The sequence below is a fragment of the Notamacropus eugenii genome, chromosome 7 (genome assembly GCF_028372415.1).
Source record: "Notamacropus eugenii isolate mMacEug1 chromosome 7, mMacEug1.pri_v2, whole genome shotgun sequence".
In the NCBI taxonomy this organism is placed as follows: Eukaryota; Metazoa; Chordata; class Mammalia; order Diprotodontia; family Macropodidae; genus Notamacropus; species Notamacropus eugenii.
The window spans coordinates 150,507,637-150,621,187 of NC_092878.1; the positions used below are offsets into that span (position 1 = coordinate 150,507,637).

At 40.3% G+C, this 113,551-nt stretch overlaps 1 protein-coding gene across 3 annotated transcripts; it reads right to left on the bottom strand.

Annotated features, from left to right (window-relative positions):
* Window positions 1–16,057: 16,057 nt before the first annotated feature.
* Window positions 16,058–94,890, bottom strand: LIN54 (lin-54 DREAM MuvB core complex component). 3 transcript variants are annotated; one of them, XM_072623994.1, is made up of 13 exons: window positions 94,723–94,890; window positions 72,662–73,392; window positions 68,265–68,385; window positions 65,342–65,484; window positions 56,745–56,970; window positions 40,920–40,993; window positions 40,414–40,611; window positions 32,633–32,724; window positions 31,124–31,195; window positions 29,557–29,659; window positions 28,217–28,354; window positions 22,727–22,929; window positions 16,058–18,420 (listed from the first exon to the last, which is right to left on the bottom strand). In XM_072623994.1, the coding sequence occupies exons 1-13, from the start codon at window positions 94,871–94,873 to the stop codon at window positions 18,219–18,221; spliced, it is 2,454 nt and encodes an 817-aa protein (XP_072480095.1). In that variant the 5' UTR covers window positions 94,874–94,890; the 3' UTR covers window positions 16,058–18,218. The 3 variants fall into 3 exon arrangements, with proteins under 3 accessions (XP_072480095.1, XP_072480094.1, XP_072480096.1); XM_072623993.1 differs by having other exon boundaries at window positions 40,920–40,996; XM_072623995.1 differs by lacking the exon at window positions 94,723–94,890 and adding an exon at window positions 92,216–92,358 and having other exon boundaries at window positions 40,920–40,996.
* Window positions 94,891–113,551: the final 18,661 nt, after the last annotated feature.

The following is a 113,551-nucleotide window of genomic DNA, read 5'->3' on the forward strand; positions in this document are numbered from 1 at the left end:
GCTGAGGTCACTCGTCCCGGCCTCGCAGCTCTTTAACTTCCGCTCGCTTTGGCCCTATTCACGCTGCGCCTCCCACCTTGGCCCCCGGAGGTTGCGCATGCCTGGAAGGCTCTTCCCCGTCCCCCCGGGGCCGGGGCTGCCTCCCCGGGGGCCTCCTAGTGGCTCGTGGGGACCCCGCGCAGGGCCCGGAGTCAGCCTCTGACACCGCCTGGGGGCGACCCCTTCTGCACAGGGTCTGCCGGGGTTCTTAACGGAGATGCACGTTTGCCGGTCCATCCGCCCTTTCCCCTCTCACCTCCAGCCTCCGACTCCTTGCCCTCCCCGTGTGCTTACAGTAGACTCCATCCCTCCGGACTTTTTGCGGCCAGACTCCCAGAAAGAATGGTATCCTTAACCCCTTGGCTTCACCGATCCACTGGAAGTGCCCTCTCCGAGAGGGCCAGCAGTTTTAAGGGTTAACTTAATGCCCCTTTCTCCATCCTCATCATTCCCCGCGTCTCCGCAGGTTTTGGCATCATGGACCGTCCCTTCATCCAGTGCACCCTCATACTGTGCCTCACCTTGACCCTGGTTCTCCTGCTACCTGTCTCCCCTGTCAGGTTTAATGCTTAAGGAACGATCACAGCAGGGGTGCAGCAATCTTACGTTGCCCTGGCTCAGACGCTTTTGGGAGCAAGGAAAACTTCAAGTCCCCAGCCAGTACTTGAGATGCACAATGGTGTAACATTCAGCACGCCTAAGCAAGCAATAATAGGCCAAGCCAGACCTTCCTTCCAAAAGGGTGGGACAGCCCTGCTCTAGCATGAAGTCCCAGGTCAAAAAGTAGACTAGAAGACCAGCAAGCAAAAACCCACGCAACGATGAGCTGGCGTGGCAGGGCCACGCAAGACACAAGACTCCGACACATCTACAAACAGTGCCTCAGAGAAAAACAAAAGTTGAGCACAAACTCAACTAGAATTCCTGGAAGAGAGAATGTAAAAGTTTAAAAAAAAGTTAAAATGTTTTTATGAACAGAATGAAAATGCTTGAGCAAAAAAAGGGGGCAAGGGGGAAAGAAGAGCTGAAAGGGCAGAGTCAAGCTGGTGGAGTGAGAGTCAGCATTTTTGCCTGGGTCATCCAACACACCTCCACAACAATTTAGAAACTCATCAGACTGAATTCTGATTGGGAAAGCTCAAAAAAAAAAAAAAAGCCAGTAATTTTTCCAGCCCAGTGCAGCGTAGAAAGATAGAGAGGTCTTTCAGTCGGATGGACATAGCAACACTGGAGACAAAAGTCAGCCGCAGTGACAGCAGACAGCAGTGGGCATCATTCTAGGGGCCCCGGGTGGTAAGAGTACTGAGACTGAACACTAGAACTGGAAGCATTGGGGCAGAAAGACATTCCTGAACCAGGATTAGGAGCAGGAACTGGTGCCAGCTGGCTGCTCTGTTACTCATGACCCAGTTCCAGGGCGGAGAGGAGTGATCATGAACATGCTGTGTACAGAGCAAAGAACAAGTTCCAAAAAGTTAGCTCGGTGTCTCTGAGCCCAAGAACTTTAACCCTTTAACCCTTTAACCCCTTAACCCCATAACATAAGCCTGCAATGGAATAAACCGGGGAAGGAAAGCAAGACCAAAAGGGACTCAAATAGATCAGGCACTCTAGACCTGCAGAACTTCCCAGTGGGATAACAGTAACTGAACTCAGCAGCAGTATACTGAAACTCAATCATGCATAGTATAACAGGTCTGCCTAAGTCTGCATTTTGCAGACCTCATACCAGGAGGGCAGGGTCTATGGGTTGTTCAAAAAGACCTAGCATCCCTGGCGGGAGGAGGGCTGCTTGTCCACCTGATTTAACTAACTCTCACCTGTGGCTCCAAGAGGCTGTAGCATGTGCAGTAGCCACAGCCCAGTAAAACCCTATCAACAGACAGGCTACACCAGGTTGAAGGTACTTGATAGACCTCAAACCTTAGGGTATTTCTACCCCAAGCATGTAAAGACTTTTCCCAGCAGACTGGATGGTTAAGGACAATTTGTTCCACCAGCCTTGAAGGTAGCTGAAGACTCTGTGACATGCTTAGGGCATGGTCAGACATCAGAGAAGCCAAAGTCTACTGCATCCCATGCCATCACCAGTCATCCTGACTTTTGTCGTGCCAATGGACTTCGATGACTCTGGAAGAGAGAATTAGGCTGATGACTTTGTGCAACTCTGCCTCACTTACATCCAATTCACTCAAAAGTCAAGACATCACCTGTGATATCCCTGGTCCTCTTTGAAAACAGGACAAACAACACCAACAGGTCAGTGAACAAAGTTCTCCCTAGATCACACCATCTTAGAAGCACCGAAAACTCACCAGCCTTCAGCTTAAGCTGTGAAAACATCAGGATGTAAACATCCACAAGCAAAGCCTCAAAGAAAAAAAATCTAAATTGGACACAAACCCAACAGGAATTTTAGAAGAGTTAAAGAGAACTTTTTCCTTTGTAAGAGCAAAAAGATGTTAAAAATAAGAGTGGCAGAGGAAAAGATGGGAAAAGAAATGAGAACTAATTAGTTTTTTTTTGTGGTGGCAAAGAATTGGAAACTGAAGGTACTCCCATCAACTGGGGTGATGGCTGAATGTGATGGAATATTTTTGAGCTCTAAGAAATGATGAGGGCCGGTTTCAGAAAAACTGGGAAGACTTGTATGAACTAATGAAATGGGAAGTGGACAGAATCAGGAGGATAATAATCTACACAGTAACAGAAATATTGTAAAGATAATCAACTTTGAAAGACTTAACTCTGATCAGCACAATAACCATCCACAAGTTCCAAAGGTCTTGGGATGATGTAGAACCTTTATTAAATTCCTTGCTCTCTCAAGGAAGAGGAAGTGAGAGGGAGAGAGAGAATTTGGAACTCAAACTTAAAAAAAAAAACCCAAATATTTTAAAAGTTGACATGTAATTGGAAAAAAATAAAATGTTAAAGTTTGCAAAATATAAAAACAACATAGTCATGATGAAAAATATTATCCATCTGCAGATGGACTCACAGTGCAGATAAAAGCATTTTTCTTTTTCTTCTTTTTTTTTAACATGGCTAATGCAGAAATTTGTTTTGCATGTCTACACATTTTTGTAATAGGATTTGTTTTTCATTCTCAGTCATTTAGGAACAGCATCAGGGGAAAGAGATTTAAATCTCTGCGCTTTCAACAAATAAACCTTAAATTTTAAAAAGTGAGAACACTAAAAGAAAGAGTAAGAATTGAAAAGGGAATTAACGACTTGGCGCAAGAGGTACCAAACACCCGAACAACAAACTCCCTGAAAATTCAAATGGATCAAATAGATGTCAATGAGGCAACAAGAATTATCAAAACAAAGTCAAAAGAATGAAAAACAAAATGAAATAAAATGTAAAATATCTCCTCCCAAATCCCCATAGTCTTCTCTCAGAAACCGTTCCTCCTTGGAGGTTTGTTTCATTCATCTACATCAGTTAGCTACCAAGGGCCAGGTCACTCTCCCTCCTTTCTCTAGGAGTACATGACTCATGTCCTCCTCTCAGCTCTAGCCCCTGCCCTTATATGTAGTGCAGAAGAGGTCGTCAGAGGAAGAGCCCCAGAACCACATTCAGAGAGCAGATAGCAAAATGTCACTGCTACTGAGAAGGGGAGGAGGAGAACCCGTGCCGACAGGTAACAGGCCCCCATTGCCTCTGATCTGTGGAACCGTGTACAATGGTTTTTGCTCTCTGAATTGAACACCTACAGCCCCTCAGAGCTGAAACTTATATGGAATTTTAGACCAAGAGCAGCCCGGCACCAATAGGAGACCACCTTAGACTCAAGTGAAATGAGGGTATTTTCTAACTTGTGTATTAAGGAATCCAGAATGGGGGTGGGGGGGAGTAGGTACATGGAGAAGTTAATTCTAAATGTGCCATCCAGCAAGAGGCTGGGGGTGAGGGACAGGTAATGCCCGTTCTCAGGATTTTTTTAAACCTTGTGTACATATAGCTGGAGGACTGGAAAATACCAGTCAAACTGGTTTTCTCTGGTTCACACTTTTGTATTCAATATACTTGTTGGTGTCTCCTCAAAAAACTTGGCCTCTGGGTTCACTACTTCCTTGATCTCGCATATGGTGTATATTTGATAACCAGAGTGGATAGCTTTTCAACACTCCCCAAAGAAAATTATTTTCAGTAATAATCATGAAATGAAAAAAATCAGAATAGAAATGCAGTCAGTAGAAATTTTCTTTATTAAACTTTGGGTAATCATGCTATTAAAAAATGAAATAAACATTATAGTACCAAAAAACCTCTAATAGATTAGTATCTTTTAATTACATTAGTGTATTTTTAAAAGAAGGAAAAAATATACCTGTATATGATCTGTTGCAGTAATGAATAGTATACAGTTTTGTGTTTTGATTCTTCTATGCAAGGGCTCTCATATACTCTTTTGGTGTGCAAGCACTAGGTGGTGAAAGTATACTAAGCGTGTAGATTTGAGTTTGAACTCCATGACCCTGGCCAAGTCACTTTCTGGTTCACAGTGTTCTCGTCTATAAAATGAGGCTGCTGGACTTAATGGACTCTCTATATAAAGTCCCTTCCAGCTCAGACTCTGTGATCCAATAAATCACACAGTCAACCAACAAGTATTTATTAAGCACATACTATGTACTAGGCACTGAGTGTACAAATACAAAGAATGAAACAATACCATACATACAGAATAAAAAGACTATACAAAGTAGTTAGTTCTGAGGTGGTCTGGATGGGATGGCACTAGCAGTTTTGGAGTATCAGGAAAGGATTCATATAGCATGTAGTGGTGCTTGAAATGTATCTCAATGGAAGAAAAAAGTTTTAAGAGGTGAAAATGAGGAGGGAGTGCACTCCAGGCATAGGGCACAGCCAATGCAAAGGCTTGGAGGGAGGAGATGGAGTGTCCTGTAAAGAGCAGTCTGACTGATAGCCAGTTGGGCTGGATCTCAGAGTGCTAGAGGAGGAGGAGCGTTCAAAGGGTTGGTCAAGGTGGTGAAGGGTTTGAAAAACTAAACAAAGTAGCTCAAAAAGGTCATGATATGGTATTTAAGGGTTCATTAGTTAAATAAATCATGGCACGTCAGTGGAATGGAACAGAATTTCTTACTGTGAAGTAAGAAATGACAAATATGTTGAGTGCAGAGAAGCACAGAAAGATCAACATGGACTGCTGCAGAGTGAACTGAGCAGAACCAAGGAAACAATGTACATGATGATTACAACACTGTAAATGGAAGAACAGCTAGAAAAAATCAAAGGGAATGTTACAAAATTGCAACATTTTGGTTGAAATGGTTGAGAAGACATCTCCACCTTCACTGCTTCACAGGGATGGGAAATCTACAGGTGTGGTCCATTGCACATATTTCAGTTTGATGGTTTTTTTTCTTTCTTTCTGGAATTAAGGTTGCTGGGAGAAATACCAACCATCTTAGATATGCAGATGAAACTACTCTGATGGAAGAAAGTGAAGAAAAATTAAGAAACCTCTTGAAGAGGGTGAAAGAGGAGAGTGTAAAAGCTGGCTTGAAGCTTAACATCAAAAACTATGGTCTGGGTATCTGGTCCCATCACTTCCTGGCAAATTGAAATGGCAGCAGTGTCCAATTTTATATTCTTGGGCTCAAAGATCACTGCAGACAGCAACTACAGCCGAATTAAGAGGCTTGCTCCTTGGAAGGAAAGCTATGGCAAATTTGGACAGCATACTAAAAAGTAGAAACACCACCTTGCCAACAAAGATCTATATAGTCAAAGCTATGGTTTTTGCAGTAGAAGGAAGACCTGAGTTTAAATCTATCCTCAGACATTTACTAGCTGTGTGGCACTGGGCAAGTCACTTCACCCTGTTTGCCTCAGTTTCCTCATCTATAAATTGAGCTGGAGAAGGAAATGGCAAACCATTCCAGTGTCTTTGCCAAGAAAACCCCAAATGCAGTCACAAAGAGTTGGACAAGACTGAATATGACTTACCAACAACATGTAACCTAAGAAACTCAAAGTAGTGGAGATTGTATTTTCAATTAAATAGAAAGACAAAAATCTTTTTTAAAAAATCATTAGCGTTAGATCTATTAATAAAAATAAGAGACAAGGAGAAAAATTCTACTCAAAAACAGAATGTGTAAGGTTTCTGGGAATTCATATGCCTACTTACACAAAATTTATATAAGTAATACCTTCTTTATAGATATAATGGAGAAATATTGATTGCTCATTTTTGAATCATGCCAGTATTAAAAATAATGGTATTGCCTAAACTAATTTATAGATTTAATAATATACTAATTAAATTACCAAGCAGATTCTTTACAGAACTAGACAAAACAACAAATTTATTTTCTGGAAGAACTCATGGTCTAGAATCTTAAGAGAAATCAGTAAGAAAAAGTACGGATGCAGAGAGACTGGCATTACCAGACCTCAAACTATATTATAAAGCAATCATTATTAAAAATATTTGGGACTGGCTAAAAATCAGAAAAGTAGGTGAGTAGAATAGATGAAAATCATTAAATGGGAGCAATTGAAAACTGTAACTTACTGTTTGGTAAACCAAAGAACAGTTAACTATGGGAAGAACTTTTTCTTCAAGGAACTGATGATAAAACTGGAAAGTAGTTGGGTAGAAATTAGGTTTAGTTGAATGTAACAAAAATTCACAGTATCATATGCAATTATATTTTATTGTTCTTTGCATATTGGAATATTTTTTAAAGATTACTTTCATAAGAAAATTTTAAGATGAAATTAGCTTTAGGACAATATTTTATACCACAGCAAGTTCAAGATGGATATATAAACTGAATATAAATGGTTCCTCTGTTTTGAAAATTTGAACAAGAGTAGGAAGATGATTTCAGAAAAATCTAGAAAGACTTACATGAACTGATGCAAAGTGAAATGAGCAGAACCAGAAGAACATTATACACAGTAACAGCAATATCGTATGATGAAGAGCTGTGAATGACAGCTATTCTCAGCAATACACTGATCCAAAACAATCCCAAAAGACTAATGAAGCATACCATCTGCCTCCAGATAAAGAACTGCTATTATCTGAATACATACTGAAGCATACTATTTTTCACTTTCTTTCATTCTTTTTAAAAATTTGAGTCTTGTACAAAATGACTTTGTATGGAAATGTTTTACATGATTGCCCATGTATAACATATCTGATTGCTTATCATCTCAGAGAGGAGGGAAGGAGGGATAAAATTTTGAAATCAAAACTTAAAAAAAAACCCAAATGTTTAATAAATAGCTTTAACATGTGATTGGAAAAAAATAAAATATTGCATATTAAAAAAAAAAAAAGAGTAAGAGGAGTTACGTTTCACAACCTTGACCAGGAGAGAATTCTTATCCCAACAGGGAATGCAGATCATAAGACAATATAAGCAATTTTGATCATACAGAAGTAAAAAGCAGCTGTTTGAATAAAATTAATGAAGACTGAAAATGTTAAGGGGAAAAACATAGTTGTATCAACTAGCACTGATACAAGTTTGATATCATATATAATTGACACAAATATATAACAAAAGCCTTTTCTTAATAGATAAATGGTTAATGATATGAAATTGTCAAGAGAATTGAAAACTATAAATGATCATCTGAAGACACGCTTAAGAATGCTAACAACAAATGCAAATGAAAACACCTCAATTTCATCTTATAACCTGAAAATTGCTGAAAATGATAAAAAATGGGACAACGTGGTCTTCGGCAGAGTTATGGAAACATTAATGTTCTGTTGATGAGAACTGTGAATTACTTCAATCATTATGAATATTAACTTGGAATTATTACAAGTGACCAAATTGTTCATACTCCTTGAACTAAGGATCCCACATCTATACATATACCCCAAGGGAACCACTATCAAAACAAAGTTCAATATAGATAAAATTATTCCTAAGAGACAAGTTTGGATTTTTTGGGTTTTGAGTTTTGTTTTTTGCTTTTTGTTTTTTTGGAAGCAGAGACCTAGAATCAATGTGTCCACAGGGGATAATTGGGTAATGAATTTTTAAAAAGCCTCATAGTACATGAATATTAGTAGACTATAATTGTGCAGTAAGAAGTGAAGAATCTGAGTAATCCAAATAAATATGTAAAAATTTATATGCATTGTAGAATAAGCTAAGCAGAACCAAAACCCCTCCAATGTACACAATGATAACAATAACGTAAGTGAAAAGATCCCCAAGAGAAAGGCAAATTTACTGAAAAATCAATGGTCCCAAAGAATAATCTTGACTTTCATGGAAAAGATATGGGAACTAGTAGGACAGAATATTTGTATTTGTGGTATATTTTCAAATGCAGTAACTATATCAGATATTTTTGCTTAATTTTTTTAACTAAATAGCCTACTCTTACAGAATGAATGGGTTAAAGAACAAGTCATAGAAACAATGATTTCATTAAAAAGAATGACAATAATGAGACAACACCCCAAAATCTATGGAATGCAGCAAAAGCAGTAATCAGAGAAAAATTTATATCTCTGAATGCTTATAACAATAAAATAGATAGAGAGCAAATCAGTGAATTGAGCATGTATTAAAACAGTATTAGAAAAAGAACAAATTAAAAATCTTCAGTTAAACACCAAATTGGAAATCCTAAAAACTAAAGGTGAGATGAATAAAATTGAATGTAAGAAAACCATTGAATTAATAAATAAAACTAGGAATTGGTTTTTATATAAAAATAATAAAATAAACCATTTGTTAATATGATTTTTAAAAAGAAGAAAACCAAATCACTAATATAAAAATTAAAAAAGGTGAATATACCACTAATGAAGAAATCAAAGCTATTATTAGGAATTATTTTGTTCAATTATATGCCAATAAATTTTACAATATAAGTGAAATGAAATACTTACAAAAATATAAACTGCTTACATTAGCAGAAGTCAAAATAGAAATGTAAATAAATGCATTTTAGAAAAAGAAATTAAATAGGCCATAAAAGAGCTTCCTAAGGAAAAAAGCATCAGAACCAGATGGATTTACAAATACATTCTATCAGACATCTAAAGATCAACAAATATGGTGCTGATACCTAAACCAGGAAGAGCAAAAACAGAGAAAGAAAATTACAGACCAGTTTTACTAAAGAATATGTATGCAAAAATCCTAAATAAAATACTAGTTAATAGACTACAACAATATATCACAAAGATTATACATTGTGATCAAGTGAAATTTATGCCAGAAATTTAGGGATGGTTTAACATAAGGAAAACTATTGACATCATTGATTATATCAATAACAAAAATCATATGAACAGATGCAGAAAAAGCTTTTGACAAAATACAATACTCATTTCAATTAAAAACATTTGAAAGCAGAGGTATAAATGGATTTTCCCTTAATATAATAAGAAACATCTTCCTAAAACCATCAGTAAGCCTTATTTGTAATGTGGATAAACTAGAAGCCTTCCCAGTAAGATAAGGAGTGAAAAAAGGATGCCCATTGTCACTAATATTATTCAGTGTTGTATTAGAAATGCTAGCAATAGCAAGAGAAGAAAAAGAAATGGAAGGAATTAGAATGGGCAACAAGGATTAAAATAAAATAAAATAATCTTTTGTAGACTATATGATATACTTTGAAAATTCTTGTGATTTGATTAAAAAGTTAGTTGAAACAACTAATAATTTTAGCAAAGTAGCAATATATAAAATAAAACCACATAAACAATCAGCATTTCTATGTATCACCAATAAAACTCTACAAGAAGAGATAGTAAGAGATACCCATTTAAAATAACCATTCGCAGTATAAAGTATCAGTAAGTATACCTACCAAGACAATAAAGTAAGATTTAAATAACTGGAGAAATATTCATTGTCCATGGGTGGTCAGCGCCAATATAACAAAAAATGACAATTCTACTTCATCTACTTATTCAATGCCATCCCATTTAAATTATCAGAAAATTATTGTATTGAGCTAGAAAAAATAATAAAATTCATCTGAAAGAACAAAAGGTCAAGAATATCAGAGAAATTAATGAAAAAAATGTAAAGGAAAGAGGTTTAGCAGTACCTGATCTTAAACTATATTATAAGGCAGTAATCAAAACTATGGTACTGGTTAAGAAATAGAAAGTTGCATGAGCAGAATGGAGCAGACATACAATACACGGTAGTAAATGATTATAGTAACTTTGTGATTGACAAATGTAAAGATTTAAGTATTGGGGATAAGAATTCACTATTTGGTAAAAATTGTGAGGAAAACTGGAAAATAGTTTGGCAGAAATTAGGTATAGATCAATATCTTACACCATTTACCATGTTAAGGTAAAAAATGAATTCATAACCTAGATATAAAAGAAAATATAAGAAAATTAGAGGAACATGGAATATATTAACCTATCAGACTTACAGATAGGAGAAAATCTATGAATAAATGAGAGAGAGTATTATGAGATGTAAAATGGATAATTTTCACAACATTAAAATTAAAAAGGGTTTGTTTGTTTGTTTGTTTTTTTACAAATAAAACCTCTGAAGTCAAGATTAGAAAGAAAGCAGAAAATTCAAGGAAAATTTTTATAGGTAGTTTCTCAGATAAAGGTCTCATATCTCAAATATATAGAGCACTCTGTTAAATTTATAAGGATATGAGTCTTTCCCCAAATGACAAATGGTAAAGATATGAATAGGCATTTTTTGATGAAGAAATCAAAACTCGAAATATAGTCATATAAAAATGCTTTAGGTCATCATTGACTACAGAAATGAAAATTAAAACAACTTTGAGATATCATCTCATACCTCTCAGATTGACTAAAATGATAGAAGAGAAAAATGACAAATGTTGGAGGGAATGTGGAAACACTGGGACATTAATACACTGTTGGTGGAACCATGAATTGATCCAACCATTTTGTTTTATTTCTATTTTTTAATAGTATTTTATTTTTTCCAATTATGTATAAGACAGTGTTTTAAACATTCATTTCTCATAAAATTTTGAGTTCCAAATTTCTCCCTACCTCCCATCCTTTTTCCCTTCCCAAGATAGTAAACAATTTGCTATAGGTTATATACTTGCAATCATGTAAAACATATTTCCATATTAGTCATGTTGTAAAAGAAGAAACAGGTCAAAAAAACCACCAAAAAAAAAAGTGAAAAATAGTATGCTTTGATCTGCATTCAAACTCCATCAGTTCTTTCTTTGGATATGAATAGCTTTTTCCCTCATGAGACCTTTGGAATCATCTTGGATCCTTGTATTGCTGAGAAGAGCTAAGTCAATCACACTGGATCATGGCACAATGTTGCCATTACTGTGTACAATGTTCTCCTGGTTTTGCTCTCTTCATTCGGAATCAGTTCATGTAACTCTCTTCAGGTTTTGTTTTTTTTTTAAATCCACCTACTCACCATTTCTTATAGAACAGTACTAGATTATACTCATATACTGCAACTTGTTCAACCATTCTCCAATTAATGGACATCCCCTCAACTTTCAGTTCTTTGCCATTACAAAGATAGCGGCTATAAATATTTTTGTATATTAGGTCCTTTTCCCTTTTTTATGATCTCTATGGGATACAGACGTAGTAGTGATATTGCTGGCTCAAAGGTTATGCACAGTCTGATTGCCCCTTGGACACTGATCCAAATTGTTCTCCAGAATGGGTGTGTTCCAACCATTTTGGAGAGCAATCTGAAATTATACCCCAAGAGTTATAAACTCTGCCTACCAGGGGTGGACTTCTAGGTCTTCAAGTGTGACCCTTTGCCTGAGACCACAGGTTCCCTACCCCTGTTGTATACCCTTTGACCCAGCAATACCACTATTAGGTCTTTTTTCCAAGGTGATCAGTGAAAAACAAAAAGAGCCTATAGATTCTAAAACATTTATAGCAACTCTTTTTGTGGTGGCAAAGAACTGGAAATTGAGGGGATGTCCATTCATTGGGAAATAGCTGAACAAGTTGTGGTATGTCATTGTGATGGAATATTACTGTGCTGTAAGAAATGATGAGCTGGTTGATTTTCGAAGAACACGGAAAGACTTGCACGAAATAATGAAGAGTGAAGTGAATACAACCAAGAGGATGTAGCGTATGGTTATAGCAATATTATTCAAAGGACAACCATGAATGGCTAAGTTATTCTGAGCATTATAAATGCTCAAATGAACTACAAAGGACATATTAAGAACCTCCAGAGAAAGAACTGATAGATAAAAGTATGCATAGTATGGTTTGTGTGTGTGTGTGTGTGTGTGTGTGTGTGTGTGTGTGTGCGCGCGCGTGTGTTTGTGAAACGGCAGCCTCCTCTGCTATGGGGTAGGGAGGGAAGGAGATAGTATAAAACTTCAAACGTAACTTAAAATTAAAAATTTTTTTGTTCCAAAGAATTGTTCATTCTCCCATCCCACCTCCCTCTGAAATAGCTGTGTTAGAGGAACAGGAAATGCAAACTACCAACCATGTGAAAAATACCCAACATCACTATTCATAAGAAAAATGCAGATCAATATACCTCTCAGGTTTCATTCTACATCCACCAAATTGGAAAAAGACAAGAAAAGACAACAGTGGTTCACTTTGGAAGGGATATCAGAAGTCAGCCATACTAGTACTTTCTCGAAAACAACTTATAATCCAGAAAAATCATGAAAATGTTCATACCCTTTAATCCAGTGATCTTAATGTTAGTCATATTGAACTGAGTGATGAAGGTCAATGACAGAGATCTCAAAATATTCACAGCAGCATTTTTGGTAGCAAAAACCTAAATCCCAGAAACAAAGTGAATGTACGTTGGTTAAAGACCACCTCAACCACAGGTATCTCATAGTATCTATTCAAAGGAGCATAGTATATTTTATTATTGGTCTTCTGGATCCCTGCATTTAAATCTCATCAAAATCCTCTGGGAAGGCACTGTTAGCCATTACTGTAATGACAACTGTCTAATGCTTTTTCTTTGTAACAAGGGAGGATTCTGTGAAGGGTGTGTTATTGGGAATTAACTATGACATAAAAATCAAAACATCAATAAAACATTCAAAACAATTTAAAAAATGAGGAAGATATGTCAATTACAGGAAAAATTTAGGTAGATAAAATTTTTTCCTAGCCTCTGCATACCTAACTTCAAATATACTTTCTAATACCCTTTCTATGAATTGGTTGTTTTGTAGTGAATTATTATTGTTCTTGCTGCTTTGTTTTTATCAGGAAGAAGTATGTTATTTGTATGTTATGCAGTAAATCAATACAGTGTGGTGTATGGAGATGCTGGTCTTAAATTTGGGTTTGAGTCCTGATTTTGACACATACCATGTGGCCTTTGGCATGTCATTTAAATTCTTAGTGCTACAGACAATACATTTCTGAGCTGTGCTGGTAGGGAGAGTTCGTGCCAAAGGAATTCCTTATACCAATTAATCCAGTATAAACAAAATCTAACTACAAATTTAACCTTTCAGATTCTGAATGTAAATAGTCTACCTCAGTTTTCCTTTTAAATTTAATTGTCTCTTCTTTCCGTCTCACTTCTTCCATCAACGAAATTGCACAGCTATCACTGGAATCAAAACAATTTCATGTGTTCTTGCACTTTTAAATATGAGAACACTCTTGTTGGAAAGGAATTCAGTAAGTTGTCCATAGGCCAGCCTCCACTAAAATGCTTGCTAAGACAGCACACTCTCTGAACAGGCATATTCTTTTATTTCAAGAAAAGGCAGAATGTTGCAGTGAAAACAGTACTGGTCTCAGAATGAAGAGACCTGAATTCAAATCTCAGTCTTGAAATTTATTCCTAGAGGTCTTCATAGTTCAAAGGTAAGTGGTTATCAGGAAAAGACTACATAAATGAATCTATCTAAAATAGGGACCTGTAATAATGGGAAAGAGTGGGAAAAAAGTTTAATTGGGACTTACTCTTTGAAAAAATGAAACTAAAGTTATGAAAATAAATTTACTTTATTTTATATTGAACAAAATTTAGGTTACAGTTGCAACTATGTGCTAATTTATAAAATAGACAAAGAATGAATCAAGTGCTGGGCTTTTGGGATGTCATTTTTTTCTGACAAAACTGTAGGATGGCAAGATAAGTCATTTTTTATTCCATGATTTTTGTAGCAAGATTATAAAAAAGGTCATTACCAAGCAGAACAGAATGGATCATGGAAGACAAACTAGGCAAAAGGAAAAAAACTAAAAAGTGCACAAACAAAACCAAGGCAGCTAAAATTAGAGGGGAAGCAGGTAACTGAAGGGAGAAAAAAATCTTTGCAGCAAGTTTCTCTGATAAAGGTCTCATTTCCAAGATAAATAGGGAACTGATTCAAATTTATAAGAACAAGAGCCATTCCCCAATCAATAAATGTGTAAAAGCACATGTGCAGGTAGTTTTTCAGAGGAAGAAATCCAAACTATCAATAAACCATGTAAAAAAAATTCTTCAAATTAATAATAAAGAAATGCAAATCAAACTCTGGGTTTCAACTTACACCCAGATTGGCAAAGTTGACAAAGGATAAATGACAAATGCTGGAAGGGCTATGGGGAAACAGGCATATTAATATATTGTTAATGCAGCTGTGAACTGGTCTGGCAATTCTGAAAAACAATATGGATCTATGCCCTAGAAGTTATTAAACTGTGCATACTATTGGACCTAGTGATGCCAGTACCAGCAGTATGCCTCCTAGAGATAAGAGTGAAAGGTCTTACATTCAAAAATGTTTCTAAAAGCTATTTCTTAATGGCAAAGAATTGGAAACTATCTTGGAAACTGAGGGTATACCCATCAATTGGGAAATGGCTGAACAAATGATGGCAGATGAATGCAATGGAACATCATTATACTTAAGAAATAACAGATGGGATAGTTTTAGAAAGACTTGGGAAGACTTGTTATGAACTAATGCAGAGTGAAGTAAGCAGGACCAGGAGAACAACTTATACAATTAAAACCACATTGTAATGACAAACAACTTCGAAAAACTTAAGAACTCTGACACAATTACCAATCATGATTCCAGTGGACTCATGGAGAAACCAGGTGCAGACAGAGATAGCTATTTTTTGGACCTGGTCAATGTGGGAATTTGTTTTGCTTGACTACGCATATTTGTTACAAGGAAAAAAATAAAAAGGGGTTATTACTGTAAAAATCTTAAGGACTTGGGTCCAGGTCTTCAATGAGTCTAAGGCCAGCCTCTATCCAACATGCCAACCTGTCTTTCACTGAGTTATTAAGATGTGTTTAATGTTTCAGCTCCAAATTAAGATTTATAGAATGATCCTATTATCAAATTAATTTAACAGTATTATGCAATGAAACTCTAAAAGATTTTTAAGTCTTTTAATAAAATACATCATTCAGGGAAAAATTTAGGGACTTAAAAAATACCCCATACGCTTGTTATATCTACCTCAAAATCATGTGAACCACTGTCTATCATCCCAACCAAAACTGCAGATTGCTCCCTTAATTAAGGAAAATGAAAGAAAAGGTTCAGGAAACATAATGATAAAATTTATTAGGAAACTGTATATTTAGTGAATATGAAATAACTAAGAATGCAAACTTTAGCAGTGATTTGTCTTTTGTAGCTTCTGATATGTTAAAGGTAAGAAATGTAAATTCTTTTAACTTTTTCATCATAAAGATACTGGGAAGGTACTGAAGCTCATGACAGAAAAGGGCACCAAGAAAAAGTGCTAATAAGACTATCACTATTTGGAAAACATCAAAATTGCGAAGTTTTTCTGAAAAAAAAAAAAAAAGCCAATGACCATCACTTTCACAATCAATCTGTTTCAAGAATAAAGCAAAGGGACGAATTTTGACTAGTGGGCTCCTTGAAAAAGTGAAAGCTAATTTTACTCTTAATGAAAGTCAGCTACAACATTTTAAAGCTGTCTTACCTATTAAATTGCCAGGTATAATAAAAATATAGTATTTTTTTAAAGAAACTAAAGAACAATGCAAAATCAAAATTTTTTTTTACAGAATAGTATAAATGTTTATTTTTCCTTATGATTTATCTTGCTGCTTTGTTTTTACAATATAGAAAAGTGTATTTTCTGAATAGCTCTAGTAAATATAAATTTATTCTTTTCTACTTTTGGATGTAAATAGAACTAGAAAATGATATACCCAGCCCACCCCAAATATTCTTTTTAAAATAATTGAATGAATGTGATTATTAATCTTGTTGAGCGATTTGATGCAAATGGCTAAATACAAAAGGAAAACACTTAGGAAGTACTATATGGGGAGGAAAAAAAATCTTAATACTTTTGATAGCTTGTTGAAAAACCAGAGAAACTAAAAGCAATTGATTGCACCTTCAACTCTTTAGAAGAAAAACATTCTCAACAGTGCCATCATACATAATCTACAATCATAACCAAATTTCACAAACATTTTCTGCATACAGTATATATAAATACACATCACAAAGGTGCAATTAGAATTCAACACAAAATATGTACAAAATGAACACAGAAGTTTAGTTGTAGACAAAAAATTACGGTAATCTTTTAAAAAATAACTTGATTAGGCATTATTTTATCCACTTACACTAATTTACATTTATACAAATTTTAATTGAACGTACTAGTTCGATGTGCTAAGAATAGCTGTACTATCTACACTTAAAGTTACTGCACTGTTACTTGGAAAGTCCAAAGAAGAAAAAGAAGATACTTTAATGAATAACGGATTTTCCCCTTAAAGATTATTTAATGTCTATCTTCTACCTGTTGAGTGGACATGCTCACACATATGTATGCACTTCACACATGCTACAAACTCCATTGTGGGAAATATGACAATCATGTACGTGTAATAATTACCAAGAAGGTAAGCTAGCTAAAAAAATGGCTGAATTCCAACATGGTTATTTTTTTTTCATAAAACCTAGAGTTCTACTGAATCAGATTCTTAAATAAAAAAGGTTTCTGAGTTACAGAAAATGATTTTCATCTTTTTAGTAATTCTATGAAAAAAAATCAGGCCTTCACGCATCACTACCATCTCCTAATGATAGATTCAGTTTGGATAATTCTGATTCTTTACCAATGCACTATGACATCTTCCATAAAAACATGTCATATCAAATTTGTCTTTTAGAAGAAGCAAACATTGTGATAGCTTTGTTAGGAGGTACACTTCTGTCAATCAAATCAGATTCACAGATCAGTGTTCAAAAAGTTCTCTTTCCACAGAGAAAAAAACAAACGATCAGATCTCACCAGCTCTTGTGGCTCTGATGTCTAGATCTGCTGAACCGTCAACAAATGATATACTTGATAAATACGTGTAAATACGACTACTTTGTGACATTAACAGATGTTTACTTTCAATCATGTCTTGTATTTCCATTTTGATATCTAGGAAACTTTCTGACCATTTATTCTTGTTCTAAATCTATACCACCGCTTTGAAAAAGAGATGAGAGAAATCCCAGAGCACTTGTCAATCAGTCCCATTATACAGAAATATGTTACCCGTCCTTGGATAGTTAGCTTACAATTTTTATTAATACATTATAAGATCTTTTTTAAAAACAAAATAATATTCATTTTAAAAGCTGTGCCTGTGGATTATTATCTTTCTCACACTTAAAAGGTGGCAACAGGGCATTACTCCACTTTTCATCCTACGGAGTTAATTTTTAAAAGGTAGCACTGACATTTCTGTGACAAAATATTTGTTGAGTATTTTCCTCCAGAATTACTTCACACGTATTTTCTAAGATCAAGCCTTTGACCATATAAGTGTTTCTCACCAATATTTCTTCAGCTTCCACCTGAATAAAGTAATGCAAGGCTTTCCACCATAAATAACAGATAATTTATAAATGCTCTTCAGCTAAAAGAATCAGAATGACCGACAATCTAATTCTAAGAAACTTCAGCCAGTAAATTCAAAAGCCAAACAACACAAGAAAAACCCAAATTCAGAGAGTTCTAAGTAGACTGACCTAATTTAAAAGAACTAATTCCTCATTAAAAATGTCTTCTTCTTCAGTATCGTGAATCCTAGCTCTTTAGAGAACAAGCACTGAATTCCCAATGCAGTCACGCTCTTCTCTCCAAATGTCTCTTGTCTCAAGTGTTCCTTACGGTTCATTTCTCAGTTCTTGTGCAAGACTTAGCAGCTCATGGCACAAGGGTCACTCTTGGCCTTTCCGGCAGAGTTGATGACTCGCATCAAGCACCGTCCAAACTCCTCCAGGATCATCCGCTCAGCTGCAGCTTTGGACTTGCCCTTCTTGTCTGCCTGCTCTGCCTGGGCAAGAAGACAGTTGCACGTTGCTTCCGCTACTTCCTTGGTCACAAATGTAAATGGTAATCTGAAATGGCAACAGACAGGTCAATCAGTAACGATGCACAATGTGCATGGTCTCATTTTCTTTTAATGAATAAAACTGCACTTTTATCAGGACAATAAACAAATGCTTCTGAAGTAACTGGGGAGTCCAAGATCAAATATATGTTCAGCATTAGAATCTGGTATTTCACAGATGAAAAATGATTCGTGTATGATCAACTGATTCTTTAACTGCTGTTCTCTACCCTGTGCAGAGGCCATAAATGATAAACAAGTTATAGGTTCTATCTGGAAGAAGCACCAGGTTTGGGGGGAGGGGTGGTGCAGAGACAGTAGGTATTTAAAACAAATATTTGTTGAATGAATGGAAGACAAGAGAGTTTACTATAACAATTTCATGTTTTGAAAAATTCTCACACTGAAAAGGTCAAGAAAACATTTAGGAGTATAACAACACTTTTTGGCAAACTACCAGGAAAAGTTTTACATGTTTCAGTGTCTTTTCTTTATAAATTAGTTCCAAACCAGAACTCTGGGGGAAAAAGTGAAAGATGCTTTGCAAACAAACAGAGCTCTGCCACAGATCTGGGCCTCATTATACACTGGCCATTAATTTTAGTAAAGTAAATTCCATTCAAACACAAGAATGAAGAGAAGCATGAAAAGGTGAACAGCAAAGAGAAGTCATAAGGGACTTACTAAAGTTGAACTGTTTACATTCCTACATGGAAAGACAATATTTGTAACTCTTGAAACTTTTCAGTATCTGGGTACTGGGTGGGACTACACACACACACATGCACACACACATAGAGACAGAGTGCACAGAGTGAATTGAAGAGGATGGGATCATATCTTTAAAAAAAATGAAATCAAGCAGTGAGAGAGAAATATATTGGGAGGAGAAAGGGAGAAATGGAATGGGGCAAATTATCTCTCATAAAAGAGGCAAGCAAAAGACTTACTAGTGGAGGGATAAAGAGGGGAGATGAGAGAAAAACATGACGTTTACTCTCATCACATTCCACTAAAGGAAGGAATAAAATGCACACTCATTTTGGTATGAAAACCTATCTTACAATACAGGAAAGTGGGGGATAAGGGGATAAGCAGGGTGGGGGGGATGATGAAAGGGAGGGCATGGGGAGGAGGGAGCAATTTGAGGTCGACACTCATGGGGAGGGATAGGATCAAAAGAGAGTAGAAGTAATGGGGGACAGGATAGGATGGAGGGAAATATAGTTAGTCTTATACAACACAACTATTATGGAAGTCATTTGAAACTACACAGATTTGGCCTATATTGAATTGCTTGCCTTCCAAAGGGAAGGGGTGGGGAGGGAGGGAGGTAAAAAAGTTGGAACTCAAAGTGTTAGGAACAACTGTCGAGTACTGTTCTTGCCACTAGGAAATAAGAAATACAGATAAAGGGGTACAGAAAGTTATCTGGCCCTACAGGACAAAAGAGAAGATGGAGACAAGGGCAGAGAGGGATGATAGAAGAGAGGGCAGATTGGTGATAGGGGCAATTAGAATGCTCGGTGTTTGGGGAGGGAGGGGACAAAAGGGGAGAAAATTTGGAACCCAAAATTTTGTTAAAATGAATGTTAAATAAATAAATTAAAAAAAAAAAAAGTTAAATTCCATCACCTCAGGCACGTGCCTCTCGTGGAGGCTAAAGATAGGCTAGCTGCTGCTTTATGCAGGGTGCAGCACACAGCAGGAGACAGTGTTTACTGACTGACAAGTGACATATAACCCAGTTCTTAAATGCAGGCTGCCTGCTGAAAAGTAAGCCACAGACAGCCTTCCAAGCCAACAGGCCTCGCTGGGCAGTGGGAGACATGCAACAAAGGTTAGAGATGGGAAAAGGGAACGATCTGCAAATGAGGTTTAATGCATTGAGTCTTCATTATCTTTCTAAATCATTTTAAATTAGGAAGTACTGACAAAATAGAAGTTTCACAAATAACTGTGGGCAATGAAATGTTTTATTAAAAAATATAACCTTCTCAATACAACAAACTGCTTATTTCTTTATATTCAAGAATTTAATTTTTGATTATTCTGCGCATGACCTTCATTCCTGACGTCCTGCTGGTGGGCGTCTCCCTCTGAACTCTCTTTTGCTCTCTTCTGTGTCTTTGTAAAATATTCCATTTATGCTTTTAATTTTTTCTTTTTCAGGTATCACCATGACTAAGTCCCTCTCTCCCACAAAAAAAGCCCTCCCTTATAGCCAATAAGCAGTGGTAAGTAAAACAAATCCCTGCCCATGCCTGAAAATATCGAGCTCGTTCTGCACTTTCAGCCCACTGCCACTCTGGAACAAGGTGGGAAGCCTGCTTCACTGCTGGTCTTCCGGAGTCATGGTGGGCCACTATGTTTTAGTCAGGGTTCACAGGTCTTGTCTTTCTTTATGGTGCTAACATCACTGTCTAAACTGTTCTCCTGGTTGAGCTCACTTCATCCTCGGTTCAGACATCTTCCCTGATTTCTATGAATCTGTTCCACTCCTATTTCTTGCCAAAAATTATATTCTGTTACGTTCCAATATCATAATTTGTTTAGCAATTCCCCCACTGAAGGACACCTATGTTTTTTACATTCTTTGCTACATTAAAAAACAATGCCATGAATAACTTTTTACATATTGGTCCTTTCCATCTTTTAAAAAAATCACTTTGGGGTTTATGCCCAGTAGTGGTGGGAAGGGACAGGGTTATTAAAAGCTTTGAATGCCAAACAGAAAAGTTTATACTTGAGATAGATAGGAAGACATTGGAGTGTACTGGGTGGGTAGGGGTGGGGGGAGTTTATGTGACACAGTCAGATCTAGGCTTTCAAAAGGAAGCAGAAGCATTGAAGTGTGGACAGAACAGACCCTGGGAGACTTTTTCAATAATCAAAGCAAGAAGTGATGAAGGCCTGAACTAGAGTTGTGGCGTGTGAATGGAAAGACATATTTATTCCTGTTTTTTAATGCTTTTAACAGATGCAGGTATTGCAGTTTGTTAGATCTAGGCAAATATAATGAAAAAACTAACAAGAAACAAGTTAATGACCTGAATTGAATTTTAGAAAAGTTAGGAGAATAGAAAGACATATATACTGATGGTGGGCACCTTTTTGAAAAACTGGCTATATGTTAGAGCACAAAATATTCATAAGCAAATTTAGAAAAGCAGGAGAAATATGAATCACATCCCCTAGGAATCACAGTAAAGCATGGCCCATGTAAGCCGTGAGCATCCAGAACCTGGCTGGCTACACGTCTTCCCCCTCAGAGCTCTTGGGTACCTGAGGGTCAAGGATGATTCTTCAATGCAAGGCTTTTTAAGAGTCCATGAACTTGAATGGGGAAAAAAAATTACTTTTTCTTTTCTTCAAAATAATTGATTTCCTTGGTAAATCTATACATTTTATTTGATCCATTTAAAAACATGATTCTGAGAAGGGGTCCATAGGATTCGCTAGACTGCCAAAGGGGTCTACGACACCAGACAGGTTTAGAAGATCTGCTCTATTTCCAAGCTCCTGCACCCTGCCAGGATTAGCCATGGAGAATCATTTTAGTCAGCCTTAAGTGCGATGATGTAACAGTCAGAACAGCTGGTATCAAAGTCTGTGATACTCCTTCAAGCATGTACCAAGTCCAGGGGAAAGTGGGATCATCCTGGTGCGCTGGGAAGGAGGTAGAGGGGGGAGGGAGTTCCCCTTAAGCATGAAGAGAATGCACACAGTTGCTCTTGGCTCTGAAAGCAGACATTGCCAACAGCTGCCACTGGAATGCCAGTGGTACCACAAAGTCCTTTTTTACCCTTCCTAACTCACAAAACCAACCCCTGGCCACAGGGGAGGAGGAGGAAGAGAGGGCTAAGACTAAGACTCATGCTTCTTAGTTTTTGTAATGGGGGTGGGAAGGTAAAAGACAAAAAAATTGAAGGACTATATGATAAAATAAATACCAATTAACAGCCAGAGTAATGAATAGGAATGGGATGCCCAGTCAGTCAACACACACTTCTGAGGTGTCTGCTGTGTCAGGTACTATACCAGACAGATGTTCAGAAATACAGTCAAGAAAGGCATCCATTAGTAAACATATATCCAACACCTACTGTGTGTCTGTCTGCTTCAGTGAGATCAACTGTAAAATGGGGATAATAATAGTACCTGTCTCCCATGGCTGGTGCGAGATCAGAGGAGAGGATGTTTGCAGAGTGCTCAGCGCATGCCCACCACCTAATAACTGCTTCTTTCCTTCCCTCCTTACTGGGTTACTAGTAACTTCAAGTCAGCCATAAAAGCAGAAACACTGAACTTACTTCCCCCCTCCACTAGTTAAGGCAGGTGTTGGTCTAGTGAGAAGGTCTGAGATCTGAGAGGACAGCTTGGTCTTGGCGGCCGTCTGCTGCTGCACTCTGACTTCGGCCGCATCGGCCAAGTGCATCAAGGTCTTTCGTTCGGGACTTTCTTCAAAGTTCTTACACCCAATACATTTGCATATTGAGGAACACATTATTTTTGCCTAAAAGATCAAGTAAAGAAAGGTTAAGGATATAGTATTAATTTACAGAAATAAAAAACTGGTAAATAGGATTGTGTTAGATTCCATTATGGAAATGGTTAATGAAAACAACCAGGTATTTATTTCAATCTACTTATAAAGAGACTTCCCAACATAAACCCACTGAAGATACAAAGGTGGGGGGGGGGCCTACTCAGATAACAAGAAATGATCCTTGGCAAGGCTCCAAAGCTCTCCAGACCAAATTCACCAAGTGTAGAGGGGGCACGGAGAAGAAGACCACCAGAAAGGGGACAGCTGAACGCACAACAAACTTTCTGATCCCCAAAATGGGGAGTAAAAGGAAAAAAGGAAAGAACCGGAATCAAAGGTAGTGACCTGGTATAGCTTTTAGGGCAGTGTTCCACAGGTGTGATGATGGAGAATGCCACCCACCTCCTAACAAGAAGGGGAAGCTTGTTACTTACCTCCTCTGAGGGGACTGACACAAAGTTTAAGAAAGAGACACAGTTTTGGACGTGTGTACCATGTGGATTTGTTTGTTTGTCACAGGGGATCCCTCTCTCCCTCCTTGTTTTCAATGGGAAAAAGGAAGAGAGGCGACCATCACACCAAAATAAGGGGTCAATGAAACATTTCTTTAAAAATGCATGGAAGACAGAGCAGCAGGAAAAGGGACATCTGAGTTCTAGCCAACGACGCTTCCAACTGTCTATAAAGTGTTTCAGAACAAGTCCTGATTGGAAAAGCCAAGAAAACGAGTCATGTCCACAGCCTGGGTTGGCCTGGGGACATTGGGGACAGGATCTAGTCAGGAAGCAGTATTCCTCTGCAGGAGTGGCCTAAACTTGTTAGGGTTAAGAGAGAGGTAGTAAGTAACAACTGTGCCACTCACAACCCTGTTCCAGGTCACAGACAGAGGGCTGAGTAAGGAAGGGACCTACATCGAAGGGGGACATTCCAGGGGAGGAGCACTTGTGGGCTATAGGCTGTATCCTGAAAAAGGAGCAAGTTTAGCAGTAAACAGCACCTGTGTGGTTCTGACTGCAGGAGCCAAGCCCTCAGACCAGGCTGAAGCCTGCAGTGGACTATCTAGGGCAGGAATGCCAAACCAAAGTTTTGCCCTCTGAACTAGCAGTCTTCCAGGGTACTGTTAATGGCTGGATCCAGCACAAGTTCACTGGAACTCCAAAGAGGGCAAGCCCACAGAAGTGTGGCTCAGACTCCAACTCAAGAATATGCAGAGCTCAGACCACGCTCAGGAAACAGACAGTTTGCAGGCCCCCAGTCTGAACTGTCTCTGAGATCCTGGAATAGCCTAACACTCAACATACCCAAGAAAGCAGCAGCAGGACCAGTCCAGACATAACTTTCAAAATTGGGCACAGCCCAGCCTTAAAATAAAGTCTGATTTTAGGAATTAGGCTGCAAAAATGAGCAAACAAATGTAGAATTCTACAATCTCAGATGAAGAGAATGACTCCAAAACATCTATAAGAAAAGCCTCAAAGACAAACACAGCTTGGGTACAGGTGCAACTAGAATTCCTAGGAGAGTATGAAACATGAGTTTAAAAAAAAAGGAGTTTTTAGATGAAATGAGAATGCCAGAAGGAAATAAAAACTGTATGAGGAAGAAATAATTGGAACTAGAATTAACAGCTTGGCATAAGAGGTGCAGAACTTTGTCCAGGCAACAAACTCCCTGAAAACTTTACTGAAGAAAGTAACTCCCCCAAATCAGAATGGACCAAAAGAAGAGAATGACTCCATGAAACAACACGAAGTATTAAAACAAAGTCAAAACACTGAAAAAATGTAAATAAAATATGAGGAATCTCATAGTAAAAACAAGTCATTTGGAAAACAGATCATGAAGAGGTCATTTGAGAAGCACTGGGCTACCTGAAAGCCAAGACAAAAAAAACCAAAACAAGAAAAAACCACCCACGGGGGCTGGACATCACAGAAATCATAAAGGAAAACTGCCCTGATCTCCTAGAAGCAGAGGGAAAAATGGAAATCCAAAGAATCTATCATTCACATCCTGCAAGAAATAAATGAAAATGAATGAATGAAATAAATAAATGAAAACTTCCAAGAACATCAACAGCTCAGTTCTAGAGCTTCCAGGTCAAAGGAAAAGAACGCAACAAGTACTCAGAAAGAAAGAGTTCAAGTACAAAGGAACCACAGTCAGGATCACAACACCTGATTTAGCAGCCACCACTGTAAAGAAGGAGCACAGATACCATATTCTAGGGGCAAAGGATATAGGCTTATAAACAAGAATAACTTAAGCAGCAAGACTCAATATAATCCCACAGGGGGAAAAAACGGACCTTAATGAAACAGGGGTCTACCAAACATTCCTGATAAAAAGGCCAAAGTGGCAGGAAAACTCTGAAGTGCAAACATAGCCATCAAGGGAAAAATGAAAAGGTAAACATGAGTAAACAATCATAAAGGATTAAACACGGATACACTGATTATATTCTAATATGGGCAGCTGAAACATAAGTCCCCTCAGAATCCTATCATCATAAAGAGTCACAGAGAGAGTCTAATTGAGAGAGGATCTAGGAGCGATTCTATTATGTTTAATGAGCTTAAAAGAATGGAAGAGAAAATGGAAGAGAAAATATGGAGAAAATCACCTCACATAATTGAAGTACACAAAGAAGTCTATGCAAACAAGGAGAAAGGGATAGGGGTGCAGTTGACACTTGAACTTTACTCTCCTCTGGACTGGACAACTGAAGGAAAATTATATCAAAGAGCTGGATACAGATATTCATTTCACTTAACCAAAAACAGGAGAAAAAGGGAAAAGGGGGTGGGGGGGGGATGGGGAAGAATCAGAAAGAAGGTTAAGGAAAGGTTTAGTCCAAAACAAGCTCTAAGAATATATAAAAAGATTTATAGCACCTCCTTTTGTGTGGCAAAGAATTAGAAACTGAGGGGATGCCCACCAACTGAGGAATGGCTGAAGTGATAATGTATGTATATGATGGAATACTATTGTGGAATTAGAAATGATGGGAATAGTTTCAGAGAAGCAAGCAGAACCAGGAGAAGACAAACAGCTCTGAAAGACTTAGGACTGTGATCAACACAATGTCCAAACACAATTAAGGAGGCCTCATGGTGAAGCCCATATCCTCACAGAAAGGTGACTGATGGAGTGAAGACGGAACCCTTTTTTGGGGAAATGGACAACATAAATCACCACTGTTTTTGTTCTATTAACTCAAAAGTGCAGTGGTTACCAACCTTTTCATGTAGGAGAACCCTGTGTTGACTAACACCTCCCTCCCCCCCACCCCATTTGAGAATGGCTTAGATGTCAGTTGAATTTTTATTCACTTAAATGTCTAAAGAATTTATCTTGGGGAGAAGTTGTTAACCAAAACAATGTGATTCATTCTTACATAGAGATTTTTGGAGGACTCCTTAACATAAAAAAAAAAAATTTGTGGATCCTGATGATAATGTATATAGTGACTGAGAACATGAAGAAGAGCTATGAATTCCACAATGCTTTTTAAATGGATCTGTCAATATTTTTATTAACATGTTCAAAAAGGCTACGATGGATAAAATAACTTCAAAGTAACTTCAAAACGCTTTTGTTTCAAACAGACTCACTTCACAAAGCCAACCACAAAGGCTGAAGTAGGTGTATGCCACTGGATTTGTCAACTGGTACCAAAAGTAATTGATCACAGACACAACCTATGAAATATTAAGATCCAGGGGCACAATTAAAGGGTGTTGGAAGGTGACATCCCCAACAACACAGGCAACAATAGGTTAACAAAGAAATGGCTGACTAACACAAATTTGTTTTTGAAAATGGATTTTTGATAGCCACTAAAATGACAGGTTATTCCTTAGGAATATTCTTAAGGATGATGGATTTATCAAATGATGCCAATGAGGCAATAAGGTGATAGAAGTCATGCAACCTATCACTGAAGGTTGTAAAATTTTACTTATCTACTGGATACCTGGAAAGAGATGAGGAAGTGGCTAGAATTACATTCTAGAAGCTCATTTTCCTTTATAAACTTACAGACAACAAGTCTCTGCATGACCACTACAAAGCCCAGACTATCCTCCAGAATTCCACAAATAAACTCTCCTAGAGGGAAAGCACCAGCGCCAGCAGAGATGGGGCCCAAAATCACCAGCAGAGCTCTGATCTCACATTGAAGATCATTTAAAAAAAGATGTGGCCACATGAAGTCCTCCTTATCTCCCAACTATGTAGAATGAAAACTTTTCCAAAGAGATACTAGTGGAAGAATTAATGGCATGTGGAAGCAAGGTGAGGTCCACATGCTTGCTGTTTTCCAGTTGGCTTTGTGAGTTATGTACAAGATTCTTTGAGAGAATTTGCAGAACACTATTCTGATTCTCCACACTTAATCAATTACAAAAAACAGTCATTTCACCCACCTGTGCAGTAAAAGAGCAGGTTAGTGCCTTTTCACTGGACTATTTCTAGCTGAACACCATTAAAAAAGAAGAGACTATTCAGGCAACAGCAATAATGGAAGCTGTTTAACAACTCTGTGAAGGTGATGTAATTATCATCCCCATTTTATAGATGAGGAAACTGTCTCACAGAGGTTAAGTAGAAGTGTACAAAGGCACGATTCGAATCTAGGTTTTCATGACTCCAAGCTCTCTCCAGTCCATCATGAATGCTCCTCCATTTGTATTAATCACAGTAACATAACTGTGGACTGCAGACACATATGGAAATCACATCTGCTCCTTTACAGAGCTGCATAGGGATTCCTGGGCCACCTGAAATAGTTCTAGCCCACAAGTTGGGAACTACGGAAAAAGATGACATTAAAGTAAACATCTGCTAGCCCTTTAAAACTTCCCTTCCTTTGGTTGGCAAAAACATCAGTTAATTAAGAATCTAGGACATGAATTCATGAGTACCCCAAAGAGCATCACTAATCACAATATGCTGTTATAAAACCTCAAGGCTTGTTCTTATCTTAAGGTCATTCTAACAAACTGCAAATGAACTAAGTAGGAAATGTCACTATTTCAGATCCAAGTAGTGCAGAGCAAACTTTAGATATAGTGCTTAAGTATTTGGAATGTTAATTATATTATAGACACAGATGTTAATTAGCTATTTAAGAGACCAAAATACACTCTAATGTACAAAATAAAGATTAAATGTCAGTTCAAACTGTTCTCAGCAAATTTTTAAAACTGTGCCCACTTTTAAAACAATCTACAGAAAAGGGTAGTATGCTTACCTCGTAGCATTCACAGTAATTTTTAAGACATCCTGACCGTTTACAGTTACAGCCCTTGCTATGACGACGATCGGACTCTCCCTCTTTTCCTTTCCCTATCTTGGGTTTAAAAGCTTCAGGATTTCTGTCAAGGCATGCCTATCAAAAGAGACCAACAAGCATTAAGTAATTAATCAATTACAAAAACAATTACTTCACCCTGCAGTCATTTGTCTATGGAGCTGGGTGTTATTGGTCCAACCACTCTGGAAAGCAATAGGGAAGTATTCAAAACAGGGACTAAAACGTCCACACATTTTGCCTCAGAGATCCCATCGAAAGGTAAAAACCCCAAGAGGATAATGGATAAAAAGGGAGGCTCTGTACACTTATGCAACATCTAGAATAGCACTTCTTGTAGTAGCAAAGGGTTGGAAATAAACTAGGAACTTAACAATCAGAGAATTACTGCACACGTACACATACGAATATAATGGAACATGAATTATTATGCTGTAGGAACCACTGAATATGATGGATAAAGAGAGGCCTGGGAAGATTTATGTGAACTGATTCAAAGTGAAGTAAGCAGAACCAGGAAACCAATAAACCCAATGATGACAACAAAGAAAGACCAATATTGAAACAACCCAAACTGACTTTAACCAGATGATCCTGATCATGCTTGGCCCCGAGAGGACCACGTGAAACACAGAATACAATGTCAGACTTTGACAATGTGTTGGTTAATTCAGGAAATGTTTTTCTTTTCATTTGTATTCTTTATTGTAAGGCAGGGGTGAGGAACCTGCAACCTTGAGGCCACATGTGGCCTTCTAGGTCCTTGGGTGCAGCCTTTTGGCTGACTCCAAATTTTACAAACAAATCCTTTTATTAAGGGATTTGTTTTGTGAAGTTTGGATTCAGTTAAAGGGCTACCCCTGAGGACCTACAGGGCCACATGAGGCCTCAAGGCTACAGGTTGCCCACCCCTATTATAAGGGATGGTTCTTTGGGAGGGGGAAAGGACATACTTAGACATGAGATGGAAAAACAAGTTTGTCAATAAAAATTTTTTTTAAAACACTGCAGTAGCTGTGGTTTCAAAAACTATTAAAATAACACCTTCCACATCACAATGTCCCCTGAAGTTCACCTTCTAATAAAATTCTGAACCTCAAAACAACAGTATGACTCAAAGGTTTAGTTAAAGGGTTATTTTACAGGTAGACCTCTCCAGTTATTCTTTGTTGACATATGCTCACGGCTCCAGGCAATTCCAACTTAAGGGCTTCCATTATTAAAAAAAAAAGCAAGAAATCAGCTGCGTTTGAATTTTACTGAAACAAAGACATAGTCACCTTTATTGCTTTCTGTCTTTCATTTTCATGTTCCAAGTTATTAAAACAATTATTGCAGTTGCAGTTGTTGCAGAACTCGCCGTTCGCAAAGCAATCGCAGTATCTGAAAAGCGGGAAAAAGAAAACCACCCGTGAATTTACTGTCACTTGGTCACGCTACAATTAATTTAATCAGACATAAACTAGCCATTCTATGGAAAAGAGCGATAGCTGCTTGTTAAGGAATCAGCATTCATCAAGCACTTCCCCTATGCGTAAGCCTCACAAGTCAGTGAACTTCAAGGCTGATGGAATTCTGGCCTCGTAAACTCAGTTCCATCAAGTGCTCCCACCACTAGGCTATCTATCTGGTCACCTCAAACTCTGAGCCGAGCCTCAGAGCAAGTCCCATTGGGCTTTCTGAGCTCAGTACCTGCTTGTGCAGTATCAGCATGTTTCCATAAAGAGCCAGAGGCGAGAGTCAAGGCACTTCTGTACCTACTTCAACACAAGGCAGAACTTGTCACCTTCGTGAAGCCCCTGGGCTCCCTAGAGCAAGTAGCCCCTGGCTGCTGGGACGACCAGATCAAAGGAGGAAACTCCTGGCCCTTCTCAGGCTCAGAGTGAGTAGAAAGAGAGGTCTCTTGTCACCTCATCTCCCTCGAAGATTAGCAGAAGAGCTCACTTATCCCTTGTAAGCCAGCTTCTTGGATAAACGACTTCCAAGTGAGCTCAGTACCATTTTCTGCTGCTTCTGGGAATTTTGATTACAAGTGGTCACAGTGACCTGAATGAAGTTTTGTAAAAGTACTTCCTGGCCTTGTCAGCATCTATGTGCTTCTAAGAGGTATTTACTGTAGAGACAGGCTGTCCCACTAAGGGGGGTGGGAGGGTAGGGAGCACAGAAAATATTCTAGGTATATAGTATACAATCAGATTAACCTACCACAGGGAACTGCTGAGAAATGATTCTGGGAAAAATTAATCAAATTGAGGGCCCTGAGCTACACACAAGACTGCTATGTAGATTCTTTCTGTACTCTGAAAGTTCCTTTAGTTCTTTGGCGCCAAACAGAATAGGAAACAGAATTCTGGACTGAGTCAGAAAGACTTGGGTATAAATCCTGCCCCTGCAACTGGTCAGCTATGTGGAATGAGGCCAATCATTTAACTGTCTTAGCCTCAGTTTCTCCATCTCTAAAATGAAGATGCTAACACTGACTTCACAGGGTTGTTGTTAGAACCAAATGAGGTAATATAAGTAAAGTCTTTTGCAAATCTTAAAGCAGTAGGTAAATGTTACTTGTTAATATTATTGTAATCACAAATTTTAGTAAAATGAAAATCACTCACATGACAATTTCATTTTACAGAAAAACTACCAATACCATTACCACATTTAAGAGAGAAAGCATAAGAGGTTTCTAGGACAATGTCATTAAAAATCATTTGTTAGAATATTTGTAAGCAAGAATTTTAAGTTAATACTACATTCAGGAAACTTTTGTGGTTGCTTCAAATGAAAAACACTGACTTTCCAACTCACCCCTCCAACCTCATCCCCAAATTTACCCACACACACACTTACAATTTCAAACAGAGTGACTTTGTACAGTTGCAGGGCTTTCTGGGCCGATTTGCAGACTCTGACGAGATTATCCTGAACAAGAAATGGTAAAAAGTTTATTATACTTATTGCCCAGAGTTACTAAAGGCAATAATGGGAAACATAAACTCTAATGTAATCTTCTAAGATGGAAAGGCATAAGGGAAGGCCTACAAGAACAGTAAAGCCAAGTTCACTGAGGCGGATGGCCAGTTTGGCAAAAGGAAAACAAACTTTCCTTAACAATTCTCAAAAACCACCGACTACATTGCAAAGAGAGTGTCTACAACAAAGCCAACAAAACGCAGAACATCACTGACGTACGTTCGTAGGTGTGTATATCACTTAACCAATCTAATAAGACAATCTGATGGAGAAAAAACAATTTGATTTATCATATTATTGTCAACCTGTGACTAGGCAACTCCGGCAAAACAAGTTTCAAACATTAGTGTTTTCTGATTTTTTTTTTTTACAGAACTAAAATAAGGTCTAATGATTATAAGAATTCTCTAGAATATAGTACTGACTAGACTGTATATAACTGACGAAAAGGCAAAATTCAGACCCCATAAGAGCATTCTCTTTTAAGAGACTCACATGTAGCATTTTCTATTTTGTGATTAGTAGTTTTTAACTTAACTCTTAGGTTGGGGATAGCATTGTCCTATTTTTCAATTTCGTGGGACTTTAAAGATGGTCCTTGATAAAAGGAGGTATTCAGTGTCTCTGGAAAAGCTCAGTATGAAAATGAAGAACCCAAAGAAAACGAGCTCTGGAGACTGGCCAAAGGAAGGGAAAGACATCAAATTTAGCATTATGGAAACTTTCCTCCAAAGAGAAAATATTCACAGGGGATTTGGACCACATAAAAAGGTACTCTTCTTTTTAGATAACATATTGGAAAATCCTACTAATCGAAAAGGGCGTGTGAAACTGTTAGACAAGTATATTACAGGAGTACACGTAAAAAAAATGTGAATGACAAGAATTCAGAAAAGTTGGATGCTGTTACTTGGAAAATTTCTACCTCTTGTAGGAAACAGTAGAGTAACTGTAGAGGAAATATATCTGAGATAGCCTAGACAAATCCTAGCCTCATTAGCAATACAGTGACCCAGGCCTGCACAGCCTGTGGTCCTCAAAACATGGAGAGGACATTTTCTTCTACATGTTTCACAGGCCACCTGAAATCCTTTGGTGGGCTGCAAGTTGTGCAGGCCTGCAGTAACCTAACAAACAATGGTTCAAAAATGTGTGATTTTCTCATGTTATGGGATACATTCATGTTAGATCTCATTTACACACACACACACACTTTTTGTCTTTTCTTTGTAACCCCAGCACTTAGCATGGTGCCTGGAGCGTGGTAAGTACTTATCAAATGCTTGCAGATTACCTCAAAGGAGAAATATCTTGATATATCAATTGTTTCATTAAATAGATAGTAAATTTCATCTAAAAACAGGTCATTCTTTTCCGGATACTCACCCATTGAATGGAAGTCTTGCCTGGGTCTGTATGCTAGATGTCCCAGTAAAACTAGTGTTGCTTGCTATAGACACGTATGAAGATTGCTGTAGCTAACAAGACAAAATAAGGAGGTTTTGTCAAACTCACAAGAATGGACAATGAATTTATTAAGAAGAATGTTAAATACTCAAGTGGATTCCTGATCTGTGATATAAGTTTTCCCTCCAGTAATTCAGATTGCAACTCATTTGCCCTTTCTTGGACTCCCACCAGTTTATCAGAGGAACAACATGTCACGCACACAACATGCTAGGGAACTGCCCCAATTCCTTCTGACATCACAAAATGCCCAAGGGGTAAAAAAAAAGCAGTCTGTTGGTTTTTTACCAAATGACCAGCCCATCCTTTTCACACATGTTTCTTAGAAGGATCTTTTCTTCTGCTTCTCCTGTACGAAGGCCTAATTATAACACGTTCCAGCCTACTCACAGCCAACATACACACGCCTTTCTTTGCCCTTGGCTTGATACTTTTTTTACTTTGCTGGAGATTTTAGTGTTACATATCTTGCAGTGACAGAAATAATCATTGTAAAAGGAGAAGTCTGGGGTCAATAGAGAAACTCTGAAATATCCTGGGTCCAAGGGACTGTTCATTGGCACTGTTCATCCAAGATGTGTACAGACACAAGTTCTGTATGTTGTCCATCCAATTTTCAGGGCAACAGGTATTCTTAATCCACTTAAGATTTTCCTGAGCAGATTTCTAAATGGTGATGGATTGCAACCAGGAAATGGCTAATGCCACCAGAGCCATCTGAAAAACATCACCTATAGAGGATCTCTTTCCAACTTGGATACTGTGCTAGATCTTTCCCAGGACAGATTAAACACCTTTGGAAAGCATATCTTCCTGTTTTATGCCTTACCTAATATTAATGATTAGAAGGTTTAACACAGCTGTTACTTTATCTTCGATTTCATGTAATTGTAGCGCATGCATGGGATGTGATGCCAATGTGTTTGAGAGCCCTATTGGCAATGTTGCTGTCTTCAATGCGATACTTTTCTCTACAATCAGCAAATAAAATAACAGGATCTGATATTCTCTCTCAGTGAACTGTATGATGGTAAAGACGTGCTCTTTTAGGGAATACTGCTTATACCTTCACCAAAAATACTCTTGATGAACATAGAAATTACATTAATTTAAACTTCACACAGACTGGAAAACAGGTACAGTTATCCCTTCCACATCACAGAGATTCAGGGTGTGACACCCTGCAATCTGGAAAATCCACTCAAAATTTTTTGGTCCTCCCTTCGTAACAGAGAAGACGACTGAATTATTATGGTATCACACAATACTATACATACACTCTATGCATTTATGAGCTTCTAAATGTTTTGAGTTTTCCCCAGTTTCTACAAAGCGCGCCCCATAAATTCCCATTTAAATTCTTACGCCTATGCATGATTGATGGGAAAGTCGCAACGTGGAAAGAATAACGGTACAGAGGCTAGTTCTCTTGGTCCGCTTTAGTATCTTTCTATTCTTACATATCTTAGAGAATCAGTCCTTCAATGACCTCACAACTTTGTTGCCTCCAATTCAATGCAATTCATTTCAATAAACATTAAGCACCTACTATGTGCCAGACACTAGGCTAAGCCACCAGAACCATGATGTTCTTAAGAGCTGCTGATGGAAAATGGGAGTTCCCTGCAAAGTTCTGAGCATTCAGTGCCCTGTATGAAGGCAGGATTTGTGAGGAGTTTACTAGTTTACTGCTCCACCCTCCACATCTCCAATCAGAGGAGAGGCAACTGAGGGAGTGGAGAATGGGATGAGTTAATCTGTATGGGGATGAGATTTCAAGGGATCAGTTTATCTGGGGGAGGCAGGCAAGCATGAGGATCTTATGGAGTCCAAACCAAGCAGGGCTGCTCATGGAAAATGGGGCAGTCCCTCTAGGAGGCCCCTTCTCTGTATACAGTTGTCAAGCCCACCTGTTCTTCCTAGCCTTGTTCTCTCCAAGGTCATGTGTAGACACTTCTATAAGCACACTGAGGCTGGCATGCATGGTGTCTTCACTGTCCTTGATGAGTCTTTTTTTTAAACTTATTAGGAAAATCCATACAAATCACTGCACATCTTCTGTAGATTTGTTTTCCTTTAATATTGGAAGCCTTCAGGGTGTCTGCTTAAAAGAGTCTCTGGACAAGCATTCTTCAAATGAACTTACTGTTTGTTCTATGTGGCAGTATTTACTATCTCCCACCTTCCTTCTCTAAAAGATTTTATAAACAACTTATAATGCTAAATAATGTTGCCCTTGGCTGATATTTGTGTTTGGTAAGTAAATTGAGTGGGTTGTTGTTTTGGACAAACACAATTTTTAACCTCTTGTACCAGTTCACAAATGGTGCTGTGTTCACTTGCATTTCTCTAATGGCAGGGGTGGGGAACCGGCAGCTGGGTGTGGCCTTTTGACTTGAGTCCAGATTTTACAGAACAAATCCTTTTATTGAATTCTGTCAAAGGGCCGCACTTGAGGACCTAGAGGGTCACACGTGGCTTTGAGGCTGCAAGTTCCTTTAATCAATAATGATTTATAGCATTTTTTCATATGCTCATAGATAGCCTTAATTTCTTCATATAAAAATTGCCTTTTCATATCATTTGACCATTTATCAATTGGGGAATGACTTGTATTCTTATAAATTTGACTCAGTTCTCTATGTAGTTGAGAAATGAGGCCTTTATCAGGGACACTGGTTGTAAAAATTGTTCACCAGCTTTAGCTTTCTGATTTTCTTCTAATCTTCATTGCACTGTGCTCCCCAGTGTCCCTCCAAAATAATCTGGTTAATTTGTACCTCGTACTACTTAAGTAAAGTTTAGCTATTAATTACCCCCAAAAAATTAAGTTTAATTTTTAATTTCTTGTGTGAATAAAAATGTCCTTTATAACTGAGGAGTTGGTTAAACATTTGTCTTTAAAAAGACTCCTTGGGTGCAGACTCACATAAAATGTGCTTCCAATGACTAGGATGGCAATCAAATTTCTGTATGAAATGCTTCCAATCAGCTAATGTCTATTCATATCCAATACTTTGCATCAAAACTTACATAATTAGGTCAGGTTGGAATTGTTCTAAATGTACACCACCCTCTTCTCACTTTAATTCTTTCATCTATCCTTACTTCATTTTTAGTTGTGCTCTCACAAGCTCAATCAATAAACATTTATTAAGTGCCTACAATGGGGGAAAGCTGAGGTGTCTCCCCTTATTATCCTCTGCATCACGTTAGTTCGTAAAGCTGTACTCATTTTCATGGTGGTCTTTTTGCAAATGATGACAAGTGTTGTGAAATGACCCGATGTGCTGTGAAATGTTTCTTTTTGCCTTCAGAGACATGAAAACCGCTGCCGACTTTGTTTCCCTTACATTGAGCTGCAATGGTTCTGTCTTCTGATTTTATTTATAGTAAGAATGTTGTTCGATATGACTTAGCTGTTCCAGCTGTGTGTCCACTCAATGGTCACATTTACAGCAACAACAATGAGTTAATGATTATAATAGGTGCTCCCTTCACTACTATCCAGCTGCCGTCACTGCAGAAATGGAAGGGGCTACAAAGGATGATTTGGATGAGCCTCTCCCCTCTTAGGCCAGGTAGTCCTTGGCAAGTGGACAGTCCCCAACAGGGAATGTATCTCAAAGATTCTCCAGCAGGATGGAACTTGCCAGAGCTTATATCCCTCAAATAACGTCTTTGAGGACCTGAGCTGCACCACTGCCAAGATGAGAGATTGGTGCAAGGCTTTGTTTTCACAATTTCACACATTAGATAAACTATGTATAAATAATGAGTGAGTGTGTGTGTGTGTGTGTGTGTGTGTATATGTACACACACATATACACACACACACACATATATATGTATATATATGTATATATTAGAATATTAGTGTCAGATAAAAGTGAAGATGAGTGTTTTCCCACTACTGGCTCCTCTGCTCAAACTCACAGGCCACCGGGTACACAACAGATTCATACTGTCCAACATCGAGCCCTCACTGCAGCAAAGCTGTCTATACGAACTGATTTCCTATCTCATTCCTCACAGAAGCTTTTCCACACCTTCCCCCACGCCCTCAAGTCTTCCATACTTTCCTGCCTCCCCTCTCTCTCAAGTGTGAACTTTGCCTCTTATTTTGCTAAAAAACAAAAAAAACAACAAAAAAAATCACTAACATGAACTCTTCTACCACTGTCTTCCTCTCCAAAGTCCTTGCCATCATCTCCCACTTTCTGACAAAGGCTTGGCATTTCTCCTTGTCAAGGACAAACCCTCATCCTATACACCTGACTCCATCTTCAGCAAATCCTCAACTCATCCCCGCCCCACCCCCCAAACCCCTCTTGAGTCGTCAGTCTCTTGTTTCTTTCCCGGAGCCTTCAAACATGTCCAAGGCTTCCCCATCCTTAAACCACACCATCCCTTCAAAGGGTGTCTCCCCTCCCCTCCTCATTCAAACTCTTTGAAGAAGCTTTCTATCCTCATTGTTTCCACTTCTCCTTTTGTCTACCTCCTCAAATCTTTGTAATCTGGCTTGTTACTTCATGACTCATGCAAAACTGCTCTCTCCAAAGTTAATTATCAAAACCAATGGTGTTTTCTCAGTCTTCATCCACCTCAACCTTTTAAGCCACCCTCTCCTCCTGGGTGATTTATAACTTTAACTGGTGCTGAGATTTTGCTCTAGATCATATTTGTGTCTACAACGATGTTCTGCAGAATCTTTCTTAGACTCAAAAATCACCCTTTCCAAGTGGAACAAAGTTTTAATGTACAACATACGCAGGCGGTCACCACTTAATCTGTTACTTGACTCATTATCATGTTCATACGCATCATCCTTAGTTGTAAAGTCTAGTGGGACAAATAGAAGTGGATCCTGGGGGCCCCATACCAACCTAGAAAACCACAAATTAACATTATGTTGTATTTTGATTTATTTTGTTCAACATTTCCCAATTGCGTTTTAATCTGGCTTAGATGCATGAGTTGGATACTTCTGATCTCAGGCTGTGTTTGGAAAATTTTATTGATTATTAAACTGTGACCTCTTACTCATTAATTAATTGGTTAGCTCTGAGAAGCCACCCCAGTAACTCCATCAGGAAGGGCAGTTAAACAGAAATTTCAAAGCCTTTTAAAAACAAAGTAACAGTACATATAAGTTTGTGTAGAAAGGTTAAGCAAAATTAATGAGTGTGTTTAACTTATAGAAATATCTATTATAAACTGTGTAATTAGGAGCTGAAATTATCTTGGGGGGAAAAACTAAGAAAAAAGGTGACAAAATTAAACTAAGTCAGACAACAAGCATCTACTAGGGTTTGCTATGTGCCAGGCAAACAGAGACGATAGATATTACCTAAACAACACCCTCTTCCCTAGTACTTCTGCGAATTAAGGAGGTGCATTTTAAAAACAGCTATCTGGGTTTAGGATGGTAGTTTTTGTCCATGAAATACCAAAGCTTCATTACAACCCTGAGCTCATCAAAAGGATTCACCAGTCCAGAAAGAATGTATATAATGTAATATGCATATAAATGTATGTATACAAATACATACAACTGGTAGGTTTCATGATATTTTGGTTGAAACATATCTCCAGAGTTCCTAACACAAACATCATTTACAGCTTAGTTTTTATGTGGGAATCATAAGATAGGAAATATGATTAGCACCTTATTTAGTTAACAGGAATGCAAAGACTGTGCTATACATTTGATGGATTTGTTGCATTTGCTTAGAGACAGTAATACATAATTCAGGAGGGGAAACTACATTTTCCCATCAAATTCTCCTTTATTCCTTCCTTTACCTATTTCTAGAATACTCTAAAATTCTATAAATTTCCTTCCTTAATATTAATAATTAAACCCACAAACTTAAATTTTTATAATGCCCCACTGTTTTCAAATTGCATCCACGTACTCTAGACTTCTGACTGTTAGACTGCAGACTGTACATGAAGTTTTAGTATGTGGTGGTCAAGGCCCAGCAGTTACTGTGATCCCTGCAGAGGCTCCAAGCTGGCAAAGGGTCCAGCTCACATGAGTCCCAGGGCACCTGACTGCCAGCCCAATGGTCTAAGTATCGCGTTATGCAGCCATGAAGGTCAGCACTGCTGAACACCTCTTCCTTTGCCTTCTGTCCAGTGAACTTTCTTGGATGTCCTAGTTATTAACTTTTGACTTAATTATATTTATATTAATTACAATTCCTATATAATTAAAAGCGAGGCAATTTGGCATAGTGGATAGAGAGGGGGCCCTTAAAGCAGGAAAGCCTGGGTTCAAGACCCACCTATATGACCTCCGGTGGCTGTGTGAGCCTGAGCAAGACACCTAAGCACTCAGTGTCCTTGGCAACTCTCTCTAAGTGTATTACAGAGAAGATGCATTTGTTAGAAGGAATTTCTTTACCCAGGAGTTCCTGTGCCAGTGAAGTCACAGATCCCATCCCTGTCCCCTTCTCAAAACTGAATATTTGGTTGACTTTCCTATTCCTCAATATGCCCCACCAAGGGGAGAGGAGAGGAGAGGAGGACTTGGATTGGTCAGTAACCTGGGGTCCCACAGGTAGAACTTGAACCCAGGTCACTCTACTTAGGTGGTGAGTCCTTTATCTACTAACGTCTGCTGTCTTTACATGTGTCTAAGTTTAAAGTTAAAATAAGTAAGACATGTTCGATAGTGGTTTCCAAGAGCTGATTTCCAAGGACTTGGAGACCATGTCCCCTCTGAAGGACCAGAAAGTGAAAGCCTTCACAGGTTCCCAGTCAATGAATCAGGTGTTTATAAGCACTTCCCTGTCCACCTCATCTTCAAAACTAGGAACCATGTTGAACAAGAGTTAAAAAAAAAAAGAAAAGAAAATTCAACCAATAAGCATTTATCAGGCATTTCTACATGCCGAGATCTATCCTAGGTGCTGGAGACATAAGGACAAAGACTGAAATAATTCCTACCATCAGTGAGCTGAAGCTCTAATTTGGGGAAGAGCACGTGTAAAACTAGGTCCAAAATAAATTACAAAGTGAATACACAGAAATGTAGACACGGCAGATAATTACAAGAGAATCTAGGAGGGAGGACACTAGCAAGTAGGGCTTCATGCAGAGGAAGAGAAGGACTCTGTAAGGCCCAGGTAAAAAGGGAGCGCATTTCAGGAATGGGGAATGGCCAGTGCAAAGGCCCAGAGGTGGGAGATGGGGGTTGTGGAGGGCTTTGATAGCCAAAAATGGGAGTTTATATTTGACTCGAGAGTCAAAAGGAAGCAGCTGAAGTGCCTGAGTTAGGGAAGCAGCACATTCAGATCTCTGCTCAGGCATCAGTGTGTGGGATGAGCTGCAGAGACCAGTTAGAAGGCTGTTGCCACAATCTAGGTGAGAAGAAATGGGGAGGGCCTGACCTCCAGTGGCAGCTGCGTGTGGAGGGAAGGTGGGAAAGATGGGTAATGGAAAAGAAGATCAAGTCAGTCGTGTAGTGAGAGGGAGGGATAACTGGTGGGCAGTCCACACGTTCCACTGGTATTCATGTCATGTTGAGACCCTGAGCTCATAGGGTATCTTGACATTTATGGGTTGAAATGGGCAACAACTGTGCAGGAGAGCTCACAGGGGTGAGCTTCCATTCGTAGTACTGGAGCGAAAACCCTCCCTGTTTCATCACAGATCCGTAAAAGGATCTGAGCAGTTAAAACTCTTCAGCATACCTGAGTGACGTACTGGGCTGGAAGGACGGCGTATCCCACATTGCCTGTCCCAGGGGCTGGTGCGAGAACAGTCCCCGGGGGGAGGTTAGTGAGGTTCGGCTGAATCTGTGGCAGTGGTGTGGCTGGCATAATAAGCCGCTGTTGGGGCTGGCTCGTTGTAACTATCTGTGAGCTTGTACTGATTGGTTTGGGAACAACCTGGAAAGAAGAAAAAAGCTCATTAAGTCTAATGAACTTTTTTAAAGTACTCTTCAAGTCAATAAGACTTGCGGGGCAGTTACTGATCACAGCATCACAGATATAAAGTTAGAAGCAAACTCTGAGGTCCACTATCCCAACGATCTCATTCTCTATATGAGGAAACTGAGGCACACAGGTTCAATAATTTGCCCATGGTCAGAAGGTATTATCTGCCAAAGCTACTCATTCTTAAACTAGCAATGAGAGATGCAGGTAAAACACTCACAACATTTTAGGTAAGACAAAAACAATCACATAACACATACCTGTTTGACGGTTTGTGCTGGAACAATCGGAACTGACATCCGGACAGGGGCTGCGTTGACCACTACTGGCTTTGCTGCTGAAAAGAAATACAGAACAGGAGTTACTTCTTTCTCCACAAAATGCTGCCAAACTCCTCACACAAGTTCTGAATGTCACAAAAAAAGATTCTGCCTAAATGAGCATAATTCTGCCCAAATAGTTAAATCCTTTATTTGAAGATAACATTCCTGAAGGTCACATAGGAATAGTCTATCAAGTTGGAAGTTATTCTCATGAAAGATCCAAGAACTTTTTCGTCCCATCCCGTTTTAAGTCACCAACCCATTCTGCAACAGGTTCATCAACTTTAGACTAGCAGAGCTTTCTAAATTTATGTATGAGAATGCCTCTCATTGTTACTGTTCAGTCTCCGTGACCCCATGTGGGGTTTTCTTGGCAGAGATAGCGCAGTGGTTTGCCATTTCCTTCTCCAGCTCACTTTACAGATGAAGAAACTGAGGCAAACAGGATGAAGTGATGTGTCCCAGATCACACAACTAGGAAGCGTCTGAGGCCAGGTTTGAACTCAGGAAAATGAATCTTCCTAACTCCAGCCTGGGGGCTCTATCCACTGCGCACACTACTGGCCCATTTTCAAATGAGCTACATCAATTATATCTATACTACTTTATCCTCCCTGTCCAAAGAATAAATTTTAATCCCTGCTGCTCATTCCCTTATCAGTTTTCATGGGGAAAAAGACACTGCTGTCTCTTCTTAATAGACTCAACGCTAAGCACTGTGCTTCTAGAGTATGCTGAGGCAAAATGTACTCCCAAACCATGGCCTCCAGATAGAACACAGTATTGTTCACATGATCTTTGGGCTGTCAATTTTTTTACAGCTAGAATTCTTCAAATTTGTAGAAGAGCATGTTCAGAAAAGGTCTGGGCTGTTCCAATGCTGGAGTTGGCTATCAAGGCAGCAACCACCCTGGATAATGCTTCTGTCAATAGAGAAGCTCATGTGCCAATGGATAAAATATAAAGGCTCAAGGTTCTTTTAGACCCATTCCCTCAAAGGAGGTCAGAGACAGGAAATTGCACTAATTCTGCATGGAAAATTAGAGCACCCCTTAGTATACTACAGCCACACTGTAAAACTCACTGCAAATGTGAGCCTTGGGGGTGCTTCTGTCATCATTCTCACGGTGATTATTTGCATTGTGGCTCACAAAGGACTGGACCTTTCACATTTCACTGGACCTACACAAAAGCTCTCTGAGATAGGCAAGACCCGTCTCCTTATCAACACTTCACTGAACCTGAGGAGAGGTTGTCAGCAAGCCACTAAGTGTCGGAAGCAGGAATCAATCCCAGCCCCCTTCTGACTCCAAGTGGAGCATTTCTTCCCCTATCCCACCCTGATATCACACATGCCTTAGTCATAAGAGGCAGCCTCATAGAGCCTTGATGAAAACAAATCACAGATTGGAGAGAGGGAGATGGAATCGGCTAAGGATTAATATTTGGCTACAGGAGACAGAAGAGTCAGTGATGATGCCATGGTACGGAATGGGATAACGAATACGTGGTGGTGCCAGAGGCACCAAGAAGCACTCGGCTACCAGGGAAAAGGGGATTAGCTTCATATTGAGGAGAGACAAGGAGATGAATTCCACTTCTAACCATTACTAGTTGTGTGACCCTGGGCAAGTCAGTTAATCTGAGCCTCAGGTTCCTCATCAGGAAAAGAGATAAAATAATTTGAGGTAAGGATCAAATGATACGATGGACCCACAAATGCTTATCAAATAGTGAAGTTAGACTGCAGAACAGGTCGCTGGACAAAGACACTGGGCTTCTTTTTGGAAATGTTGGATGCGGAGGGCAAGTTACTCTGGAGTTAAGAACACGAGGGGGAAAGTGGAGATAGAGATTTGTGAATTATTTGGATAAAGGCAGTGGGTGAAGAGATGAGAGAGGATAAAAAAGGGAAGAACAGGATTCTTCTGTAACACCGGCATTGAGAGGCTGGTGAGGATCAGCCAGGATGGTAAAACAAGAGGCAGCAGGGGAGCCCACACTGAGGCCAGATGGGAATCTTAGGGAAAAGTCACAGCTTTTCTGGTGATTCACTGGGATGCATAACACACAAATCCAGAAGAAAAAGGAAAGTGTTCCAGCAGTACCAGATCTCGCAGCAATCCTCAAAATAACTTGGCATTGGTCAAGAAAGAAAGGCTAATCACTGGAAAAAACAAGGCACAAAACATACAGAAGGAAACGAACACAGCAGCCTTGCATCTGATAACCCAAGGGTCTCATCTATTGAGGTAAGAACTATTTTGAAAAAAGCTTCTGCTTACCAGAGTACATTGTTGTAAAGACATTTTTTCTCCTTCTAATTTTCATTCTCTTGGTTTTATGTGATGCACAACATAGTAAGGTGAGAAAGCACAGAAAGTAGGTATGGAACATCTCATTGCACACACCGAAAGGAAATATGACAAACACAAACAAACGAGAAGATGAAAGGAAAACCTGCTTTTTGGATCTGTGGATAAAGGAAGAGTTCATAACCAGACAAGGGATAAAGGAACGCTTAAAAATAAAACAACTGTAATTACATAAAATTTAAGAAGCCTTCACACAAAACCAATAAAATGAAAATTTGCAGTGGAAAGTGATAACTGGGAGAAAAAAAATCTTTACAGAAGTTTCTCTGATAAAGTCTTGTCTTCAAGATAACTAATATAAGAAGCTGAGTTAAATGTATTAGAAAAAGCATCTTTACCCCAATGACCAGGGGTCAAAGAATACGAATATTTTCAAAGGCACACAGACAGGTGTCTTCCTTGACTTCTCACTCTCTTGTCCAATTGGGTGCCATATCCTATTGTTTCTACCTCACCACGTCTCTCTTATATTGTCCCCATCTCTCCTGACCCCACCCTGACTGGTGCCAGGTCTCATCACCTCCCACTTGGACTGTGGCAGCAGCTACTAGTGGAAGTGACTGTCCTCAGTCTCTCCCCACCCCAATCCATCTGCCATTTAGTTATCAAAATGATCTTCCTTAAGCACACATCTGACCATGTTCCCTCCTTAGTCAGTAAACACCAATGGCTCCCTATCGCCTCCAGGGTTAAAAACAAAACCTTCTGTTTGGTAGTCAAAGGCCCTCATAATAGCCCCTCCTGTCCTTCCTGTGATACTGGCCCCCTGGCTGTTCCTCAAACAAGATTTCTCCCAACTCCGAGTAGCTGACTTTTCCCCACTCATGCCTAGAATACTCTTCTTTCCTCACCTTTACCTCCTGGTTTCCTCCAAATCTCAGCTAAAATCTCTTCTCCTGCAAGAAGCCTTTCCAGCCTTCCTTAATGGTGTATCCTACCAGAGACTGGGGAGCAGTTTTTGCCTTTCATTTGTAAGCAATGAATTGATTTGGAGGAACTGCATTTTTCTGATCTCCCCTCCTTGTGAACCTGGGGTTATGCCTGACTTTTTACACTCTCCCCTGCACATCAGATCAGTTACCCAACTCGTACACCTCTCCTGGCTCCTCCCTTAGCACCACTCACCCAGCCCCTCTGGAGGTCAGGCCTGTATCACCCTTAGCTGACTATTACAATGGCCTCCTAACTGCTTCCCTGCCTCAAGAATCTCCCCATCTAACTTATTCTCCCTGCAGTCAAGTGCCTTAACTGCACATCTGACATTTTATTCTCCTACTCACATTCTGGTGGCTCTCTCTGGTTTCTAGAATAAGCTATAGATAAACTCTTACATTTGGCTTGTAAAGCCTTTCAAAAGAGACCCCAACCTAATTTCCAGTCCCATTGTACACTACACCCCTTGCTGCACTTCACAGGCCACTAACAACTGGCCTTTCACCGGCTCTTCATACTAGGTCCTTATCTCCAGTCTCTCATTCCTAGACATATGCTACTTCTTCACCTTCATCCTGTACTTCCTTCAAGACCCTATTTAGAATTCCACTACCATGTCCAATTCTGCATGGTAGCTCTGACAATCCTGCCACCCGGCAGACACCTCCCTCCTTAATGACCTGGTGTTTTGTACTTCTTTTGTGTATCCTTGTATAAGGACGTACCTGTTGGGTAGATCCACCCTGTTCAACAGAATGTGAGTTCCTTAAATGGAGGTTCTGTTTCACTTTTGTCTCTGTATCCTCAACACCCACCAGTACCTGGCACATAACAGGTACTTCGTATATGTTTGCAGACTGATCTGACAATTCTGATGTTACAATTCCTGGCTGGATAATACAGTGATACACTGTCATCCTGCTGTAGGCTTAAGGAAAGTAGCACAAGAGCTAAATCAGAACTCTTACCTAACCTCCTTGAGATTTTGGAGTGGTTCATTCTTTCTATCTGTCTACCCAATGCCTAGTAAGATACCTGGCACACAGAAAATGCTAGATGCTACTACTGCCCTATGTCACATGCAGTGTGTGTGTGTGTGTGTGTGTGTGTGTGTGTGTGTGGCCCTATGTCACATGCAGTGTGTGTGTGTGTGTGTGTGTGTGTGTGTGTGTGTGTGTGTGTGTATAAAGCTTGAAATAATGTATTTGGAATTAAGAGAATAATTTCGCCAAGTGAATGAGTTGGAAGGAACCTCAGAGGCGATCTAGTCCAACCCTCCACTGAAGTACTTAATGAAGCTTTTGCCTGAAGATCTCCGAGGACAGGAACCTAAAGTCTTTGCCTGAAGATCTCCAAGGACAAGAACCTGCCTCCTCTCGAGGAGACCCATCTCACTCTGCTCTGTCAGGAAGCTCTTCCTAATGTCAAGCCTGAATTGGCCCTGCAACTTTCATCCATTATTTCTAGTTCTCCTCCATAGGGTCAAATGGCACAAATCCAATCACTCTTCTGTGGGACAGCCCTTTGACCACCGGACCACAACTAACACAGTCCCTCTAGGTCTTTTTTTAGCCAGGCTAACCAGCCCCATGTGGATTCAAGGTCATTCACACCGTGACTGCCCTTCTCTGCATGGTCTTCCACCTCCTCCTCCTGTCCTCTCCTCTCATGTTTTTACAGCACTTAGTTCTGAATGTTCTGTGATGGGGGTTCCTTCCGTTCACACTGTTGTAGCTGTGTGTTCTGTTTCACTTTGCATCAGTTCACAGTAAGCCTTCTTGTACTTTTCTACATTCATCACCCACATCATTTATTAGCACAGTCATATTCCATGACATTAATGTGCCACAGTTTGTTTAGTTATTCCCCAGTTGATGGGCATGGACTTTGGCTTCAGTTCTTTGATCCTACAAAAAGAGTTTCTATAAATATTTTAGTGTATATGGCTCCTTTCATTTTGTCATTGACCTCTTGTGGGATATATGGCAAATAGTGGAACTGTTAGGGACTTTAACTGGCTTATTTTATTCACTTTCTCTGGATATTTCCCAACCACTTTCCAGTATGGCTGGATTGGGTCACAGCTCCATCACCAATGCATCTGCATGCCTGTCTTTCCATAAATTGTCTATACTGACTATTCCCTTTGCTTTGTCATCTATGCCAATGTGCCAGCCCTCCAATTTTATGAAACCTCCATTATTGGGATTTGCATTTCTCTTATTATTAGTGATCTGAGGCATTCTTTCATAACAATGTTAATGTTATATCTTCTTTTGAAAATTGTTATATCTTCTGACAAATCATCACTGTGGAAACAGCTTTTGGTTTTATATACTTCTGCCATTTGCCTATGCAGCTTTGCCTTCAGAGCCTTATTAGACATTTTTGATACCAGGATTTTTTTCCCAGTCAACTGCTCCCTTTCTAACTCTCCCTTCTAACTTTAGTCGTATTCATTTTGTTTGTGCAAAAGTTTTTCTTTTGCATGTAATTAAAATGATCTAATTTTTGTTTGGTTAAGAATTCACCACAGTTATGAAAGATACCTTATCTGGCTCTCTTTTATTTATTTAATGGCATGATCTTTAATATTCAGCTCACCTATTTATATTTTACTGTGGCATCTAGTATAATGTAATGGTCTAAATCTAATTGCTACCAGATTGCTTTCCAGTTTCCCCAACAATTCTTGTCACATGAATTCCTAAGTAATTCATGTGTTGGTGTTTATCAGTGATTAAGGGATTATCAATAATATCAATTATTTATGATTGCTCCTCTCATTTTCTCACTGACCTACTTTCCTTTTTTTTAACCTGTAGCATTTTAATGTTTATTCCTTTACAATATAATCTGATGTCTGGAGTCCTTGCTATTCTCTCGTTTTCATCATTTTCTCTGACATTCTGGATCTTTTGTTCCACTGAATTAATTCTACTATTATCTTACTAATTTCTATAAAGTAGCCTTTTGGTAGTTTAACACGTATAGTATTAAATCCGTAAACTAATTCTGGCAGTATTGTCATTTTTATTATACTGGCATGGCCCAGCCACACACATTGAATATCTCTTACCCTTCTAATTACTTAAGATATTCTTTATTTCTTTAAGGAGCATTTTGAAACTGTATCTATAGATACTAAACATGCCTTGGTAAACTGACTCCCAAACATTTTATGTATTTTATAATTATTTTGAATGGGACATCTTTCTTTTTTTTTTTTTTTTTTTTTATTTAGCTTTTAACATTCATTTTCACAAAATTTTGGGTTACAAATTTTTCCCCTTTTCTCCCCTCCCCCCCCAAATGCCAAGCATTCTAATTGCCCCTATGACCAATCTGCTCTCTCTTCTATCATCCCTCTCTGCCCTTGTCTCTGTCTTCTCTTTTGTCCTGTAGGGCCAGATAGCTTTCTATACCCCTTTACCTGTATTTCTTATTTCCTAGTGGTAAGAACATTACAGTTGATCCTAACACTTTGAGTTCCAACTTCTTTAGCTCCCTCCCTCTCCCCCCCTTCCCTTTGGAAGGCAAGCAATTCAATATAGGCCAAATCTGTGTAGTTTTGCAAATGACTTCCATAATAGTTGTGTTGTATAGGACTAACTATATTTCCCTCCATCCTATCCTGTCCCCCATTACTTCTATTCTCTTTTGATCCTATCCCTCCCCATGAGTGTTGACCTCAAATTGCACTCTCCTCCCCATGCCCTCCCTTCTATCATCCCCCCCCACTCTGCTTATCCCCTTATCCTCCACTTTCCTGTATTGTAAGATAGGTTTTCATACCAAAATGAGTAGGCATTTTATTCTTTCCTTTAGTGGAATGTGATGAGAGTAGACTTCATGTTTTTCTCTCACCTCCCCTCTTTATCCCTCCACTAATGAGTCTTTTGCTTGCCTCTTTTATGAGAGATAATTTGCCCCTGAATGGGACATCTTTCTACTGTTCCCTCCTGGACTTTCTTACTGCTATGTATCGCTTGTGGACTTTTACACGTGTTTTGTAGCCTGTTATTTTATTGAAGCTGGTTGGTTTGGTTGTTTGTTTTTTTTTTTGCTGATTCCCTAAGATGTTCTAAGTAAGCCACAACGTCATCAGCAAATAGGGATGGTTTTGCTTCTTTTTAAACCATCTCTGTGTCTTAAATGTCGCTCTCAAATTCTTGCTGTCATTTTTAGAACTATTTCAAAATCAGCAAGGAAAGGTGTTTTCCTTATTTTATGCAATATTACTGTGGAAGCATTGGTATCTCTCCATTACACAGAATGTTAGCTTTTGATTTTAGCAGAAAATCCCTAGATCTTCTTCAGTTAAATTGTCTACCAGACCTACCCCGTTTGTACTTCTAAATTTTTTTACCCAAGCATGAGATTTTCTCTATCCCTATTTAATTCCATTTTAGTAGATTCTGCCCCAAACTCAAGCTGGTCAGAATCTTTTTGGATCCTTTATCATCTGGTGTGCTGCTATCTGTCCCAGGTTAGTATCGTCTACAGATCTGATGAGCGCACCATCCGTGCTTTTATCTAAGTCACTGATAAAGATGTGAAATAACAGAGCCCAGCACAGATCCTTAGACCTTCAGTCACAATGTTACCGAACTATTCATTACTCATTTTTTTAGTCTAGCCATCCAACCAGTTCTAAAGGTTTTCACAAAGGAGGCTGCAAATAAATGGAGAATTAAATGTAAGAAAGACTCCATTAGAAAGTACCACCTGAGCTACATTTTATTTTTAAAAAAATTTTTAAATAATAGTTTATTTTCCCCAGCTACAGGTAAAGGCAATTTTCTGCAATCATTTTTTAAAAATTTTGAATTCCAAATTTCCTCTGTCCTCTTACCTTCCCCCAACCTGAGATGGTAAGCAGTTCGATATAAGTTATACTTGTTAAATCCTGGAAAACAAATTACCACAGTAGATACGTTGTGAAAGAAGACCCAGACCCAAAGGAAAAAAAACACAAAAAAATTAAGAAAGTGAAAAACAGTATGTTTCGATCTGCATTCAGACTCCATCACTTCTTTGTCTGGAAGGGAATGCCAATTTTCAGCATGAATCACTTGGAGTTGTCTTGGATCGTGACATTACTGAGAACAGTTAAGTCGTTCATGGTTGATTCCTGCACAGTGCATCTGCTACTGTGTACAACGTCCTTGTGGTTCTGCTGAGCTCCATTTTCAAAGAAGCTATAGGTTTACGAGTGCTTCCCTCGCATGGGAGACCAAGTGTGCAAAGACAGAGAGGTGGGTGACACGGTATATCATGTACAAGAACAGCCAATAAACCAATTTAAATGGAATAATGGGCACATGAAGTATAGTCCTATGAAGCAGAAAAAAGAGGAAGGATGGGAAAGATGTTTTCCAAGAAGAAGCCACATGACCTGTTGTTGAGTTAAGAGAGAACAGTCCAAGGCTGCAGTAGTAGAAAAATGGTGGTGCCATCAAGATAAAAAGTACAGAATTTTGAGGAAAATGCAATCAGTTCCACTTTGGACATGATAAGTTTGAGGGGCTTACATGGCATCCAATCAAAGGCAATACAGAATCAGAGTTCAGGAAAGAGTTGAGATCAAGACCCTTAGGTCAGAATGGGATGCAGGATGTACGTAGAAGAATTACTATCATGTGACCAGAGAGAAGGAGGAGGATGTGGCAGCCCAGATGATAAACAATTCACAGGAGCTAATATCACCAAGGGAGAGAATATAAAGAAGAGTATTCAGGACAGAGATCTTCTTTTTCATATGGTGTCTGAAAGAATATGATCCACAAAAGGAGACTGATAAAGAATCATCAAAAAACCAGGAAAAGAATCAGAGAAAGTGGTCCCAAGGGTCAAAATTAGAGAAAGTACCCAGGAGCAGGGAGTGGTTAGCTCCCTAATAAAACCAAATTAGGATTAATTTCAAAGTTATAAAATTCCAGGAGTAAGTCAAACTATATCCTTCACATCTAGTCACTTCACAAAAGGAAAAATTAAAAAATCTAAAAAGCTTAGGAATTATGACAAAAAAATTAAGAGGAAGCTAAGGATGAGTCAGTGTTGTAAAATATATATAGTAGTTTCAAAAGAAAATATAAGTAATTTGACAGTCTCTCTCAAGAACTTTGGATTTGGCGGGCGGAGCCAAGATGGCGGAGTAGAAAGACGCACATACACATAGCTCCGAACCCACAACCCACAGAACGGCTAGAAGGGACCAACTCACGGTGAATTCTGCACCCAGAGGCCACGGAATATTGGAGGGAGGGAGATTTCTGTTCCGGAGAGACCTGCAAACCTCTCGCAGGGGGTCCTTCACACTGCGGACTGGGCGCCGGGACTGGGAGCAGGGGGCAGCCCTGCAGTGGCCGCGACACCGTGAGGAAAAGATCCGAGCGGGCTACGGGGACGGGATCTCCAGCGGCCATGCAGGTCCCTCCACCCACAGAGGGACCTGCAAACCTCTCGCACAAGGTCCATTGCGCTGCAGACGCGGAGCCCAGCCCAGACCTGCGGTGGCTGCGGCTCCAAGAGGTACAGATCCGAGCAGGCTTCAGGGACGGGATCTCCAGAGGCCGCACAAGTCCCTCCACTCACAGGTGAGGACGGTCGGTGAGAGAGTCTCTTTGGCGGGTCGAGAGGGGAGTGGGGTGCCCCCATGGCTCGGGCCCCCCCAGGAGGTAGAAGCTGAGAGGCGGCTGCAGACAGGGGCTCCCCAAGCGGGCGGGAGCCTGGATCCATTGTGAAAGGTCTGTGCATAAACCCCCTGAGGGAACTGAGCCTGAGAGGAGGCCCTGCCCCAACCTGACCACCTGAACTTAATTCTCACACTGAATAGCAGCCCTGCCTCCGCCAAAAGCCCTAAGGCGAGAAGCAGCATCTGAATCTCAGTCCCCAAATGCTGGCTGGGAGGACCAGGAGGCGAGGTGGGTGTGAGGAGAATATTCAGAGGTCAAGTCACTGGCTGGGGAGAATGCCCAGAAAAGGGAAAAGAAATAAAACTATTGAAGGATACTTTCTTGGAGAACAGACATTTCCTCCCTTCCTTTCTGATGAGGAAGAACAATGCTTACCATCAGGCAAAGACACAGAAATCAAGGATTCTGTGTCCCAGACCACCCAATGGGCTCAGGCCATGGAAGAGCTCAAAAAGAATTTTGAAAATCAAGTTAGAGAGGTGGAGGAAAAACTGGGAAGAGAAATGAGAGGGATGAAAGAGAAGCATGAAAAGCAGATCAGCTCCCTGCTAAAGGAGAACCAAAAAAATGTTGAAGAAATTAACACCTTGAAAACTAGCCTAACTCAATTGGCAAAAGAGGTTCAAAAAGCCAATGAGGAGAAGAATGCTTTCAAAAGCAGAATTAGCCAAATGGAAAAGGAGATTCAAAAGCTCACTGAAGAAAATAGTTCTTTCAAAACTAGAATGGCACAGATGGACGCTAAGGACTTTATGAGAAAGACAGATATCACAGAACATAGCGAGAAGATTGGAAAAATGGAAGATAATGTGAAATATCTTATTGAAAAAACAACTGACCTGGAAAATAGATTCAGGAGAGACAATGTAAAAATTCTGGGACTACCTGAAAACCATGATCAAAGGAAGAGCCTAGACATCATCTTCCATGAAATTATCAAGGAAAACTGCCCTGAGATTCTAGAACCAGAGGGCAAAATAAATATTCAAGGAATCCACAGAACACCGCATGAAAGAGATCCAAAAAGAGAAACTCCTAGGAACATTGTGGCCAAATTCCAGAGTTCCCAGGTAAAAGAGAAAATATTGCAAGCAGCTAGAAAGAAACAATTCAAGTATTGTGGAAATACAATCAGGATAACACAAGATCTAGCACCCTCTACGTTAAGGGATCGAAGGGAATGGAATAGGATATTCCAGAAGTCAAAGGAACTAGGACTAAAACCAAGAATCACCTACCCAGCAAAACTGAGTATAATACTTCAGGAGAAAAAATGGTCTTTCAATGAAATGGAGGATTTTCAGGTTTTCTTGATGAAAAGACCAGAGCTGAAAAGAAAATTTGACTTTCAAACACAAGAATGAAGAGAACCATGGAAAGGTGAACAGCAAAGAGAAGTCATAAGGGACTTACTAAAGTTGAACTGTTTACATTCCTACATGGAAAGACAATATTTGTAACTCTTGAAACATTTCAGTATCTGGGTACTGGGTGGGAGTACACACACACACACATGCACACACGCACACATACATAGAGACAGAGTGCACAGAGTGGGTTGAGGGGGATGGGATCATATCTTAAAAAAAAAAAAAGAAATGAAGTCAAGCAGTGAGAGAGAAATGTTGGGAGGAGAGGGGGAGAGACTGAATGGGGCAAGTTATCTCTCATGGAAGAGGCAAGCAAAGGACTTATTAGTGGAGGGATAAAGAGGGGAGGCGAGAGAGAGACATGGGGTCTACTCTCATCACATTCCACTGGAGGAGAGAATGGGATGCACACTCATTTTGGTAGGAGGGCCTATCTCGCAGTGCAGGAGAGTGGGGGACAGGGGCACGGGCAGGGTCGGGGGGAGGATGGAGGGGAGGGCATGGGGAGGAGAATGCAATCCGAGGTCGACACTCATGGGGAGGGAAAGGATCATAAGAGAGTAGAGGTGATGGGGGACAGGATAGGATGGAGGGAAATATAGTTAGTCCTATACAACACAGCTAGTATGGAGGTCGTTTGCAAGGCTACACAGATTTGGCCTGTATTGAATTGCTTGTCCTCCAGGGGGAAGGGGTGGAGAGGGAGGGAACTAAGGAAGTTGGAGCTCAAAGTGTTAGGATCAACTGTAATGTTCTTACCACTAGGAGATGGGAAATACAGGTTAAGGGGTGGGGAGGGCTATCTGGCCCTGCAGGACAGAGGAGAAGACGTAGATGGGGGCAGGGAGGGAGGATAGAGGAGAGTGCGGATTGGTCACGGGGGCGATTAGAATGCTTGGGTTTGGGGGGGGGGGACAAAGGGGGAGAGGATTTGTAACCCAAAATTTTGTGAAAATAAATGTTAAAAGTTAAAAAAAAAAAAAAGAACTTTGGATTTGACTGTGCAACGTGGGAAACACGCTGAGCATGGCGTGCCCACATCAGAAAAGGAGAATTGAGTAGAATTGAGACAGCACAAAGTAAATGCAGGATGAGAAAATTTGGGGTATCCACCTCAAATACTCACACGCACTATCTGCGCCCAACCTGTGGTAGAGCATTCCGAGCTCCTATCGGTCTGATCAGCCACAGTTGGACACACTGAAATTTCATTTTATCATGGTGATGTCATTTGGCCCTCTTTGTAGACGAAGAACAACAACCAACCAACTTGATGGTGTAAAAAAGAAAAAGAAAGAAAGGAGAAATGATCATGCAGCAAACTCCTGAGGAAGCCAGGAGGGGATTAACTTGGTCAGAGAGGATGCTTATCTTTTTTTCAGTGACTGAAGCAAAGGAGGAGAAAATGAAGGGATGACACAGGACTGGAAGGTGGGAGTGGGAGAAGAAAATGGCATTCATGACAAATGGCCTCTACTGTTTTTAGTAAATACTGAGGTAAGGAAGGAATGGGATCAAGGGGATGACATTCAGAGGAATTAAGTCAGTAAGGAAGCATGTGACCAGAGGAAAGGAGGAGGATGTGGAGAAGTCCTGAGGAATGGAGAGAAGGACTGACACCAGATGGCCTCAGCCTTCCCAGAGAAGTAACAGGGTAAGCTGCAGGTAGGTCTGGAGACTATGAATTTTTTTTAACAGATCTTTAGCAACTCTGGAGGAGGGACAGAGATTGTATGTCGAGCTTTATCTATGAAACATTAAAATAGATTAAAAGCTGGGTATGAAGCCAAGTGAAGCCAGGGAGAGGAATGCAGACTGGGAGAAGAGGGATGGGTCCAAGAACTCTAAGTCATGATAAGGGAGAAGAATAGGTTTAATGTGAGAGACTGTAAAGGGCGGAAGGATGGCAAGAGGAACGCACGAGGGTAGAATTTCCACATGGTTCTAGACACGGAGGTGGTACGATATAAGGGACGGAGAAATCCATTTTAGGAACAGGTCAGTGAGTAGCTGAAGTCAACCGGAGAAAGAGATCATGCAGTCCAAGAGACTGAGGCTGTCACAAGAGTCAACATGGACACTGAGCTTCCCATGGGGCAGGGCAGGGGACGCAGAGAAGAGGAAGCCTGGGAATGAGGGAGGAAGAGGGCCGTCAAGAATAGGCGTGGAGCCGGAGAAAGAGCCACCAGGGCATGCAATGAGACTAGATGACTAGGACTGAGGAAGCAGGAGTGGGCAGAAAGGACAGAGCTTAGCAAAGTGCTTGGCACCCAGTAGGTCCTAAATAAATGCTGTTGACAGGAAAGTAGAAGAAAGAATGATACAGCATTCTCTATCCATAGAACTCTATAAAAGAGAACTGTCAAAGTCAATCTACTCTAAACTTCACAACGTAGATCAGAAGCTCTGTGCGGCAGGGCCTACCCCGAATCTCACCACAAGCAGTCTTCTTGCCTTTAAAAGTGCAGCACATATTCCACCATTCATTTCAGGAAAGAAGAAAGAACAGCCAATGTTTAAACCTGCATCACGTCTTGGTACAAGGGGCCCCTTGGCTTCTGATGGTGCTGGGAGGTTTCTAACAGTGGTTTCGGGCCGTGGAGGGGCAAGTGCTGCCCAGGTCTAGATAAGGTCTCAGAACGGGCTTCAAGGATTGAGAAACTGACACAGAAGCTTCCCAAGAAGTCATACTCATGTTAGGCCACAAGGTGGCGCAGTAGATAGAGAGCTGGGCCTGGGATAAGGAAAACCCCAGTTCAAATCCAGCTCTGACCGTTATCAGCTGTCTGACCCTGGGCAAGTTACCTAACCACTGTCTGCCTGTTTCCTAAACTGTAAAATGAGGATTATAATAGTATCCATCCCAAGGTTGTTGTACAGATCAAATGAGATACTATTTAGGAAGCACTTGGTGCCATGCCTGGCCCACAGCACCAGCTCAGTGAATGCTTATTTCATAATGAAGACGGAAATATGTTTTACATGACTGCACATATATAACCTACATAAAAGTGCTTACATGGGGGAGGTAGGAGAGGAGGAAGACAATCTGGAACTCAAAATTTAAAAAAAAAAATATTGAAAATTGTCTTTATATCCTTCATGTACTATTTTTCTCATATTATTTCTCATATTATTTTTCTCATATTTCTCATACTATTTTCCTTCTCTTCCTCAAGAACTTAATTTTGAGAAGGAAAGTAAAAACTTTCTTAGATGATTTCTCTGGAGAGATAATGAGTGACCATGCGTAAAGGGCTGGCCTTGGAGTCATGTGTTAGCTATGTGACCTCCAACCTCTCAGTGCCCAAGGCAACCATCGAAAACAATCAGAGACACCAGCACAAGCCTGCACACTGGGATTTCCCCCATAAAGATGAAATTGTAGGTCAGGACAAAACCAAAATCTTCTTCATAGAGACAAGAAGGAATAAGGGAGCCAGAAAAACCTGGATTTGAATCCTAACTCTCCAACACTTCAAGCGTTGGACACTGGACAAGTCACTGGACATCTATGTGCTCCAGGTTAAGTCCTCAGTACTTGCCTTATCTCTTAAGCTAAAGAGGACTGTAATCTGTGCTGGTGGGGAAGAGCTGTGCACTGAGGAAATCACTATTTCTGTTGAGCTGCATTTATTATAAGATAATTCTAAAACTAGGACTTCATAAAAAGCAACTGTAAATGCACAGACCAAATTTAATTTCCACTTACTTTCGGCAAACTGTATTTACTTAAGGATAGTGCGCATATGTTCAACTGCTTTTAACAGGCCTTCAGAGGCTCTGAAGAAACTGTCAACGATGATAGCCATGGCTAACTCTTAAGGGGGAAATTAGCTGAAAGCTGTTTATGCTAATGGAATAATATTACAAAATCCCTTTCTTCATCAACCCCGGAGAAAGGGAAAAATTAGACACACAAATTCCATGGTAAAATATGCACATATTTGCCAGGTTTGGTACCTGGAAAAAAAAATGCTAAATCATTTAATTGCCTTTGATGAGATGATAGATTTAAAACTAAATGATGCTGAAGGGGATCTAACTTTCAGACTTTCAAAGGGCTTAAAGGTGTATAGGTAACAGTACAATGAGAAGCTGGATCCATCCAAATTCAAGTCACCAAAAATCAAAACAGACAGCAGTTCTTTCTAGTGGCAACAAAGCAACTAAGCTCACAGTAATAAGTATTAACTATCTAGTGGTCCAGTGCCCATCCAAGTGTTAACAACTGAGTAGCAGTTATTATCTGTCCGGTTTTCCTGCTACCTGTAACAGATTCAATGTTCAATTGAAGTGACGACATTTTATCATGGTTTTAGCAAGAAAAAGACCAAATGACTTTAAAAACATGAAGCCCACCCCTATGACGATAGAATGACTCACCTTGCTGAAGAGGCTGAGTGCTTGCACTGGGGTTCTGACTGGATGGTTGGGCTGAACTACTGGTGGTAGCCGTTGTTGTAGCTGTAACGAGTCGGACATAATGAAACTTGCTTCCAGGCACTTGAATCTGCTGAACATTAGGAGCAGTTGCCAGAGGAATAATAGTCTTAAACTGAGACGTACTCACTCCTCCGACGGTGATGGTCTGCAAAGCTGACTTCACTGCCTATTTAATAACACAACATAGTCATCATTAATCAGAGGCCTAATGTTTGCACTGCTAGCCTTTATTACAATCTCTCCCTGTCAAGTAAAAGTATGTTGTACATCGTTCTAAGTTTTTATGAATAGCCTGTTCAAAAAGGAAGAGAGCTGGGAACATGATATTCCAGAAGGCAAAGGATCAATAACTCAACCAGCAAAACTGAGCATAATGCTACATTTGGGGTGGGGATGGGTTGGGGGAGTTATGGACCTTCAATGATTCCCAAGCATTTCTCATGAACAGTCCAGATCTTTGTGGAAACTTTGAAATGCAAAGTTAGGTGCAATGTAAAAAGAAGGGTCAGGAACCTCTGATCAACACAATGATGAACCAAGATTCCAGAGGCCTCCTGGTGAAAACATGCTACCCACCCCTCCCGACAGAGGCGGATGGGTGTGGCCAATGCAGCAATGTGTTTTGCTTGACTATGCATTATTGTTACAAAAGTTTTGGCTTTCTTTGTTTTTCAATAGGGGCAAAGGGTAGGGGAGAAAGCTAGATGTTCATTAATTGAAAAAAATAGGTTAAAAAAGAGGATATGAGTTCCATGTAGTTAGGATAAAAAGAATTGGGTAAAGCACCACTGAGGCAAATTTCCAAGATGCATACACAAACACACACACACTCACACACACACAGGTATACATACATATGTATATACGTATGTATGTATGTAAGTATGTAAACTCCTCAACTGATAAAATAGTCAAAAACAGGAACAGGAAGTTTTCATGAGAAAAAGTTCAAGCTAGCAATAGCAATGTGAAAAAAAAGGCTCTAAATCACTAAGAGAAAAATGCCAATGAAAACGACTCTGAAGCTGGACCTCAGACCCCTCAGGATGGGAAGGATGCTGTAGGAGGGGCTGAGAGCTTCTAGGATAACAACAACGTTGTAAAGACAAACATCCTTGAAAGACTTAAAGCCTCTTACCAACCAACCACAATTCAGAAGATCAGTGATGAAGTATGTTTTATCCACCTCCTAACAGAGAAACTCAAGATGCAGAATGAGACATTTTTACGTATTACATGGGAGAATGTCCTGCTTGACTATGCATATTTCTTACAAGAATTTTATTTTTTCTTTTCTTTTTTCAAAGGGAAGCGGTGAGAAGAGAAAATAAATGCTTGTTCATTGAGGAAAAAAAAGGAAATAAAAAAGGATGCCTACTATGTGTACTACATTATATAACTGGATAACTGCTGGGGAGCAACGGAGGATAACAAGCGGCCATGCCAAGGCTGAAAGGAGGTTAAGCTGTGTATGCATCTGCTGATGGAAAAAAAATGCTGATGCTGTGAGATTGAGACTGCACAAGAACCCTGAATGGACAAGCTAAGCTGGATGTGATCAAGCAGAAGATGGAAAGATGAAGTATCAACCTCTTGGGGGTCACGGAACTTAAATGGACATGACTGCTTGAATTTTTTCTTATTCTTTTTTTTTCCTGTTGCTATTTCTTTTTTTTTTCCACTTAATAGCATTTTATTTTTCTAATGACATGCAGATAGTTTTCAACATTCATTTTTATAAGATTTTGAGTTCTAACTTTTTCTCCCTCTCTCCCTTTCCTACTCTTCCCCAAGACAGCAAGTCATCTGACACAGGTTATACATGTACAATCATGTTCAACCTATTTCCACATTAGTCATGTTATGAAAGAAGAATCAGAACAAAAGGGAAAAACCACAAGAAAGAAAAAGCAAAAAGTAAAACAAAGTCAAAACAGTTTACTTCAATCTGCATTCAGACTCCAGAGTTCTTTCTCCGGATGTAGATGGCATTTTCCATCATGAGTCTTTTGGAACTGTCTTAGATCACTGCATTGCTGAGAGGGAATGGGTGAATTTAATTCAAGTGATTATTACATAGACTACTGTGGACAAAAATTCCTTAGAAGAAACGGGGTAGCCCTCACAGTCAATAAAAGAATGAGAAAAGCAGTCCAGGGTGTAATCTCAAAAATGACAGATGTTTGAATTCAAGGCAAACCATTCAACATCATAGTAATACAAGTCTATGCTCCAACTACTGATGCCAAAGAGGCCAAAGTTGATCAGTTTTATGAAGACTTACAACATCTTCTAGAAGTAACATCAAAAAGAAATATTACATTCATCATAGGGAATTGGAACACTAAAGCTGGAAATTAAGACGTAATCAGAATACCAGGCAAATTTGGACATGGAATATAAAATGAAAAAGAGCAGAGACTAACAGAGGTTTTACAAGATAACTCACTGGTCATGGCAAACTCACTTTTTCAACAACCCAAAAGGAGACTCTATCCATGGACGTCACCAAATGGTCAAGATCAAAATTAGAGTGATTTTGCAGCCAAAGAGCTTCTTATTGCATAATTCAGACATAAGTTGAAGAAAAAAAAGGAAAACCATCAGGCCATATAGATCTGACCTAAATAACACCGCTAAGAATGAAGTGAAAGTGATGAATAGACAGATATAAGGGATTAGATCTGGTGGAGAGAGTGCCTGAAAAAGTCTGCAATATTGTACAGGAGGCAGCAACGAAGAACATCACAAACAAAAAGAACAAGACAGCAAAATGACTGATGAGGCTTTACAAATAACCGAGGAAAGAAAGAAAGGGAAAAGTAAAGGAAAAAGGGAAAGATACACCCAACTGAATAGAGAATTCCAGAGAATTCTTTAGCAAGGAGAGATAAGGTATTCTTAAACGAGCAATGCAAAGAAATAAAAAAAAAACCAACAGAATGGGAAAGATGAGATTTCTTCAAGAAAATTAGAGATATCAAGGAAATGTTTCGTGCAAAAATAGGTATGATAATAAGATAAAAATGTAAGGACTTAACATAAGTAGAAGAGATTCAGAAGCGACAAGAATACACATAAGAACCAAACATCCTGAGGAATGAAGCTTGGGAAGCATTGCTAATGAAAAGCCCAGTGGAAGTGATAGGATTCCAGCTAAGCTATTTACAGTCTTAAAAGATGATGCTGTTAAAGTTCTGCACTCAATATGCCAGCAAATTTGGGAAATGGCCGTTGGATTGAAAAAGATTACTTTACCCCTCGATCCTTAGAAAGGACAGTGTGCCAAGGAATGTTCAAATTACCAAACAATTGCACTCACTTCACATATCAGCAAGACTGCAAGTCAGACTTCAGCAACATGCGAACTGAGAATTACCAGAGGAGCAGGCTGGTTCTCAAAAAGGCAGAGGAACTAAAGACCAAATTGCCAACTATCACTGGATTATGGAGAAAGAAAGGCAATTCCAGAAAAACATCTATTTCTGCTTCACTGACTACACTAAATCCTTTGACTGTGTGGATCACAGCCAAGTGGGACAAGTCCTCAAAGAGATGAGAGTACCAGATCATCTCAATTATCTCCTGAGGAACCATCATGTAGGCCAAGAAGCAACAGTTAGAAAACTGGGAAAGGCGTCCAGCAAGGCTGTGTGATTGTTACCTTGTTTATTTAATTTATATGCAGAGTACATCATGTGAAATGCCAGGTTAGAAGAACCAAAAGCTGGCATTAAGGTTGTGGGGAGAAATTTCAACCATCTCAGATACGCAGACGATACCACCCTGATGGCAGAGAGTGAACCGATAAGAACCCTCTTGATGGAGGTGGAAGAGGACAGTGTAAAAGCTGACCTGAAGCTTAACATTAAATAAAATTAAGATCATGGCAACTGGTCCCATCACTTCCTGACAAATTGAGGGGGAAGAAAGAAGCAGAGTCAGATTTTATATTTTTGGGCACAAAGATCACTGCAGATGGCAACTCTAACCATGAAATTAAAAGAGGCTGGCTCCTTAGAAGGAAAGCTATGGCAAATATTGAGAGCACGCTAAAAGGCAGACACATCAGCATGCCAACAAAAGTCCATGTAGTCCAAGCTATGGTTTTTCCAGTAGCAATGCATGGTTTTAAGAACTGAACCATAAAGAAAGCTGAGTGCCACAGAATCAATGTTTTTGAATTGTGGTGCTGGAGAAGAAGAGTTCCTCGCACAGCAAGGAGACCAAATCAGTCAATATTTAAAGAAATTAATACACAGCATTCATTGGAAAGACAAATAGTGAAGCTGAAGCTTAAATACCTTGGCCACATAATAAGACAGGACTCTCTGGAAAAGACCCTGATGTTGACAAAGACTGAAGGCAAAAAGAGAAAGAGATGGATAGATAGTGTCAGGTAAGCAATGAACATGAACTTGGACAGACTTCAGAATATAGTGGAGGAAAGAAGGACCTGGAGTACTATGTGTAGTCCATGGACCACAAAAAGTCAGTGGGGATTGGGATTGAGCAACAACAAAGATCCAAGCTACTTGGGGCAAGAACTCTCTATTCAACAAAAACTTCTTAGGAAAACTGGAAAGAGTCTGGCTGAAACGACGCATAAACGTCTCACACCAAATACCAAGATAAGCTTAAAATGGGTACGTGATTTAGACATAAAGGGTGATATCAGAAGCAAATTTAGGGGAGTATTGAAAAAGCTACCTGTCAGATCTATGGATAAGAGAAGAGTGTATAACGAAACAGGACAGAGAAAGGATCACAAGAAGCAAAATGGATAATTTGGATTATAGAAAATTTAAAAAGCTTTTGTACAAACCATACCAATGCAGTCAATGTTAGAAGGAAAACAAGAAACTGAGGGAAATTTTTTACAGTAAGTTTCTCTGATAAGCGCCTCATTTCTCAAACATATAGGAAACTGAGCCAAATTTATAAAAATATAAGCCATTTTCCAATTGATAAATGGTCAAAGGATACAAACAGTTTTCGGAAGAAGAAATTAAAAGTTACCTACAGTCACCTGAAAAAATGCTCTGAATCACTGCTGATTAGAGAAATGCAAATGAAAACAAGTCTGAGGTACCATACCTATGAGATTGGCTAACATAACAGAAAAGGAAAATGACATATGATGGAGGGGATGTGAAAAAGCAGGGACATTAATGGTGAAGTTGTGAATTGGTCCAACTATTCTGGATAACATTTGGAACTATGCCCAAAGGGCTATAAAAATGAGCAGAGCCTTTGACCCAGAAATACTGCTACTAGGTCTGTATCCCAAAGACATCAAAAGAAAAGGAAATGTGTCTATATGTACAAAAATATCTATAGCTGTTCTTTTTGTAGTAGCAAAGAACTGAAAACTGAAAGGATGCCCATCATTTGGGGAAGGACTGAACAAGAGAATGGTATATGATTGTGATGGAATACATTATGCTAAAAAGTGACTGTTAACCCCTTGAAAGTTGCTCTCCCTTTATGAATGCAGAACTAAAAACCTGTGATAGCAGGCCCCCTTGTGTATGTTGGGGTGCTTACTGATACACACACGTAGAAGAAAGAATGAGCACTTTGAAGACAATTATTAAATCTCTGGGAGTTCTCTAGGCACCATGCTTGGAATGTTGGGATTTAGGAGACCACTAAAAGCTGTGCCTCCTGAACTTTGACTCTTTGGCTCAGGGCACTGGCAGATGGAGACAAACTGCCAAGTGTACCCCAGCTGATTTGCCAGAGTTAAGGGGTGCTGTGTCAGTTTAAAAGTTGAGAGAGGTTTTTCCCTTAGCTTCAGAACTATGAACTGAGACTTCTGGTGCCGAGTGAGTGAGGGGCCCTTGCCAAGCGAACCCCAGTAAAGGTTCCAGGTTCCCCTTGTCCCTATCTCGGCAGAAACGGCAACTGCTCAAACATAGCACCTACAGCACAAGTACTGTTCTAGACAAGTCTGGGAAGTTTTCTTTTTTTTCTTTGTTTAGGACAAGTGAGCCAGTACTGATGCTAATCCAGAGATCCTTAGTCTCAGAGGCAGCCCAAGGGGTAAGCATAGGGCCCAGAAGGCAAGAAGCCACACAGTGGAGACCTAAGGATCACTCCCTTGTTGCAGCTTCCCGATCACCCAAATACAAAAGCCAGAGCATGAAGAATCTGAGGTTTCTCGTTTAGGCCTGACACACTTCTGATCAGGCTTATCTCAATGGCCAGTGTAGTGCCAGGGAGCTACACCCAAATGAATCTCTGCTGGGCACAGATGACCTACAAATGCCTAGTTGGGGCTTATTCTGCAGCATCCAGGACAAAGCCACTTTTTCCAGTTGAATACCTTGTGTTTCACTCTTAAATTAAAGGGACATAATGCCTATTTTCTCTATAGAGACCTGCCATAGGAGGTACCAATTGCGTGCCACAGTGGTGGACAGAAACAACAACAAAAAAACCAATGGGAATTACGAAGCACCTACCATGCACAGTGCTAGGTATTAGGAATACAGGTACAAAGAGTGAAGGATCTGCACTCACAATAAGCTTACCTTCTAATGGAAGAAACAAGTGAAAACAGAAGAGGGAGTAAATGTCCAATGAGGCTTGAAATGTAAATTGTATAGGGTTTGAAAAGCTAAACAAGAGAGTTAATATTTTATTCTAGAGGAGATTAATGAGATTGTCAAAAGGGATTTTATGGATCTGGTTGTTAAAGTACGGGGTACTTAGGGGAAAGAAATTGATAGTAGTACTGTTGATGCAAAAATACCAAGAAATGATAACAAAGCAGCTCCTGGTGCCGCTGTTGTCCCTGCCAAAGTCTTGTTACCTAGCCACAAATGAATACAGGCTCTAAACTGATATGGCTTGGCATAGAGATGGGGTCAGGGTCCCTAGGTGAATTTAACAATTGTTTCTCTACCTAGTGACCAAAGGCCATATGCACCAAAAACTATGGAATGGCTAATAGGGTTCTGAATTTCCTGTGGTTACTGTAAACTGATCATCAAGTCATCATTATCCTGGGGTGCTCTTAAATAAAGAGGTAAAATGGGGGATACCGACATGCCACCCCTCAAGGTACTCAAGCTACCTTGACAGGGGACTAGGGAGAGTGCTGAAAAGAACTCTTGGCCCCTGTGATGGCTTCCTCCTATAGGAATGAATCATTGGAGTAGCTACCCATAGACACCAAGGGACCATCCTTGTGAATGCCATATTGGGTAACCCCACCTGGTGGTGGCAGAGAGGCACAAATGGAAACCATTCAAACTGCACCAAAGGAAATAATCAGTCTGAGGTAGTCTCATCTCTTCAGAAAGATGACAGGAATAGTTGCCTTAACTGAGAAACCAAGTGTTCTCACCACAACTAATTCCCTATTTAACTCTCTAGTCTGGCTGGTTCTCAAAGCAGGTGGCTCTCTGCCACCACCAGGTGGAGTTACTCAGCATGAGTTGGTGATTTCTGTGCCACCAAGAGCAGTCAGCATCAAGAAGTGCATCATGACCCACTGGCCAAATAGGTACCTGCAGATACGGACCTGCTGTGGAGCAAGTAGGAAAAGCCAGGTGAACAGATGGCTCTGCCTGATGTGATGGAGACACAAAACATTACAACATTCCTTGACTGCTAAGAGCCGAGGAAAAGGGCCTAGCCTCGTGCTGCACAATTAGTGAAGAAGGACTGATCTAATTCTTGACCAGAAAAGTAACTACAGATAGTGATCTCCACAGGCTCAAGGATGAGGACCAGGCAAGTGCAATATAGGGGTTTAGATGAAGTATGCGTGAGGGGGTGAGGCTACTGGAAAACAATGACTGTTTGGGTGGGGCACGCTGCACACCATTAAGGGTCTGGCCTTGGACTGACCCACCAACAGAGCTGCCTGGTCTCTCCAGAAGGCCTTGCTCAATGCTGGACCCTTACAAAGATGTGCACCTATGACCCACCCTTACTGTTAGGAAATTAAGTAATGCATCACCAGGCTGTCTGAGGGGTGGGAGAACAAGGATATGATTCTAAGGACAGGAATGAACACCTCTCAGCATCTAAAGAGCACAATGACCACAGCTGGAAAGAAAGTGAAGGACAACACCCAGCCCTGAAAGAGTCTACCCACAAGCACTGCAAGCAGACTACCCACAGCCCTGACTGCAGCGACCATGACCAACACCTTCTCTGGCGAGGAGGCAGCTGATCAAGTCAAGACACATGACAGCTGCAAGCTGTCACCTGGGCTATTACCGGGAAGATATTGCTTCCCTTTGGAGCCCTGGGCCAAGAAACATTATTTATTATTATTAATGGTCATTACTACTACACATTTAGTAGAATTTTATTTGTTTCCACAGCCCTATGCTATGTAACCATTATCACCCCCATTTTACAGATGAGGAAAGTGAGGCTCAGGAAAGCTAGGAAATTGAGGCCTGTTGTGATGCTGTGCCAGACACTAGGCAGTACAGAAAAGTAGATGACACTGCAATAAAAGCTAAGACTCTACTCATAACACCTAGAACTACAAAAACACCCCATAACCTTTGTACCTTGTTGGGAGACTTCAGAGGCGAGATGGCTATTTTGTTTGGTGTCTGTGCTGTGGAGGTGAGAGTTGACCCTATGACGCCACTTTCAGAAATTGTTATCGTCTTTGGGGGAGTCCCTGGAGCAGTCTGTGACAGGACCCTCCCTGCAAAGGAAAGGGAGAAGGTCAAAGAGTGTGAGCCTTCCTCAAGTGTTCTATGGGACATCCCCAGAGTTAACTACACTGTATTACTTCATGCATGCTAATATGTAGAACCTGGGTGTGATCTATACACAAAGGGAATGAACTCATAGAGGGCACAATCAATGACTTTTATTTACCACACTGAACCCCAAATCTATATAGTTGTGCTAGAATTAAAAACTTGAGATAGATGTGCAAGGAGAGCATTGGGATCTGGGTTTCAGGAAGCTGCCCCATAAAATCTCTGAACTCTGACATTATGCATGACATGAGCACATGTAAACAGACCGAGAACTTCATCTGATGAACTCTTACTGTGGCCACTGAAAACAAGCTGCCATCACATTTTTGTCCTTTGTAAGGCTTGAGGTCAATTAAAATGTCAAATACTCCTTTCTTCAGTAATATTCAAGTTTCCCGGTACCTGGGACTGACTCAAGGTTTGCTTTTTAAATGCACATTATGCCAATCTGTGCGTTCTCTTTGTGTGCTAACACAACCATCTTTTCCAACTTCAAATCTATGATGCCATAATCTGGAGGATTAGTTGCTTTTCTAAAAAGTTTCATTTTGCTTAATTCACGGATATGGAGCTAAAGGGAAGGAGAAAAAAGAGTAGAAAAGAGACAATGACTTTTGGCAACTTTTTTAGTTTTCTTTCCCTGAAAGGGTAACAAAGCCAAAGTACACAGTTATTCCGAAAGCCAACTTCCTCTCCATTTCTTATATGGCCCATGAACTGAAAAAGAAAGAGAGCATTTTTTTTCATACTTTGGGTTTGGTTGTCAAAAGTTTAAGGACCTGAAGGTGGTGTGGCCAGTGGAAGACCCTTGAACAACAAAGGGTCTGAGGTCTATGTTGTACAAAGAGCAGTTGAAGGATTGGGACATGGCTCAAGGAGGCCATGCTAGCTGTACTCAAGTGCTCCAAGGGCTGGCATTTGAAGGAGGGACAAAGTATGTTTTGTGGGGCCGCAGAAGGCAGAACAGGGATGGAGTAGGAGGAAACTGTAAAGAGACCAATTTCAGATTAATGTCTGGAAGTTACTCCAAGTTGGAATGGACAGAGAGCAGGAGCTCCTTCATCACTGCTGACATTAATAATAGTATCAATAGTGATGAGAGCTATATAGTAACAGTCATGATGATCACAATGTCAGTGAAGAGCTTGACCAAGACCACCAAGGGAGGGAGGTGCTCTCATGATCCTTAGCTGACCCAGAGAAAACTAAGCCCAAGAAAGGATTTGCGACTCCCCAGCTAGGAAGGGTCTAAGGCAGGATATGGATTCAGGCCTGCCTTCCTTCCTCCCTTCAGCAATCTATCCTCTGGGCCACCTAGCTGCATGTATGGGCTAGACTAATGGCTAAGGAGATCCCTTCCAATTCTCAAATTCAATCATTCTTTCCAGTTTTAGGCCCTGATGTCATGCAACAGGGTAATTCACATAACAGTTTTAACATATTCCTGACATCTTTTGTATGGTTTTTTTAAAGCTACATAATAAGTTACATTTGCCGGTATTATTAGTTCAGCACGAAATTAAACCATGCATCAACATCTTTGTAATCTTATCAATTACAAACAACCAAAGCAGGGACGAGGATATTGGGAAATCAGAACTTCTGATGATTTTCAAGAACGGTTTTTTCACTGCTGAATACAATGTAATGTCTACACAGCTAAAAGTAAACCTGTTATCAAAAGGGAAAAAAACCAACAATGCATTTCTTCACATCATTATTTACAAGGATGAGATTCTCAAGCTGACGGCACTTTACTGTTGAACAACACACAAAATGAACAATTTCTAGTCTAAAAAGACATGGAGACTTCAGCAGAACACAATCGGAATGATGTGAAAATAAAACCCCCTCCCCAAAATGGTAACCCTTCCCTATACTCACTATGCGATAAGCCAACAGTAGGGTTCATGTGCCATTTTTAGAGATATAAATTCTAAAGAAGGTACAAATAAGATTAAGGGAAAAAAATTTAATTGAAATACAAAGCTCCAAAGCCCAAACACATAAGACATATTATGTTATTACACAAGCACTATGCTCCCACACCTCAAGCACAGGCCCACGACTTTTTCCTTTTAAATGTATATGAACTTCATAACAATGCAAGAACTTAAAAAAAAAAATTCCCAATGGTCTTCTAAGACCAAATGCCTTCCACACTGAGAAAGAACTATGGCATTCCTTCACAGAATGTAGCAGATCGTGTGTGTGTGTGTGTGTATTACATTTGATTTGTTATATGATTTCTTCCATTTATTTTAGTTCATCTATACAGCATGACTATAGTGAAAACGTATTCAACAGGAAAATATATGTAGATCCTATATAGAATTGTGTGCCGTCTTGGGGATAGGTGGGGGGGGGGAATCTAAGTTTTATGGCAGTGACTGTAGAGTATTTAAAAAAAAAAAATAAATGTATATGAACTTCTGGGGTGGTTATTTGTAATGTTCCATCTGCTTTCACTGGAGGGATCCAACCCCCTTCAGAAGACAAGGCAGCAGGCTAGCTTTTCACAGCCGAGCTACCCTCTTGTGTGATTTACATACACTGAGCCATCAGGACTCCTTGAGAGCTCAGTGAGGCTATGTCAGCTGCCGCTCCCTTCCCACTGAAGGCTCGCACAGCTGAGGACGCTCAGCAAGGCAAATCAGATTCCTGTAGATCTGTAGAAGAAGGCAAGAATGTAGCTTAAGAAATAACAAATAAATCCAACCTGCGATGACAGGTGACACTTGAGCTGTCTGTCCTGTAACTGCTTTACTATTAATTGGTTTTGCAAAGATCAGCTTGGTGATCACTGGCCCAGACGTCGGCGTTCTTGTCTTCTTAGCGATCTGAAACATACAAACAGCTGTGTCGATTGCCACAAGCATCGTTCACGTAGGAGTAAGACAGAGCAAGCAAACAACGACCATGTACTTGGCAAAAAACAAATGTTAGCAGCAAGAAAATAAGAATTTAGTTTCATGAATTTCAGTTGCTAAAATGTTCCACAACTAAAAAGACTGCATAGCTCTTTGCACTGTACATTATACATTATCTGCCGTAATGGAATTTAAAATTTCTGGAATATAAATTTATGATCAATCACAAGCAAAAGAAACAACATATTTAATAAAAAGTAAAACACCATTTGACATTCTTTTCCCAAAACATGAAGTGAAATACTAAAAGGAAAAAGTAAGGTGGAACCAGGAGTTACTTCAGAGAAATAATCCAGTGCCATTACTCCTGAAAATGAGGTCTCTTTTAAAGAACTACTCCAATCTCCAGAAGTATAATACAAATACATATTAAGGAATTCTTTGAATTAAAAAAATCTCTTCCTATAACAGATAAGTATAGCTAACCAAAAAAGAGAAATTTTCATAAACATCAATTCCCAATAGTCCATTCTGAAGGAAATAACCAGATCCTAAAGAACACTTGCTTCAAATTAACAAGCTAACTTACAGACATAAAATATTTTCCAGTTGCACAAATACTTTCTTACAATCAAAGATCAAGACTTCATAATAATGACAGGTTTCACACACACACACACACGCACACACACACACACACACGCACACACACACACGCACACACACACACACATGCACGCACACACAACCACTTCATGGTTAAATAATACTTTAGATACCTCACCTCATTTATCTTCCCAATAATCTTATTGGGAAGGCCCACTTCTATGGAAGAGTAAACAAAGTTAAAGAAGTGACTTGGCCAAGGTGACACAGATGATAATGGAGGTAAGGTATGGACCTGTCTTCCGTCCCTCTGCTTGACACCATACTGCCTCAAAGTATATTATAACAGATATTACCAACATGAATATGAAGAATATACTAGATGCAACATACAAAAGTGTAACTTCCTGTTTTGGGGGTCCCAAATTCCAAATTGAACTATTTCAATGAAATGTATTTACTTTGCATTATGAATGCAAAATCCTGTGGGGGGGGGGGGGGGGGACGGATTACAGAAAACAGGAAATGTAGCATAAAGTCTAACAATGGGCCCAATACAATGAAAAATCTGAGGATCTATAATTGGATTTAAACAACTTCGCATATCCAAGTGGATGCCCAGTTAATGGTACAGTGAAAAGTAGCCCTCCTTTGCCATTAAACATGTAAAATTTCAAAATTGGTAAGAATTTTACTGGCCTGCTGAATATTAATGGATTTTACGTATGAAAAAGGTACCATATACTTAAGTTCCTAAAAAGTTAACGCTAAATCATTTGCCTTTTTCGAATATAAGTAATACTTAGGTCTTCATGATACTTTCCATTAAGTCTGACCTATTTAGAGTGTGGCTAACAAAATACTTTCAAATCAGGAATTTTTTTTTTTTTTAAATCAGCCATTCCAACTCCTTCCTCATTAGAAAGGTTCAAGAATGGGCCATTGGGGCAGACTGCTGAATGCACTGTCCAACAGGCTCAACGTATTGGGTGTTTCTGTCTTCCTTTGATTAACTGGGGAGTGTTCAATTATTAGGGAAGAAACAAGGAATTTCCAAAAATTATGATGATGCTAAAAAAACAGCATCAATAAAACTTAATTTAAACAAACAAGCTGCTCCCCAAATTGAAAAAGCTCATGAACAAATGTAAGTCTCATCTTCCCCTACGTTTAAGGCTGCTAAGCCAAACATCTCCAGTTTTGTAACACAACCAAGGGCTCTCATGTTAAGGGGGAAAACAAAGCTTGTTCTAATTGGAACATAATTACATTAAACACTACCAAAGTATAAAGGATAATTTTTTTTAATAAAGGATAATTTTAAATAAGCTTAATTAGAAAACTGAAACAAAAGAAAGCACCGACAAGAAAATTGGCCGATGAGTTTCTGAGGGTTCAAGACTCTGGGACCAAGAGAGCTCAAAACCTAACCTTCAAGCTGGAAAAGAGGCAATTACAAGAAAAGGGTGGGAAAGAGATCACACGGGTATCATATGAGATCATTAAAACCACAAAGTGCTCTGTTATTATTAATAATAAATAAAAGAGGGCATTTAATGGACTCTTTCAGCATCTTGAAAAGAGAAATCCAATTATTGATCTGGTACCTTCAGTAAATGTGCCATTCTGGATAAGTAAAATGTTACAGGTAACTGAAGAACCCCCCGTGAATTACCAAAACTGTTTCAATCATTTGGGGGGTAACTGCTCAAATATTTGTCGAATGGTTATAAAGAAATTCTACTACAAATTTCCCTGCCTTATTTCATAAACAAATTTTAAAATCTGGTCTAGATCAATGATTTACTACTGTAATTAAAAATGAGGGAACTCCTTCGACCGCTGCAGTTAAGAGAGCCACTAAGCAAGCAACTTGCCCAAGTTCATAACATCAATCTATGTCAAAGGAAGAATTTGAACTCAGGTTTTCTTGGGCTACAGGACGTGTGGAAGGGATTAGATTGAGGGTACAAAGAGAGAGGGTCTGCACTTAAGGGGAAAGGTGACTTTCTCTTCAGAGACTGAAACAAAGACAGGGGATAGAGGGTATCAGTTTCCTCATCAATAAAATGCAGGAATGCCTGCGGCAGCTACGACTTACTGTTTTTGGTGAGAACTGACTGGGCTAAGTTCACGTAAAGCACTCTGCCAACTTGATGGTGCTCTCCAGACAAACATGTCTCTCTCTGCCCACTGTCACATACACCAAAGTTACTGCTCATATTTAACTTTTTCTCAGTAACTCTTATGCCACAATCACGTCAGAGGTCCTGCGGTATTCCAGACAGCTCTGATGAGTCTACTATTTATGTCCTGCCTGATCAACTGTTCTTGAGGCTTTGATTATACCTTCCCCAGCCCACTAACCAAGTTATTGGCCCGCTCTTTCTACCTAGAAAACAGTCTTAGATTGCTACGGGAAACCAGATAACCAGGAATTGTGTGAAATGGTAAACAGCTGAAAAAGGAAAGAGAGAAAATAAAAATACTGCATGGGTTTTGTGACATATGGGGGAACTAAATGACACAGGGTCAGAAAGACCTGAGTTCAAATTTTGCCTCAGACACTTATTAGCTATGAAGTCACTGAAGCTCTATCAGCCTCAGTTTCCTCATCTGTAAAACGGGGAGAAAAGTACCAACCTCACAAGGTTCCTATGAGGGTCAAATGAGATAATCTAAGTAAAACACTTTGCAGATCTTAAAGCATGACGTAAACACGAGCTCTGACCACTACTACTGTGATCGACATTTTCCAGAGATCTAAATGTTTGGGCTTACCTCCAGGTATGGAAGTTTCCTTATAGATGTTAACAGATGGAGAGTAAATGGGGACATTTTATAGTAGTGTTTTTACGAAAAAAGACAAGCAGACAGTCTACCAATAACAACGCTGGAGTGGCTAAAGAGAACAAGGTTCTAGTTACAAAACACTAGCCAAAAGAACCCTTATTATCTATCGTTTAGCCATGCAACCTTTCCAAGACTCCTCTCTGCCTCAGGTCCAACTTCCACTTTCTGTTCCCACTTGGAATCTGAGAGGGCCATTAGGGGCCATGGCTGTGGGGATTGTAGTGGGAAGCCAAGTGTGAATGGGAAATAACAAAAGGTAGGACCTCAAAGTCATGGTAAGAGTGACTTTCCAAAGAGAAAGGCTTCCGTGGACAAAGAATGTCTTTACTCAGAAAAAGAAAAGTCTTCAGAGTTAAGTAATTAACCTGATGTGGGTTACCTTCCACCTCCGTGGCCCACCAGTGATCCACGGTCAAAGGACAGAGATCAGCTAATCTCTAGTACTGAAGACTGTCTGAATACCAAGTTTTGTTCCATTACTGCAAAGCTATCTGCTAACTGGTTAATAAGAATGCTTCTTCTCACACACAGACAACTTCCACTAAAAATATGAAATACATATTCAAATGTTCAAAATTAAATTCAACCAAAACAGTTGTTTGGCTAGCTCATTCACATGCTGAAAAGTCTTCCTATACGATAAGCATCACTGTTTTCATGTATACGCTAAAAGCAATATTCAAAAATGATTTGTGAAGACTGACATAAATGACCTTAAATACATACCTATGACCGATGAGTGTTTCATATACATGCATTTTTAAGAGACAAACCTTTTTTTTTTTACCTGCACTGTTTTTAACTGTTGAGTCTGCAACACAGAAGGCTGAGCTGTGGTATTAATCAGCTGACTTCCTGGTGTCAGCGCTGACACACCAATGACAGGTTTCATCTCTGGCCTTCCTCCAATGGTAACGACCTTGATTTGCTGAGATTGTACTTTAGAGTCTCCTGACTGTGTCTGAGATGTGGCTTTCTGAGTCTGGGGCAGCTGGTTATTGGGTAATGCTAAAACAATGGGTGGGCCAGACTTGCCCAAAGTTGTTACAATTAACTTCTGTCCATCTGGTTTAATTGTTTGATTGCCAAGTTTAAGATCAGATGTCTGAGATCTGTTTAAAATAATCTGATTGGCTGATATAGTCACAGGTGTCTGGGCACCAAGTTTTTGAAGGCCACTTGGAAAGGCTGTTTTGACAGTATTCAGATCTGTTTTTGTAACTATGGTATTCCCAACAACTTTGTTAGCGTGGTTACTAGACACTGTGACTGGTTCTGTGGTAATAGACATGGCTGTGGTTGCAGATTCATTGGATGAATTTATGTTGACGATTTCTTGCAGGTCCGTTTCCATGGGAATTGAATCTCCCATTGGGGATGAAACAATAACAGCCTCGATACTATCATCTTCTACTAAAGTTATGCCAGTGTCCATGATCTCCTCTGGAAGTAAGCTGTTCACCTCAGCTGACACCACCTCCATGATAGTTCTTCCACGTGGAAGCTGATAATCAGGTACTATAATGAAAATGGGAGAAAAAAATCAGCCAAAAGAAGCAACTCAGCTCCAATAAAGAAATTATCGTTTGCAAAGAACCAAAACTATCATTCCAAGAAAACTCTTTACCATAGAGAAAGGGATTTTTTATTTTTTTTTTTGGCCACTGTAACTGGGTATTCAAGACTAACTTTCCCTCCATGAAGGAAAAGTTCTGGCAGCATAGAATGCTGGGAATTGTAATTCCTGGTCAGAATGCGTGAGTCCCCTCCCTTTATTCCCTGTTGGGGCAGGACAAGACAGTGAGTTTGAGATTCAAGGTGGACTTGGAAAGGGACAAGCAGCACCATGGCAGGTGGCAAAAGTGAAGTCCATGACAGTGTGAAGTGGGAGAGTTCAGAATCTGGCCTGGAGATAGACGCTTGGCTCCAAGAGTCACAGCCTCTACCTGACGGCAAAAACTAGGATGAGTGCGGCTGAAACCTACTATTATCAATTCCCAAAGTCAGACAGGACGGTGAAGTTTTAGCCCTCCTCCCCTCGCCCCTATGCCTTCAATTGGCATGGATTTTCCACATGACTTACCTATTTCTTTAACCATTCTTGATGGTTTCATTTAATGGAAAAAAGAAAGAACCACCATGATCAGGTCTATAACTACTGGGTAGTTCATGTCTAAAATAGCTAGGGTTGTATCCTGGGAACACTGAGTTGAGCTGGCAGAGAAACTTCCAGTTTTGACTTTATTAATAACTTTTATAAACACCTAAGTAGCAGAAGGTTAACCATGAGTTAGCTCCATCTGCCCTAGGCTTCTGAGTCATAAATGCTGATTTCAGGTGTCTTTGCTATATCTTAGCAAAAGGCCGGGCTCTTTTTCCAGAACTCGATAGGCAGAGTTGTTGTTTTTTAATCAATTAATCAATTTTATTTTTTGTTATTCTGAACTTAACAAACACCAAGTAAAATGTGCATTTCTATATGCAACAAAATAGTGACAGTGTATGACACCAGGAACTTCTCTCATGCACCAGCTTGCTTTTAGGCAGTCTTGCTTATCTGCATTTCCTTCTGTCTTCTTCTCTGAAGTTCTGGAAATTCCTCAATGACCCTTTTTTATCCTTCTTTAGGAAAACCCTATTACTAGTCTTCTCTCCCTCTCAAATTGAAAACGAGGAAAAAATCCGTGTAACAAATAAATACAGATGAGCAAAACAAATTTCCAGGGAAGCTCCGTATGACCATGGATGCTTCATTCTGCATGGGATTAGCACCTCTGGAATCATGGCTGGTTATTACTTTGAGCAGAGTTCTTAAGTCTTTCAAAGATGTTTTTCTTTACAATGTTGTTAAATAAAACATTCTCCTGGTTCTGTTCACACAGCTCTTCTAGGTTTCTCTGAAAAGCCCTCATTCATCATTTCTTGCAGTGTAATAAATGGTCTACTATGTCCATATGACATAATTTATTCCACCATTCCCCAACTGAAGCACATCCTCTGTTTCCAATTCTTTGCTACAACAAAAAGCACTGCTAACAAATATTTCTGGACACAGAGGTCTTTTCCCTCCTTCTTTTGATTTCCATGCACAGTTTATTGACTTTGAGGGCATAATTCCAAACCCCTTTCCAAAATGGCTGGCCCAATTCAGAGTTTCACCAACGGCGCATTAGCATGCCCCCTTTCATTGCTCTGTACTTTTGAAGTCGGTCTTTTCCTCGGTCCTTGAGAGCTTACTAGCAATTTACACACCTGATAGCGGACTTTTCTTTTATCTTCTAGTTGTTTCTTGAGGTGCACATACCTACTACTTGGTTAGTCATCTACTTATCTTCTCCCAGAGGTATTATATAAACACAGGAATTTAAGTGATTTAAGAATGAAGGAGGGGCAGCTAGATGGCACAGTGAATAGAGCTCTGGCGCTGGAGACAGGAGGACCTGAGTTCAAAACCGACCTCAAACACTGGACACTTACTAGCTATGTGACCTTAGGCAAGTCACTTAACCCCAATTGCCTTGTCTTTCCTCCTCCTCCTCCAAAAAAAAAAAGGAGTTATCTACTCAATGTAACTGAAAAATATCCTCTCACATGACCACACTGATAACATGCCCATCTCCATATGGATACTAAGGAAGTTAACAGAGTAATCACAACACTAATCTTTGCTGCCAGCTGCTGCTATCATGCATCTCCACACCTCTCTTGGACTGTGCTAGCCCCAAATCAACCACAATGCATTCCACCTCTTTTCCACCTTTAGCCCTGGGAAGAGAAATTAAATTAACACAACGATTCCTGAAAGGTAATTGTCAGCATTGACCCTAAGATTCTACCTACCATCCTAGAGACATGATCAAGCCAAAACACCTCTGCCTGGTTGGCACTACCTTGTGAGTGTGTGCGTGTGGTTTTTTCCTGTCAAAATGTAAGCTCTTTAAGGATGGCCTATGGAGCTTTTGTGTCAGTATCCTCAGTACAATTCCCTGGCACGTAGTATGTGATTAATAAATAATTTTTCACTCACTCATTCACGAGGCAAATTAAATTGGGCTAGCGTCATATTTTGATAATAGCTCCATATCAAGGAAACCTTTGTTTTATAGTCGTACTTCATCACAAGTCCAGTCGGCCATCTCAAATGCCCAGGATGAAAAACTTCCAAGACCCAGGACAAAGCAAATACACAGACCTACAACAATCCTTGCCTGTCTGGGCCTCACGGCTTTGGCCAAAGGCCGCTGAAAAGCATCCAGAGAGAAATGAACATCATCGTGAAAGTCTAAAGATAAGTACTGTTTACAATGACATACTTCCAACCAAACCACGCATCCTGCTTTTCAATAAAACGTAGAACTGATGAGGACAGCTTCTCCTGGTTCCCTCAAACTGCTGGCACCCATTCCAGTCACCTGAGAGATTTTTAGCCTGAAAACTCTTTGGGGAATAGAGAATATTCCAATTTTGTCTTGACAGACTAAACTCAACACAAGGCTTCTCGCAAGATGGTAGCTTTAACAAAGGTTTGTGGACTGACTAGTTCACTTCCACATTTATAAACTATTTCCCCTGACAAGATACTTTCTCCTAGAGAACAGGGACCAGTTAATTTTTGTCTTTGCAACTTCAGGGTCTGGTACCTAATAAAAACTTTCTGATTAAGGGAAACAATACGACATCATTATTCAGAAAGAACTATAACTGTTATCACTAACAAAGTCTCATAACAAAGATAAATATTGGGAAAACTTGTCACTGTAGATCACCTGAAACAAAGGTGAAATAATACAGAGACTAAAAAGACTTCATTTAGACATGTTAGAAAAGCAAAATGCTATCTTATTTCTGTAGTTTTCCTTGGGTTAAGTTTTCTTAAGACTAAACCATAAAGGAACACAACAGACTGAGAGAAAATGCACTCTAAAGTACTGGGATTCGGTCAGCACAGGTAACTCCTGGTGTGAGAAATCCTTTCATCAACAGAGATCACTACAGAAGACCCAGGGAGTTAGGTGCCTGTAGCGTACAAAGGTTGCAAGATCGAGCTAGAGTAAGAGACAGAATTTTAATTCAGACCATTCAGACTTGAAGCCAAACTAGTCCAATAAGCCCAGCACTCTATTACACTGTCTACAAAAAAAGAAAATTTCTGAAGAAATTTGACCTTGTGAAAATTCAAAATAGTAATTTCAAGAACTGTATTTAAAGTCCCAAACATGCAGGGAGAAGAAACAGGCAGGCTCTTTGGATAACCCAGAGGCTTCTCATTTTGGAACTTCCCTTAGTACCTGGAGTCTTTTTATCCTAGACCATACTGGTCCCCTTCAATTACTGGTAACATAACCTGGGTGTCCATTTTGTTGACAGGTCCAGGCCACCCAAGTTTCATTTCCCTCCTGGCTGTGCCCAGCACAGGTATCTTCTCCCTCCACCACTACACTCCTCTGCAGATCCTTGTGCCATCTTCCCCTATTAAAATCTAAGATCCTCAAGAGCAGGGATTATCTTTCTTTTTAACTTATATCCATAGAGTTTAGCACAGAACCTGGCACATAGTGAGTACTTAACAAATGCATGTTACCTGCCTGTCATAAAGAACTAATAAAGAATTCTAAACAAAGCTACTAATCACTCAGGTCAGGCACTGTGCACATAAAAACAAAAATAAGACTGTCTGAAGCTTTAAGGGACTCATATTCTAGTGGAATGTACAAAGAGACATACAAAACAGATACAAGGGGAAGGGCACTAGGGGCTGGATAGGATGGAAAACAGACCTGGCAAGGTCTCATGTAGAAGATGGTGCCCAAGATCCAGGGGACCTAACCCCAGGAGGGGGAGGAGATTATCACACACACCCAAAGCTTGGCAGGGGGTGAAGCTTGACCCTGAACTAAAGCTGAAGAGAGGAGGAAAGCAAAGAACTGAGCAGTGTGAAAAACCTCTGTATCCCTAGACATTTCTAAAAGGTCAGTCTCAAAGGAAAGAGTGACTGCATAACAACTGCAGAGTCAAAGGGGAAAAACCTGATTTTCTACAAGGTCTTCACGAAATGAAAAATATGAAATAAAATCTCTAGAGGAAATAAAAGGAAGGATAAGGAACTCATAAGGGAAAGTGGCAAACCTCTCCCTGAGAACTAGAAGAGACCAAACAGAAATAATGATTCCATTACACAACAAGTATTACAGCAAAATAAAAGCCTGGAGAAAACACAAAACGTGAGCTATCGGACACCAAAAACAAGGTCAAGGAAAGGTCATTTAAGAATTACTGGACTCCCAGAAAACCATGATCCTCCCCAAAATAGAAAACACTCTCTTTCAAGAACTCATAAAGTTACCCAGATCTTTTAGAATTGGAAGGCAACATAAAGATATAAAGAATCCATCAGTCACCTCCTGCAAGGAACCCCAAAAGACAAAGTCGCTGCAACGTAACAGCTAGCAAAATCCAGGGCGTCCACCTCAAAGAAAAAATAATACAAGAAGGTAGGAGGAAGTAATCCAAGTACCAAGAAAGTATAGGCCTCTTCTCAGAATAATGTTTCTAAAATACCTAGGGTTATAAAGTAAACCAACTATCCTGAAAGGCAATTTGTCAAAGTATTTTAAAAAGCCAGTTCCCAGACTCCAGGTTAACGACTCCTGCTTAACCTGCCTCTCCCCAGCCTTCTCTGTTTCTACTGAGGGCACCAGCATCCCTTCAATTATTCCCAAACAGACTGATCATTTAGTCTTCATTTCCTCATCCCCCATATGAATGAATAAAAAAGCCTTTATTAATATGTGCCAAGAACTGTGCTAAATGTTGAGGACACAAATACAAAAGCAGAGATGGTACCCACCCAAGTGGCTCTCATTCTAATGGGGAGACAAAGAAAGGTCCAGGGGTAGTGAGTGGACCCCTGGGGAAAAAAAATGGACTCAGCCTTTCCTGTAATAGGAGCAAGGGCAGAATTGACTGCATTATGGTTCCAGAATTAGGAGTGTGGGTACGGCTGGGCAAGCAGATGAGCAGAACAGGGAAGGAAGTGAAGCAAGCTGAGGGTTGCCTAGATTTGATGGGCCACAACCCCTGCCAATCAGAAATGGAGGGTGGGGGAAGAGAGTTGTGGTCACGATAGAGTTAACCAGTTGTCACATTTGCTCCTTTTTCACTTCGGTTATCTCTAGAATCTTCCTCTTCCTCTTCCTCAGGGAGTTCATCCTAGTTCAGCTCTTCATATCTCCTCTATCTAACTACAACAATGCCTCCTAAATCATTTCCTGGCTTAGAATCGCTCCCCCTTACAATCTATTGGCCAAAGCACCTTCCGAAAAGAATCCTTGGTGTCTCCCCATCACCTCAAGGATACAGTGCAGGCTGACTTCACATCACCCTCCATTCATTCCATCATTCACTCCCATCCCAGCCAAGCTAATCCCTTGTTCTCCCCAAATGCCACAGCCCATCCCCTTCTCTGCCCCCCATGCCAGGACACACTCTTTCCTTACCACTTTCTCTTAGAATAGCTGGTTTCCTTCAAGGGCCATGGGGCAGAACTGCATCCCCTCATGGTGAGTGCTCTCACTCTTCTCAAATTAACTCAGATTTAGTTTTTCTACATATAAAAAAGTGAACTCCTTTAAAGTAGGAATTGTTTTTCCCTTTGCCGTTGTCTCCTAAGAGCCTAGCCCAGTGCCTACAACATAAAATAAAGCTCAATAAATATTTGTTTAATGACTAAATGAGATGTCTTTTAACCTGCATAAGCTGATGACATAATGAAAATGTTTGAAACAATTTTTCAAAAGCTAAGTATTAGAAGCTAGTTGCAAGAAAGAAAACCTTTTATATAGAAAAAGTTATATATCAGAAATGTTACTCTGAAATCTAGAATCCTTAAAATATAGAATCAGACCCAATTTCTATAGGTTAAAATGTTAGGCCCTTCTCCTTGGACCCTGTTATCCAGTGATACATCTAGCAATAAAATCAACTTTAACAGAGACTGTCTGGGCCCTATCACCTGGGGAAAACTTCCCCATGATTCTAGAGGGCAATGATTACAGCAGCAGGGCAAAAGTCAAGAGATAACAGTGTTCTCAGGTACAGACACTGCTGAGAGGAAAACTGAACTTCCTGGGTTTGTATGGGCAGGCCTGGGAGCTGGACAGCGCCAATGCCACCCAAGACCTGGCAGCCTTCATGTCATCAGGCAAGAGGCCAGCCCAAAAGAAGTAAGCATCTTCTTCCTGGCCTCCCCTTGTCTGGGTGGCCTTGCCTGGAGGGAAGGAAGAATAGATCACCCCACAAAGGAAAGGTCAAATCAGAAAACTCTCTTGGAATACAATGTCATGCCTACCATACTGTCTCCCAGCTTAGGAAAGTGAAATTTCTGAGAAAGCAGAGTTAGAATACTTGGTTAACATGCAATATTACTCTGCTACTAAATACAAGTGAACAATCCACTTAAGTGCCCTTAATCTTTTCTGTTCTGGACTAGACACAACCTAGTTCTAGGATCACAGACTTAGGCCATTTTGTTCAATCCCCCCATTTGACAGAGGAGCAACTAAGACCTCAGGAAGTCAAGTTATTACCCTAAGCCACAATGATATTAAGTAGCAGAGCCAGAATTTGAACCCAAATTCTAGGATTTCCTCTGCTTCCAAATCTAGTGCTCATTCATTCTCTCCTAGGTTGTAATTCTTTACTATTTTCCAATCATGGAAAAAACATGGACAAGACACACAGGGTAAGAAGACAGAAAGGGCTTAAAAATGTGCTAGTGGAAGGACTACTTACATCAGTAAAACCTTAAATCCAATAAAGCACGAAAGTGCTGTCAAATACTAGTGTCTATAAAGTGTGAACTTTCTCTGGATATTTATTTTCAAGCAGTTTAGTTACTGAAGATCATTTTTTAAAAATTATCTTCCTTCACCTTCCTCTCACTTTGTAGCAAACAAGAGAAGCAAAGGCCTTTGGGTTGGGGACAGAAGGGTAATTGCTCTGTTCAAGAATCTTAAGGGCTATTATGAAAATGATCATTTGATTCTCTTTTAAGACCTTGCTCCTCCCCTAAAGTATTTACTTCCAATCACTCCCTCCTCCCATTTGCCCTCCCTTCTATCATCCCCCCACCCCACTTATCCCCTTTTCCCCTACTTTCCTGTAGTGTAAGATAGATTTTCATACCAAACTGAGTGTGCATGTTATTCCCTCCTTAAGCCTAATGTGATGAGAGTAAGCTTCACTTTTTCCCTCTCGCTTCCCCCCTTTCCCCCTCCATTGAAAAAGCCTTTTCTTGCCTCTTTTATAAGAGATAATTTGCCCCATTCCATTTTTTCCTTTCTCCTCCAACTATATTCCTCTCCCACCCCTTAATTTTATTTTTTTAGATATCATCCCTTTCTATTCAACTCAGCCTGTGCCCTCTGTCTCTGTCTCTCTCTCTCCAAATTCCACGCCCTTTGATCCCTTAATGTAGTAGCTACTAGATCTTGTGTTATCCTGATTGTATTTCCACAATACTTGAATTGTTTCTTTCTGGCTACTTGCAATATTTTCTCCTTGACCTGGGAACTCTGGAATTTGGCTACAATATTCCTAGGAGTTTCTCTTTTTGGATCTCTTTCAGGAGGTGATTGTTAGATTGTTTCACTATTTTACCCTCTGGTTCTAGAATACCAGGGAAGTTTTCTTTGATAATTTCATGAAAGATGATGTCTAGGCTCTTTTTTTGATCATGACTTTCAGGTAGTCCCATAATTTTTAAATTGTCTCTCCTGGATCTATTTTCCAGGTCAGTTGTTTTTCCAATGAGATATTTCACATTATCTTCTATTTTTTCATTCTTTTGGTTTTGTTTTGTAATTTCTTGGTTTCTCATAAAATCATCAGCCTCCATCTGTTCCATTCTAATTTTTAAAGAACTGTTTTCTTCAGTGAGCTTTTGAACCTCCTTTTCCATTTGGCTAATTCTGCTTTTTAAAGCATTCTTCTCTTCATTGGTTTTTTGGGCCTCTTTTGCCATTTGAGTTATTCTATTTTCAAAGGTGTTATTTTCTTCAGCATTTTTTGGGATCTCCTTTCACAAGCTGTTGACTCACTTTTCATGATTTTCTTGCATCACTCTCATTTTTCTTCCCAATTTTTCCTCCACCTCTCTTACTTGATTTTCAAAATCCTTTTTGAGCTCTTCCATGGCCTGAGACCATTGCATATTTATTTTGGAGGGTTTGGATGCAGAAGCCTTGACTTTTGTCTTCCTCTGATGATATGCATTGTTCTTCCTCATCCAAAAGAATGAAGAAAATACCTGTTCACCAAGAAAGTAACCTTCTATAGGCTTATTTTTTTCCCCCTTTTTGGGGCATTTTCCCAGTCAGTTACTTGACTTTTGAGTCCTTTGTTAAGAGGAGGGTATACTCTGGGGACCTATAAGTTCTCAGTTCCTCTAAGGTGGGCACAATCAAGAGAGAAGAATTTACTCCTCTCCTGGCCTGAACTCTGGTTTGGGAGCTACTGCAAGCTTTTCCGCCCAGGATCTACAAGTAGAATTCCCTCTCCAGAGCCTCCACCAGCAGCACTCCTCCTCCTCACACCAGGGCTGACATTCAGGGAGGAGACTCAGATCAGCAGCTCGATTCCCCCAGGGACTTTAGGCAGAGGGCTCCCAAAATGGACACTGCAGGTGCTGGGCTGCGCTCCGCTCCAAACCTGGTGTGATAGACCTTTTCTTTCAGCCTTCCAGGCTGCCTAGGGCTGGAAATCTCTTTCACTCTGTCATTCTGTGGCTTCTGCTGCTCTAGAATTTGTTTAGAGTCAATTTTTACAGGTGTTTTATGGGCTGTTGGGGGAGAGCTCTTACAGGTGGTCCTTCTATTCTGCCATCTTGGCTCCACCCCCAAGAATTCCCACTCTTGAAGAGATTTCATTCTTACAAAGACAGTGACAGAACACCTAGTGTGTTCTTGAACAGTTCAAGTCACCAGGCCCAAACTGACTACGTGTAGAAGGAGACTGAAAAAATTGAAGGATATGATATTGGAGCCACTCACTGTCCTTTATCTCTGAAAGCTCTTGGAAAATGTGAGGGGGAGCCAGAGAGGGAAAACACCAATGTCTCAGTGGTTAAAAGATGGAAAAGAGTGAGGTCTGCAAACTCCAGGTCTGTGGGTGTGACTTCAAATTCTAGCAAAATTCTAGAAAGTATCATTGGAGGGATGGTTAGCAAATGTCTAGAAGAAAAACTGTGCAGAGGAAGAGCCAGATCCACCCAGTTCAGGCCAGGCCAGACTAAGCTCATTTCCTATTTTTGGACAGCTTTTCTAGCCTGACAAATTTTAGCAAAGCTTTTGATAAATGCTATTCTTGTAGAGAAAATGGAAAGATGTGGCTTGACAGTTAAGTGGATTTGGATCTGGCTGAATGTCTAGGCCTATAGAAGAGTTTCTGAAGAGTTAGATATTAACTTGGAAAGTATTCTATAGTGGAACACCGTAAGGATGTGTGCTTGGACTTCAGCTGTAAAAAAGGAATGAAAGGTAGAAGGCATACAGACAGCAAGTTTTACCAGATCCTCAAAAGAACCAGATAACAGAGGCAGCATTCAAAAAGATCTTGATAGACTAACAAGAGAAAGCCCAGAATTTAAGAATATCTCTGAAGACCAAGCTACACTGAGTGACACAGTGCATTTTTCTTTTACCCACAAAGTAAAAAAAATAGAAATGGGATGAAATCTTTTATTTCAAGTAAAATTTTAACTTTTTTTTTTTTATCAATTTTCACATATGTTGCTTCTAATGCTAGAATTATGGGTGGGATCTAATAAGATGAAATGACAATGGATAAATGTAACATCCTATAAAGTTCCAACAGGATGGGAAAGCTCTAGAACCAAATCACAGATTCTCTGAGTTCAAATCTTCAGCTGCTATTTGTTCTAACATAAACAAGAATCTCTTCTATCAAATACTCAACAAGTGGTCGTCCAGTCTTGGCTTGAACACCTCTATTGACCTCCTGAGGTAAGCCATTTGGTTACTAGGTAGCTGAAATTATTAAGAAACTTTTCCTTAAATCAATTTTGGCAAATAAATTGGCAAATTTGGCAAAATAAATTTGGCACTGTGCACTCTCAATCTACATCCTTACTTATAACCTTAAAGTCTTTTTACCATCCTAGATATGTGACCCTGAAACAAGTCACTTAACCTCTCTCAGCCTCAGTTTCCTCATCTGTAAAATGGGGATAATGATAATAATAATACCACCTACCTCCCAGGATTGTTACGGGGCTAAATGAGATTACATATGTAAAGCGCCCTATAAATGTTGGCTACTATTATTATAATTAAAGGAGATGCATTACCACTTGCCATCTGCCTTGCCATTGCACCCTAATGATGACTGGTTCTTTCTGCCAACCCTAAAGTTGCAGCCTCCTATATGTTTTCCCTTTTCACAACAGTTCTGTAACTTTCTTTTTAAAGGAACATTTTAATTTTTTTAATTTAAAAATGTGTTCTTCTTATTAAGAAAAAATTTAAAATTAAATGTGACATTAAAAAAAAATCTTTCAATACACATCTACATAGTTCAGCAAAACAAATTCCATTATCTACGTACAAACTGATTGCCTCTTTCTTCATCTAAGTTTATCATCCCTCTGACAAGGTGGTGAATGGTGTGTTTCATTGTTATTCTTTTGAATTTGAAGTTCATTGTGTCACTGATCAGCATTGTAAAGTCTTTCAAAGTTGTTTTCTCTATGAAGTTTTCATTGTGTGAACTGTTCTAATTCTGCTCACTTCACTCTGCATCAGTTCATAAGATCTTTCCAGTTTTCTCTGAAATCATCCATTTCACCATTTTTGATGACATAATACCATTCCATTCCATTCCTACACCATTTGTTTAGCCATTCCCCAACAGGAAGAAAGATCCCTAATTTACCACTTGGAATCACCACAAAAAAGATTCCTTTTCTCTTTCTTTGATCTTCTTAGAATATAAGCCTAGTAGTGGAATCAAAGAGAAGGTACAAATTGGTCTTTTTGAGCATAGCTCCCGATTGCTTTCCAGAATTCACAGCTCCAATGATGCACTGTTCAGTTTTCCCACAGCTCTCCATCATGTCGTTTTCTTTTTTTTTTGTCATCTTGGCCAGTCAAATTGATAGGAGATAGAATTTCAAAGCTGCTTTAATTTATACTTCTCTAATTAATAAAGCATTTTTTTCATATGGTTGTTGACAGCGTGGATCCCTTCTTTTGAAAGCTGCCTATTCGTTTCCTTTAACCATTTATTTATTTGGGAATGTCTTTTAGTTTTACACAATTAAATCAGTTTTTTATGTATCTTGAAAATAAGACCTTTATCAGAGAAATGTATTCCAAAGATTTTTTTCCCAGTTTTGTTTACCTTCTAATTTTTAGTACATTAGATCTGTTTGTACAAAAACTTTTACATTTTATATAATCAAAGCTATCCATTTTATTTTGTGTGATCTTCTTTACCACCTATTTCTTCATGAACTCTTTCTTCCCCCTTTCAATAGATCACAAAAGAGGAAAAATCTACTTTGTTGATGGTAGGACTTTTTATATCTGTCATGTTTCCATTTGGTGTTTATCTTGGTATATGGTGTGAGAAGCTGGGTGCAAATCTAATTTCTGCCAGACTGCTATCCACTTTTCCCAGTAATTACTGTCAAACAGTTATTCTCTCCAGTAACATCTTTGGATTTACAAAACACTATACTATCACATCTGATGACTTCATATTGTTGTATACAGAATCTGTTAAACAAATCAACCTCTTTTTAAACTTGTACCATATTGTATTCACGATTATTCCTTTGTAGTACAGTCTGAGATCTGAAACTGATAAAGCTCCTTCCTTCCTACATTTTCATTATTACTCTCAAGATTCTTGACCTTCTCTTCCTCCAGATGAATTCTGATTTGTTTTGTTTTGGTTTTTTTTGTAGCTCTATAAATAATTCTTTGGGGAATTTGATCAGTACAGAATTGAGTAAGTAAATTCTTTAGGTATTTTTATTATATCAGCTTGACCTACCCATGAGCAATTAACGTTTCTCCAGTTATTCAGGTCTGTCTTAATTTCTGCATTTTATAGTTAGCTTCCTATAGTCCTTGGGTGAATCTTGAAAGATATATTCCCAAACATTTCATAACTTCTGTAATTATTTTTAAGGGAATTTTCTTTTTAATTCTTGATGTGTGTTATTGGTTATATAAAGGAATAATGATGGTTTATGCAGATTTATATACAGAAACTGTGCTGAAGTTGTTGCAGTTAGTTTTAGTTGACTCCCTAAATACATCAAAATATCATCTGCAGAAAGAAATAATTTTGCTGTCTCCCTGCCTACGCTTCAATTTTTTTTTCTTATCTTATTGCTGTAGCCAGCATTTCTAATCCTGTATATAGTAAGGGAGATAATGGTAATCATTGATTTACCCCTGATCTTACCAGAAAGGCCTCTAAAAATGACTGCACTTGGATTGAGATAAATAGTACTTAACTATAAGAAGGAAATCTATTATTTCAATCCTTTCAATCCTTATCGATGATATAGGTATGGTCTTCATATCTGAACCAAGCAAAGATAAAGCAGAGAAAGAAAACTAGAGACTAACGTCCAGAATGAACACTGATGAGACACATCAAAATCAAACACGAGCAAGAAAGCTACAACAGCATTATTGGAAAGACAATATGCAGCGGCTAGGTTTATACCAGAAGTGTGGGGCTGGGTCAACACGAAGACTATATAAATATAATAAATCATCTTAGTAACACAAATAATAAAAAACTATGGCTGATAATCATAGACAGTGAGTATCCAATAAATATTGAACAGATGCTGTAAAGCCAATACTTCTTTTTATTAAAAACTCTAGAAACAATGGAAATAAATGGATTTTTTCCTTAATATAGTTCTTAACCTTTTCTGTATCATGGATCCCTTTGGGAGTCTGATGAAGCCCATGCATTCAAGAAAAGAATACTTCTAAATGCAGAAAAATAAAATACATAGGATTGCAAAGGAAAGCACTTACAGCAAAATAGTTATCAAAAAACTTTTTTTTACATTTCATAGACCCCAGGTTAAGAATCCCTGACATATAAGCTTCTTAAGAACAGAAACTGTCTTAGTTTTCTCTTTGTACTTCTCATTCTTTCCACATAGTAAACAGAGAATGAATGCTTTGTGATGTTTTTTAAAAATTTCTTCACGAATCTTTAGAGGCAAGATTTGAACGCAGGTCTTTCCCGACTTGCTCTTCCCTTACACTAGGCTGCCCCTCCTGTCAAGCACACAGTTGATCTTAAAATATTTATCTAACAGATGAATGCCATTTTATCTTCCAATACTGCCACATAAAACTACAAGAATTAAGTTTTGCAATTGTTTTATTACTTAATAAAAGTTGTGGAAATGCTGTAAGATAATGAAGAAAACAAGACAAACGGTCTGAGTTCATATTAGCCCAATAAATATAATGTAATACAATGTCAGCACATACATCTGATTTCAATGTTCAAGCTATTAAACTCTCTATCCAGAGTAGGAGTGGGGAGTGATGTCACAGATAATTCAAAAATCATTTCTATTTGGCTTTGAAATGCTTTCATGCCTCCATTTTAATAGAATGGGTGTTTGAGGAAATCACAACACTTCAAACAAATAATGACACCACACTATGAATGCCAACAAAGTAGATGAGAAAGTATGGGCCACTTTTGATACAACAGGTCCGTAAAAGGTCTGTAAAACCTTTTCAGCTTACAGACACTATCGAGAGTCAAAATTCCATCTAAAATTTTTGAAACTCACTTCTTATACTACTTAAAATTTGTACAAAAGTTATTCTTTCTGATGATGCAACATGCTACCCACTTCTTAGCAGCAAGGTGATAAGACAAGAGATTCAGGACAAGATGTACATTTTCAGAGAAGGCCAATCAATGTGCTGACTTGTTTTAATTATATACTCACTTTTTTTTTTTAACCAGAGGCCTTATATTTGGGAAGTGAAAGAGAGCAGTTAGAGTGAGTGATGGGGGAAAAAAAGAACATCAAGGAAACACTTTAAAAAATATACAAGATAGTAGAGAAAAGTCCAGAAAAGAACACAGACAAGCAGGGCCATTTTCTTCCTCTCTTAAAATTAATATACACCAAAAAAAAAAAATCTAATTGTATGTAACAGAAGCTATTTCAAATAAATCCTCTTTTCTGTTCTTTGTATGTTGAAATAATTCATTTTTGCAATTTCTTAATGAAAAAGAAATTTATTTTAAAAGAAAGTTTTTGTCTTTTATTGAAAAATGGATATGGGGGCAGCTAGGTGGTACAGTGGATAGAGCACTGGTCACAGAGTCAGGAGAACCTGAGTTCAAATCCAACCTCAGGCACCTGACATTTACTAGCTGTCTGACTGTGGGCAAGTCACCTAACCCCAAAAGTCTCATCAAAAACAAACTGTAAAAAAGAAAAATGGATATAAAAATGTTTAGCATGCTACTTTTCTGGGAAATGATTTTGTAAATGTGTATTACATAAAGATGGTACTTTTAAGTTCATTTAAAACTAGTATTTCTCCATCAAGAGTTTTGGACTGCCCCGATGTCATTTGGGTTTACCTCAAATTCGATATTCTCTCCACATGCTATAATGCACTAGTGTCTTCCCTCTGTCATTACTGCCAATTCACCCTACTGTTTGCTTCACCCCCACTAAACTGTTAGTTCTTTGAAGACTGAAGCTACTTCTGCCTCTTTGTATCCCTAATCCTTAATAGAGGGCCTGAAGGTAAGCCCTTTAAAAAAGACCTTTCTTTAGAAAAACTAATTGTTCATACACTTATTATTAGTAGGGTATGGCACATCAGAGTATTAAGCAAATTATAATTCAAAATTTCTCCATTTACAAAATTTTATAATCTAAGAAAAGCTATGTCATAGAATATACATGATGGTCACAGTAATTAAATGATGACCATTGAAGTAAGACTTTTATTTGTCCAGACTCTTAATTTCTTGAACATAAGAACTTCAGGAGAGGAAGCTTCCTGTACTCTATCCGGGCAGATCCTTCTGCTTTCCAATCTAAGAGATTAAGGGGCCTGCTCAACATCACCCAGATAAAACGTGTCAGAGTTGGGACTAGAATGAAGGTGTTTTCCCCTGAATATCTCTCTCTCTCTCTCTCTCTCTCTCTCTCTCTCTCTATATATATATATATGTATATATATATGTATATATATATGTATATATATATATACATATATATATGTATATATATACATATATATATATATACATACACACACACATATATATGTATATAGATGCTTGCCATTTCTCTCTTGTGTTATGCGTCTCAGACTCTGAGAGTTCTGAACTTCAACCGCCCATCATATGAGACACTATGTTTTCATTTTTGTCTTTATATCACCTGCAAATAACACAGCAGGAGCTGAAAAGATGAGCAAACATTCCCCTTCTGCTTTTTCTAAGGCTTGCTACAAATGTGGCAGCAAGGAGGAAAGGGCACAAATTATCCACATCTTCCAAAGAAACTAGAGTTTTAGAAACAGTTGGGAGGCATTAGGAATGATCATAGAAGTTGACACATTTGTACTTCCTACACCATTAAAATCACATATTCCCAAACTGGAAACTAAAGGTATGCCCATCTACTGGGGAGTGGCTAAACAAATTGTCAAATATCCACAAACTATGCCTTCAGAAATGATGAAATGGATAGTTTTGGAAGAAACTAAAACTGGGAAGACCTCTACGACCTATGGGGAAATAATGGCACTGTGCTAAAAGAGTCAGGGATACAAAGAAGGGCCAAACATAGCCCCTGACCTCATTTTAATGAGAGGAACACACAAAACATGTATGTACAAAACTTGGGAGCCACTGGAGTTTGCTAAGTAGGGAGTGGCATGGCTGGACTGGTGATTTAGGAAAATTACTTTGGTGGCTGAATGGAAGATGGATGGCAGTGGGGAAAGACCCACAGCAGGCAGAGCCACCAGCAGCAACTGTAATCGTCCAGGTGTGAGGTGCCGAGGGCCTGCACCAGGACAGAGTGGCAATGTGAGAAGACAGAAGGCAACTGTTGCAGAGATGTTGCAAAGGTGAAATCAACAAGATTTGGCAACAGATTGGATATGGGGGTGGGGGGGAGGGATAGTAAAGAGCAAAAGATGATGTCTCTTCCGTGAGCCTGGGGGACCAGTGTCCTTGATAGCAATAGGAAAGTTTACAAGGGGGGAATTTTTGGGGGAAGGAAAAGGGAGATGACAGTGAAGACGTCTACAGGACATTCAAACAGAGATGTGACAAACAGTTGGAGATGCAAGACTGGATGGAGGTCAGCGGAGAGTTCAGAGCATGGGTGGGGATCCTATGGCCTTGAGGCCACATGTGGCCCTCTAGGTACTTAAGTGTGGTCATTTGACTAAATCCAAACTTCATAGAACAGATCCCCTTAATAAAAAGATTTGTTCTCTAAAACTTGGACTCAGTCAAAAGGCCACACCTAAGGACCTAGAAGGCCAAATCTGTCTTTGAGGCTGCAGATTCCCTACCTGTGGTTTATGGCTTGATAGTAGATTTGAGAATCATCTTAGAGATGATTGAATGATGGAACTGGATCCATGGAAGCTAAAGAGATAAGCAAGTGAAATAATATAGAGGAAGAAGAGGATCCAAGACAGAGACCTTTTAACCCACATGAAGATCCAGCAGGGACAGAACAACAATAATTTACATAATGACTTTACAGTGAAGGGAAAAAAACAACCTTTCAAAGACTTTAGAACTGATAAATAAAACCACAAACCGCAAGTCTAGAGGACTGAAGATGAATCATGCTACCTATCTCCATGCCAGAAGTGATGGGCTTAAAATACAGAATAACACATATTTTTAGACATAGGCAAAACAGAAATTTATTTTACTGGACTATGTGTACTTGTAAGGGTTTTGTTTTTTGTCCTTTTAACTGTTCAATGAAGGGAGGAGCATAGAAGAGATAACAAATGCTCATAAATATCAATGAAACAAAAAAACTAAAAGAAACTATGTCCAGATGTACATGCATATGATATATATGCACAGACATCTGGATATAATTTTTAAAATAAATTTTATAATATATTACACACAAACACAAATAGGAAGCTTAGTATATCAATAAACTTCGTTTTCTTTTCACGTGTCTCTGCAGTTTCCACTTGAACTTTTCTCATCAGCACATTTTACTTAAGTTTATTTATTTAAGTTAGGAGCATCACCACAAATGAACCTAAAATTTACCGTCAGAAGTAACACTTAAAAAGAGAAGCAAATGCTATATCAGAGATTCACAGTTCCCTGTTTAATCCTCTCCTGTTGTGCATCTGTGATGTCCTATTGATATAGGTAACTATAGCACAGTCTCTATAAGCTAAGGAAGAGCAGCCACAAAATAAATAAATAAATGAGATTTAACCCTAAGTGGCTAAAGGTAATTTAACTTCTAATTTCTTTATTCCTCTCCTTGCGTACTGAGAGATTGTTTGTGGACAAGAGTCAAATAACATAAGGCTGATAAAAATGGGTTACAATCTGCAATATTGGGAAGTCACTGAAGTCACAGCTACAGGAACACATTCGTTTCGACCAGGTATAATTACTGACTAAATGGACCGCTCTGGAGCCGCAGTAAACGAATTTCAGGAAAGAGAGAGCAATAGAGTAGGCTCTTGGGGACCACTACAGTTTTTCAGAAGTCCACTCAAAGGGGCAAAGTGGGGCACCCTTGTAAAGGGCCCCTGGACAGTTACCTGGAGAACCCGGACTGGTACGGCTCCTCTAGACAAGGCCAGCCTGGATCGCTGACCTGCCAAGACCCAACAGACCTCGGGGCAGCTGCTCCTCCGGCTACACGGGGGAGGCGGCCCGGGGTCTGCGCACCAGACGCGTCCGTCGCCCCAGCGCACGACCAATGTCACCTCCTCAAACCCCCGGTCCGAGGAGCCCGGTCACCCCGCCTCCCACCCCCCGCCGCGCACTTGACGTCCCGCTCCCGGGCCAACAACAACGACAACAACCACAACCCCCCCTCGCCCCCGGCACCACACACGCGGCTGACCGCGGGGTTCCGGCCCCGCGGCTGCTCCGGCACCCGGGCCGCACGACTCGGAAGCCGGGCCCCCAGCCCTTCTGCCCGCCCGGCCCGGGGCCTCCAGCCCGGTCCCTTCCGCTCCGCTCCCCTCCCCCTCCTGCCCGCCCAGCAGCGGCGGCGCATCGCCCTCACCTCCGGGCGGCTCAGGGCGGGGGCTCTCCGGTGTCCCAGGCCGGCAGCTCGCGGCGCAGCCGGGCTCCTCCTCCGCTGTCGCCGCTGCCGCCGCCGCCGCCGGGATGTCAGGGGCCGGGATTGGATTTCGAAAGATCCGCCATTTTCACGTCGTCATCAGAAGCGCGGCGGCGCGGCGGCACGGCGGGCGCGGGCCCGCGGCGGCTCTGCGGCGCCCCTCCCCCGCCCGGGACACGCCCCCGCGCCGCGCCAACCTTCAAACGCGCCGCGGGCCGAGCCCTCGAGCGCCGGCCGGCAGCCGCGGGCTGGGGTAGGAAGCCGCGCGAGGCCGGGAGGGATTCCCCCGACCCAAACTTCAAGTTTCCAAGGGGAAAGGCCAGCGGGAGCTGTGCGCGTTTCTCCATGACCACCTCAGCTCGCTAACACCTTCAGGGCATACATTCCCCCTTCCCCCGGCTGGAAAGGACCAGCTCCTGGGGTAGCCTAGAGAGGGCGGGACCTTGGCCAAGGCGGGTTCAGACAGACGGGGTCACCAAAATCCCATCTTTAAAATGCATACTTTCTACACGTTCCAGACGATCAGTCCCCAGTCCACTTCCTTTGACTTACTCCTTCCTGCCCATAAAACAGACCTGCTGTTCAACCTTCCGGGTCGCTTTCGGACCTCAAGAAATGTAAACCTAATCGCCATCTGATCCAAAAGCTATTAACATTGTTGATTTAAAAAAGGGAAATCTACCCTGAGCTGAAATTGACAATCATTTCCATAGTATCAAATTCTAACTTAAAATACACATTTGCCACCGATACAGTAACATACACAAAACCTCCGGATTATGTCAGTTTCCCTAATTAGCCTCTCTTACTAAATGCAGTCCGAAGATCGACTCAAATACAAAGAAGCGTTCTTTTTTTCAACCTCTAGCTGCAAACCAGTCAACAGGCACCGATAAAAGTGCCTACTACGAGCCAGGCATTTTGCTAACGGCAGGGAACCCAAAGGGAAAAAACAATCCTTACCTTCAAGGAACTCCCAGTCTCACTAAGGAGACAACATGAAAACTATGTTCAACCAAAATCTACAGGGGAAAAGTGGGAGATAATCAACAACCAAAGAGAAAATTATGTTGAATTACAACATTCAGTAGAAATGTTTGGATCGCTAGTGCCTGGCATATGGCAGGTGCTTCACATATAAAGTATGTAAGTGCATATAGACATAGACATGCATGAGCATATATAGCCATGAATATGTGTGTATACATATACACGTCAGATTGCTAAGCCTTTGGCACAGGGCCTGGCACATAGTAAACATTACAAATGTTAGCTGTATCTACATACATACATATGTCTATGTGTGTGTTTGTATAAACTGTAAAGCGCTTAGCACAGTGCCTGGCACGTAGTAGGCCCTATGTTAGCTATTTTATGCGTATGTATATAAATTGTAAGATACCTAACACAATGCTGGCTACATAGTAGGCCCTGTTAGCTATTTTCTGTCTGTGTATATATGAATAAGTATACATACACACATATATGTACATGTGTCTGTGCATTAGCTGTAAAGCACTTAGCATAGTGCCTGGCACACAGTAGGCCCTATGTTAACTGTTTTATATATGGTGTATACACATACACCCATATATACGTATGTTTGTTAGCCATTATGTGTATATAAAAATAACAACTGTAAAGCGCTTAGCACGGTGCCTGGCACATAGTATAAGCTGCATGTCCCCAGCGCGGTGGCTGGCACACAGCACACTGTGCTGTGTTATAAAATAACAAGCACTGTTATTTTATCTGTGTATATATGCATACATACATACATACACACACAAACACCCACAGGTGACCGTGTCCGTGTCCAAGCTGTACAGCGCTCAGCACAGTGCCTCCCCCACAGTAAGCGCCACACCAAGGTGAACTTTACTATCAATTTTATTACTTATGGTATGAGCAGGTCTGCCATTCCCCCACCCTCCCGAAGTTCCGGCGGGGTTAGGGGGAAGGGAAGGGTTTGGGCGGGGCAGGGAGGGGCTGCCCCCAGCTGTCACTCCCTTTTTTCTGACACCAGCCGGGCAGGATTGGCACGCTCGCGGGCTTGGGGCGCGGGGCAGCTCTCTGCTTTGGGGGGAGACCCCCCAGCAGGGAAGGAGCGTTTCTTTCCCCAAACTTTACTCGGAGGCGAAGGGGAGGTCCCGGCGGAGGGAGGGGAGCCATGGCACACAAAGGGGCAGGAGCGCAGGGCGGGCTGCAGGGCCCCCTCCCCCGCGCGGGCGCCGCGCCGCTGCCCGTCGCTGCCCGTCGCTGCCCGGCCCCGCCCGGCCCGGCCCGGCACACCGCGCAGCCGCGCTGGCGCCGGCCCTCCACTGACAGCTCACCCCCCCCTTCCGCGCGCCAACAACCCCCCCATCCCCGGCAGTCGCGGGGTCTCCCCCTCCTCCGTCCCCCCTCCCTCGCCGCCTCCCCCCCCCCCCGTCCCGGGGGCTGACACTCACCCCCCCACCACAGCCGGCGGCGCCGCCGCCTCCTCCTCGCCCCGCGTTCCCTCCGCTCCCGGCAGCCGCGGCGGCGGCGGCGGCGGCGCCTGTGAAACACAGACCCAGGTTTGTTCAAAATCACGCGCCCAGCGCCATTCCACCGCCGCATCCCATAATAGGCTGAGCCCTCCCCCCACCGCTCCCCCTCCCTCCCTCGTCGCCGTTTCCCTCCCCTGGCAACCCGGCCGTAGAGTCGTCAATACGCTGGGCGTAGGTCACCACGTGACTAGGAGCGTGCGCTCGAGCTTTGGGATGGAATGTTCCATAGGAGTGAGAGAGGAGGGGGAAGATCGCAGTTGGAAGAGACCATTCCTGCTCCCCCCCACACACTCCCTTTTAAGGAAGTCTTCCGCGGCTGTGGTCCTTCCCCCGCCCAACCACCGTGCAATTGACCGAGGAGAGTGTGGGACTGATGGCTAACAGTAAGAACAGCTTCGTAGCGTTATGTTCTGGTCGCTAAACTGATTGGACGGGAGGAGAAAAGAATCCACCTGCCCGAAAGCCCCGAGGCACCTGGGGTCTCCGATGAGGCCCGCCGCGGGCTCGCCGACCCGATCTGCCCCCGCTCATCGTATTAACAATAATAGCTCCTGCACAGCCTCCCTCCCTCCAAACAAAGTCCAGTGCAAGTCACGTCATCATTTCTCTGATGTCCTGGTCTTCTCTGAAAACGAAGGACGAACCCAACCGCAGCAACAATAACAGCGCTTTAAAGTTTGTAAGGGGCTTTACGTAGACGCTTGTGTATCCCTTGGTCCTCCCAGCAACCCATTTTATCAGCAGAGGAAACTGAGACCGAGAACCCTTAAATGACTGGCCCAGGACCACACAGCGAGTGAGTGTCTGAGGCAGCTCAAACCCAGGTCTGGCGCCAGGAACACGGCCCCCATGTGGCTGCCTCCGTTTTACACTTCAGGAAACTGAGGTATAGAGAAGTTAACTGATCTGCCCAAGATCATATCGGTGACAGTTATTTTTAGGGAATTTCTTTGTCTCCAATATATATGCTTTTCATTTTTACATATAGCTAGGTTCTGAAGAGTGTGAATAACGGATCCCTAGAAGGCTTCTTATTATTTCGAGTTTGCGCTGCATATTTCCCTAGTGCTGGAACCAATTAATATCCATTTCACACTTCCAAATAGTGTGAATTTGAATAAATTTTCATTCATTTAATAAGTACCTATTATGTGCCAGGCTAAGGACTGGGGATACAAAAACGAAAACATGACTACCCTTTCATATATATATATATATGTATATACACACACATATATAAAACAAACTATATATAATTTCCAGTGAGGAGGGTGAAAACTACTGGGCGGGGAGGGGTTCAGCGTAGGTCTTGAGAACAAACTGGGGCTTGGGTTAAACTTTGAAAGAAGGAACGGATTCTAAGGGCTGGAGGTGAAGAGGGAATGCATTCCAGGTAAGGGACTGACAGTGTTTTAGGACTGTAAATATGTCAGCTATGGGGAAGATAGATTGAAAAGGGGAAAGACTGGAGGTGGGGAAAAAAGGTATAGATCTGTGATAGAAGATAGTTTTAACCTAGTCTAATAAATGGAGAAATGAATTCACAGCAGAGATTAATTATTCAATCCACTGACATTTGTTACTGAATACCTTGTACCACACTAGGCACTGAACAGACTGCAGAAGAAATATAAAACATGATGTTCACCTTAAAGCAGCGTATTATCTACTTTGAGAAGACGAGATATGCTCACATGAATAACAAAACAAAACGGTATAAAATATATTGTGTTGCATTATATTGTATTATTGTATATTACATCATGCTAGTGTAATAAAAACAGAAAAGCAGTTGTATTTTCTTTATACATAGAATGTTGCTGTTATGCAGCGTTTTGCTGATATGACCCTCAAGTAGGGAATGACTTTTGTTCATATTGTTATTGAGTTGTTTCCATAGTGTCTGATCCTCCATGACCCCACTTTGGTATCTTTGCCATTTCCTTCTTCAGCTCATTTTACAGATGAGGAAACTAAAGCAAACAGGGTGGAGTCAAGTGATTTGTCTAAGATCACACAGCTAGTAAGTGTCAGAGACTGGATTTGAACTCCGACCCTTCTGATTCCAGGGCCAGCGTTCTATCTACTTTGCCAACTAGCATCAATTACATAACTGATCAAAGTATACGGAAAAACAATTCTCAAAAGAAGAACCGCAAACTACAAATGACCATATGAAAGAATATTCCAAATGATTAACAATAAGAAAAAAGGAAAACAAGCCTGAGGTCTCAGTTTACCATCTATAAGATGACAAAGATGACAAAAGATGGGAACAGTTAACAGAGGAGGCGTTTAGGGAAGATAGGGTCTTTAAGGTATTGTTGGTGAAGTCTGTGATTCAGTACAACCATTTTGGAAAGCAATTTGGAATCATGTAATTTGGAATTATGTTCATTGTCTTTGACCCAGAGATTCTACTATTAGGCATATAGCACAAGGCAAGGAGGTCATTTATAAGAAGAAAGATTCTGTATCCACCAAAGTATTTATTGGCAGCATTTTTTTAGGGTACTTTTCTAAATTGGAAGCTAAGTCAATGCCCATCAACCGGGAAAAGGCTGAACAAGTTGAACAAAGAACAATCATTGCTTCTCAAAAGGTTTATAAGAAGATGCTCACAGCCACTCCTTGGCAAGAGGTGGAAAAATTATTTCTCAAAAACCATATATTAACAAAATATAAAAGGAGAATTAGTGACTAGAGTATGAAATTCTCAAAAACTGAAAACCAACAAAAATATATTGAAAATTAGAGAAACTGATAAAATGGAAATCAGAGAATAGAAGTGATGAAATTAAAAGCAGATATTCCACATATCATCAGTCTTTTTCAATGTATTGATCAATTTTGTTGATTTTTTTCTCTTTAAAAATATTTGGTTTATGAAATGGCTCTCTAGAAAAGGGAGGAGAAAGAACGCTAGGAAAAATGTCGCTGATACTTCAGTAAAAATTTCTTTTATAAAAGCAGTATTAAAGCATATGTTACAGATTGTCAGTGTCATAGGTACTCTGAGGAGAGATAAGTAAGAAATGGAGTGAGGATTCAGAAAAGGTTTCATGGGGAGATGACAAACTAAGTTTGGAAGGCTGGATCAAGAGCCTCCGGCCAACTTTGCCACCATTCTGCACCTGCCATCTCATGTAGAATTAACTTCCCTCAGGCCTCTTCACTCTGGAGTACCCCTAACAAGAATGGAAGGAAGGAAAGAAGGGAGGGAGGGAGGAAAGAAGAAAAGGGGAGAAAAAGAAGGAAAGAAGAAAGAGAAGGAAAGGAAGGAAGGAAGAGCAAAAGAAAGAAAACCCTTGACCTTACAACAGAAATCTAATCACATCAGCGCCAGGTGAATTTAGGAGGGAGCTCCACACCATTTCTTCACCAGGCAACTACTTGAAAACTCTCTTCTCCTCATTAATAAAGGAGATTGTCCGATGTGCTTAGGTATTACAATGGGACCAAAAATGCCCTGAAGCCCAGAATTTCTTGAATGACGGAGGGTGAGCCTTACAGGATGACTTAGAGGCTGCTGGCACTCGGCTGGAGTTAGGAAGACCTCGAGTACAGATTTGGCTTCAGACATTTACTGGACAAGTCATTTAACCTCTCTTTGCCTCAGTTTACTCAAGTGCAAAATGATGATCATGATAGCACCTACCTCATAGGGTTGTTATGAAGATAAAATGAGATATTAATTACAAAAGTGCCTAGCAATAGTTGGTTGGTTGTTGTCCTTTGTTTTCAAGGAGAACCAAGATGACATCTCCGTGGAGTCAAGTTTCCATGTGTCTGACTGTGGCTGATCAGGCTAATATGAGCTCAGAATGCTCTGCCACAGGCCGAGCACAGATAGTCCGTGTGAACATTTGGGATGGATTCTCTAAATTTGCGCATCCTACATTTCCTTTGTGCTGCCTCAGTTCTGCTTTGCTCATAGAGCACAGCACCCTTTCTCATGCGGGCATGCCATGCTGGGCGGTCCTGTGCCAGTGTCTCCCATTCACACTATCAATTCCAAAGTTCTTACGAGAGACCTTGAGAGTGTCCTCCTATTGCTTCTTCTGACCACCACGTGAATGCTTGTCCTGTGTGAGTTCTCCATAAAATATGCTTTCTGGCAAGCATATGTTTTGCATTCAAACCACGTGGCCAGCCCTTCAGAATTGTGCTCTCTGAAGCATAGTTTGAGTGCATGGAAGTTTAGCTCGAGTAAGGACCTCAGTGTCTGGTACCTTATCCTGCCACAGAATCTTCCTAAGACAATTCAAATTCAAACTAGCACTAGTGTATACTATATAAATCCTTAATTTTTTGTTTTTGTTGCTGTTTTGGAGTCAATTGGGGTCTAAGCGACTTGCCCAGGGTCACACAGCTAGTAAGTGTATAAGGTCAGATTTGAACTCCCATCCTCCTGACTGTAGGTCAGTGCTCTAACCACTGCACCACCTCGCTGCCCTGCTATAGAAATCCTTATTCCCTTCTGTTCCCTCCTATTCCTTTTTGTCCCCTTCCTATCTTACTTCTCAATATTGGCCAGACAATTTAAACAAAGAATCAGGAATCCCTTCAACCCCTACTGCCATGGAGTTATGTTGGAGGTTCTCAGGCTAGGAATACTTCAATTCACAGCACAACATCCAGGCCCATGGCACTGGTAAAGGAGTCCAGATTCTGACCCTGGAAACCAGGGATAGATGCATGATCTGTGGAAAGTCAGAGCCTGAGTGGTATTTTTGTAATTGGCAAAGACACATAGAATGTCTATTTTGTAATAGCTATGCTTTAGGGGATAAACTATCTACTGGCCAGCTGACAAGGAGAATAATGTTATTTCTAAGTTCTACTTTCCTTTCCTTGCCCATCATAATAATCTACTAATAGACTCCTGTTTGGGAGACTGAAGGTTTGGCAACTCAATTATGTTTGAATGCTAGATTTTTGTCTCCACCTACTGCTAGTTTTCTTTATTCCTTCTAATCCAGCCTTCCACATATTCAAGGCTATGCACTCAACCCCTCTTGGCATATAGTTTTAGCAGCTACAACCGGTTTTGTCATCTTATTGACTTGTTGCATTTGATGTATTAAAGTATAATGCAGAGAACTCCAAATTTGGCACCAATTACAATATCTTACGATAGAGAAGTAGCACCTCTGCATCCTTTCCGTTTATTCTCTTCTGAACTCACTGCAGTCTAGGCTCTGACTTCATCATCCAACTGAAACTGTTCTCTCCAAAGTTACCAGTGATCTCTTAATTGACAAACATGATGACTTTTCTCAGTTCTCATCCTTTCTGACCTCTCTGTGTCGATCACTTCTGTTCCTTGATACTCTCTTCTCTCTGGGTTTTCATGACACTACTACCACACCTTCTCTGTCTTCTTTGCTGCATCCTCATCCAGGTCTCACACGTGTGCGCACACACATACACACACACACACACACACACACACACTATCCATGGGGTCCCACAGGGTTATGTCCTGGGTTCTCTTCTATACTGTTTCACTTGGGGATCTCATCTCACAGATTCATCCATCACCTCTATAAAAATGATTTTCAGAGTTTTATCTTGACTTAACCTCTGTGCTGATCTCCAGTTTAGCTTCTCCAACAGTTTATTGGAAATCCCAAATAGACATCTTAAGCTCAGCATATTCCAAACTGAATTCATTATCTTTCTTCCCAAAGCTTGTCCTCTTCCTAGATTTCCTATTGTCTTTTTTCCCTCCAGTCAACTGTCAAATTGATCTTTCTTAAGTACGAATCTGTGTTGCCTCCCTTCCTCAATTAAATAAACTCTGGAGGCTACCTATTCCTTCCAGGATCAAATACAAAATCTTCTGTTTGGCTTATACAGCCCTCTGTAACCTGGTTCCTTCTTACTTTTTTCAATCTCCTTACACCTTTTGCTCCACTCCACTCCTACATCCAGGTTCTCCATAATCCAATGACATCCCATCTCTGAGTGTTTTCACTGACTTTCCCCATGCTTGGAATTGTTTACTTCTTCATCTCTGTTTCCTAGCTTCCCTTTCTTTCAAGTCTCAGTTAAAGTCAGCCTTCCTCGATCCTCCTCCATGCTAGAGCCAAGAAGGGGCCATCTTTTGCCTTTCTTTGTATTTGCAGGGCATGGCACATGTTGTTGTTCAGTCATGTCTGAATCTATGTGAACCCACAGAGGGTTTTCTTAGCTAAGATATTAAAGAGGTTTGCTATTTCCTTTCGCAGTGTGTCTCCATTTTACAGATGAGGAATTGAGGCAAATAGGAGTGAAGTGACTTCCCCAGGCTCACACAGTTTGTCTGAGGCTGGATTTGAACTCAGATCTTACTGACTCCAAGTCCTGTGTTCTATCCATTGAGACAAGTAGCTGTTGAATGGCACATAGTAGGACTTAATCAATGCAGATTGATTGACCGAGACTGGAGAGATTTAAGGCAGTTATTTGACAAAAATCTTGATTAATTTGTTTACAAGTACAACCCTCTTTCTCTAAGTCTTGACTTAGTACCATCAGACTAAGAAAAGGAAGAAGTCTTGATAAATTCAATGAATAGACATGTCTCTTCAGTCTATCTTTGACTAGGTTGAAAAAAAACATTATTAAAGGAAGCTGATTCTAGAAAAATAATTTAGTGACTAGAATTCTGTTTGATTAATCAAAACTCTTCATTAGAATTTCACCCAAACTATGTCTTATCTTATTGTAGAATTTTGTCTTTTATCTGAGAACACTAGAAATGAGTGGAAATGACCTGTCAAGATTTTCAGAAACACAACAGTCCCTTTGGATTTCCTCTTCCCAAGCACAAATGCTTAGAACTTAATTAATAACTTTGCTTCTCCTATATTTGTGCCTCAAATACAGAATGCTAATTTTTCTTTTACATTTTATTCATTTTACAGTTTCTACTTATTTATACTTCACAATTATAATTATTTATTTTTCTTGTATTCTGTTGTTTAGGATGTTTGCAAGTTGAATAATCTGCTCTTGTAGGTGTGTTTGTCTTTTCCAGGAATGCCTCAAATCTTTTGCCTCACTCTTTTTTTTTCCCATTCTATTCCTCTGTCACTCACTTTCTGACTCTTTTTCCTTTGATGGTGGATCTAACCCCCTGTTACCTCACCTCCTTTCCTATGGATTTAGACTCTGCCAACCTGAGTCTGGGGAGCAGGGCAGGGGCAGGGATCCATCTGGGTTTCAGTCATTTTCCCTTGAAGTCCAATGCAGCCCCTCCTGCTGATTCCCTTCCATAGGCTCTCGTCCTTTCCTTCTCTGCCAGGGCTGATTCAGAGTCTGCTGATTTATGTAAGGCTGGGAAAAAGAGGGAGGTCATTCCTGAGTTCCTGTAACCCTAGGGGTTCCCTGGCCCTTGAGGCACCCCAGGCAGAAGGCATCTCCTCAGATCACTGGGCAGAATCAGTACTTGGAGCTAGCTGACAGTGCGAGGTTCATAGGGCATGAGAGGTATCAAATAGCAAGAGAATATTCAAGGGGAGATTCCAGGCACTGGTCTGAGGGTAGCTCTCTGTTGGTTTCTGTATCTTTGTAGAAAGGGGTCCCTGGTGAGGGAAGGGTGATGAGTGAGCCCTTTAATGAGTGTTCTGTGTGTTAATTCATCAGGCTTTTATCTTGGCGAAGTTCTCTCTTTTTGATCTTGTGGGTTCAGCTGTAAGTTCTCTACATCTGGTACAAAACTCTTCATTTGTTGGGGTTTTTGGTTTTTTTTTTTGGAGGGGAAATTAATGGAGAATGGAGAAACAGGCCATCTTGAGATGCCTGTTTCTCATCTCATCATCAGGCCATCTTCATATGCCCTGCAAGTCCCTACTCTACTTCTTAACATTCAGTAGGTACTAAGTAAAGGTCAACTAACTTTAGTACCCTTTTTGTCTAGACCTAAGAGTGGTTAGGCATCTAGGTGGCACAGTGGATAGAATGCTGGATCTGAACTCAGGAAGACTCATCTTCACTAGTTCAAATCTAGCCTCAGGCATTTGCTAGTTCAGTGACCTTGGACAAGTCACTTAACCCTGTTTGTCCTCTTCTGTAAATTGAGCTGGAGAAGGAAATGGCAAACCACTCCAGTACTTTTCCAAGAAAACCCCAAATAGGGTCACAGAGTCAGACACAACTAAAAATAGGTAAATGACACCACCAAAGAATCACTAGTCCAAGAAGCAAAGAGGCAGTGTGGTACAGTGGGAAAGACATCTAGATCTAGAGACAGGAAATGAGTTCCAACCCCACTTCTATTACCATTGTAAAGTTCCTTACCCTTTTTGGTCCTATTTCCCATCTGTAAAATGAGAGTCTTGGACATAGATTGGATTCTGAATATGTTCTTGTGAATGGTAAATGTAGTGTTATATGCTTTCCATGAGGTTTAGGAAGCTTATTTGTTTGAAAAGGAAAGGGCAGGGCATTCCCTCCCTCCCTCCCCTAGCCTGCTCCCGTGGATTGTGTTCATCCTTCGTTGCCAAAGAAGACCATGCCATCAGAGAATGATGACATGACTTGCACTTGACTTTGTTTTGAGTGAGGGAGGGCTGTGCAGGTCACCAGCCTCACTTCTCCTCCAGAGCCATCTGAATTCAGTAACCAGATATTCATCAGGATGACTGGAGATGACCCAGGATGCACTGGGAGACACTGGCCCCTTTAGGTCAAGGTCTTTGCAGGTGCTCACTTAGGGTGAGGCAATGCCCATTCATTGAATAGGCCTGTTTAAGAAGGAGCCAGGGCATGGCCCCTTTAATGAGGCCAAGAAAAAGAAAGACATCAGGTTGGGTGGGAAACAGCAACAGTTACTATGGATAATCACTCTAAAGTTAAGAGGATCCAGAGGAGCCCTTTGGGAGGGGCCCGTTGGCATCCCAGCTTCAGAGTGCAGTAGGTTTAAGGTTTTAAGAGAGGAAGGATGGAAAAGGGGACAGGGAATAGAAGGGAAGGGGCCTGTAAAACCCAATTCAACTGAGCATCTTTTGGCCATCCAAATTTACCTTCCTTTGGAGAGGAGAAGGAAGAGGAGGGGGAGGTAGACAGAAGAGGAGTTGAGTTACCCAGCTAACTGGGTCCCCACTCAGCCAGCTGCATGTACTCACAGGATTGTGTTCGTCAAGAAATGATGATATGACTTGCCCTTGACTTGGTTTTGAGTGATGGAGGGCTGTGCAGGTCACCAGTTTCACTTCCCCTTCAGAGCCATCTGAATCCAGTGGGCTTTTTAGGCCAAGGCCTTTGCAGGTACTCACTTAGGGCGAGGCAACACCCATTCACTGAATAGGCCTGTTTAAGAAGTAGCCAGGGTATGGCCCTGCTGTTTCCCTTCCAGCCTGTTCCCATGTAATGAGAGTTTGATTAACCAGGTCCAGGTAATCTTCTTCTCCTCCCATTAGGTATGACCTTCTCTAGTCACTGGCCTTGACTCCACCCCTAGAGAAAGATGTCTATGTTCTTGCATAATGGGGAATAGAGGGAAGGAAAACAATGGAGAATAAGCTAGCATTACACTACTTATTAGCTCCCCAGTCCCTTCTTGATTTATAAATCCAAAGTCATAGATTCTTGGCCATATGTACTAGATAGAACCAACTCCCTCCTAGTACTGTGGTTGGGATGAGTGGTCATCCAGTACAGGACTCCACTGGATAATTCTACCATCATCTAAACAGTAAGGTACTTTCAGTGGGCTGATCCTTTACTCTTTTTGACATTGCCGCCAACTGTCACACATAGGGCAAGCAAGCCAACCTGGCTGAAGCTAGTAGGCCCCCTGAGGGAGAGACCAGAGTGTGCCAGGTGAGTTAAACCATCACCACTACCACCACTTTAACTGCCGTCTTCCCTCAGACCCTGATGAAGACAGCCTACGACCTTGAGAAGTTATCATCAGGATTAGGAAGAAATTGGAATTTTACAGTAGACAAGAAGATTTCTCTAATATACTTTCATGCAATAAATATTTATTGAATGCCTGTTAAAAAGAAAAAAAGGAAGGAAAGAAGGTAGGAAAGAAGGAAAGAAGGAAGGAAGGAAGGAAGCAAAGAAAAAACCACTCCTGTGGAGAAGTTCCAGCAGGTGCTACAGCCACAGCTACTGAAGACCCAGAGAATACAGTTCTTGTCACTGTCAAATTCAGCATCATTCTGACATTCAGCATCAGGAATTTAAATAATTTTTGTCAGTAGAAATGCCATTCAAGAAGAGGCATTACCATCTGCTTTGCTGCGATGCCCTAAGAAACATGGGACTTGTTCATCTGGTTTACTGATGAAACCAAGTACCCTGTCTTGTGAAAGTCTGGCATAAGGGAGGACAGAGGTTCCCCTTTTGACTCTTGCTTTCTAGGACTGGGGTCGGAGGACCCAAGCCCCTACCAGAAGTACAACTGTCAGAAAGGAAAGTCCTTGTTGAGGGATTGGTTTTGTGTCTCACGAGAGGACCATGGGCTAGCTAGAGATGGGGAGCAGGGAGGGGAATGTTTTGTTTAATTCTATTGCTGTGAATAATGTGTCATAACAAAAAAAAAGGCCAGTTTAGTATTCAAGTTTTATTGACAAATAAAAAGGAAGAGTGAGAGAGGAAGGGGAAGAAGGGGAGAAAAGGTCCCAATATACAAGTCAGACATATATATAGCATGTATATATGTGTGTGTGTATTAACATAGAATAAAACTTACATAAGAGTGGCACTGTGTCAGGGAACATGAGGGCATATTCAAGTGGTCCATTCATGTGGGAAAACTTGTTCCCAAAGGACTGGCATGCTCCCAGGGGCAGGAGATGGGGTGGTATGCTCCCAAGTATCCTTCTGAGAGGGGGATACCTAAACTCTGATCTTGGTGGCTGCTTGGAACTGGCCAATTTGCATATCAAGGTTCAGGGCACACGGGGGATTTTTGAGGTACACAGGTGCAGGGGGAAAAGATAAACTGGTCTTGGCAAGATATTATTTTTGGATACACAGCTGTATAAACCTTAAAATATTCCTGCCAGTATTTTTCCATGGCCTGATTTCATAGCAATGGTTTCCCTGCATAGATTCTATGAACTGCAACCTTCCTTAAGGGGAGACTGTCATGATGGTCTCAAGACCACTAAGCTTCATCTTATAACATGTGGTCTCCCCCATTTTGGAATGGGAGCTCCTTGAGAGCAGGGGATGTCTCACTCCTCTATTTGGATACATAATGCTTAGCTCAAAGCTTTTGCATATTTTTTGGTTGTTGTTCAGTTGTTTTCATTCGTGTCTGAGTCTTCATGATCCCATTTGGGCTTTTCTTGGCAAAAATACTGCAGTGGTTTTCCATTTCCTTCTCCAGCTCATTTTACAGATGAGGAAATTGAGGCAAACAGGGGGAAGTGACTTGCCCAGGATCACACAGCAAATAAGTGTTTGAGGCCAGATTTGAACTCATGAAGATGAGTCTTCCTGACTCCAGGCCTGGCACCCTGTGCACTATGGCACCACTTGGATGCCCCTTTGCACATTTAGTACTTAGTAAATGCTTCATTCATTCATCTGTTCTTGGTTGTATAACCTGTCTCAGTCCCTCACTGCTTATCTCTTCTTTCTTCACAAACAGCTGATGCAAACAAAATTGGTTTGTTCACAAGCACCAAGGTTCATGATCTCCCAGCATACACCCAGACTTTTAGAAATGGCACTGCCACGTGCTTGTAATCCAGCTCCTAGAGTGTTTCACATAGCTCTTACTCTTTCTTAAGGTATCACCAACACTTTGGTGCTATAGGAGTCTTCGGGACAAGTCTTCCCGGACGAGTGGTGAATACTGAATTTGTAGTTGCTTTGTGCTACCGCCCATCCATACCAAGCATCATCTAATAGCATTCTTCAGTCCATGTCAGTGAATCACTGTGAGTTTACACTTGCAGATTCCCCAGCCCATGCCCTGAAGGTTTTCCAGTATCCTGAAGAGTTCTGTGGGACCTTGGTTCTCTGTCCATCAGTCTGGGCCCCTTGTGTTTGTGTTCCCCCTCTTTTAGGGACTCAGTGACTAGGAGCCTGATTCCTTTTAGCCACTTAACACTGGATCAGCTTTTATAGAGGAATAGTTACTTCTGAGATACTATAGGAGCCAACGTACACGCATTTCCCCCCATAACACCCTCCCCACAAGTCTCCACGAAGGGGAGTAGGCTCATATCTTAACTCACTTCCTATCTAGCAGTAGTCCCTCCACATTCAAGTCCAAACTTCCCCTGGGTTAGCCTCCTGGCTTCTTAGGACTTCCCTCTTGGGTTGGCTATAGCATTTGACCTCAGATCTTGGGCTTGAGATCCCCACCGCTTGAGCTCTAGAGACAGTGACTCCATTCCTTTGCACTTAGAGCTGAAAAGAGCCAACAAAAAAAGCCCAAATTCCTAAAATGATTATTTTCTATTCATTAATATCCAATTATTAAACTAGGACCTGTTGGGTTTTTTTTTTTTCATTTTTTTATTTCCTCATTTAGGGCCCAGGCTCTGTAAATCAGCCAGTCTCTGAAGAACATGCCCAAATTCTTAAGAAACATGCTTCTGGATCTCCCAACTTACTTCTGTTAAAGTGTAAACAGAATCTAATCTAGGTGAATTCCTGCCCCAAAGCAGTGAACCCATGTCCTTGTACCCCTCTACTGGAGTTTAGGGAGACCCAGCTAGTGAAAGAGAAAGCCCACCAGAGTGGTGTGAGTCAAGGATTCCCCCGTGCAGACTGCTGGAGGCAGCGGAGTCTCATGATCAAGTCATATTCTCAGCAGGAGGAGCTGAGGACTCTTTAGCCCACCTCCTCATCAACTGTTCACCTGTCAGGGTACCCCCTTTTCCAAAAGTATATTAAGGCTTCCAAGTCTCAGCATGGCTTTGTCTTTGGTTACCAAGAGAAGCCAATGACCATCAATTTATTGATTATTAGCTAGCCTAATTAATAGAGTATTAATTATCCAGAAACTCTTGTCTCTTGGGTTTTTCATTTATCACAGACCATATAGCCTAAAAATGGGGATAGGGGAAGTAGCCCTCAGGCCTTCTGCCCTACCCCCCTTACCATTCATACTCACTGTGAGCAAGTCATTCCCTTGCTATATAAATACCAGAAAGAGAGGGACAGTGCTTGGTCAGGTAGATATAAAGATGCAGATAGTTCAGGCTGTGCAACCAGTGAAAAGAGGCTACTCCCTATCTTCTGGTGGATCATTGCAAAATGTCCACATGTGGGCCAGTTCTCCTGGCTTCCAGAAGCAGGTCCCTCCTATGTGGGTGATTCCAACTTACATAGTATATACTAAGCTCTCGTTGTTGTTGTTTAGTTGTTTTTCAGTCTGGTTCTTCATTGGCAGAGTACTGGAGGGGTTTGCCACTTCCTTCTCCATCTCATTTTACAGATGAAGAAACTGAATCAAACAGGGTTAAGTGACTTGTCCAGGGTCACATAGCTAGTTAAGTGTCAAGTGTCTGAGGCTGGATTTGAACTCAGATCCTCCTGACTCCAGGGTTAGTGCTCTATCCACTTCACCACTTAGCTGCCCCCTTGTGTTCTTAAATTTTTTTTAATTTTGAAATGAACAAACATCAAATAAAATGGGAATTTTCATATAATACATAGTATAACAAAAAAATGGAGGATACTATACAGGAACTAGGGATCACTTGTTTACAGCCTTTCTTTTTAAATATATAATAAATTCAACATTATATATATATATATATATATATATATATATATATATATATAACCAAAAATCATAATTTGCTTTCCAAAAAATTTCTAACTATATTTTCTTAGTTTTCAAATAAAAAAGATTTCATTTTAAAACATTAACATTTTAACGAAAGAAAAAAGATTACATTTTGTAAGTAGTTCATTTAAAATACTTTTTGTGAGGTTACATTTTGTATTTACTGCAGTGTGAATTATAATAGTTATATATACCTATATATACACATATACAACTTAGAGTCTTTTATACAGCTTTACTAGTTTAAAACGGCACTAAAGACTTTTGGGACACCTTGTATACGTTTTTGGTTTGTTTTTATTTCTCCCACATTACAAAGGACTTTTTAGGGTGTTTTTGTAATAAATTTTATTGATATGATATTGTATGGGCTTTAAAAATGCCTTATTTTCCTTCCCATTTCATTTGTATACTTGGCAGGGCATATTTGGTGTATTTTTTTGCACATCAATACAAATCCTGAGTAAAGATTCTTAACAGGTCCCTGCAGCAATTCCCCTTTTCAGCTCTTTGCCCTTGCTGGGGCAGTAATCTCTCAGCAGCCCTGAGTCTAGGTGGAAAGGTCTTTCTAAACAACTGCTGAGGAAATCATTCTCGGTGTTTGCAAGGGATGGGGTGACCTCATTCCCTGGCCCCATCTTCTCTGCATAATGGAGACCTCAGCTACTGCAGTATCGACTTACAATCATAGGGAATGTGCAAATAAAAATGAGTCCCAATTAATCATATTTGTCATAAGCTGGTATTAATGTGCTAATTAAAACAGCAAACAACTTATTTATTTATTTTAATGTTCTACAATCACTACCAAAAAGCTTATATTTTTACCTCCCTGCCTACCCCCCACCACCCCTATCCCTCCCCAAGACACCATATAATTCTATATATGATCTATATATACTTTCCTATTGAATACGTTTTCACTATAGTAATGCTGTATAGACGAACTAAAATAAATGGAAGAAATCATATAACAAATCAAAACATAACACACACACAAACACACACACACACACACACATACAAACAAGATCTGCTACATTCTGCAAATGAATTCCATAGTTCTTTCTCTGAGTGTGGAAGGCATTTGGTCTTAGAAAACCATTGGAAATTTTTTTTTTTAAGTTCTTGGCGTTGTTATGAAGTTCCAAGTCTACCAGAAAAACTCTCACACACCGTGGTCATTGCTGTGCACAAAGTTCTCCTGGTTCTGCTCCTTTCACTCAGCATCAGATCATATAAGTCCTTCCAGGCCTCTCTGAAGTCTTCTCGTTCATCATTTCTTATGGTGCGATAGTACTCCATTACATTCATATACCATAACTTATTCAGCCATTCCCCAACTGATGGGCATTCCCTCGATTTCCAGTTCTTGGCCACCACAAAGAGAGCTGCTATAAATGTTTTTGTACATATGGGACCCTTTCCCATTTTTATGATCTCTTGGGGATACAGTCCTAGTAGCAATATTGCTGGGTCAAAGGGTATGCACATTTTTGTAGCCCTTTGGGCATAGTTCCAAATTGCTCTCCAGAATGGTTGGATGAGCTCACAGCTCCACCAACAATGAATTAGTGTTCCACTCTTCCACATCCTCTCCAACATTTATCATTTTCCTATTCTGTCATGTTGGCCAATCTTATAGGTATGATGTGGTACCTCAGAGTTGTTTTGATTTGCATCTCTAATCAAAAGTGATTTAGAGCATTTTTTCATATGACTATAGATATCTTTAATTTCTTCCTCTGAAGATTGCCTGTTCATATCCTTTGACCATTTATCAATTGGGGAACAAACAACTTTAAAGGACAGAAAACTTCAGAAGCAACCTCTGCCCACCTCCAGCAGGGGGAGAGTCAGACCAGAAACGAAGCCAAGGTGCAACCCAACCTTACACAGATCCCAGGAAAAGCCAACTTCTGCAAGCCTTCTTCCTTTCCAGCCTCTGCTTTCCTGAGGAGGTACCACTAGATGAAGGAAGGGGGTGACGTGGCAGCCAGCAGCCAAGGCATCCACTGGGATACTGGCTTTCCATCCAGCTGCCTTAATGCTCCTCTCTGCCTCCCCATCCAACTTTCATCCTATCTCTTGGCTTTGCTTTTGGACCACCCTGCTGTACATCCTCCTGTTGCTGTGTCAGAGCCCAGAGGTTGTTCTAGTCTACAGAATGTCAGCTCACAGCATAAAATTGCTGTGAGTCAGAGGGATCCAACCCGTCGGATGAGGGAAAAAACAAAGAATCTTTCCAGAATAACATCTAATTATTCCTTTATATTTCATGCCAGCATTTTGTTTGTCTTACATCATTCTGTCTTTGTTCAGAGGTTTTATTGTGATTATTTTCACCTTATTTTGCGTGCATATAAATGTTTTGGATTTTCATTTTTTATTATTCTGACCTTGACAAATATCAAGAAACATGAACAATTACACATATAACCATGTGGAAATTCAAATCTATTACATACAAGTTGCTTTACAAAAAAAGTATAATAAAGTATAAAAGTATTTAATAACAATATATTTATATAAATATAAACTATTATATATGAATAATATATAACATGGTATATAGATAAAACCTAAAAAGGATAATAAAGTCAACATATTAGTTCCAAGGCTGCCCTGCTTGTGTGTTGTCTTCCTTGCATTCAAAAATGTTTCGCTGATTCCCTTTTCCTTCTTTCCTTTTGTTATGCTTTTTAGCCTCTTGTAATAAATAAAAACAGACAAGGAAAACAAATGCACAAATTGGTCAGGTTACACACATCTATTTTATTTTTTCAATTAACCTTGTTCTCCAGGAAGTACAAGAAATAGTCACATCCTATCTTTTGTATCTCCAGAGTTTGTGGCAATACTTTATACACTACATAGGCATTTAAGAGATACTGATTAACTGTCACAGTCAGAAAACAAGTAATAAGACATTAGGGGGCCAGGAGGGTCAGCTGAGGGGACAATAACTCACATTTTCAAAGCTAGTCAACTGTCAGGTTTGGGCATATTAACAATTACATTCCATCACCTTTAGAGGTCATGTGGTACAGTGGAAAGAGCCCAGCTCATACAATTAGGTTCAAATACTACTTCTTTAACTGGGTAGCCTTATTCAAATCACTTAATCTTCCTCATGGGTAAAATAGGGGTGTTGGTCCCTTCCTACAACCCTCTGATCTGTCCACAATACTGTTTCTGCAGTTGGGAATCTAAGATCTCCCTGTATTCCCTTGTGAGCTACTTCAGCAAAGAAAAGTTTGTATCTATGAATTTCAATGATCCATGTTTTCCCATTCAGATTACCAGGTAACTAAGAACTGGCTGAATTTCCCTTCTGGTTTAAAAATATACAATAAATGCATTTCGATAAATAAGAATGGCCCAAGTACATAAGTGACTGATTTATAAGATATATGTTTATTTCTCTAACAGGGGACCGACTGGTACATGTGCAGAGCACTTCTGATGGGGTACCTGCTTCTGGGACCGTCATAATGATTGATCTTAGAGAGTACTTTGGAGCAGCACAGACATTCTGTAACTGGTTTGGATCCACTAAGAACATGGTGGATGGAGGCCTTTTTGGTTGCTGTTGGAGAATTAGAATTGAGGACACCTTCCAAAGGCCTTGGTCTCCTTTTTGGAGGATCTCTGTTCTTGGTTTGACTCCTTTGCAGATAGTGGCCTGGGAGAGCCTATGGTACAAGGAGAGAGGCTTGGGTCCTCCCCTTCTAAGGCTGACATGTGGTCCTGTGAAAATGGGGCTAGGGCTGTGGTCTTTTGTTTTAGGTGGAGGAATTGAAGCCAGGTCCTTGAGTTTAAAACACCAAAACCAAAATCAGGAGTCTGGGTAGTACAGGAGTTGAGTCTATGCTGGGTTTTTTCAGCTAGCCCAGTGTTGATGTCCCAAGGAGTAATATTTGGGACCAGTCCAAAAGGACTAATTCGCAGTGATGCCCCATTTGGGTGTGAACTTGGTGTAACCAATGCTATATAGAAACAGTGCCACTGTCCCCAGAAGCCAAGGTGGTTCTGAGCGTGCCCTGCAAGGTGCCAGGAAGGGGAAAATGTTTGCACTTTTGTTCTTCCTGTATCTTCAAAGTCTATCTTCCTCTGAAAAATTGTTTCATGGTGACATGGAACTGGGGTGCTGCTGGTCAGTCTCTGCTAGAGTAGAGGGTGACAACAAGTGCAGTACAAGTTAATGACAATGGAGAAAAGTCAACCAGCTTTTGGGTGCAAACCCCTAGAATAGTAAGGGGGCAATGAAGTCATTTTGATTCTGGCAAAGTGGGTCAAACTCTACTTGCTATCCTCCAAACACCTATAGTTAGGGCAAGCCAAAAATATTTGATGGTCTCACCACTGTCTTTTCAAATTCCTTTAAAAAAAAATCGAGTTATACTAGTTATGTAGCCAGAAGGTGACAGTAGAGAGGACTGAGACAGAAAAAGCAAAAGCTGGATGGTGTACATCCTATAAGGAGATTCCTTCCATTTTGGTGCAGGATAGACTAGAAGGGTTCTGAGATCTTTTCAGCTCTAAAGGTTAGCATCCTCTGATCTGTGTGCAATTGAGGAACTGTCTTGTTCTTTTTGGTCTCAGAAGGCAGCCCTAGAGCACTGGGTGAAAACTGCGGAGGGAAATTTAGATCTGATGTAAGGGATGACTTTCTAACAATTACAGCTATCTCAAAGTACAATGGCCTCCCCCATGAGGGAATGGTTGCCAGTCACTCGATTTCTTCAAGCAGAGGCTACTCAGAATGATCACTTGTGTGTTGTAATGAGAATTCTTTGATGACACTATTTAGACTAAGTGTGCTATATAGTTCCTTCCAATGCTGAGATTCTGTGAAATATATTAAAAGTCACCTAAAGCATGTGGAAAAGGCAAGGTCCACACAGGTACAATACATGGTATGTTGTCTCATCTGTACCTTGTAAGCTCCTGGATTCTGTGGCCCCAGAACCAGAACAATGCAGAGCACAGCAGCAG

Bases quoted from the DNA above. Each gene is read 5' to 3' on its own strand.
- LIN54 (XM_072623993.1), bottom strand. From the start codon at position 94,873: ATGCGGCGGTGGAATGGCGCTGGGCGCGTGATTTTGAACAAACCTGGG. The intron at 73,393-94,722 runs GTGAGTGTCAGC...TTTTCATTATAG, and splicing joins CCGCCGGCTGTGGTGGGGGG to TACCTGATTATCAGCTTCCA. The intron at 28,355-29,556 runs GTGACTATGTCT...CTCTTTTGATAG, and splicing joins AAAGACAGAAAGCAATAAAG to GCATGCCTTGACAGAAATCC.